The 121,896-nt window shown below is 43.6% G+C and overlaps 3 protein-coding genes across 25 annotated transcripts; 1 reads left to right on the top strand and 2 right to left on the bottom strand.

The window, feature by feature from the left end:
- Nucleotides 1–1,071: 1,071 nt before the first annotated feature.
- LOC126522566 (uncharacterized) lies at nt 1,072–24,756 on the bottom strand. Its single transcript, XM_050171336.3, has 7 exons — nt 24,200–24,756; nt 21,622–21,722; nt 19,800–19,907; nt 17,776–17,969; nt 11,762–11,850; nt 3,902–4,051; nt 1,072–1,299 (listed from the first exon to the last, which is right to left on the bottom strand). Exons 1-7 carry the CDS (start codon nt 24,425–24,427, stop codon nt 1,165–1,167), a joined length of 1,005 nt encoding a protein of 334 aa, XP_050027293.2. The 5' UTR covers nt 24,428–24,756; the 3' UTR covers nt 1,072–1,164.
- Nucleotides 24,757–24,864: 108 nt separating this feature from the next.
- On the top strand, nt 24,865–52,433 carry LOC140218990 (uncharacterized). Of its 16 annotated transcripts, none has more exons than XR_011895232.1 (7): nt 24,868–25,186; nt 28,615–28,902; nt 31,181–31,265; nt 37,672–37,748; nt 39,013–39,064; nt 40,057–40,118; nt 43,443–43,547. XR_011895232.1 is itself a non-coding variant. In XM_072288815.1 (6 exons), exons 1-6 carry the CDS (start codon nt 25,050–25,052, stop codon nt 47,125–47,127), a joined length of 564 nt encoding a protein of 187 aa, XP_072144916.1. In that variant the 5' UTR covers nt 24,865–25,049; the 3' UTR covers nt 47,128–47,555. The 16 variants fall into 16 exon arrangements, 7 of the variants coding, with proteins under 7 accessions (XP_072144916.1, XP_072144914.1, XP_072144915.1 ...); XR_011895229.1 differs by having other exon boundaries at nt 24,872–25,186; nt 39,994–40,118; XM_072288815.1 differs by lacking the exons at nt 31,181–31,265; nt 40,057–40,118 and adding an exon at nt 47,087–47,555 and having other exon boundaries at nt 24,865–25,088; nt 43,443–43,509.
- LOC140218989 (uncharacterized) lies at nt 50,108–85,559 on the bottom strand. 8 transcript variants are annotated; one of them, XR_011895222.1, is made up of 5 exons: nt 85,281–85,559; nt 79,471–83,799; nt 63,539–63,679; nt 53,662–53,844; nt 50,108–50,628 (listed from the first exon to the last, which is right to left on the bottom strand). XR_011895222.1 is itself a non-coding variant. In XM_072288808.1 (5 exons), the coding sequence occupies exon 1, from the start codon at nt 68,538–68,540 to the stop codon at nt 67,494–67,496; it is 1,047 nt and encodes a 348-aa protein (XP_072144909.1). In that variant the 5' UTR covers nt 68,541–68,896; the 3' UTR covers nt 50,108–50,628; nt 52,508–52,693; nt 53,755–53,844; nt 63,539–63,679; nt 66,379–67,493. The 8 variants fall into 8 exon arrangements, 4 of the variants coding, with proteins under 4 accessions (XP_072144909.1, XP_072144907.1, XP_072144908.1 ...); XR_011895223.1 differs by having other exon boundaries at nt 79,471–79,635; nt 85,281–85,547; XM_072288808.1 differs by lacking the exons at nt 79,471–83,799; nt 85,281–85,559 and adding exons at nt 52,508–52,693; nt 66,379–68,896 and having other exon boundaries at nt 53,755–53,844.
- Nucleotides 85,560–121,896: the final 36,337 nt, after the last annotated feature.

The following is a 121,896-nucleotide window of genomic DNA, read 5'->3' as shown; positions in this document are numbered from 1 at the left end:
GTATAATTCAATATATCCAAGATAGTTTAGTCAGCCACTGACAATACAGTATATTTGCATTAGCGAGAAGACACACTTGATGATGTGCGTCTGATGATGTGTGACACACTCATGATGAGCTCCTGAAGAGGAGCTCACCATGATGCTCGCTGTACAGCTATGTTAGCACTGTTGGTGGGTGCATGGTGGCCTCTTGGCGGCCCTCTGGTTCACCAGGTTATGCTAGTGCCCAGTCGAACATGTCCTCAGAGGTTGTCGGTGCAGCATTTTGTGCCTCAGTATGGCAATTTAATTACAGTCGACTTCTGTTAATTCAACCCTGGCAGGACCGATGAAATTGATCAAGTTTTCCGGCTCGCTGGTGCAGAAAAAATGCCAGAACACACAGCTGATTAATTTGGCTGTATTTGCCCGAGTCTGACATGCCCCGAACCAAAAGCACACCCACTTTCTACGCATCCAAAATAGAAAACGAATGTGTAAATTACATTAACTCTTCTAAACAAAGTAAAAATGGTGGGCGGTTTTCTAAAGTCAGCTTCGCCACAATACGGGTGGTAGAACGTCCGAACGCCGCTAAAGCGGTGTTGGTTTTGTATCCGATTGCATTGTGCAGGCAATTTTTGGCCCGATTTCCTTGGAAAACAAAAGGCGCGCATTAATACCATAATGAGATATTGTGAGAGGCCATTATTTCTTAAAGATCTTCCTAGACAGGCCAAAATTTGGGGCTTTCGAAGAGATGTGTGTTCAACACACTCACTGTCCTCTAAGCTCCGCTGAGACAGACACTGCCACTAAAGGGGCCATCACTGAACTCACCATAGGGGTCGGGAACGTGCGTGCTGACTGGTCAAGTTCAAATTATCTGGCGAATGCCAATTTTAGAATCAAAATAACGAATGTTTGGGCCCATACACATGCATGGGCACTGGCCAGGGGCTTCGGTAGGAATTGAATTAATGGACGTCTACTGTATTAGCATGTTGGTATGCTGTTCCTGTGTTGTGGCAGAATAATCGTGTCAATCATGTGTGCAGTAATAAACAAAAAAGAAACAAGAAACGAATATATCACGAAATACAAGTTATATTAATTTGCACAGCCATAAATAGGTTGCCAGCCCGCATGTGACAAAAACAAAGTGTACAAAGGGAGGTCCCTTCATGCAGACGACTCCGGCTGCACTTGCTGCAGCTGCTTCTGCTGGGTGAACCACCGTCGACCGTTCCGCACGTCCTCTTCCCACTGCTTTCTGTACATGGTGTAGCATCGCATTGCAGCCTGCGCATCTTGCACCTGTGATGCAAAAGTTTACATGCTGTTATTTTATCCTGACATGCTGCCTGATTAACAGACTTTCCAAGCAGCCTTTCACTCATTAAAAAAATCTTAACAACATCTCTATGTAGCATGCACATTGCTTCTTTAGTAATGAGCGCCCAATACTTTCCTGTCAAAAACACTATGTCACACAGAAACCTGCATGCCATTCGTGACCGCAAAGTACTGGCAGCACTGCGGTAAGGAAATACTGTAGACGAAAGGAAGACAGACTACAATTATCATATGGGAACAATACAAGCCCCAAAGGATGCAAATTTGTCCTAGAGTGAGCCATTAAACGAACAAGTTAACCTAGATTGACACATTACACTTTTGGAATTATAGAAAGGCTGCTCTTACTGTAACCGCTGCCATGGTAATGAATAAAATGCACATGAACGACTGGCGGTAAGCTCGCACTGAAGTGCTCGCAACAGCTGTAAGATTTTGGCAGTGCTAGTTAAAGGGACACTAAAGGCAAATACTAAGTCGGCGTGGAATGTTCAAATACCTTTCCAGAAACCTCGCAACACTTATTTCGTGCCAAGAAAAGGCTTAGTTTACGAGAAAATTGTATCCGAAGGGTCCGAATACTTTTTTTCAAGATTCAAATATCCCGCCACCCAACCAGGGGAGTGGTGACATTGCACACACTATCACCGCCCTTTGCTGCCATCGGTGAGTAAAATGGCACCCACAGACGGCGGCACCGAGCCAAGACAGAGCGGCGGATTCGCGGCTGCAACTGCTTTTTGGTCAAGTGGTGTAGACCATTTGGGCATCCTGCGACATCACATGGAAGTTGAATTCTCGGCCACTTGCAGTTAGGGCGAGTTTCACGGGCCAGCAAAACCAGCGCAGCACTACAAGATCAGGAAATTACTGAAACGCGAAAGCGTGGGCAGTGCAGAGTCGAGCGAAAACGAAACCTTTCGACTGCCCGTGCCGTTGTCAATGATAATTTCAATTTCTTTTTTTTAAACACGAAATGGAACTGGACACGTAGTACTTTTATTTCAACTTATAATACAATATGACGATGTTTTTTGCTACAAGTAGTTGAGTACTAGCGACAGAATTTAACGGAGGAGTGCTTCCGTCATCGGGCAAGTATTTGAATGTCCCGGGGGAGTCTCTAATCATGTCCCTGTATTTACCTCAATTTCTCGATTATTGAGGCTCTATTCGCAATAATTTGACGCCTTAGAGATTCTCAAGCACTAATCAATCACTTTAGCTTGACTTGGTATTTGCCTTCAGTGTCCCTTTAATTGTTTGCTCATACAGAAAATGACTACATTCGAAAATAAGCAAAGATTCGAACTAGCAACTTGCACCGATATTTTCTCTGCAACAAAGGAACAAACGTGAAAATGCTTTGAAATCTGTTGTCAGAGTGCCATTATAGATGCTGCGGCTTAGTCATTGAATTTGCAAAAGGAAGTTTTGCTTCCATTTTCTCCACTAACCATTTTCAGTCAGAAAGCATGTTTTGAAAGAACCATCTACCAATCTATTTTATTAGATGTCCTCTTCGGAGCTGCCTTTAATTGAAGATTAAATGCCTTAAACCTATTTTAACACCATATCTGTATGCCTCAACCATGTAAATCATATGAACAGCTAGACATCGTCATCAGCCGTCTTTGTCCATTGCATGACAAAGGCCCCTCCCAGCGATCTTCAACTGCCTGTCTTGCGCCAGCTGACCCCATTCTATGCCTGCAAATTTCCTAATTTTGTTGCACCACCTAGTTTTCAGCCATCCCAGACTGCGCTTTCCAAGAGTTTCCTACTAAAATTCCTAGAGGGAACACGGGTACTGCGATTTTTCAGCTACCACAGGAATGGAGGTTAATTCATGGATTTGTCTGATCTACATGCCTGTTAACTTCAGGAGTTCTTATGGCTTTATCCTACGCTATACTACGATTTATCCGCTTTTAACAGCATAAATTTTGAAGCAATGATATTTTTCCAAACGCAGAAGGCAAGCACACTCTGCACACATTCACAAGTTTTGAATCATTGCATTTGTAAAGCACTATTTTGTTGAAAATGATCAGTTTGCAAAGTCAAAAATCTGTTTGAAGCCGCAAGGACAAAGTTTCCCATGCTGTCTGACTTGCACTTGTACTTGACTTGTACTTGCACTTGACTTGTACTTGCACCTCCCGTAGACACTAGCGCCACAGCTCCCTCCAGTAGGTTTTGTAGGAAACCTGTTGGCGCTTCCCTTTCTCCTTGGAACCCATCCTGTAACTCTAAAGTACCATTGGTTCTCTACCCTAGGCATTACATTGCCTGCCAAACTCCAGTTCTTCCTCTTAATCTTAACTAGAATATCTAGAACTGCTAGCATTTCACAAGAAAGGATGTGCATGCACCATAGTGCCTTTCGACTATCGCCACAGTGACCCATCACACCAAAGTCCATCTGAAGTATAAAAGCAGTCTATCGCTATATCTGCAACAAAGCGACCCACACTTCATTTGGCCAGTGTTATTTGCAGAAGCAGCTGCTAGTTTGGTTCAGTTCTCACGACACTGAGAAAGGGTCGGAGAGTGCACTGACCGAACTGTGTTCTCCCTGCTGGACCTTCACTCCCAGTATTCGCTCTGAGAGGGCCTTGAGAGACGGCGTTCGGCCGCCAAACATGGTCCGGAATGGGCGATAGGCGCTTGTGTCTCGTATTCGTCGCTTGGGATGGGACAGAAAGAGCACCTGCACAAACACATTGTCAATGACGCACAAAGATTAGAGGGACGTGAAAGGAGAAAGACAAGTGTACAGCTCCTTTCCAGACTTCGGAATGCCTGGAATCTAAGAAACTCTTTTCAGGACTAAGAAAATCATAAAGGGCCCTCACAGAATGTTAAAGGCTGCCCGTAATCCTGTCTGGTGCAGTGATCCCTATAGGAATTGCAGTGTTTTACAAGAAATATACCACATCGAGAAAAGCCAACAAAGCTATCTTCAGAAATGTGAGTGTCAGCAATGCTACTTAGTATTTATTTATTTATGTGATAAATACTGCTAGCCTTCAGAGAAGGCCGTAGGCAGGAGTGGACAGTACATATGAAAAAATGATCAAAAATAAGAATACAAGAACACATTACACAAGGCTCGCACTACGCACTGAAAAGCAGCGAAAAACCGATAGTTTGCACGTCGCTTACATACAAACCTGTGCTACAGATATAAAATTGTACAATGATATCTTGACAGAGTGCTTGACAACGAAAAATTAAATCAGAATACGGACCATTCAAGCTGCGCATGTGCGTCGCTCGATATGACAAACTGCTGTAATTCATCACTTATCGAAGCATTTTGCAGGAGAACCATAGCATATGTCGCGAGATGATAAGTGTTGCTGAAAATCGAAGGCTGATGGAATTATAAAGCACTTAATAATGACTGCATGGTGGGTTTCTCGACAATGTGTGCACTGAGACGGTTCCATTCTCGAATAGTTCGAGGAAAAAATAAATTACTGAAGCAATCGGTTCTGCAGGCGCATTCTTTAACTTTTTTCGAGTGACTTCCTCGTGTAGAACGACGAGTCACCTGTTGAATGTACAATTCCTTATTCATATGCAAATTATCATGATATATTAAATGCATATATTTCAACCTATCACGATGACGTCTTAGTTGAAGTGTTTCTAAATTAGCTTTTTCTAGCAGCTGAGTCGGAGATGTGTGCCAGCTATCTGAATTAAAAACGAATCTTATTGATTTTCTTTGGACACTTTCGAGTTTTCTCATATTTATTTCAGTAAATGGGTCCCATAAGATGGAAGCATATTCAAGAATCGGCTTAATGTTTTATATGCCAGTAATTTTATTTCTTCTGTCGACTGACGTAGGGAACGTTTCAGATACCCAAGCTTCTTCATGGCCTTTTTTTTTGTATGTAGTTAATATGTGTGTTCCACCTGAGATCAGGCGTGATCATGACACCCAAGTATTTATAACTCTCTACTGAAGAAAGACTGCGGCCATTTATTGAATATTGGAAGTCTAGGGGAATCCGTTTTCTTGTTATTGTCATTGATACGGTTTTCTTCTCATTTACCTTCATTTGCCACTCAGAACACCAATGGTGTATTTTAGATAGAGATGAATTTAGGAGAGCCTGGTCATTCGGACATTGAATTACATTATACAATATAGTACAATCGTCAGCAAACAACTTAGTTTTCACTGGTATGTCTTGAGTAATGTCATTAATAAAAATTAAAAAGAACAGTGGTCCCGGGATGGATCCCTGCGGTATGCCTGACAAAACTGGGGCCGGACTGGAACTAATGCTGTCGATGGAAACACTCTGCTGTCGCAATGAAAGATATGCTTCCATCCAGGATATTAATGTAGTGTTCTTGAACATTGATTTCATTTTGATAAGCAGTTTAGGATGGGACACGCGATCAAAGGCTTTCTCGAAATCTAAGAATATAATGTCTACCTGGCTTTGCTTATCTAATGATGCGGCAAAATCATGAACGGTTTCGAGCAGTTGTGTTACCGTTGACAGGTTCTTGCGAAAACCATGCTGTCTGGAATCGATGACGTTGTTATTTTCAAGAAACTCCGATATATGTTTAAAAATGACATGTTCAAGTGTCTTCACACGTGCATAAAATGGAGATCGGCCGGTATATCGCAACATGTGATGGATTTTACGATTTAGGAACGGGGACGATTCTTCCATACTTCCAATCATGTGGAAGTTTCGCTCGCCATAAGGATTCTTTAAATATTATGGTTAAATATTTCGAGCACCATTCGGCATACCTAATGAGGAAGGCATTCGGTACTCCGTCTATTCCAGGGGATTTTTTGCTGTGCACTTTCAAAAGAAGCGAAAAAATGCCTTCCTCAGTTATTGATACGTCACCTATAGCAGGGCATTCGTGAGGTAGTGTAAAGTGTGGCTGATTGCCGTCATCTTTCGTGAACACTGAACAGAAGTAATCATTGAATAAACTCGCAATGGCCAATGGATCCGTAACAGTTCTACCAACAATACATAGATTCGATATTGTACTCTTCTTTTGTTTGAAATGACGCCAAAATTTTGCCGGGGACGAAAGAAGAAAGTTTTTCATAGTTACACTGTGATAATGTAACTTAGCATTTTTGATAGTGTGTTTTAACTGTCTGCGCATGTCGGAAAGTTTTTGCGCGGTATCTTCGGAGGGACTACGACGAAGTTTCTTTCAGATCTTTTTCGTCTTTCGTCCCAAGCATACAATGTCTTTAGTCATCCATGGGTTTGAGCGTTGCACACACTTCACTCAGAATGGCACGAAATCTTGTATGCACCTTAAAACAAGGTTTTTGAAGTAAAGCCGCAAATCATCAACGGAAATTTCCCCAGACTCAGAGAGGACAACAAATTGTGAAAACGAGATATCAAGCTGGTCCCAATACACTCACATCATAAAAACGCGCAAAAATTGGTACCATAGATGCCTGTTTCTTGATTTTCTTTATACAATTAAAATCTACATATAAACTTACCATCTTATGATCAGATATACCGTCAAGAACATACGTTTTCGGGCTGCGATTAAGCATGCTATTGCTGACAAGAAAAAGATCTAAAATAGACATGGTTTCCCCTTGTATCCGTGTTGGTTCAGTAACTAATTGTGTTAGGTCATGGAAAAGAATAATATCAACAAAAGGCTCGGCAGTACTGCATAAGAGGTCTGGGAATTTACTGCTCCAGTTTATGGACGGTACGTTAAAATCGCCACCGAGAATCAAATTCCAAGAATAACTTTTGCTAGCGCATAAAAATTAATTAAGTTTCACAAAAAAGGAATTACCTGAGTTAGGCGGCCTGTAAAATCCTGCTACTACGAGACTAAGGTCATCAAGAAAGACTTTTAAGATTACGTTCTCGATACCAGGTACGCCAGGAAGCTTCTCCACGTGTAGCATTTCTTGAAAGATAATTGTGACACCACCGCCTCCGGAATCCCTATCCGTGTGGTGAATTTGATAGCCCGGTGGCGTTACCTCATCGTCGCTGATTTCGCTGTGCAGCCAAGTCTCGGTTATTATTATTAAATGTGGTTTGTACGTCAGAATGATGCTTTCTATTTCTTCGGACTTATTCATAATGCTACGGGCATTAAGGTTCAGGCAACAAAATGGTTGTTTATTGCCAGTTTCAGTTCACTGCTTCTTGCTGACGTCAGGCTTTCTAACAGGAACCCTTTTATTTTCTGTAGCATCCCATTCGAACAGTTCGTCATTAACTTTAATTTTGTCGTAGACCAACTGGGCTTTGCTGCTTGCTTTTCTTAATTCTGAGGTGCTCTGCCAGAGTTTCTGACGTTTCAGTCTGGTTGGGGCTGAGAAATCTTCCAAAATCAAGACATCTTTCCCTTTCAGCTTGCGACAATTTTTCAGAATGGCCATCTTTTCACGGTGGTCCATCAGTTTTATTATCACGGGATGGCGTTTGTTGAGTTGCTTGCGGCCTATCCTGTGAATCCATTCGAACGAATTAACAGTCACATCTAGGGTCTCGCTGAAAACGCCGTTAACCACCTTTTCAGTCAAATCATCTGTCGTTTCATATGACAAACAGTAGATTATCTGTCAACTCTGTGCCACAGATAATTATGGCTCTCCCTGAAATTTCACAAATGTTTATGTGTTGCATCACACTGACATTAGGCCTCTGTGCTCTATTTTTGGATCCAGCTGCATAATGTAAATAACCTGCCTTGGATAACAAAAATAATCTTCAAATAATCTACGGCCATATTTCAAGTCTTTATGATTTCACGTGAATTAAGAGATCTAGAGAACCACATGCTGCTTGCAAACACAAAATTTTGGTAGTTCATGAGAAAAACCTTCGATTCACTACTATGAGCTCCAGTGGGGTTTTTTCTCTTGACTTTTCCCTAACTTTTTGCCACTTAGATGCACATAAACCTTTCACTGCATTAAAAAACATTCAGATCAGGAAGGGCTGACAGCTGAAGCGATTTGACAACCTGGACTTAGCAGTAAATCGTTCTTATGGCTTGCTGCCATGACTTGTTGCTACAGTTACCTCCTTGCTATAATAACCTTATGCATCCTTGCTCAAAGGCCAGTGGGGAAACGGTTTCCGCTGCTAACCTGGCACTAAGATTCTGGTTTAGTGATTCTTACTATTCATTTTTTTTTAACTGCCTTTAAACAATGTATATTTGCAGAATAGTAATGGAACATTCGACTGGTTATCTCAGAGCTCTCTGGAGGTACTACGAAAGTTGTTCGAGACAGCTTTAAAAGTGTTATGAAACACTTCTTGAACTCATCACAGAATGGCCTCGCTATTAAAGGACGCTGTCTCACAAATCTCATGCCGCTAAATTTTTTTTTTCATGTCCTTCATCTATAAGTGAAGCTATTGCAGTGATACCTGGCATTCTCTTTCTTTTCCTCTACGCTAGAATGCTGGAAGCTACACGGTGGAGTTCGAGTGTCACGGCATCCTGTGGTGGTCAGCCACGGTTGACTACGCTACACAGCACACCAATGCCACCTCTAAGGCCACATGCAGCTAACACAGCTATGCGCAGTGCGAAGGTGAAATGATTTTTTCTGTCTTTTTGAGATTGCAGACATATATCTATATATATTTCATTTATTTAACTCAAAATTGGCAATTATGAAGTACTGAGAATGCCCTTGTGATCACGAAATCAGCCAATGGCATTGGTGGGCCAGCTGCTATTGATGATGCTGCATGACGGCATTTCGGAAGCGAGAGCAAGCAATTTTTCACCGTTTTTGACGTGGGATTGCAAGTTCCCAGCTGCATGCAGTGCAGTAATATTTAGCTCTCTTGTTTACTGCAGCCTCCACGACAGATGGGCAATGTTTTCTTACTATGTTCAAAAAAAAGTGTTTCAGAGCCCCTTTAAAGCTGCATTACAGGAACAAGTGGGTCTCAGTAATACTAATAATATGCCTTCATCACCATCATCAATAGAGCTTGTTTAAGCTCATAGTAGAACTTACCTAACTGCTGATTCACAGAACCTTTGCAGCACTCACTACCAGAGCAATTAAAAGAGCCATCAATGTGCCCTCTAGTTCACTGTAGTATAGCTGCATTGTTTATGAGATGGACACACGCACTGTTAAGGCTCACGCACATGATTTTCGTGCGACGGTGACGAGCGACAGATTTTGCTGTCGTGGAGGGCAATCCGTTGCTGTCACTTGTCGCGTCCCCGGTTTTAAAGCGAAGCTTTCTTTGCCTCTTCCTCTGACTTTCCCACTGCTGCTGCTGCTGTGATTGCTACTGTCAGGCACAATGTGTCGGAGGAGGCTGGAGGGGTGGTTCAGAGCATGTGTATACATAACAGGGGTGAGTTCGAGAGGAAAGGCGAGGTTAAAAACTCGTTTTCACCCCACCACATCGAATGTGCACAATACCCTCGGAGCTCTCTGGCTGTTGCCACTTTAGCCTCTTTACAGCAGTAATTATCAGTGACTTTCCTCAGAAGCACTGCAGGAACTGCAGCGCTTCCCCTTCTACTAACGTGCGAGTCCAGAGGGGACGTAGATAGAACTATAGAGAGGAGGGAGGAGAAGCGGCAGTTACCATACAAGGGGGGGGGGGGGGGGTATGAAGGTGACGTGAGAAGGCAAGGAAACCCTACTACTATATGACAGCAGTTGCGGGGAAACTGGATAAGCTTAACTTCCAAGACACGGTACGGTACGTTGCTGCTATTTTTGAAAAATAAACACCATGCAAATTTGTCAAGCGGAAAAACTACGCAGGGCATGCAGAAGCAGAGCCGCATTAATTAAAACGCACCGCAGGGTACAGGCGCCACTACGGAAGCGGCCGTTGCATCAAATTAACACTTCTGTGCCCGCTGTGGTAGCTTTGCGGCTATGGCATTGCTAGAGGCTGTGGATTTGATCCCAACTATGGCAGCTGCATTTCAACGGGGGCGAAATAGAAAACGCACCTGCACTTAGATTTTGGGACACGTTAAACAACATTGCAGTGTCAAAATCAATCCGGAGTCCGGCACTATGGCGTGCCTCATAATCCAATTGTGGTTTTGGCACGTAGAGCTCCATAATCCAATTCAAGTTTAATACTTCTGCCAAAATGCGATGTGCCATGTCAGGCAATGACTAAGTTCAACCCTCTCAGAAGTTATGAAAGATGGCACAAAACAATGCCTCAAGCAAACACCTCTCCCTGCGTGTTCTGTGTACTACACAGACAAACAGCACTGGTGCCTGCAAGGTAACATTTAACATCAACTCGCCACTCTTGTGTTAGACTAAACGTCAAAGAAATTAATCTTAACTGTAAACATCACCGCTAATTATCATCAATCAAAGCATCCAGCACAGAAAGCTTCGCTTACATCGATTCCCACAGTGTGTGGGATCTGCACAATTTTTTTGGCCAACCAGAAAATTTCGCTTGTCACCCTGATGTCTGCACAGCAACAGCATGATTGCGCAACAACATGGGAGCAACCAGTCCGCCCACTTCAATCTAAATTCGTTCTTGCAATTCGCTTTCTGCCGTCACAAAAAAAAAAAAAAAATGTTAAATCAGCCATTGCTTTTTCTCATCTCAGGCTCAGAACAAAGTATCAGCGTTCTTTTGTAGTTATTATGAGAACAGTTGTTTGTTTTGACGCTGCTAGGCCTGAGACGCCACCGAGAGCCGCGATAGTGTTTTGAGTTTTCTTCACCAGATGGCACTACAGCATTTTCCGCTGGCGGCTTGGAACTGATTTTCACTGACGAAGCTAGCACCAATACGCCTTTGTTAAAACATTGATCTTGTACTATGTTTGCGATTTCTTTATGGGTGCACAGATGTATTTATTCAGACAGCAACGTAAATTTGTGGATACATTTTTCCACAATGTCACATGCCTGTGGTTGCTCCACGCTGCAATGCAACAGCGCCTGCTTGTCGCATCGCTTATCGCTTGGATATCACGTGCATGTGGTTGCCACTTTAGAATAGCTTTTGAGTAGCATAACCTAGGAGCCACCAGTTAACGCCCTTTGGCATTACCTTCACTGCAATGACACTGATTACAATGTGAAACATATTTGAAACCAACCAAGTTAAGAACAATATAAAGTTGAAAGAAATACTTTCAAACTAGAATTCTTTATTGCTATGGTTAGAGCTTTATAACTGCTACAAGGGATTAGAAACATCTAGACAACCTCCAAGCAGTTCACTGAACAAACTACGGAGGTAGCAGCAACTTAGACAGTTCTACGCTATAGCCTATGAATGGCCATATAGACGCATATAAAGGCAGTGTAGACACAAAGTGCACATTAAACACTTCAGTTCAGTTTGCATGAAAAGCAGTGCTTGAGCTTCTTATGTAAGAACAAACTGCAATGCCCCACCTTTAAGTCATGGTGCACGGCATGGCCAACAAGGATGCGACCATTCAGTATTTCACTCACTTCCTTCTGGACTTTACTGAAATCCTCAGCTGCAAAGGAACCAAGCAAATCAAGCTTCAATTAGACCTGAGCAGAGATGCCTTACAACTGTTAAGGGCCAGCAAAAACACTCCATCAATATGAAATGGAACACTTGAATCCTTATTCAAACAGCTGGCGAGTCCGCGCGACAGATGCAATGCAAATATTCTTACGTTAACACAACACCTAGTCTGCCTCCTGATGCAATACGCTGAAAGCCATACTAACAGTGCTACTACTTTTAAAATCACAGGAGATGTGTATTTACAAATGAGGTGACAAAGTTGAGCCACAAGTGTAGGCAATGCATGGATGAAATGCTCCAGAAAAGGTGGCCAACCTGAACCAAAAACAGTTATTTTTATGCGAAGCATATTACTAGAGCTCAACCCAGCTCCTCAGGCGCGGCGGTGTCGCCTTCAATGACCTTTAGTGACCCCATGCCATACCACGTGACACCGTGACGCCACGACAGAGGAGAAACGAGGCTCCAACTCGCGCCGTCGCTTGCGGCGTCGCCTTCAAGGCTGACCACGTGACACCGTGACGTCACGACAGAGGAGAAACGGGGCTCCAACTCGCGCCGTCGCTCGCGGCGTCGCGGCGGTATATAAGCAGCTGCGCTTTTTTCTAGGTGGCTTTGGCTCAACTCTTGCAAGATGGGCTGGGTGGGAATCGAACCAGGGTCTCCGGAGTGTGACACGGAGACGCTACCACTGAGCCACGAGTACGATGCTTCAAAGCGGTACAAAAGCGCCTCTAGTGAATGCGGTGTTGCCTTAGAAACGAGCTGTTTCTAAGGCTCAGGCGTGCGTTGCTTGCTCAGGCGCACATTTCGTTGCTGCGCCGAACGCTGCGTTGCTCGACGCTCACCGCGTCCAATGCGGGGCGCGTAGTCGCTGCGCCGTAGCCCATTGTCTTACACCCCTTGGCGGGTCGACGGGAACGCTGTCGCGTTCCACTCTTGAAGGCGAAGCAGAGTAACGCATGAGTTGTTTCTTCGTCTAGCCGAACCAAATATAGCCAAGCAACAGCAGTTCACCAGGCTAAACAGTGGTTCAACAACTAAAATAAAGGCTAGTATGCTTCGCATCCTGGGCTTAACCTTAGCTAAGCCACAGCCATTTTTTTTTCCTTTTCGTTTTGCACTGGAGTGAAAAAAATCGTAACAGTCCAGCTCAGTTCGAGCAAAAGTGAAACTTTTTCCCAGTTTTCAGTTCAGTTCCAGCTCGATCACCTGCTCAGCATTGCAACACCATAATCACTGAGCCATTGTGGGAGGTCAACTGTTTTCATTTACCAGTGGTTTCGAAATATTTTACTTTTTACTAGATATCTCAACTCACCAGCACCTATTCAGGGTGTCTACCAAGTCGACATTTCCGAATTCCCCAAATTTTTCAGGTTTTCCCCAAGTGTCATTGCAAAATCACCTGAGAACATTGTTTTATGACAAGATGGAATGACGCCATGTCGTCCGATGCTGTCACTCTCTAGTAAGCATTAAAAAAAAAGAAAAAAAGGAGAGAGAGAGAGAGAAGCAGAAGAAAAATAACTTTACCCAGTTTGAATAGAAGGCGTAGTGTCTATTTTATTCAAAACGAAAACGTAAGGGAGAGGCTAGTAAAATGCACAGCGAATAAGAGAGAGAGAGAGAGAGGTTTATTTGCAGAAAGGCAGAGAGGTCGGCCTGAGCTATAACATGCTCTGGCCTGCTACTCTACACTGGGGAAAAGGGACGGCGAGGGAAAGTGCTGATGAGTGACTATGTTAAAAAGAATAGTAACGCCCATTGCAAATTGAGTCGAACATTTTCAAATATGAATAAGAGATTAATAAAGAAGCAAATCTATTCGAATATGAGGTATTTCTGTCAACTGATGGCAAGCTCATTGGCATGAGGCCCAACTTTGTCACAAATGAGGTTCTCTCTAAATAGCTGGTAAGCCAACCTCAACTGTCCCCACATACTCTCAGCCTGCGCATAATGCGTCAGTGTTGCATTTCACTGCATTAAAGAGCTTATTTTGGTTTGGATGAGGGACACCTGTATTTCGGCGTCAGCCAACATTGTTTCTTAAGCTCAAGCTCCTTCAAGGAAGATGCGGCACACTTCCTTTCCCATTCATTTCTCAATGCGTCGGTCCTTTCTGTTCTCGTCCTCCTCCTTCCGCAGTGTTCGCTCCACGGACGGTTTGAAGCATCCTTTTGGTCAGCAGTACAGTCAACATTCGATTTTTCAGGCTCCCTAGAGGCCGCGAAAATGTTCGGAAAATTGGGCAGTCCGAAAAAATGAATGCATGTCTTTTACTGCCCTTAAGGGCTCAAATCACCACAGGCATGTCCGAAAAAGCTCTGAAGGCCTGACAGCACACTTATTAGGTATATCGGTGCTCATACTGTGACAGAAGACGGCAGTTGCACACGTGTATAATTAAGGAATACATACTGTGTCCCGTGACAATTGCCCCTTGCCACGCTTGTTAGGCTTTGCCGCTATACTTCGCGTATGCTTCACCGCGTAACATTTCTGTATCGAGGCAAAGCTGACTTTTGGGAACCGGCATTATGCAACACGTCGTGCTTTCCGAGCTTCGAAGTCAGTCCTGAGGATTACAAAAGCAGAGTCGATGCCATTGCTGACAGCGGCGAATTCTTTCAATGAAAAACACGGGGACCGAACGGCAAGAAGCTTAAAGGGACATTAGAGGCAAATAATAGGTTGACATGGACTGTTTAAATATCATTCCAGAAACCTCGCAATGCTTGTTTCGTGCCAAGAAAGAACTTAGTTTACGAGAATATAGCATCTGAAGAGCCCGAGAACTTTTTTTGAAATTCAAGTCTCCCGCCACCCAACCGGAGGAGGGGTGACATTGCATACACCATCACCACACTTTGCTACCTTCGGTGAGTAAAACGGCGCCCGACAGACGGCGCCACCAAGCCAAGACAGAGCGGTGGATTCGCCGCTGCAGCTGCTCTTTCGTTGAGTGGAGTAGCCCATTCGGGCATCCCGTGACATAACATGGAAGTTGAATTCTCTGCTACTTGCAGTTTGTACGAGTTTTGCAAGCCAGCAAAATCAGCGCAGCACTACGCGATAACGAAACTGCTGAAACGCGAAAGCGTGGGCGGTGTAGAGTCGAGCAAAAACGAAACCTTTCGACGAGAGTCAAGGGTAATTTCAATGAGTTCTTTTTTCTAAAAATGAAACAGAAATGGACAAGTAGCATTTTATTTCATCTTATAATACAATACAATAATGTTTTTTGCAACGAGTGGTTGAGTACTAGTGATAGAATTTAACTGAGGAGTGCTTTTGTCATCGGGCAAGTGCTTGAATGTCCTGGGGGAGTCTCTAATCATGTCCTGCATTTACCTCAGTTTCTCAATTATTAAGGCCCTGTTTGCGATAATATTGACACCTTAGAGATTCTCAAGCACTAATCTATCACATTAGCTTGACTTAATATTTGCCTTTAGTGTCCCTTTAATAGCGAACGTTCAGGCAGCTAGGCCTAGCATTGCTGCGGTGGTGGTAGCTACACCTTGAACCGGCGTTCGAGAGTGCCGGTTCGAGGCTGCGAGATAATCAAAATGGCGGCGTTGGTGGCTTTGTTTAATGCCGTTTTGGACCTGTGGTCACGGCAAAAAGTTAGAAAATCGGATGGCGAAGAGTTCTTGCGTCCGAAATTTCAGACGTTCTTAAACATTGGCTCTATAGGGCACGTGCTGGTGGCGCGAAGCCATCTGAATTACTGAGCATGTCCCAAAAATCGGCTGTCCGAAAAATCAGTCATTGACTGAACACTGACAACTCCTCCAGTGGACAACACGACGTCAAAGACGATTCGTTACTACTACTCTGTTACTCGAGCCAGCATTAGCGCGACTTTTGTTCCCTTTCAATTAAATTACAGCTACGTTATTTTTCCCTGATAGAAGAACAAATTCCCCGAGTTTTCCCTGAGTATTTCCAGACTATCTAAAATCTCTGAGAATTCCCGGTTTTCACGGTTGGTAGACACTCTGCTATTCCTGAAATCTAAACTGGAGCTCTCGACTCTTGCCTCTCATCACCACATTTCTCACTCTGCCTCCATCACAGTGTTTTTTTTTTGTTTTTTTTCATATCACTGTCAGCTGATCAAACTAGTGCACTGTGTTCGTCACACAGGCCATCTGGACATCGTAACCCCACCACAAGCCCACACCACAATGCTCTTGCAGTCATTTTTTGTTCGAACTGCTGAGACTGGAATGGCCTTTTGAGACCAACCGCGCTCATTAGCAATCATCAGACTATTTTATGTCAACTGCAGAACAAAGGCCTCTCCATGCAATTTCCAATTACCTCTGTCCTGCGCCAGCCAATTCCAACTATCGCCTGGGAATTTCTTAATTTCATCACCCCACCCAGTCTTCTGCCGTCCTCGGCTGTGCTTCCCTTCTCTTGGCACCCATTCTGTAACCCTAATGGTCCAACGGTTATCTAACCTATGAATTACATGACCTGCCCAGCTCCATTTCTTTCTCTTAATGTCAATTAGAATATCGGCTATCCCTGTTTGCTCTCTTATCGCACCGCTCTCTTCCCGTCTCTTAACATTATGCCTAACATTCTTTGTTCCATCGCTCTTTGCACGGTCCGTTTTCGAGCTTCTTCAGTCTCCAAGTTTCTACCCCATATGTTAGCACCGGTAGAATGCATTGATTGTACACCTTTCTTTTCAACGATAATCGTAAGCTTCCAGTAAGGATATGACAATGTCTGCCAAATGCGCTCCAACCCATTTTTATTCTGTAAATTTCCTTCTCATGATTAGGGTCCCCTGTGAGTAAGTGACCTAGGTAAACATACTCCTTCACAGGCTCTAGAGGCTGACTGGCAATCCTGAACTCTTGTTCCCTTGCCTGGCTATTGATCATTAGCTTTGTCTTCTGCATATTAATCTTCCAACCCCACTCTTACACTCTCTCTAGGACCTCAATCATTTGTTGTAACTCATCCCCAGTGTTGCTGAACAGGACAATGTCATCTGCAAATCGAAGGTTGCTAAGATATTCGCCATTGATCCTTACTCCTAAGCTTTCCCACTTTAATAGCTTGAACACTTCTTCCAAGCATGCAGTGAATAGCATTGGAGAGATTGCATCTCCTTGCCTGACCCCTTTCTTTATAGGTATCTTCCTACTTTTCTTGTGGAGAATTAAGGTAGCTGTGGAATCTCTAGATACTTTCCAAGACATTTACGTAAGCATCCTGTACTTCTTGATTACGTACTGCATGCTTTAGGTCTTCCACACAGTGTTTTGACACGTAGCTGTAACATTGTCTTCATCATTCCAACCCTTTATGTGCCCACACCTTGTGTAATGTCTTATTGGAACCTTTGAGGAATAAAAAAAAAAGAAAGCAAAAAACTCATCCTTGCCTATGAATGGCTGTACAAACCCACACCCAGGCCCTTAGCATTAGCACAACAATGTGTGTTGCTAGGCCAGCTGGTTCATACTTGGAAGAAACAAAGCACAACTTTAGTGATGATGACAGAAGGGACACACAAGACAGACAATGACATCCAACTGGATTTGACTTTACCTGACATTTCTTAGCAAGCACAAAAGTGGACGGGATACCCAGAGAATTATAGGAAACGGTAAGAGCAGCGTGTTGTGGACTTATCCTCCTACATGCTGCGCATTAAAAAATGTGTCTGCTTCACATCAAGCTTAGCCACAAGTTAACACCCTTTTGTTGCTGTTGTCAGAGTTGCAAACTGCTCTGCTTCCCTTGTTACAAGCAGATTAAAATCGACCTAGTGCCAACGTGGGACTACACTTTGCAAAACTGAGCAGAATTCAATGCTACTACGTCTGAATAGCTTGCAGCCGTTCCCCATCCTTGCTAGAAGGTGCAATGAACTTGCCTTTCTCCAAATCACTTGGTCGCACCCCACTCACTGCGGTCCGGTAGTCGACCACTTCCTCTGTGGGCTTGACAAACTTGTCGTAGATCACATGGCCCATGACATTGACTAGTGAGACACGTGCCAGCACGGAGTCCTTGCCCTCGTGACCAACGCCCACCATCTCACAATCCATGGCCACCACTCGAGTAGGCCTGCAACAAGGCCAATGTCATATAAGGTACGCCCCTTCAGGAATAGATGTCCTGTTTACAATTCCATTTAGCATGTCAACATAATGCTTGTTTCAGCCTAGATAAAACACTTCTTTAACACAATGCAGTAAAGACCTTTGATATGAAAAGAGACCTCATTAGTGGTAGCAGACAACAAGAAAATAAACATAATAGAGTGCTGTTAATATGACTTGGCTAATTTGAATTTTCGGTTAATTCGATCCCGGCCGAAGATCCTGGCCAGCGCCCATGCATTTATATGGGCCTAAACTTTCATTATATAGATTCTAAAACTGGCCTTCATCAGATAATCCAAACTTGACCAGTCAGCCATAGGAAGATTTTCAAGCAACAACCGTAGCTCACAATCTCTGATTATGGTATTTATCCAGTTCTAATGTGAGCCTTCTCTTTTTCAAGAAAATCGGGCCGAAAACTGCCTGCACAGTGTTCATATGTGTTACCCAATAACAATAATGTGCTCTGACAAAGCTGACTTTAAAAGACCACGCAGCAAAGCCGACTTTAGGAAACTGGCAGCTATAGTGGAACACATATTAAACCCTTGCTCGTTTTTTCTTGCCCATTTTATCAAGTGGGAGTCACATTTCTACTTTGTTTAAAAGGTTGAATGTTATTTTTACAGTGAAGCTGTTAAGGGCTACTTTACCCACTATCATGTCCGCGTGTAGAAAAAATCTCATCAGCATTGGCTCTAGCTTCGTCTTCTTCCACAGTTGGCTCGTTGGCGCCCCTCGGCACTACCGCGCGAACGTGCTTGTGCCAGTGATCCCACATTCGTCATTAATTAATTAATTAATTAATTAACACAAAGATGTAAGCAATAACTGAGAAACACTTTATTGGACCGTCGGGATTTACCCAGTGATAAACACCGGGGCCGCACATTTCAGCTTCAATGGTTAACCATCTGTACGGAGTGCTTGGGCTGACAGTTGTTTTAATGTTATTTTTCTACTTTGGGACACATAGAAAGTGGGCACGCATTTGATTTGAGAGCATGTTAGGTTCAGGCAAATGCTATCAAGTGAATCAGCGGTGTGTTTTGACGTTTTTGTTCTGCTTGTTTAATTCCACCGGTTGGATAATTAGATCAATTCACTGGTCCCATCAAGGTCAAATTAATGGACGTCGACTGTATAGATGGCAAACAAGTGAGAATAATGTGAAAATTCAGTGTTATCCAATAAACGAGCCACAGAATGTCAGTAGCGCTCATTTTCTCATTAATAACCCTTCAGCAACAATGTCAAGCCAAAGCCAATCGCACTGCAACTAACTCTTGTATCCACATGCATGCCTTCACTCCAACTAAATTCCTTGACTCTGTTGAACAGAGAACGCTGCTTATTAGACAAAGCTTACTAAGGCAGCAGCGCAGGGAAGACACAGACACAATAAACGTAAAACTGATGCCACGAGCACTGACGTCAGTGGCCAGTGGCGTCAGTTTTATGTTTGTGTCCTTGTTTTTCCAGCGCAGCTGCAGGAACGTTGAACCAACGTTACTACGTTGAACCAACCAGCCAATCAACTCATTGACAAAGCGGTTGCTTTGCTTCAACAGTGCTCCCCACAAATTCCTAAGCTATAATTTTGCAGGCAGGCACTTCCTGTGTCAGCTTGAGGGCACGGGAGCCCCGGGGGAGTGTTTCTGAAGCAACTGCTAGTTGCAGTAAGCGAACCTGGGGTGACACCTTCGTCAAACACTTAAAATGGAGGCGTCGATGAGCAGGAAGACAAATTCGAGGCATACAGTGAATGTAGGTGTCACTTGGCCACACTCACTTGTTGTAGGTGCCTTTTTTCTCCAGGCCAATGGCCTGGCCTGCAGTTTGCATGTTTTCAGGTTCCAGCAGCAGTGGGTCGACGCCATCGAACCAGACTTCCTCCTTCCTGGAATGAAGTAAATAGATGATTCGGTGAGATAAGAGGTAATGCGGCAACTAGACAGCTGGAGACAGTTAAGTTTATGTACTTAAGCCTATCCGGGCATTGGGCGACTTGGCGGGACATGCTACACGCAAACTACATGGACAATGCACAGAAAGAAATGGGTCGGTGCACTACCTGCAACTGATTTCATTTTGGCAATGCTACACATACAAGTGCATGAATACAAGGGGGAAAAAAAATGTGAGAAAGGAACAAAGATAAATAGGCATCAACTCCCTCAACTTCCTAATCACACTGCCAGGCTCAGGAATCTTATCTCATTTTCATACGAAACAACAATAGGACAGAGTGTAGGCAATCTGGACATTGTACTAATGGAAGAGCTGGAGTGTGCGAAAGGTCATTAAAATCAAACTAAGATTGCACATTCCGATACGAGGCAAGGCCAGTAAATGGGAACAAAGGTCAAAGCAGATCTAGATAATCAGGAAAAGCAACGATGTGATAACACACAAGCTGCTGGCAGCATGCTTCAACAAAAATGGAGTGTGTGCATGAGTGACGTGCTTAATGATTTAAAAACAAAATTATACACAAGCTGTGGGCACGGAAAGCACAATTTCGCAAAATGGAAAGCCATCACTAACTGAAAGACACCCCTAAGTGCAATGAGAAAAATATTTATTTCTGGGGTTTTATGTGGTGAAAGCAGAATCCAATTTTGAGGCATGCATAGTAGGTGACTCCGGATTGATTTTGACCACCTGAGATTCTTTAGCGTGTGTCTAAATCCAAGCACCCCAACTGAAATGCGGCCGCTGCATCCAGGATAGAAACTGCAGCCTCAAGCTCAGCAGTGCAATGTAACAGCCACTGGGCTACTGCAGCAAATGCAATAGGGTGAGGTGGTTTGTACGAGTCAGGGCCTTAAAGAGACACTAAAACACATTAGGTTTCATTGGTTAATATTAAATATCTGGTGTACCACAAACCTCAGCCTTGCTGTGAATAGAGTCTTGGCAAGCCAGAAAAAAAGCAACAACTAAACACAAGCGTGAAGTTTGCAAGTTAGCAGCTCATGACATCACGAGATTTGTATAACAACTCCTTAGGACTAGTTAAGTGAGAGTCAAGGAATACACAGCATTCTACAGGAACCGATGATGCATCCTGGTGAGTTTTAAGAATTGCATCTGAATAAAAACTACCTGGAAGTACAAAAATATTTTTAAATTAGTAATGTTGTACTAATGTACCATCCCTGCAGCTTGGGAGCCAAATTCAAACAGAGAAACATTTCTCATTTTCTCTGTGAATAACAACCAACCTTTCTCTCCCAAATAAATGTAAAATACAGCCTGAAAAAAGAAAATACATCACCATACTAAATTAACTCAAAGGTTGATCCATAAGGCACTGTGATGGAAGTTTTACAAAGTGCATGTACAAGTGCTTACAAGTGTGTGTGTGTCTATAGTGCCACAGAACAAAATGAGATCTGTTGTATGTAATGCACTGCCCCCATTTTTTTTTTTACACTACATGTTTGCTCTACTTGCTCATTCCTTCATGAGTCTGCATAGCACTGGCAACAGTAGTGGCAGTAGCAGTAGATGCAGAAGAGATAACAGCAGTAGTAATACGTATTAGTAATAGAGGCAGCAGCAGTAGTAAATTCATATGTTACTATGCACAAAGCACTGTTACCACTTACTTGACTGGTGTCGATGCAGAGCAGTCCTTGCCTGCATTTTTCTTTCTGTTAGCTGCCTTCTCGGACACACCATTCTTGTTTTGGGGAGCAACCTGAAGCTTCTACAAGTGCCCCAACCCCCCCAAAAAAGACATATGAGTACAGTTCACAGACATAAGAGTGAACTGAACAGCATTTCTGAATTGCACAATACATGCCACTGCGCTAGCACACACCTAATTAAAAAAAAAAAGCTACTATGAGAGAAGCTCACCAGCACCCAGGGTGACAAAGACCCTTTCAAAATTCCTCACTGGTTTTCCTAGTAATGCATTATTGTCCAAGATGTGGTGGCTAGCACAGTGTTAAAATGACCATAACTGTGCAGTTAGTGCACTCCTTGCCATCATGCTTAATGCACAAAAGCAAGAACATGTGAGCCGCATAGTAATTACCACTTGAAAGATGTGCTGGTTGCCATATTTTAGGCAATTATGAACTGCGTGAGAACCAGCTTGACCATTTTTTCAGAAGGCTCCTTTAGAATCCCGTTGTTCTTGCAAATGGCAAGACTTCGTCAACCTCGCAAACACCGTGTTCTGAATCACAGAACACTTCTCGAACAGTGTCGACAGCTAAGGAGGTTCCTATACCATCACTATGAAAAGTTTAGGCCAGAAAAAATGCAAGAAAAAGAAAACTGACCCCATCCGCACCCGAGCGTGAAATTCTGCTTACTATTGAGATAGTGCAAAAGCAATTGACAATTTTTGATAAAGGACACAGCACTCTGTTATTTCTTAACTGTGGCAACTTATGTAGTGATGTAATCGGCATTGCTGTTCACATGTTGCTGACAAGCAGATCGTTGAATCCATCGCAGCGAGATGTGAGGCAGTGTGTGTGTGTGTGTGAGAGAGAGAGATTGTGATCATCTAAGCTTTCCACTTTGACAGACTTATGGACAGCAAGGAAGCATTGCATAGTGCACAATAAGAGATGATTGAATTGTGCCAAGTCCAGGGACTATGGTAGGCGTGTGCATCTGACGCACCGATCCTAGATTAAGATTTCTAGCATATTATTCCTGCAACATGTGATCAAGCACCAACAATCCCATGCAACAATTCCCATTTCTGTACTTTCACCAATTCCTTATGTAGAAATATGCAGATTTCTATGGTAAACAGTGGTGAATTTCCAATTCTCATGTCGTACAATGAGTGCGAGCTTTCGCAGTCACAACTCCTGTTTTGGCTCCAGTTCAGACACAGCTCCTTTTCCATCTTTTGGCACCATTATGTTGTCCACTGGCATATTATGTCTGCGAACTGCTGCGCCTCCTATTTGAATGCACAATTTCAAGCTCAGCAACCTATGTCTATACAGCTGCCTCAAATAGTGCTTAGGGAGCATAACAACAACATAGAAGTGATGCATGGGCTAAGGGTTCAATTAGCTAGTCCAGAACCGTGACATTGTTTAGAAGAGAGTCCAGTTGGTGTGAACCTAGAAGTGTCTGTGTCAGAGATTTACCATAAGCATAACCTACCAATTAAGAAACTTTTCACATATGCAGTGTGTGTCCAGGAAGAAAATCATCTAAACGTGGTACATCACATTATCAAAACACTCATTTGTCTCCTAGTTTTGCACAAATTGTGTTCACTGTCTCTCAACTACTCCATTTTATACTTAGCAGATAAGGTTTCAGAAGCTATGCAAGTAGTATAGTCACAGTAGTCGCAATCCACACGTTTCCCAGAGCAGTTGATTTCTTTACCTGCGACGCTTTCCCTGGAATAACCTTTCATATGCTAGAACTACAACTTGTGAATGTAAGGTTGCGTCAAATCGCATGTTATGGGTGTATTTTTGTGCTACCAGCATGCAAAATACCATGTTCTGGTTGCAAGCACAAGCAGTGTGTCATGGCCACTAAGTCACAGAAGCATGATACTCCGCTCGCTAGGCAGTACATAGATCTGCAACACGTTCCTTGTGATAATTATGTCACTGTGTTGTGAATGCACGTTTGTATGTGTCCTTTTTCTTTGGGTTTTGTCATCCCAGCCAATTAGCCCAACTATCCACACTACTATAGAGTACTGCTGCGATATTGCATGATGCCAGGATGTCACAGATGTCAGGATGCAGTGCTCAGTATTGAAACGTGCACTTATTTGTAGGCTTTTTCAGAGGTGATTCATGTCCCCTAATAGCTTCTTAATTTTTTTTTTTCTGTTGAGAAACGAAAGCCTTTTGTGCTTTGCACTTTTCCATGAAAATATGCGGCTGATGTGCTGCATGAAGCAGGAGCACTGAATGTGTCTGCAATACACAAGTAGACAGGCTGTTTCTTGCTTAACGTATACAGTCCTGTTAGAAAGAAGACAAGGCACAGGCACAATGTTATTTCCTTTTCCTGCCTTTGCCCGCTGTCGGCGCTATAGTACTACCTACATAAGTCTAAACTGGACCCATGTTTTCAGTCGCATTTGTTCATACGCTGCAGAACAAATTTAAAGAAAATTTGACGTGCGACACAGCAAACTACTCACGCGCGCACACACACACACACACACACGCACGCACTTACCTCCTGGAGAGCTTTCCAGTTGCTCGATGCGAACTTCAGTTTGCGTGGAAATGCTGTTTGGGTACGCGGCACCGTCGACGATGTGATACTATCAGATTGGTTGCCAGCTCTGGTCTTGCCTTTCTTGGACGGCGAGTAGCCGTGCTTTAGAGCCAGCTCGACGGCGCTGTTCTTGCCTTTAGGTTTGCGCTTCTGCTGGCGAGGTGTAGACGACGGTGAAGTCGCCATGACGTGTTTCGGGAAAATCTCGTCTTCGCGTACGGTAGCACGTCGACCACGTTTCCACGTCGCTCCAACGGTTTCGGTAGAACCGCTCCCTTCGAGCTTGCGTCGTGACAACACAAGCACGGCACGAGGCGACCGCCAGTCCGCCTGCTGCCGGCGCCGCGAAGTGGGCTTCACGAACGCTCGTGCCACTGACGGGCCACTGTGCGGACATGTGGCGACGAGGAGGACATTTTCAAATCAAGGCGAAATTTTAACGAAGGTATCGCCTTAACCATAACGCCGAACTAGAGTGTACTAGAATACGGTTGAGTGGGACGAGCGGCTGGGACGGTGCATGCTTTGCGATGAGGCGCGCAACGACGAAAAATACTATGGCGGCGCTGCGATAGCATCAAGGTCGAGCCGTTGGAAACTTGAGATTCTGCTCGGCGGGGTCGTTCGACGAGACGGTCATTAGAGGAAACGCCAGTTCACGGGATTGGCCAGTCGTTTCAGCGGGTGCGAGAGAGAAAATCTGGGGGCGTTCGCGCTTGAAATTTCTCCCTTTGCCTAGGTACCACGGAGGAGCAGTTTCTTTGGTCGTTCTGTCCCTAGGCGTGCCCTGGCGTGCCGGCATTTTGCCATGTGTCGGCTGGCGATCTGTGCGTCGCGTACAAGCACGGTGCGTACAAGTTTTTCTCGTGCGTCTCCTTGGGTGTTGCTGGCGCAGTGCACTGGCGCGAACGATTGTTGTCGTTTGGTCAGTGGTCTCCCGTGAAGGCGAGTATGATATGGCGTTGCCCTGTCACTACCAGTGTCACACGTATACTTCTCATCGCGATCGGCACCGATCCGGATCGAAATTCTCGACTGTGATTGGGTCTCTCGCTCATTTTGTCCAAAGAAGGCAATCACGACCGCGAAATTCGATCAGGATCGGGCGTGATCGCGATGAGCAGTGAGCCGGAACACAAGATACACACACAGCGCACACTGTCAACAATTTCATTGCGAAAGCATTGCGACCTTTGAAGATTATAGCATGGCACTAGTCACTTGATAGATATAGCATATATTACATATATAGCAAAATATATAGCATCTTCACAGTTTGCTCTGTGTGTGCTTTTTCGTTCCTTGCTTGTGCCCCTGTCACACTGGTATCTTACCGTCCTCGCGAATTTTTCCATGCGTCGAACGCTTCGAGAGGGCTCAGTTGCGCGTTATTAAATTGCCATAATTTAAATATTAAAATACTACTAACTTGTAGCGTGGGGTCTCTTTTTCACGTTTCTGTGTCTTCGTCCGCTTCCGCTGCTGCCTTAGTATGTCAAACGGTAAACTTCTGACTGCTGTTGCAGAAGTCTTGGCGTCACAAGTTGGCGGCTGGACGTAATAATATTTATATTAAGTCCAGCACGCTTAGGCCTCCGCCACTCCAATCCTACGGGCCATCCTGCTTCCAGCTTTGATCTCCCCACTACCCCTTGGGTGTCCTGGGGATCCTGCGCCGCCTGCTTTATTATAACCTCAGGTCCTCTCCTGAGGCCTCCGGTTGCATGTGCCCTCCTGGAGCAGTGCTTGTAAAAAATCCAATCTATCGTCGCGACTGCAAAAGCGACCCGCGACAACAGTCACAAAAAGCGACAACACCAGTCAGAACCTTGCCTGTCGAACCAAGTCATTCTCACCTAATTATTTAAATGATTAAGCGACTTCTGTAGGTGTCGGTCAATGTCATATTAAGCGACTGGCGAATTTGTTCCCTTTACTGGACGGATCCTGCATCTCGGCATGCATGTTGTAGCTGTGTATTCGTATAGATGTAGGAGCTCGGTGGGAGATCTATTAGTGCAGGCAGCATGCGCTAACACCATGTGGCAGATACTGCTTGATGATTTCTAGTATATCATACCCGCGCGCAGCTATCGTGTGCGCCACAGCCCTTATAAGTTATTTGGCTCAGCCATAAGTTCCAGCTTTGCTCCGACACCACGTGAGTGCTGGTTTCCCATGTCTGTCTGTCCACACAGTTCTTTAAGCTGACAATGACCGCTGTCATCATTGATTTTCATTTTTCGTTGCCAGGATCGTGATCCCCATCTTCACATTGCATTAGTACAAATAATAAGAAAACTTTGACCACTATTGTCACCACTTTGATTAAAGTTCAGGTCCCTGCAATAATGTGCATTTCACTCTATATCTATACATTTCTTTTCTTGGGAGTTCTTCGAAAGTATATTTTTTTCACTAGAAGGTTGGTAACAATGGGCACCTCACCGTCATGGGCTACCAGTTTGGTGCAATGTCCCACTCATTATAAAAATCTTATAGATGGATCGTCATTTGAAGAAAACCAATTCTTTAACAGATGGTCCATTCTGCATTATGGTTCTACCTACCTGTCTTCTACAAGCTATGCATTCACATATGAAAGAACTGTATATAATGATAGTGATGAAGCGGTGTATCTGAAATAACCTTTGACATCATCACAGGAACTTGGAAACAGGTACCACATAGTGATAACTCTGATAATCATTAATCATGTCTTATACATGGCTGGACATGTTTTCGTTCGCTTCTGGCCTTCCTTGGGTCACATGATATTTTCTGTACCTCACAATGAGACCTTAAAGCATAGGCATCTAAGGCTTTCACCTTAAAACGGAAAGACGCAAAATTGATTGCTTCAATGTTGCTTCCCATGAAAATGAACTACGTGTACTTTGTTTAATTTATTCACTTGAGAAATGCACATATAATACCATCCATGTTAACATAGCAGCATAGACGGTGACTATGTGGGGGGCTCCGGGGCCCGAGCCCCCTCCGGAGATTTTCAGGGGGGGGGGGCTGAGCCCCCCACCCTTAAAAAAAAAATTGTAATCTTGGTCCCCCACTTGATTAATGGCTAGCGTCATTACTATTGTAGTGTTGATAGCTCAGATATGTTGAAATAATTTTTGCTCTTCAAAATGAGAAAACACATGACATTGCTGAACTGTGGCTGTTCGTCAACTCTTGATATTAAACAATAGAGAATCGTCTTACCGCCCTCAAATAGTTTGTGCGCGGTTTACAAGCTGGAACATACATTCAACTAACTTTCTCCTCAAAACTTAATAACCGCTTCTCAGAATTACAATATTGAAAATTGTTCATGGCAGAACAGCCCTTTTTGCATCATTTTGTGGAGTCTTGATAATAGCAATCCCTTGCTATTGAAAGTTGTAACATTCTTTTCATTAACATTGAAGTTCGAATGCTTTCAAGTCCTTTTAAATAAAAAAATAGGAGGCTTGGGACATTGTGGTATAGGGCCTATCCAGACATTTTTAAACTGCTAGAATAAGAAGTTAACATTCACGAATGTTTGTACTGAGAAAAAGGTACCGAGTTCGATTTATCTAAGCAGTGGTTCATACACACCTCTAACACCACCCCAGGAGGAGCCAGACACTGCCAAATTTTTTCCAATATACCCCCCCCCCCCCTCCTTACTTTCTCCCGCACGCAAGAGGTATTCGCCAAATGCCAGTTAGGTCGGAAGAGACAAAATAGAAAGGCGTCTTTTTGCGCCTCTTGTTCATCGAGCAATGTTTCAGAAAAAATGAGGACATACAAGGCACTGTTTCCAACTAAATCTTTTATCCAAGAAAACCAATATACAGTAAACTACCACTTGAACGTCACTTAAGCAAATTATTCAGCTGTACGAACTTTTTTTGTATCCCCCATCGAAACCCCATTCAACCCAATGCAAATGCCTTTCAGTTTAACAAAATTCAGTACAGTGGCATTTCAGTTCTGTGATCATATTCTGCTACATCATCATCATCATGATTTTTATTTTTACCACTGGATACAAGGTGAAAAAGGGAGAGCCGGGAAAAAAGCCGAAATCTCTTCGGCTTGACAAAGTTCCGGTCTCCCAGACAGGCACGGAAGCGGCTGGTGTAGCAATACAATTACGCATAAAGTGTGGAAATAAGAGTTTTTTAAACACAAATACATATAGAAATTTTCATGTTATTACATGGAAACTAGTTGTAATACAGTTGTGTCAAATGACTCCCAGTATACAATTATAATCTGTTATCTTGCATATTATTATTTAACACAGACTCAGTTGCATATATCATAGTGGACTTGGAAGCACCGAACGAGTACGGATGCTGATCAAATTTTTTCTGATCGCACAGATCGTGCTGTCGAGGACCGGATTCGTCGACGCAGGGTCTGAGCATGCACTGCATCAGGCCTATCTACTGCTACCTCCGGCTGTCTGCCCTGCTGGCTTCATCGGACAAAACAAGTCGCAGGAAGCTGTACCACGTGCACTGCACTGGGACCACCTGACCAGCACGGTGACGTCGACGGAGACATCGTGGCACCCGGATAAAAGCAGCAGCCTTTTCGACGTTCCCTTCAGTGGACTTGGAAGCACCGAACGAGCACGGATGCTGATCAAATTTTTTCTGATCGCACAGGTTAGTGACCAGCATTTAGTCTCTTCAGTTAGAGACAACGGCGTAACGTTAACGGTGCTCCCAAGTCCACAATGCTGTGTTGCTATTTTGCGGGGTTGTTTTAATGTTGTCCGCTTAATGTTACTAACATCCGGAGACGAACAAAATCCAGGCCCTTACTCTCATTCAGATGAATGTTCGCAGCGGGAACTAATGAAACACATTCTAAGAGAACAAAAGGAAACGAACAAAACACTGAAACAACTGTCTTCAAATATCAAGCATGTGGAGACAATAGTTGCAGATTTGCAAGAAAGAATGACAGTTATTGAGAATGAAAGGGGATTATGGAAAGAATGCGAAGACAGGATAGTACACTGCGAGGAATCTTGTAAATCTACCATGATGCAAGTAGAATTTCTGGCATCAAAGGTCGATGATTTAGAAAATAGAAGTAGGCGGAATAACCTAGTAATTTATGGATTAAGAGAGAGCTCTGATGAAGATGTTAAAACACTTGAAGAAGAAGTGCACGGTATACTTAAGAAGATCCTAGGAATAGAAATTAACTCAATAGAACGAGTTCACAGAATTGGTACAAAGCAAAGCTAAAGGACACGCCCCGTTATTATCAGGCTATTCAACTTCGCTGAGAAAAACAAAATATTATCAAGCTGCTTCAAGGTGAAAAACACCCGGGTTTCAATATCCGAGGATTTCTCAAAGAAAGTATGCGACACACGTGCTAAATTATGGTGTTCTGCAGTAAGTGACAAGGCGAAAGGGGCAAAGGTATCTCTGTTATTTGATAAGCTAAAAATAAATGGCAACACCTTTATATGGAATGAGTGTGAGGTCAGAAGAATTGAACTATCTAAACCGAAAACTTCTGCACACGCTGGCCCAGCAGCTTGCGATGGCACGTGACAACAACGTACGAAATGTATCAGAGTGTTATCACTGAATGCGCGCAGCGTAGTCAATAAGTCCAGCCTACTTGAAAGCATAGTTGCAGCCCATCAACCGCACGTTATAGTCATCACGGAAACCTGGCTTCAGGAAAGCGTCCAGGATTCCGAAGTGTTTCCACCTTCTTATCGGCTCATACGGAAAGACAGAGAATTGCGGGGGGGGGAGGTGTAGCTGTCGCAATTAAATCTAACATAAAATTCACAGTTTTAAGCAGCATACCTGACCATGAAAGCGTATGGTGTAACCTTACATTTAATGGAAAAAGCATATTTCTGGGTGGCGTATACCGACCTCCGAATGCGCCCCCTGAATACCTAGACGTTATGCATGATTACATTGCACAACACACTTATTCACGTTCCAATATTATTATCACGGGTGATTTCAATTTACCAGGAATCAATTCGTCTAATCTTTCGCACAACAGCTCCGACGCAAAAAGTGCTGAATCACTATTGTTCATGTCATTTACCTTCTCTCTAGACCAGCTAGTTTCCGAACCGACTAGAATAGCTGGTCAGTCATGTTCTGTGCTTGATCTGATGTTCGTAAGCAGTCTATTTCAAAATAACACATTAAACGTTGAAAATAGCATTTCGGACCATAAAACTATTGTATTCTCCTGTCCGATTTTAGGAAACTGTGAACGCGTTAAGCCATCGATTGCTGTTATCAGGGATTACACAAGAGCGGATGACAATGCTATCTCAGAATATTTAAACGCCTGCTTTCTGCAGGTTTCATTACTTCATGACGTAAATGAATTATGGTTACGTTTTAAGCATATTGTACACTTTTGTGAAGAAAACTACATTCCCTCCAGAAAGAAAAGAGTGAACAGAGAACATCCTTGGGTATCGCGCGAAATAATACATTTAAAACGAGAAATTAAAAGGAAGCGCAGAAAGAAAACCACACGTGACCTTCAAGATCTCGTACGCTTATTACAAGATAAGATAAACATATGGCCAAGGAGCGTTTTTTCACTGTTACTCTGCCTTCTTACACAACGAATAAACCACAAAAATCCTGCTGCTACCTATCGAGGGAGTGGCACACCGTATCGCAGATTACTGTTTCAAACGAGACGATTGTTCAGCCTGACGTCATAGCAAGCAAATTTAATGAATTTTTTCTATCTGTATTTAACAGAACTACATTATCATTTCGAGAATCCAATGCCTGAAATAGATATCGACCAACAAGGAATTCTTCGACTCTTACAAAAACTGGATGTAGAGAAACCCTGTGGCCCTGATCTTATATCAGATGCATTTTTGCAAAAACATGCAGTTTGGACGTCAAAATACTTATACGTAATTTACAGGCGATCTTTGGAAGCTTCAGTGATACCTGACGACTGGCGAAGGGCCAAAGTAATACCTGTGCACAAATCTGGCTCTAAACTCGACGTAAGTAACTATAGATCTGTTTCATTAACATGTGCATCCAGTAAATTGTTCGAACATATTATTTATAAGGCCATAATATTGCACTTAGAGAATAATAACCTACTATACAGCCGGCAACATGGATTCCGTTCAGGTCTAAGTACTATTACTCAGTTAGCTGAGTTAACCCATGATGTAGCTACCACAATAAATAACAGAAGCCAAATAGATGCCATTTTCTTAGATTTTTCAAAGGCCTTTGATGTTGTTCCTCATCCAGATCTTACTACTAAACTAATTGCCATTGGTGTACACGAGAAAACAGTATCATGGATCAAGAACTATCTCGAAAACAGAAAGCAATGCGTAGCTGTGAATGATATTACGTCTGATTACGTCAACGTTTTTTCTGGTGTTCCACAAGGCTCGGTTCTTGCGCCCCTCCTATTTCTGATCTACATCAATGATATTCGTTCATGCGTTCAGCCGCCTATTCGTCGATGATTGCGTAGTGTACGCAACAGTGAATACCAGAGAGGATCAGGTAAAACTAGATGATTCGTTAGCTGCTGTACAAAATTGGTGCAACATTTGGGGGATGAAACTGAATGCATCGAAAACTACCAGTATCTCCTTCACTCACAAGAAAAATGTGCTTCAGTTTACATACACAATAAACAATATATCACTAAGAAAATACGAGGAGGTCACATATCTCGAGGTCACTCTTACAACGAAATTAAATTGGGAAACTCATATAGATAACATATATGACAAGGCCCTAGGTAAACTACATTTCTTGAGAAGAAAACTTAGAAATACACCTCCTAGTGTTAAATTAAATGCATGCAAAACCCTCATTAGACCCTCTTTAGAGTATGCTTACATTATTTGGGCCCCGCACCAGAAGCATTTCACCGAGAAACTAGAACGCATACAGAACTTAGCATTGAGATTTATATATTCACAATATTCACGTCAAACGAGCATTACGAACCTGCGCGTCAAGGCTAACATTCAATCACTGGCTCAACATAGAATGATTTCCAGATTAAAATTTCTATACTTACTTTATCACGGCTCCTATCGAATACCACAAGCAACATAAATTCAAGCGCCATTCAGACTTTCTGCCCGAACCAACCATAATAAATCAATACGACACCATCCCAGCCATAATAACACTCACAAGTACTCTTTATTCCCACACGCCATTTCCCATTGGAACATACTACCCTCCAGAGCCGTAAATTGCCCATCTGCCAACGCAATTATTGACAGTATTGAGAATCTGGAATTCGAATGGTGATATTACCTGTATTTCATATGCAGCCTCTGTAGATGCATTCTTATAGTAAACGCTGTTTCTCCTGCTTCCCGGGCGGCTCATTTAAACAGTGTATATATTTATTGAGTGTGTTCTTTTTTGTGTGTGCTAATGCTCTTTGTTTTGGATACACTAGTTTCACTTTATTCTTTTTTTGTACTGTATTCCATGTTGTAACCACTCATGCATGGGCCCGACGATGGCCTGCAATATTGTAAAATAAATAACTAAATAAGAATGCAAAAGCAATATATGTATACATATATATACATACACACACATACATATATAAATATAACAAATTTCACAGAAGTTTACAATAAACACAAGTTAAGTTACCATCAGGAAACATTCTATTTTTTTCAGAAATTATTTTACATACTTGCAAATATATATGTGCATCTATGTTAAAAAACATAAAAAAAGAAAATCTGCATATAGGCTGCTGCTTTCGCGACAGACATCACGGCAACGTAGCCCAGGGCGTCATCACATCCTTGAATTTTAACAAACGCGAAGACGCCCTTTGCAGCATCCAGTTTACAACACGAAACCCTGCCACGTGGTTCGGGCACAATCACTGCAGCGGAAACCCGGATTCTAGGAATAGTAGTTACAAGTGTGAATGTATAAACAAAACAAAAAGCTTCTACTTAACATTGATACAAAAAAATCTTCTGGCGTCGATGCGATACCCAACACATTCCTATTCCGGTATGCCGAGTGGTGCTCTAAATTCTTATGTGTGATTTTTAATAAGTCGTTACAACTATCCGAGTTGCCTCATGACTGGAAGTTTGGAAAGATTGTTCCAGTGCCAAAAGGAGGAGACCCATCGCTGCTTTCTTCCTATCGACCCATTTCTATACTCTGCAGATGTTCCAAACTTCTTGAACACATTATCTTTAAACATCTAACAGCTTATCTTGAGCTTCATGGTTTTCTTGACCCCAGGCAGCATGGATTTCGTAAAGGGCTTTCAACTACTACTCAGCTTATAGAAACCATTCATGATTTCGCAGCTATTCTGGATGAGCAAGGGCAAATTGATATTATTTTTCTAGATTTCGAGAAAGCGTTTGACCGGGTATCACATACCAAACTCATGATAAAATTGAAACCTATACTTAAAAATGAGTCCCTTCTTTCTTGGATTCAAGCATACCTTGCTTCGAGACGACAAACTGTAAACATAGACGGAACACATTCACGTTCAAGACCTGTACTATCCGGAATCCCACAGGGATCAGTGCTTGGGCCCTTATTTTTCTTAATTTTCATCAATGATATTGCACAGGAATTGCCAGTTAAAATAAAATTGTTTGCTGACGACTGCGTTTTATATAAAGAAATCCGTAGTCCCGCTGACCAATCGCTGTTAAATACCTCGCTGTCTACAGTGCAATCATGGTGCAGCACATGGCAAATGAAAATCAATGCGAAAAAAACTGTAGCGATGACCGTGACGCGGAAACGACACCCTTTAAACAACCGGTATTCGATCGATGGGCAAATTTTAGACCGCGTGACAAGCTATAAATATTTGGGTGTAGTTATCAGCTCGGATTTAAAATGGAATGAGCACGTGTCATACATAGAAAAGAAAGCCATGCAGAAGCTTGGTTACTTGAGGCGTTGCTTAAGAAATTCACCCCATGAGATAAAGCTACTAGCTTACAAAACTTTCGTCCGCCCGATTCTTGAGTATGGGTCTGTCGTCTGGGATCTACATAGCGATATTAACATACAAAAGGTGGAAAAAATTCAGAGAAAGGCGATAAGGTTTGTATTCAATTCCTTCAGCCGGTATGCATCACCAAGTGCTATGCTCGAAACAGCAGAACTGGTTACCCTGCAAAAACGGCGATTTAAAGAACGATTAAAGTACATGTATCTGCTCTATCATGGAAAATTGGGCATCGACAAGGACACGTATACCGAGCCTCTAACTCGTCGATCAACTCGGTCTAGCCGCGCTAAGCAGCTTAAAGATTACTACTGCAAAACAGAAGCCTTTAGAAATTCATATTTTCCCCGAACCATTAGGGAATGGAATGCACTTCCTGCTGCGGTGGTTGCCTGCGACACCATCGAATCATTCTTAAAGCTGCTCAAAGAAATTGTGTAAATGACCGGGGTACATACCTGCCCTCCTTTCCTTTTTTTCTTTTCTTTTCGGCTTGTCCTTCCACATAGCTGAACGCACGTGTTTTCTGATGCTTCTGCCACGGCTACAAATTTGTACACACTACCACATTATATTTCTCTGACAGGATGTATGTTCTGTAATCGTTTACCACGAATGGTATGCTTATATTATTCTAGTTTAGTTTTTCTGTCTCTTAAGTGTTTGTGAACTTGGCGCTAAGAGCAGTTTACATTTCCTTCTGGAATAATTTCACATTGTTAGCGCTAATTGCTACGTTTTCGCAAATGACACGCTGCTTATATTTTCAAATTCAGTGCTATTTCATTTTGCTCACGCTTCACACCTTGTACTCAGTCTTGTTCGTCATGTATGTAACCACTCCTGCTTAAGGCCTCTAACCAGAGGCTGGCAGTAATCTTGAAATAAATAAATAAATATAAAATCATCGTCATGTGGCCTTTTCAACAATGCGTCGTACTTGATAGATCCGGAGAGTCTGCTGTTCTTGAAGAGCCTTTTATCGGCAGAAGCAATGAGGTGTGCAACAGACATGGACAAAGTGTATGGAGTCTGAGCATTTCACTCTTCAAAAGTCTGCGGTACAGTTCATTTCACTGCTGAACCAGTTTTACTCATGAAACTTCACTGCCAACTGCACTGAAACTTGAAAACAAATAGTTGCAGCAAAGCAAGCATTTTATAATTTTCAGTTGAATAAAGAATTCGACTTTCGCCATTATTTTATTTATTTATTTTATTTACAATACTGCTACTCTCATTTGAGAGCGTGGCAGTTGGGCGATACAGTAGACATGTATATGAATACGCATTTAGGCAGAACAGTTAATTGAAAAAAGGAAGAAAAAAGAAAACAATTGCCCGAGGATGGTAATATAAGAAAGAAGCTGAGTTTAGAAACAAAAATGCAAGTTTTCACATGACAGTTAATTAACATGATTCTGGCAGTTAAGAACACGTAATTAACTAGTTTATACATAAAATAGGAGCGAACTGAAAGATAACACTTAACGCGTGAAGAAATTTTAAAGTTATGTGAAGGGATACGCTTTAAAGCATACACTTTGAGAGCGAGAAACACGAATGGAAAAAGAAAGAACAATCTAGGCAAGCAATCAGCAGGAAATGGCAGTTATAACAATTATCTTAGGACTAGCAGTAGTACAGTAATGAAAATTTATTTTGGGAACACAGTGTACCATATGTCCACATAACGACAATCAAACAAAAATGGAAAAAGAAAACTGGGAAGTCGAAAGCAACACAATGCGAAATTTCTGACGATGACACGTGCGATGATAAATTGTTTTATTTACGCACTGCAGCTTCCACTTGTGAAGTAAATTCGGACAACGATTCGATGGCGGTTATAGCAGGATCAAGTCGGTTCCATTCAGCAATTGTAAGGGGGAAGAATGAATACTTAAACGTGTCATTGTTGCATGTGTATTCTGTTAAAGTGTGCGCATGTTTGTTACGTGTTTTTCGAGCCTCAGAAAATGAAATGTACCTGGACACATCTATCTTATAGTTATTTTTTAGAAGCTGAAACAAGAACTTCAGGCGAGCGTATTTTGCCCTGGTAGATAGCATTTGCAATCCAGACTGCGTTAGAAGATTAGTCGGTGAGTCAGTGCGTATATATTTGTTGTGAATGAACCTTATAGCCTTTCTTTGTACTGCCTCTAATTTTGTTATGTTAGTTGTTCTATGAGGAAACCAGACTGTATTTGCATATTCGAGAACCGGCCTAACGAACATTGTGTAGGCCAGTAGCTTCGTTGATGTTGTAGAGAGCTCAAGGCTTCTTTTGAGGAAGAATAGTTTGCGTAATGCACCTGCCGTGATATTTGAAATGTGTTTATCCCACCTGAGGTCTGAGGTTAATGTAACTCCCAGGTATTTATGTTGTTCAACTTTAGTTAGTGGTATGCCGTTAATCTCATATGTAAAGTTAGATGGTCTTGTTTTCCTTGTTACGGTCATGACCACAGACTTTTTTACGTTAATTGACATCTGCCAATTAGAGCACCATATAGCTAGAGTGTTGAGGGATGTATTAAGTGCGATGTTATAGTTATAATTAGTGATTTCACTATAGATAACGCAGTCGTCGGCGAACAGTTTTATATTACAACCAATGTTAGCTGTGATGTCATTAATATAGATTATTAAGAAGAGTAATGGCCCAAGAACTGAGCCTTGGGGAACTCCGGAAGTAACGGTGACAGTGTTAGGTGGCATTTTTTCGTAGGTTACAAATTGTGAACGATTGGCTAGAAATTCTTTTATCCAGGCTGAAAGGAGCCCTTTCCCAACAACACTTTCAACTTTAGCGATTAATTTGTTATGGCATACACAATCAAATGCCTTAGATAGATCAAGTAAAATCATGTCAGTCTGGCCGCGGTGATTGATAGTATATGCAAGATCGTGGACTAGTTCTGTTAGTTGGGTTATTGTTGATAAACCACTGCGAAAACCATGTTGGTAGGGAGACAAGAAGCCAATGCTCTCTAGAAAAACCGTTATGTGCTTTAAGATTATGTGCTCTAGAAGCTTACAGGATGTACTAGTTAATGAAATGGGTCTAAAATTTGAAATTTCTGCTGTGTCGCCTGATTTATGGATAGGTATTATCTTTGCAATTTTCCAGTCGTTCGGTAGCTGTGAAGTCGTGAGTGATTTACGAAAAATTATGCCGAGGTATCTACTGCACCATTCCGCATACCTTTTCAGAAAGTCGTTAGGTATGTTGTCAGGACCGCTGCCTTTTTTAGGGTCAAGATTAAGCAGAAGATTAAGTATGCCAGCGTCCGTAATGTGTAATTTGCCAATGCTTACGCCCTGTCTCGTTAGAATGGGGGGAATAATGTTATTGTCTGTAGTAAATACTGATTGAAAAAAAATGTTATATGCGTTGGCTTTCGCAGTTTCTTCCTCTGGGCTTAAGTGGGACGCTTCTCCATCATTGGTGCGAAAGTGCCTCCAGAACCTTCCGGGATTATTAGTAAGAAAGCTCGGTAACCTTACATTAAAATAATATTCTTTTGCTCGTTTGGCTGCAAGCTTGAATTCCGCGATGGCATTAGGAAGTTTCGTCACCCTGGATTCGTCTCCTCCTTTAATTTTTATTGTTCTACGCAGTCTTTTCAGACGGCGCTTTGCCTGAATAACTTCTTGGGTTATCCAGGGATTATTTTTTGGCGGCCGCTTGGTTTTAGTGGGCACGTAGTTTGTGACGCAGTAGAGGACGATAGATTTGTACTTATACTCGCCTATTATACTTTAATAGGCGAGGGAAAATGTATAAAATTATGCGCTAATAATATTATTTTTGTGGTTACCGCCTTATTTGCCTAACAGGAAAAGTTTGAAGTATGAATTATTTGCAGCCTCGCAGAGGAACAGTGGCTGGCAGCTATGAGGCCGTGGGCGGGGCTTCGCTGCATACTTAAGTTGCATCCGACTATAGTTTCGTTTTTTTAATTACCTCTAGAAGAATTATAGAGAAATATATATTTGCGGAACAATCACATTTCTTTTGGATCCCTCGTTTACTGCTCTACCAAGTGCCAAAACTGACTCTTATTGTTATTTGGGAGGTTGTGTAACGATGCGTGGCCGCCAGTCCCGTGCAACCGCATAGAGCGCAGGACGCTGCGGCTCTAGACATGCTGCACCCACCGTGAAGGTTAGAAAAAAGCCCACATAAGCACAACAGAGAAGTGGCAACATTAGGCGGTTTGACCGATAACTGTACAAGCGTCATTCAAGACACACGGAATTGCTCCCCACTTCTGGCGGCGTTTACAGTAACGAACGGCACACGCGTTATCAGCATGATAGCATTGCCTGTTACTTTCCTGTCGGGAATGATAACGCGCATGCCGTTCGTTACAGGAAAGTACCGGGCTCGCCGCGTTAAAGAAAGGAAATGCGGACAAGCAGATGACGATTATCGTTGTGTGGCAAAAGGGTGTAATTATGCTTAAGAGTGTATGCTAGCCACCATGCCCTTAGTATAAACATATCTTCTCTGTAAAAAAAAAAAAGTTTAACACAGTGATTTTCGTCTGGTGACAAAAAAAAAAAAAGTCGCTTCCAAAGATTGTGCGCATCTATAGCCAAGCCGATCCATGCCTAAAGCTTCCCAAAATGGCCGACTGCATCGTCGAAATCGTTAATACACTCTAATCGTTCACTTGATTTTTCGCTGCATTGGAAATGCAAGCGGTTAATTTCGCCGAATGAAATGTCTCGACGCTTTTCAGCGCCCGTCTCGTGCTTCTGAAAAGAGCTTGCGGTATTGGCGTGAACAGACAGGCAAGTGCACGTATTTATTCTACAGTTATTGAACAGTTACTTATCGATACATCTTGAAGTTAGCCTACAAGCTGTCGTTAAAAGTTCCGTCTTTCAGTAGACCTTGTGCAGCATACTCTCAGCTCAATACGAAATTCTTGACTGCGTTCTCGAGTTTTGTTTAACGGTAATGAGAAGGAGTTAGATAATGCACAGAGGCAATATTTTGTCTGGTCTTGCAGGAGTCCCAGGTGCTTTTTCCGGCGCGTACACTGTCGCAATCGTTACACGTCTGAGGAACCAGACTGGCGGCGCATAGGTAAAGCCGGCTGCCAGTGCAAGCCGCAGTCCCCTACATTGTCGCTATAAAGAGGAAATTTGTACGTGTACTAAGTGTACGCAACGTTTCTTTGTTTAGTATAATTTGGCGGTGCCTCCAGCAGACAAAATGTGGATCCCATACTGCTCCGTCGGTTTGGGCTCGGCAATGCCTCCGCGTGGCGGGCGCGTTTAAGAGAAAGCTTTAGCTCGGGTGTTCCAGTCTAAATACATGTAAACGCACTATTAGTTTTTCTCGGCAACCACTGCACCAAATTTGACGAGGTTTGTTACATTTAAAACAAAAGCTTAGAATCTAGAATTTCTGCTGGGTACACAAAAGATTTAAGCGAAACAATTGAAGCAAAGCGGGGCATGGTGCTTTCAGTGCCCAATTTTTATAGAACATGTAGTTTTCCATTATAAAGGGGACTGTAATGCGATGTCTTTAAGTAGGGGGTTGTCTTATATTCAGAGTCGTCTTATGTTTCAATATGAACGGGAATGAAGTGTTACGCAATTCTATTAACGAAATTTACCTCTGCTGTTTAGTTTCCATATTGTGCGTAGAAGCAACAGTGCGTGCACTTACAGCTGCTCAGTTTATCTTCAATGCTGCTCTCATTTTGTAGAGTTCATCACTTGTGCATGTGCAACACATTGGCGGAGGCAATACGAACTGCATTTCTTACTAGCTGGACAAGTCAGAATGACAATGCACCTTGGAGAACAAGACTCGAATTGTGAAAGTCTGGTGGTAAGTCTGAATTAATATATTTTCATTTATATTTGGTGTTCACTTTCCAGCGCACTTTCTATCCTATTGAAGAAACATTTAGCCCCGTTTGGTCTGTTTTTTGAGGGCCTTACATCAGGCCCCCTAGCAAGCTTTAGCTTACACTGCAATTTAAAGCTTCTTGAGACCCGAATACAGCCATGGGACATAATTACTTTTCAAGCTGGTTATTATTGCCTCCAGGCATGTTACGAACATGAAAGATGTTTTTTTAATAACATAGTTTTAAATAACTGGCATCTTCTTTAAATGTCAGTCATACGTAGACAGGCTAAGAGCTGCATCTCCAACAAGTGAACATCTCATGTTCGCTATGGTAAAAACTGTATTTCATTGCCTGAACACAGAGGTGAAGATGGAGTTATGTGTAGTAGACTGTTACTTGGCTGCTGCATCCTGGATTTTCATGCAGACATGATTGCAGAACATGATTGCATGATACAGCAGACATGATTGACCAGAGAGGTTAACAATGTACAGCTGCTTGCGGTGACCAAATGCACAGCACCATCAGTTTTGTGCCATGCTATAATTCTATCAAAACCGCCTAAAATTCTTGCAGCTTTTTAAGAAAGGATTAGTGGCACATAACAGTGTGCCTTTTTTTTTTTCCTGTTTTTTGAATGTATATTTTGCTCCCACATAGCTGATGTGACTCAAAGGTTTATAGTCCTGAAAGCTTGTTTGCTTTGTTATGAATGTTACCAAAAACTTACGTGTGCAAGCTTACCTCTGCCCACACTGAACGCAGACACAGTGAGTTTATTTAGTATGGAAAGCTAAAACAATGTAGTGGCTGCACTATTGTTATGAATCTGTCGTAGTGATAGATGTTGCTGATTTTATGTAGTGCTTGTTTTCATCACTCAGGATATCACCCAAAATGCTAAGAGGCAAAAAAAAAATGTATATAATGTTCACAAGATATGGTTATGGGACGAGTAGAGACTGGGTGATGGCAGCCGATTGAGGGAAGGAGCTCGCCTGCGGATCTTGCAACCACAAGAGGTTCAAGTAGATTTTATCGCATTAAAGTGTAACAAGTGACTAGAAAAAAAAAAGCCTGGGCATGTCATCAAAAGATACCACTGGGAACAAAAGTCTATGGATCTACACGCACCATGAAATACCCAATTTTTTTTCTTACTTGCCATGTTGGCATACACTGGTCCACAGTAAAGTTGCAGAATGGGGCGGGCCCTCCATTTCATTCCTGCTTGACAAAGTTGAGATCTCTTAATTCCACTCTTTTTAACTCCCCAGAATGCCATGAGTTGTACCATTCCTCCAACTTTAAATGAAATTCTTACTATACTGGCTCTTTCAGTATCTACCTATAGGTCACTATCTCTGCCGTGGTACTTGCCAACAAAATGGTATTGTACTTATTGTGAAATTCTGAAGTACTGGAGACTGTTCCAATGACGAGCTTTAATTGCACCTAAACACTAAGCTTTAGTTGCCAAGAATGATTCTATTTAGCAAGAGCATGCTTGGACTATGACACAAGGATGGAGGCCAAAAAGTTACTGCCCTTCCACTGCTGCGAAGTGGGGTGCAAGCGAAACTTGGGATCTGCGGCTCTTTGTAACTCCTCACGGCGAGGGCGGCACGTCAACGTCGACCCCTTTCTCAGGTTCCCGGTGGCATCAATCAAACACTGCCTGTTCTTTGGCCAAAGGCACAACACGTGGCCTGCTCCCACTGCTATTCCTTCAACACAGCCTGCTCTTCGGCAGAACAGACCAAACGCAGCCTCCCCACCTGAACTGGTGTGGGAAACTGTGGGTGTCAGGCGAGCGAACACACCCTTTCCCTCCTCTGGAGGAAGGGGACGCCCGTGATTGGCTCATGCCTTGCGCTGCTTCTACTTACCCACCTTAAAGGCAGCGTTTGATGAACTGACAGTGGCTGAATCGCTTAGCATGGTGGTCTCGCAACCCAGAGGTCGGTGGTTCGAATCCGCAGCCTGATAAGCAATTTCTATTTTTGCGCAGCTTGGGTTTTTTCGTGCGGTAACACCGACACCAGTGAGGCAATACAAGCTTCTGTTAAAAAGGTCACAAATGGTTGCATCTTATGCCAGTTCCTGTTCATGTGGACATTCAGTGTTATTTTTCACTGTCAGAAGTATCCTTGAAGAAAATAGGGGAGGGGGGCCAACAAAGTATCAACACTAAAGAAGCAACGTCGACGTACACGGTAGTTGAAATAAATCGATGATTAAATGTTGATTATGCTGTCATGTACGACGCACAAATTGTGAGATGGATCTGGCGACCTTCAAGCTCACCTGTCAGCACTCTCATTGGCCTGTTGAGCATGTGTAGCGTTGGTAAAATTAGCATTTCCTCTCTTCAGCGTTGACTGCTGCATTGTGGCGTGGTGGAGCACTGCCATTACGAATCCCCTCACAAACTTATGACCTACCAAGCTGCACTAAGACCAGTGCACCAGTTTCACGTCTGTGCGCACTCAAGGATGACAGCACGCATTGCATGCGAACTCAGATGTGCATACATACAAATTCTTGATTACGTCTCTCATTGTACTGTTACACTAAGGTACGTTTTAATACTGCATAAAATTACTGCTTAATTTGCACATCACATAGCATTAATTATAAAAAATTCAGCATGTGCATAATATAGCCGGCTATAAAGAAAAAAAGTTAGAGCTCCTTCCAACATGCTATGTTTCGCAAGCTGTTCCAACAATGAAATAGATGATTATACAATGGTGGCCGCTTTTCATAAGTTAGCTTCGCTGGAATACATCTGTGTTAGTGGCAAAGCATACGAATTTGGTTTCGTGTCTTGGTGAACTGTGCAAGCTATTTCCGGCCCAAATTTCTTTTTAAAGAGTTGCACGCATTCATCATCCTATTTTAAAGTTCAATGCAGAATGAAGGTGCCTCCCTGCAATCTCCAATTATCATTGTCTTGCGCTAGCTGATGCGAACTTGTGCTTTCATATTTCATCATCTCACCTAGTTTTCTGTCATCCTTGACAGAACTTCCCTTCCCTTGGTCCACTGGTTATCTACCCTATGCATTACATGGCCTGCCCAGCTTCATTTTTTCCTCTTAATGTCTACTAGAATATTGACTATCCGCACTGCTCTCTTCCTGTCTCATTGTCATTTATCATTGTATTGCTCTTTGTACGGCCCTTAACATGTTCTCGAGATTCTTCGTTAACCTCCAGGCTTATGTGCCATACTGCATGCTTAGAAGAACAACGTGTCTACCAAGTTGACATTTTCAAATTCCCTGATTTTTTCAGGTTTCACAGAACTTTGTTTTATGTCAAGATGGGCTGACACCATGTCACCTGATGCTGTCACTCTCTGGTAAGCATGTTAAAAAAATAAAAACAATCCAGTTTGAACAGTAAGGAGTAGTGTTTATTTTATTCAAAATAGAAAACTGAAAAGAGGTGTTTGTAAAATGCACAGCTACTAAAATATCTTCGAAAGAAACTCGGTGCCCTTTTACTCTGTGAAGGATGACCAGCAAAGCTGCGTACGTGGGCCCCTTAATGGTGAACTGCACCTCTACCGTGGGTCGGCCTGGTATTGCACTACCTATGGTATTGGCGCACGTGTGGCGAGTGCTTAAAGCCTGCTTCATCTCCGCCGCAGGTTTGACTGGCATTTCACGACCTTCGGGATCAGCCCACATATGGGGAGTGCTTAATGCTTGCTTCACTTCTGCCTCGGGTTGGCCTGGTATTGCACTTTCTTCGGGATCGGCCCACCGTATGAAAAATTGTTGGTCTATGCGCGGATGCGATCTGCCAGATCCTCACCATAGACAGCTTCACTGTAAAAAAAGTGGTCTAGCTCACGGCAAATAGTCAAACATTTTAAAATGCGAATAAAAAGAGATGATACAAATAGCTCTATTTGCTTTTGTATGCAACTGATAGCAAGCTCATTGGTATCATCCCAAACTTTGTCACATATGAGATTCTCCAAGCAACTGGAAAGTCAACCTCAACTGTCCTGACATACTCTCAGCCTGCGCATAATGCCTCAGTGTTGCATTTCACTGCTTTAAGGGGGTTATTTTGGTTTGGATGTGGGTAACCTGCATCTTAGCATCAGCCAACACTTTGCTTTTTGAGCGCAAGCTCCTTCAAAGAGGCGGCGGCACAGTTCCTTTCCTGATCATTCCTCAATGCAATGGTCCTTCCTATTCTTGTCCTTGTTACGCTGCGTGTTCGCCCCATGGATGAAGCATCCTTTTGGTCAGTTGTACAGTCAGATTTTTCAGACTCCCTAAGGGCCGCTACAATGTCCGAAAAAAAAAAAATGAATGCATGTCTTTTACTGCCCTTAAGGGCCCAAATCGCCACAGGCACGTCCGAAAAAGCTCTGAAGGTCTGCCAGTACACTTATTAGGCATATAGGTGCTTGCACTCTGACAGGAGACGGCAAGTGCACGCGAGTCTAACAATATATGTACTGCATCCCATACACTTCACCGCGTAGCATCACTGTGCTGAGGCAAAGCTGCCTTTCGAGGACTAGCAATATGCAACGCGCCGTGCTTTACGAGGATTGCAGAGGCAGAGTGGGTACCTTTGCTGACAGCGGTGAATTCTTTCAATGAAAAAGACAGCACCGAATGTCAAGAACCGTAATAGCATACGTAATAGCATAATAGCCTAGCGTTCCCGCCATGGTGATTACAGTGGCCAGTGGATCTGCGTGTGAGAGTGTCAGTTCAAGGTGGTGAGATAACACGGCGGTGTTGGCTTTGATTAATGCCATATCAAATCTGCAGTTGCAGCACATTCGGAGTGCGGATCAATGGTGAATATCTCGCCAACAGTGGGGACAAATTACTAGTGATTGAGGACCTTAACCGAAAAAGTGTTAGAGTGGGTTTGAAGATTAATATGCAGAAGACAATGTTGAATAATTCACATCGCCAGTCAGCCTCTAGAGTCTGTACAGGAGTAAGTCAGTTGCTCGTAAGGGACCCTGATCATGAAAAGGCAATTTACCTAAGAATAAAAATGGGGTGGAATGCATATGGCAGGCATTACCAAATCATGGCTGGGAGCTTACCACTGTCATTGAAAGAAAAGAATTAAATTATGGGGTTTTACTTGCCAAAACCACTTTCTGATTATGAGGCATGCCGTAGTGGAGGACTCTGGAAATTTCGACCACCTAGGGTTCTTTAACGTGCACCTAAATCTAAGTACACGGGTGTTTTCGCATTTCGCCCCCATCGAAATGCGGCCGCCGTGGCCGGGATTCGATCCCCATCCTCGTGCTCAGCAGCCGAACACCATAGTCACTGAGCAACCACGGTGGGTGTCACTGAAAAGAAAAGTGTACAACTATTGCATTCTACTAGTGCTAACTTATGAGGCACACATTAGAATCGGGTAAATACCGTAATTAAACTTTGTGATATATGGTTCTTGCTTCAAAAGTTTCCTATGGCAAGCATAAATGGGAGTTGTCGACACGCGATCACACGTGTTGAATGCATACATTGTTTCCTAAGCATCGCCGAGCTAGACGTGCTGCCACTAAAGGGGTCGCTATTGGGTTCACCATAGGGGTCAACAGCGAGTCACTGTTCCAAGTTCAAGTTATCCTGTGAAGGCCAATTTTACAATCAAAATAAGAGATTCGGGACTGTAGAAATGTATGACTGCCGGCCAAGACCTTTGGCCAGGATTGAATTACCCGGAGTCGAATTAACAGAAGTCGACTGTACCATATGGCAGTGGACTTTGCAGCAAGAATGTATCTCCTACTACACATAGCAGAATATTGGCATGCTGCAGTGCTCAGTGGCTACAGAACAGTAGACTCCTATTAATTTTATCCCGGCTGAAAGTCCCAGCCGACACACGTGCATTTCTATAGGTCCAAACTTCGGTTATTTTGATACTAAAATAGGCTTTCACCCAATAATTCCAACTTGAGCAGTCAGCATGCATGCTGACCCCTACAGTGAACCCAATAAGCGGCCCCTTTGGTGACATACCTTAGAGGACAGTAGATGTGTGAAACAGACTTTATCTCCTGCAGGAAATGCCTATTTTCTGCCTGCCCAGGAGGAGCTTCAAGCAATAATCACAGATCAAAACGTCTGATTGTGGTATTCACCCATTTCTAATGTGCCATCTTTAACAAAACTTGGCGATTTTCGTATGCTTTACCGCATAACACGGATGTATTGCGGCGAAGCTGACTTTGGAAAATTGGTTGCAATGTGCAACACATTGGACCCTTGTCCGTTTTTTTAAAAACAAAAATTGTGTGCGCATTTGATTTCTGTTTCATTTTAGGGGCTTTTGTCCTTTCTATGCTAGTTAACACTTTGGACACACAGACAGCGGGCGTGTGTTTCACTCTGGGGCATGTTAGAATCTGTACGTAAACCATGGCAAATAAATCAGTCATGTGTGTTGGCATTTCTTCTGCATCTTCTTAAATTTGACCCACCAGATAATTCAATCTGTTTCGTCAGTCCCGTCAGAGTCGAATTAACGGAATGAAGTCAACTGCATTTTGCTTGCTGCTCAGAAGTATGAGCTTGAATAAATAACATAGCATTTCAACACGTAGGACATAAAGGAGACAAATGAAGTGCTGCAACATGTGCCAACTTGCCTAAGTTAGCACTATATAAGCTTGAACCCAGATGTGCCAGCTGCATTAAGGTTGTGACAAAATGTAAAATCGCATGTGTTGGAGACTCAGTAGGTTGGCTTTCCTTCTTGAAAAAGTGTTGCAGAGTGCCTGTTAAGGATTTACTGATTGATGCTGTCAAACTGTCAACAAGGCTGCCAAAAAATTATTCTTAATACAACCATTTCATGGACACAACAAGGTAACAAATTGTTTTGTGTGTGAAGCATTAAGAGTATATTCGTGATCAAATATTGTTCTTAAAAAGTGACCTCAACGAGACAGCACACGAGACTGCACAAGATCTAACTCACCGTGTGAGCCCGGACTCCCTCTCGGCAGGATGGGCAAGCGAGTGCGATCCCCTCGTCACAACGATCTCACCCAGCATTACAAGTTAGTCAAGAGAACCATGCCGCTACCGCACAAAGCACCCAATAAAGCACAAGAAGTCACGTACAGGTGGCTTCAGACAGGCACCTACGCATGCCCGGCCTTCCTGCACAAAATCTTTCCGGACGTGCACCCTCACAATGCGTGTCACTACTGTAAGGATATAGCTAGCCTTGATCACATGCTCTGGGCTTGCCCCCTGGTGCCAGGACCACCAAGGAAGAGTGGCACCGAGCTCCACACAGCTCGGACCTTGAAGCACAGCTCTGGGCTGTCCATCGGGCCCGCGACGCGGCAGAGGGGCATGGCCTCTCTGTTCCGACGTGGGAGTGGCCCACTGCGCACTAATCGCACGTACCGACGGATGTCAAGAAATTTATTGATCCATCCATCATCAAAGCAGTTGTCAGAAAACATTCTGCAGGGAACAGCTAAAACACCATGCATTTCTCATTATAGTGATATTATGTATGCGTGAGTTTAATAAATAGATAATTTGCAGGTGTGTGTATGGCAAATTCAGATGCTAACTTCACCAAAGTCATAAAAGCACACAGCACTCTACTTAAAAGGAATCTGAGCATTTGGCCACTGTTGTGTCACTAATGTGCACTGTCGTAGCCGTCTTCATTACCAAGCAGAAATACACCCAACAAACTATTTTTCGGACATGCATGAGAATTCGGGTACCCTTGCAACACTGCCACGTACCTCAAAGAGGCAATTAATTATAAGCACAGCTGAAATTTCGGATGCTGAAATGCTTTGCCTTCAAAGTGCGGAAGGCACAACCATTGTAGAAAGTGTTGTATAATGCCGGTTTTCAAGCGTCAACTTTGCTGCAATATAGCTTGCTACGGGAAGAGGCTTATGCAATGTATCGTGGTGGAGCATACCAGCAGTGAAAAGGGGCCATTGTAAGATGGCATGATTTACATTTTTTTATTTACACACATACATACTCTCTCTTGTTACAGCACAAGCACCAAGAAGCCTGATAAGTGTTGTGGTTGGTCTACAAAATTAAGAAAAATTATGGGGTCTTACATGCAAAAACCACTTTCTGATAATGAGGCATGCCGTAGTGTGGGACTCCGGAAATTTCTACCAACTGGGGTTCTTTAACGTGCACCTACAGTAAATTTAAGTGCACGGGTGTTTTCGCCTTTTGCCCCCATTGAAATGCGGCAGCTCTGGCCGAGATTCGATCCTGCGACCTCGTGCTTAGCAGCCCAACACCACAGCCACTAAGCAACTAGGGCGGGTACAAATTAAGTTCCTTGCCTACCCAAACAAAAATGTTTGCAACATGATGTGCGTGGTATACCATCCTTGGGAAGGCAAGCTTAATTGGTTGCTGTTGGCTTTGTGTCTTGCTTCACTCTTGAGCAGCACTTACTGACTGCACAGTAATAATAAGCTCCACCAAATGGCTAGATTACTTCTGTACTACTCCAAGTGTTCCAAGAAGACTTTTGGAACACGAAGTAGAAAAAAAATTTCTGCTCCTTAACTGCTCCAGAATGTCAACTTTGTGCTTGAAACCCTAAACTGTCTTGACCACCACTGAGGGGTTGATCTTCAACATCACTTATATACTTAAGATAAAATCTTGAGTAACACTTACTGGTTGTCTAAACATTTTGAAATGGTTTCACAGGTTCTAATTTAACACTTATATGCACTTTTTAAAACAACAGTGAATAACGATTTCGGTAACATATTTCAGTATTCTACAGTTGATTTGGAGGATTATGCGCCATCACTGGTCTGCAATTATGGAAGTTTAGAGATAAAAAAATGGGGGCAATAATGCCTACGTTTTACACATTGTCATTGTACAGAACACAACCTATGCAACTTGCTATAAAACTGATTTATATAGTATTTGAAATTACCATAAGAGTATGTAAACAGCTGGGGTTTCATAGTTCTAGGTTCTTGTTATGTTTTAGACTAGCAACTCCCTTTAAATGGCAGTAAAAGGCATGCATTAATTTTTTTTTGGACTGCCTGATTTTCTAAATGTTTTGTTTTTGCAGTCCTCGGGGAACCACCCATCGCCACCAAGAAAAAGCACTTTTGACTGTAGCAGTAATCAGTGATTCGCCTAATTGGCAAACAGTTCAGGATGCCAAACAGCCTCTTGACAGCTGTACCTCTGACAGAAGGCACTAATACACAGTGCAATGCACTGTTTCTGCACTCTAGACTGTGGGATTCTCATCCCGTACCTTGGGTCAAAGGAACGACAATCACAAGGGCATTTATTGCACCTTTCATAAATCAATGCCTGCTAGCCGAGTTGCTATCCACAAAACATGCCGATGGGCGTGCGACAAATCGCGGAAGTCCGACTCACCGCGACCGGATAGCGAGCGAATTATGTTCGCCCCTTGCTGGATCCCAATGCCTGGTCGTTCACGCGTACGGTCACGCGAACGGTGGCTCTTTCGCACAAGGCCTCACGAGACGATCTCGCAGAAGCATGGATCGGCGCACGGGCGGCACGTTTGTGCTGCTTGCCGTCCCGAACCAAAGAGGAAACGTGTTCTCCCTTGCGCCCCCAAGTAACCCTGCCATGAGGCGGCGTTAGCAGCGCAACACTCGCGCCATCTCTCGCGTGGCCTGGGGCCCGCGGCGAAGCCGCAATGCAGGAGACGGAAGCTATGCGGGAAAAACAACATATCAGGGGACGTGTGACAGTCGCGCATCCCCACAAGACAAATGTGATAAGAGCTGTATTATGTGACCTATTATAACTCCGTGGTGACAATACAGACAGGATATGCAGGGCATGTAGCGATGAGATCAGTAGCAATGGAATGATATCACCAGTGTACAGAGCGCTAAATTCATTCTTGCTCTGTTACTGATAATTGAGAACTCCATCAAATGAAAAATTAAGAGAAATATCATGTGTGAAGGAATACTACTCATCATATCTATTGCAATTATTCTCGGACAGCATTCCCTCTTTCTTGCTTTTATTATTAATGCATTTATATAGTACTGCTCACCTGCTGTTCCATGTGTTCCATCGACACATATACGATCAGTTTCAAGCCTCTTGAAAAGCTCCTGTTGTGGTGTGGTCATGATGACTAGCATAAGATCTCTGTCATCCAAAAGGTCCTCATTTTTTTTCTCTAAGAAAATGTCACTTTTTGTCGGGTTGTCCTTGGTGTTTAATGAAGAGCAATGGGTTTTCCTTTTCACTATGCATCCTCTCAACCCAGAGTTGCATGCTCACATAGTCATTATCGTGCAGCCGCTCGGTCTTCGAGACTCTGGCATCCCTCATTATTTTGCGGAGATCCTGCTTGCTTAACAGGTTAATGCGGTGGAATGTCTCATCCACGTTGGACCGCACATTATCCAGTACTGCATCCATGGACACGCCTTCTCGCAGCTTGTCTTGAGAGAGTAGAGAAAAAGTGTATATTAGTTGAAGCATAAGTAAAAATTACCGAGCACGCAAGGAAGTGAAATGGGCACTGATGAACATTTTTAATATCATTATTTAGAATTCCTTTAATTGAATAATGAGTTACATTGACTTACAAAAACCTTTTGCAATGGTGTGTGTTAAAATAGTTCAAGCTGTCGCAATTTTTGTTCTTTTTAGGTCAGCTCTTTGCAAGGACATGGTGCTATGCAGCCTTCAGCTGCTGAAGAGGCAAGATTACATTTCTGAATTACACTACACGATTACATTACATTTGAAGAGGCAAGATTACATATTTAAGTGTTTCAATGTTTGGTGTCATTGATAAACCGTCATAGGGATTATCTGCACCAGTGTTATCAGGTACGTAAGTGAAGAAATTTATTGTGTGTACCAAGTTTACAGCTAGGTTGCCAATTTCATCCTTCACTGTTGGTAACCTTGTTCGCACAAGACATTACTGAACCATTGTAAAAGCATTGCACTGGACTGGACATGTGCAGATTGTGGTTCAGATCCTACCCAGGGCAAAAATGTCTTCCACTTTTAGTTCCTTTACTAAATATTGCCATTGTTATCAATTTCTATCCTACAGTTAGAACTTAATTTTCCAATTACATTCCATAGCATAAGTTATTGCCACTTCCATAGTGGCATGCCACCATAGACGGGCAAAACAGTCTGCAATCGAAAACATGTGCAGCATTTCCAGATTAACTTAAATATAAACATCACTGTTACTGACTGAATTGATGCACATAATTTGATTAATGTCAATATAAAAATTGTCAATTAAAGCTTTCAGCAATTATTTTTAATGGTTGATTTATCAGTCATCCATCCATATTTACAGAGCAGACACACCTGTGAACGTATGCTTTGAAGGCTATGCAGTCATGTGGGTTTTTGAGTTAAAGGTATTATTTCAGTCAAGTAGAGTACTGACTGGACACTTGAAGCTGTTTTACAAGTTCATGTCTAATACCCCTGTCACACGGCAAATCTAATGTCATTTACAACGAATGACATTCGCTGATAATGCCATTTCTTTGGTGTCACACGGTAAAACGTAAGGACATTTACGAAAATGACATTTACAAACAAATCAGTTCGCCAAACTCATTCGCATTCGTTTGGAACTGAATGTGTATCCTCGACACCACGAGTTTACCAGTGTTTCGCAAACAGTACGTGCTTCTTTTTTTGTTTTAACAAAAAATCACTATTCTATCCATTTTATTACCTAATTATTGCTTTAACGACATTGAAGTCCATCACATAGGTAAATACAGAAAACTACTCTCAGTCCAGTGACCAGACAGCCATCTTTAGCTTTCGCTGCAGCAGTCGTGTTGGTTCTCACCGGAGCATCGGCCGCGGCCACTTCAATTGACTTGGCATAAAAGCGTGCGCGTTTTTTCCTGTGGCACGCGCCAAGAATGAGGATATTAGAAGCTCGCATGCACATCAGAAAGGCGATGACATGCAACTGCCCTTCTCGTACCACTTTAGCAGATGTAGCGGACGCGCCTATCGTTCTCTTCGCCCTGTTGCTTGCCTTAGCTCGACTCGACTTCGTTGGCAATGTCGACAAGTTAGTAATCGAACACTACGGTTTGAAAGCAATGATCACATATTCTAGTAGAATTTAGCATACTGGAAAATAATTATTGGACAAAAGTGGGTTTGAGGCGTGTCTTTTATTTTTTTTTACTCTCGTCATTGTCATCATTTTCAAATGACATTAGTTTTCGCCGTGTGACAGGGGTATAAGCCTAATTATCGTGATCGTTTCAATCATGTTTCATTCACATAGCTGATTCATAAGCATTCAAAATATTTAGGTACCATATTTTCCAAACCATAGGTGCCACCATTTTCTTTTCATTTTCGTCCAAGCGTATTGTAGAACAGTGTAACTTATATATGCAAGACCAACATGAGACATTCTTTTTCTCCAGCAATGTACTTGCAGTTTATTTTGTCTGCTAGAATGTGCGGCTCATAAAATTTTTTTTACTGAAGTTTAGTGCCCTGAAATGGGTAAGTACAACATTTTAGGATAAGTGTATAAACATGCACAATCGCATTTCACGATGCTGACCCAAGTTAAGATAGATGCATCTTATACAATAAGTTATATACACATATTTTTTCTTTGAAAGTTGTGAAAAGAGGGGGGAAAGAGGGTGACTTGTACAACAGTTCAAATTATAGTCCAGAAAATATGGCACATGGTTTGTGAGCCCTACATATAGTAGAGTAAAATACAACTTGAGCTGATGAAAGTTTCACATGGAAAGCACATCTGCTGTGGATGACCTACAGTAGTGGCGAGAGGTCGCAGTTTCATCGATGTCTGTAATACTTGCACTTCAGTTTAGTCAAAATGGCAGACATAATTATGTACAATGCACCTTAAGTAATCCCAAGTGGAAATTATTCCAGCTTACTGCTATTTTGAGACATTGAATTGCACTAGGATCATAAGTCATACCAATACAGTTAACTGAAAGCCTGAAAAATAAAACAGAAAAAGAAAAAGCCACAGTCTGCGGCGTGGCCTACAGTGCACCAGGAGGCACTACACCTTCCTGCTTGGTACATGAAGTGATGCAAACAAGTATAAAATAACTAAAGTCGTTGCCTGCAATAAGAATAGCCATATAGGTCAAATATAGGCCACTGGCTGTGCCAAGGTAGTTGTTACCGCTGTGAAATTGGAGAACGGTTCCCTTTTTTCTCTCTCTCTTTCTCTGAACCCTTCAGGCATTGATACAATGTAGCAAAATGATAAACATGTTTATGATGTCATTAACTATAATGCCCTGCAGTCAGTAAAGGTGGCCTCGAATTATGTGGAAATTATGAATTTCAAATGAATTTCATGTGCTCCAAGTTCACTGCATGGTCTGGCATGAGTATTGCCTTGTATTTGGGATGTTGAAAACTCAACAACCACTCTTTATGTATTATAAAGCAGGGCAAAAGTGGTTTCTTACCAGCAATAGCAGCTCTTTCCGACTTGGACAGAAAAACACGACCCAGTTCAAAGTCGTGGCCTCTGTGCTTGAATTGGAAAACCACATACACACCTGTGTTGTCTTCAGTCACAGCCATTGCCGCAAAACATCTTTTTCCACACTTGACACTTGAAGGCCGCTTCAGCTTTTGTTTACTTGTAGCTGTGGAAAAAGATAACCAGGTAGTTTATTCTAACTTAAGCACTGGACTTCCAACACATGCTTAGTGGTGGTTCTACTACACCATTTACACCATTTAGCTACAATTCAACTTGCCTGCAACCTAGCTACGCGAACTGCGCAAAGGTGTGGTATTTTCACGCTTTCAGGGCAACGCAGCGTTTTCAGCAGGGGTACGAGAAGACTTAAATATAAGAAACAAATAGTGAACGTGCAAGTAATTCAGTTTGAGATGGATCATCTACTAGACTTTTCAAATATTTAGTAATATTTGCAGTAATGCAATGGATTGCCCGAGGTCAAAGCATTGCATGCAGCATTTCAAGGGCACTTTGTTTGTCTCGAAACAAGAACAAATAAAACAACTGGGTTTTTACATGCCAATACCACGATCTGATTATCAGGCATGCCTCTCTCAGTATAAGTTTCGTCCTGGCTGTCAACACCAATCGAAGCAATTACTATATGCAATGCTAACAGGGTACGGTGACAAAAGCAGCATTCATAGCAAGCACAATGGCATGCGCTAAGACCCACTGACCACTGGAAGGCACACAGTTTGCATTGCATACATGTGTTCTTGCACGTGGTTCAGAACTGTACGGCAATTTGTGATCTTTTAAGTACAGGAACTAACTTCTGTGCACAGTTGTGATAGTTGCTGACTTGTGAAAAGAGGGGCAGGTTACTTGTGCCAGGTTCAAATTATTGTCCGGAAAATATTGTATATGGTTTGTGAGCCCTGCATATAGTAGAATAATATACAAGTTAAAGTGATAAAAGCTTCACATGGAAAGCAGATCTGCTGTGATCTTGTGGACTCGTACAGCAGTGCTTCATCAGTTATCAAAAACTCGTACTAATGATCTCGGAAACAATTGCCAATTGTACGAATATATTAACACCAAGCTTCCTGTAACTGCTTGCAGCCCATATCACAATCACCAAAAGCTAATTTCATGGCACACTACCCTGACCATTGGCCCTAATCAGCACTGCTTCATCAGGTCGGTTGGGTATCAGTAACTAGAGCTACAGTTAGCTGATGAATTGACTCATATCTATTTGCAGTTGAATCGACTCATATCTATTTGCAGAGGCCAGCAAACCACCTTGTAACAAAATTGAGTGCATGGAATGGTAGCAATGTTGTTTGTGTCCACCACTGCCATCTTTGCATCCATTTGTGCTATGGCACCTCCTTCTGGACGCCGTTCATAGCCTCGCGGCAGTCTCTTGTTGAGCTTCTTGCATTGTTATCGGGTGTAATACACTTGTGCATATGTCATAGTGCATATGAAAGCACATGTGTCATTTGCAATGCACATAAGACATTCACCTTCACTTCTTTTGTTATGTGTGACAGAGCAAATTGTTCTAGTGCAGTTGTAATTTCTTGCCTCTCTGATGCCTAGGCACACAGCTGCTTTCATTAGCCCACAAAATATTTATTTATTTACAAAGGCTTTCTACCTACTCAAATGAAAGTACTTGCAACATACTGGCATGGTAGTAATTGGCTGGTTCTGGGTGTTAAAATTTTCTTAAATGTGTAAGCATTTCTATGCTTACCAAACGTCCATCACGCAAGATAAAAATGTGGGCCGATCCCAGAGATAGTGCAATACTGGGCCGACCTACGGCGGAGGTGAACAGCCTTCAAGCACCCAACAAAGTGAAAAGTGCATACAATATAGATAGAGCATGCAGCAGCGAGTGGCTTTACCTTTGTTCTGCCTGTCGCTACCACGAGATCGAAGCAGCGCTCGCAAATCTCTCAGCACACACCCCACCCTGCACCTTTCGTAGATCGCTTTCAAGATATGGGCCCGCTCTTCAAGGCAAAGCGACAAGAACACGGAGTTCAAGATATGGTCCACGCGGTGCATAATGGTTTGACGTGGATGGATAAGGCACTAAAGAGCAGTATCAGCTTATAATGATCAGAACGTCATCAGCACACCTGGCGCCGCCGTCTGCAGCAGTCCGTGTTGCTGCGACGCTGCTGTTTATACCGGTCATATTAACTTCCATAACACTCTTTTTTGTTCAAGTACCCTAAAGAGCCCAGGAGGCATAGGGGTGGGGGATGTTACGATTGGCCAGCGGGGATAGTGACCTTCTGGCTTCACTGCAATGAATCGCTTCGTGAAGCCAACAACACGCCCCCTTCAAATAGCCCTTCGGAGCCAGTAAGGCTAGACACGTTTGGTGGACAGGATTGTTAGCTGGTTCGCTGTCACCTTCAGGGACCAATTGGAGCAAGAAAACTCCTGGAAATGTTTGTTCTATGGCATTCCCCCATGTACTCTGGTAATAGTCACGGTCATGACAGATTCAGCAGCAAACTGCAGAGTCAGCTCAGGAACCAAGACATGCGAGCTTGAGTCAAGCGTGACAACACCTGTCTATGAGGCCTCACTGGTTTTGGTGTGTTCAGTAAAACAAAAGTGCAAGAGAGTGTGTGAACCTTCGCCCTCAAAGGCGGGTACTTCGACGACTTTGGACGCTTTGATTGGATGAAGGTTGGATGGCAGCTTTCCCTGGCCTAGGGATCTAGTAAGGACAGAGAGTGTTTAAGCAGACATTTTCGGCTGTTCAGTGTGCATTTCAGTCATGCTAGACTGATCAGATGTAATGTTCTCCACCCTTCATGTAGATATTGTAAATAAATCCCCTACTCCTCATTCCTCCCTTCAACAACATCCTTAGCATGAATGAGTCGGACGATGGTATGGGCCAGGTACCCTTTTCATGGCAGACACCATCTCTTACAGGGATTACAATGAAAGGAGCAAAACATACCAAAAGTACACAACTAAACAAGAAATATGAATTGGAACAACATGAATTAGTGCAAAAAAACGACTTATTACAGGGTATATACAATGTGTGAAAAAACATAGTAATGACAAGGTTCAAGGTTCCTAAAATACTTGACTTATCACAATGAGCTGTTTTACATTACAAAACAATGGAAAAAAATTAAAGTATACATTACTAAACAGGAAAGCAAAATTGCATATTAAATAAGAACATCAAGAAATGCAACTGGAACGGAACAGCAAGGTAAGAGGTAGTTCAGATTTCTAGGAACAACTTCAAATTATGTACAAATGAGTCGTGACAAATAGCGAGGAGAAGAGGTGAGTGGAAAAACGGATTAGTGTGGGTGAAGATGGGTGCGATTTTAAGTTGGTGATCAAGCCGTCAAGACACATGTCACGAGCTAGTCTGATATTTAGAGCCACGTGGGACAACCGATTGGAGTAAAGTTTATGAAAGAAGGACAATAGTGTCAGAAGCCTGCGTATATTGAGAGGAGCTAAATTAATCTAATATTCGATTTCTGTAACTATATGTATGTGAGTAGTTTCTTGTGATGAAGCGAGCAACATTATTTTGCAGAGACTCTAGTTTGTGTTCGAGGTAGGCCTCATGTGTGGATTCCAAATCAAGAAGGCATATTCGATTTTAGAGCATACTAAGGTGGTGTAAGCCAGAAATTTGGTCTCGGAGTTAGCCGAGTGCAAATAGTGCCTTATGAAGCCAAGTGATCTGGTTGCTTTAGTAGAGTGTTCTAGTTTGCCGTTTTTACACTCGGCTAAGCAGCTGAGCGGAGCGAAAGCGTGAATGCACATGCGCCCTCCGCTTAGCTGCAAGCAGGCTGGTGGAGTCAGAAACACGGTCCGCTTACAAGCTGCCTGAGCAGAAGGTTGCTGCCATTTTTTTCTAGCAAGGGTGGTCGATGCACACACCCACTCTGGCACGTGCATCGAGGCACCTTGCCTGCCTTGCTCTTTACAAGACAGATTTGCACAGACGAAGACTTATGTCTGCTAGAAGGTGCGCATGCTGACCCATTTGAAAACCTCGCAGCGCGGGAGTATGTGATGCATGCTGTGCAACATGTTGGCATCAGAAAGGATCAGATTGGATGCAAAATGCAAGCTCGCTGGCTATCACGTGGCATTTCCCAAGATGGGGCTTTATTTTCCACTGGATAAAATGGACCAGTAATGCATTACAAGTTCACGTTTAGATGCTTTGTGGACAAATAAGCTATATGTATTCGTTTTACTTATAAAAGGTTTACTTATAAGTTTTACTTATAGGTGATTTTATTTTGTTTCATTACCCTGAATTCGGCCAAAAGGCACTGCAAATACGAAAGGAACATCAAGCGGAAAGCCAGAGAAGCCGAGATAATCTCGTGGCTGGCGGCAATGGAAAATAAACCTGCTATGAGTAACTACTGAAGAGGAAATAACAATATCGGGAAAGAAACAATCTATTATAACTCAAAGGGAAGCTTATTACTTTCTGAAATGAGCTCGGGATGCCTTAGAACACGCACTTATACAGCAAGATATAAGAAGGAAGAAGCATGTGCTTGCTGCGGTAAAGCTAGGGAAACAATAGAGCATCCTTTACTAGAATGTGAAATATCTCCCCAGCAGTAGATTTAGGCACCACTGGCCTATATACCATTAATAAAATATATCCAGAGAGGGAGATTAAGATGGACTGCAATGATTGTAATGGCATCATTGGAATCAGACATATGCTGGCGGGGTGTCCCGCGACTCTCCCCAAACTCGTTGAAGAATGGACACAGTGGGAGAAAAGGATTCAAAGCCCATTGTTTCAGGACCAACTAAGGGCAGTCCAGGGGGCCCATGATGTCGCTGAAAGGCTTGGCCTGACAGTGCCAACGTGGGAGCGGCCCGCCTTGGCTTGAGAAGTCTAGCCTCCGGACATCATTACAATAAAAGTTTTCACACACATACACCACTGGCCTGCTTGAAGCCCTTGGGTTCAGCAAGAGCAGAGGGAAAGTAAAAATGTATGCAGTAAAGATTGGTAAGCAGCGAATGGAAGATTGGTGGACAAAAAGTAGGGAAACGTCAAACAACAGAGGCTTGCAAAGACAAAGTTCACAAAGTTTGGTTATGGGAAGTCGTCGTGGGTTTTTTTTCTTTGTTAACATAGGTAGAACATTAGGCAATACAAGAGCTTCATGGCGCAACCCACACATCTTTCCAAAGGGGACACTCGTAGCACCTATCCATCCGTCCCTCTGCTCCGCTAGGCTAGACATACAACTAAAACATGCAATCAACCACCAATCCACCATGTGGCTTAGCGGGGCAACTTGGAGCGGGGTGGACCGTAATGACACTAAACTAAAACACTCTAGTGAAAATCACATCTACGCAAATGTTCCATGACAGATCGGATGACAAATGAACACCCAGATATTGTGAATACCGAGGCTACGGGCATGTTTTATAATTATGCAATTGCATAACACGGGTTTAGCTGTAGTCCCGAATCTGATAGCTTTTGTTATATTAATGTTGATTTCCGCTTGCTTACTGCCCCACTTACGGAGATTGTCTAAGTAAGATGGAAGGTAGCAGGTGTCCTCAGGGTTAGTAGATCACGCAATCATCAGCAAATAGTCTATGAAACGCCTACCATTACTAATATCGTTAATATAATCTAAACACAAAATAGGCCTGAGCATGGAACCTTGCGGTACTCCAGATTTGACATGATTTAATGGAGACAAATGGTCATTGATGAAAACTGATTGCTACCGGTTAGTTAAAAAGATGGTAGTCCACCTACTTATCCTCACAAGTTAAGATCTGTCAGTTTATGAATAAGCCAGAATTGAGGAACCTTGTCAAAAGCCTTCGCGAAGTCTAGAGATATTACATCGATTCGATAAAAGAATGAGTGGAGTTATGCAAGTCATTAATTCATATCAATCGTGTAAAAGTCCATGCCGACTGATAAAGAAAAAGTTGTTCTGTAAGAAACTTCATTAGAGCAGATGAAATGATGTGTTCGAGAAGTTTGCAGCACATGCTGGTTAAAGAAATTGGTCTGTAATTTGATGGGTTAGACGAATCAACATATTTAAATATGAGAATTATGCAAGCTGCCTTCCAATCATTTGGGACGCATCCCGTGTCAATACATTGCTGAAAAAGCTTGGCTAAAATGGGACATATTGCAGGTTTGGATATCTTAAGAAGTTTAGGGCAGATGCCATCACGACCAGGAGCAGAGTTAGTTGGAAGACAATCGATACAGGACTGTACAACTTCAGAAGCGATATTAATGTTGTGCATGCTTGAATGCAAAATAGGGGCCTGAAAGCTACTAGGTACAGGAGTCTCATCCGTGAAAACGGATGAAAAAAAAAACTTTTTGAATTCAATAGCAACACGTGCCAGAGAAAGAATGTTACCATCCTTAGATAATGGTACCGTCAAGTTCGATAATTTGGGTTTCCTAAATTTTTGTGTCATTGCTAAGCATGTCTGAAATGTCATGGTTGAAAAATTTAACTTTGGCTGTTGTTGTTACGGTCCTGCATAAGTGTGCGTGCTCACGATAGGGCCTCCAATCTTCCACAGATGCTCATAGTTCAGCTCTGCAATATATAGGTTTCACATGCGTCGCAAACCAAGTGCTTTCTGTGCAGGCTGTTATATTGAATTTTGGAATATGCTTTTCTTTTTAAGTGTGATCAGCCCATTATGAAGAAAAACCCAGTTTGTGTTTATGTTGCAATGAGGGAATGACTGCAAGAAGCCGACAGAAAAGGTGGAAAGGTCACTAACAAGCCCGCTGACATTCACGCGGGTGTAATCAAATATTAATTTTTCTATTTTCATGTTTCTTTAGGGCACCTATGAATTCACAATGCAAGATATTGTGGCCACTGATACCATCCAATACATTTTCCGTAACATTATTTGGTTCTGTGGCTAGTATGAGGTCAGAGTGAATCACCATGAGTGGGAACAGAAACAATTTGATGCAAATTGAAAGTTGAGAGCATGTCAGGAAAATATTGGCATTGACGTTTTTCTTGTGCCATACAGGGGTCGGCATCAATGCCATTCAATATTGGGATAGTCGAAATCGCCGACAAGAAATATTGGTGATGTCGGGTACTTGTTCTGGACAAAACTTAAAGACTTGTTTAGATAATCCGGAAAGTAGTGGGATGAATCAAGTGGACGATAGCAGACTCCAATGACAGAGGTAGAATGTGTGGGCAGACAGAGAGCAACCCTTACAATTTTGAGGCAGGAATTAGTTTCAATAACGCAAGCTTCCAAACTAGATTTTACTGCGATTAACACACCGCCACCTCTCGATTCAGTTTTATGTTTTCTAAATAATGAAAACTGACGAGACAAGGACGATCCAAAATGTCGAATGACAACCAGGTTTCGGTGCCTAGAACGTCTACTGAACAGGATTCAAGATAAGAACAGAGGTGATCTTGGTTACGAAATAAGCTGCGGAAGTTTGACACAAGAATTGACACACATGCATCACAGCGTTCATTTTTTACATCACTGGGTTTTCACGAGGACGTGACGTTTCGGGAGGGCACTTACTTCATTAGTGGTATGGTCAAAGACAAATAGTGTTGTTTAGTAGAAGCTTGTCAAACAGAAGTTTGAACCTTTCAGCGGGCTTCTGTTTGGAACGTCCGAAATCTCGGAGTTTCTGGACTGCATCCTCATTGAAAAATCCTTATCAATCCACATGAGACGATTCAAACCTTTTTTAGTTTAAATGCATTTTTCAGTATGTGTTTTCTTTTTTAAGTTTAGGAATTTCACAATTATCAGCCAAGTATAGCCTTGTCTTTTCTGCCCTATTCTATGGGCATGTTCAATTTCACCAGCTGCAATGCCTAAATATTTAGAAACTAACTCAGTTACAAGCCCTTCCTTTTCCTGCCACGTCTGAGTCTTGCTCAATGACTGCTTTAAAGATAAGGTTGTTGTGACTCAATCTGTTACTGAGGTCGTCTACCACCAAACTTGTGTTGCAATTGTCCTGATTTTATGCTTTCCAGTTTGTCTGGGTGTCAAGCATATGAATTACCTCGTGACGCCAGAGGTTCCTTCCATTTAGGAAAGAAGTTCAGTAACATTCGTTTGGACGTCTTTTACTTTCCCTAGGATGTCTTTCTGAAATTTTCCATTACAGGCTGCCGTATCCTTGAAAATGAGTTGATAATGACATTGGGCTGCGTAGAGATGAGCAAGTGGTACAATGCTTAAGCGTACTTAAGTCCCAGAGGAGTTTCTGCATGAATTTTTCAATTGTTTATGAAGGTTTCTTACCTATTCAAAGAAAAGTGTTTGCAACATACTGACGTGGTACTAATTGGCTGCTGCTGGCTGTTGGCCTTGGTGTCTTCCTTTGCTGTTGAGCAGCATTTAGTGAGGGCACAGTAATAATGAGCTGCACCAAATGGCTACACATTACTGCTGTACTACTCGAACTATTCCAAAAGGGCCAATTTTTCTGCTCCAACGTGCACCATGACTACTTATTTCCTAGCCCAAATCCTTAACTGGCTAGGCCACCGCTGCATGCTGACACACCACCCACTGTGGGTGTGGGCTGTATTAGCCAAGTCTCAGTAAGACAAAAATAACTGTGGCACTGTTCTTTTTGAGCTTTGTTATTTAATGAAAAGGCTTTGAATTCAGGCCACCAGTGCCACAATAAAGTATTCCTATTCCAGCCGCACTACTTGTTAGAGCTGCATGCCACCTGCATTACTAGCTGGGCCAGTCACTTGAAATCGGTGGACTATAAGGTTAGAGTAGAATCAAACAGAAGACATTTTTTTGATATACTGGCTTTGGACGTCCCCAAATTTTTGGGATGGGCCTGCTATAAATTTTACGTATCCATAACATGGGAAGGTTATGACGACATGTAACCCAGGCAGGCAATGCTTTTGGAAACAAACTTTAAACTTTGCCACTCCGACAGTGGTGAATAGCGTGATCTGTTGTCATGTTGAGCAGTACTACTTGCATCTGACCGCTGGATGTATTGTGTCACTGTTCATTATTTATTACATGTGCTTATAACATGTGCTCCAAAAAGATGTTCCAATCATTGGTGCAATCTACTAATACCAGCTACTTTCGCAATGTCTCTGTAGGCATCTCTTTAAATCCTTTTATGCCTAACACGATACGCGAGGACTCCCCTGCAATCACTGACACAGAAATAGTACAGTGTAGTTCTAAAACAAATGTGCTTAACTCATATTGGTGACAACAAATAGTTTAACATTGGTGCTGTCATAGGTCTGGTTTGCGATTACAGCCGATGTCTTGTGGTTGATTATAGGAGTTCTTTAACAGCAAGGTCCAGCATTACTAGAGCTTTGTTTAAAGGGCAGCCACTTGGACAGTGGTACGCTTGGACTCGGGTGTAAGTAGTTTAATATTGATGCATAGGCTTTGAGGTGATTAGGGTTAGGCTAGTGTATACAATTTTTATTCTGTTCTATTTTCTTTCGCATCACTCGCACTTCATTCAGTGTTACTGCATAGATGGTGTGTTGAATGATAGGAAGGAAATAGAATCATATGTATAATCTTGGCCAAGATGGCCTTGGAGTATGTTTAAGCCCAACTTTAGGCACACATGATTCCCAGCTTGGGTGAGCATACTGAGATAACTGTCCAGGTTGAGGTTCATTCTGATATGCTGTTAACGCTTCTTTGAGTAATCGTATAAACATGACTGAACAAAAATCTCTGTGGTTTTTAAAAACCCATCAAAGCCAGAGACTCAGACTGGTGGTCATGATACGGGCATTTCACGATACCTTGTGAAGCATAACTTCCAGACCGGTGACAGACGAAGTAGAAATGCTTCTTTTTCAGGTGGCCGCAAGTCTCTGTACCTGTCCTTGCAATGAAGCGACTGCGTGTGTCTTTCTCCACCTTTTCCTTCTATGACTTGAAAGCTGATCAGGATAATAAAATAAAGCAAATGTTACATGTATGCAGTGTGTCAAGGGGAATCGGTTTATTGTAAGCCCACGTTGGCTGTGCAGAATATCTTGTGGGGTAATTTAGAAGAAGAAAGAAGATTAAGTACCCTGGACACTTGTATGTTCAGTCTGCATTTCAGGGTGTGTAATGCACAGAACTAGCGTTACAAAGTTGAATCGTAGACATGTTGTGGAACTCAGTAGTTATGAAGAAGAGGTTCAGTGACATCTTTTCTCTTTTCCTGATGAGGATCAAGCATTTGTTTTTCTCAGGGCAAAATTTTAGAGCGAAGCATAATGGAATTGAAGAAAAAGAAGATATAAAAAAGTGACAAGAATGATGTTGCTTCTTGTACATTTTTAAACTATGCTTTGTTTGAGTACATTTTGCAGCTTTCATACAGAGATCAAACTCCTGCAAAGACAGTATGTATAGAAACTGTAAGCTAATTTGCTTTATTAATTTGAGGTTGACACTGTGACATGGCGTCTAATTATAGCAGCACAAAGTGACTGCCATCAAAATTTTTTTCGTGAGCAACGCCAAGAACTGCATGAAATGACAACTGAAAATGACAACTCTACATCTTACAAATTTCCGTTCTGAACGAGAAAGAAAATACAGAGAATCATGCCTTATCTATAAGTTCAAGGCATTGCAACAAATAGGCATAAACATTTCAAAAGGAGCTTTATAATCTATCCGCTATGCTAAATTTCAAGCTATAGGCAACACACTTAGTTTGGTTTCTTGGCGTATCCTTCTTTTTTTCTTTCCTCTTCTTTTTCTCAGCCGGCGTGTCAGACGCCGTTGACATGCCGGCTAACACGCGTGCGTTGGCACGTGGTTGACACCATGTTTTCCTCGTGTTTTAACTGAACAATTAGTAGATTTAAATTTTTTGCACATTGGGGATTCAGGAAATATAAAACTTCGACAGGAGCTATCATTAGAACTAGTGTACAGTACTTCTAGCACTTCTTTAATCAAACAATGCAAAATTTGCGCTTTGGTTGACTCAGCTTTTACTTATTGTGTTAAGATTGATATGAAGTGCTACTTTGTTTTTTCTGCTGTGTGTACATGTTTTTAGACGCAATCCTTTCCATTGTATGGAGTTCTCGCTCACACAAAGCCATGTACTCGATTGCAGATCGACCTTAGGCAGAAGTGCAATCTCATACCTGTGCACTTGCCTCTATTCATTAGTGTGCAATACCGCGCAAGCCTGTGCATAACTATACGACGACTGTAAAGCATATGAAAGCTCCAGCACCAGTTTAAGGCACAAGATTAGACCAGATTTCTTGAACAGAAAAGCTGATTTAACACATTATTAATGTACAAGGAGGCTTGTCCATGCTACCTAACCTGACAACTATTGCTTCTAGACCCTAAAGAATGCAGTAAAAAAAAAAAGTAGGTGCTTGCTGCAATGGGGAGAAACAAATTTTTCCTGTACCATACTATAGGTGCTTACCCATTTCCAAGTTTGCAAAGCGAGTGCTTTCCTGCATGGCATGGCCACCACTATGGCTAATATTCATGCTACCAAATCTGCATATATTGTATCGCATGGTTTACCTTACAGAAGTTGGGAACTAGAAGCAGGGTTCATACTTTGTATATTTGTTTTCTTTTTTTCATTAGTTAAAGTAAAAATAGCAAATCATTAACTTCATTCATGCTCCTCCAGTCACTTTTCTTTTATAGAATGTATTCTAGGGTTTTATGCGCTAAAACCACGATTTGATTATGAGGCATGCCATAGTGGCGCAGTCCGGATTAATTTTGACCACGAGGGGATCTTTAAAGGGACACTAAAGTGAAACAATAAATCAGTTTAGACTAATGAAGCATTGTTTGAGAACCCTGCAGGCAGTGATTTCAAAAAAATAGTTTGATTATTAGATGAGAAAATGAAGGTCCAAGTATTAGTATTTGAATTTCGCGCCGAAACCCCAGCGCCGGTATGTTAGCGTGACGTCAGGGATTCCAAAGTATGTTTTCGCATTTGGGCCGCTTTGGCTGAATAAAGGTTCCCGAAACTTGCCATGTTTAATATTTGGTTCCTTTGGAACTCAATATAGTCAATCTGTACCGCTATATATAATTAGTAGGCCCTAGAAGATGCCATCAAAATCCACGACGTCACAGCCCCCAGGTGCGGGAACTCAAGTAGGCGTCGCCACCCGTATTTCGTTCTTGCGCTTTTTCTGGCTTACCAAACGTCTTATCATTGTAACAGTGGTGTTTTTGGTGTTGTAGAACAGTAATTTACCGATGCAGAAGAAATAATTTTTCACTTTAGTGTCCCTTTAACGTGCCACACAAGCGTTTCTTGCATTTCGCTCCCATCTAAATGCGGCCGCCGCGGCGGGCACATTTTTTTTAAACTTAAATATGCGATTCCTAAAAAAGATCCATCAGCAATGATTCTGCGTTGCTTCGATTCAAAACAGCAATGATAAGCATGCAATTTAATGTATGATGGTATAAGTTGCAGCTAGTGCATGGTCAGAAAAAATGTTAAGCATGAAAGCACCATAAATGAGCACATTTCAAGCAATAAGTGAACAAGTGAATCGTTCACTCTGCAAGCCCGTAATGCAAAAATAACAGGTGCAGCGGTAATCACGCGTTGCTTTGAGAGAATAAACAAGTGTCTTACCTGGCATTGTCAGAAAGTGATACCTCTCATATTCCGGCTCGAAGAAATGCACGCTGATATGGCGGTACTCCAGTTCTTTCAAAGTCAGGGCTACTTCACACTCGTCGCAGTTGTACTTCAGGTGAGTGATTTTGTGCACAAGTTTTATGTGCCTCTGCAGACTGCGATTGTTCGCTAACCGCCGGTCGCAGTACTGACATTCAAAGGAAGCAACTTTCGCCATTGCGAGACCGCGAAGAGAAGCATGGTGTTTCCTAAAAACCGATTACGTAACTATGCTCAGTGCGTGCAAGCGGGCCTTTTATATCTGCGGGTGCTCTGACCATGGAGGAAAGAAAAGGCTGAGAGATGCTGACGTCACTCTTTGCGAAGCATGAGTGACGTCGGAAGGCGTGGCAGATATCCTCTCTTGTGCATATCTCTCTCCTCCGGCCCGCAACCACGCACGAACTGCGTGGGCTGCACGAGCGCGCCTGTAGCAATTCGAAAGCATCTACTATTCTGACAAAAGATGCAATCGCGATGTAACGTTGGCGAAGTCTGAGTATTCTGCCCTGGCATTGAAACAAGTTTAAAATAAACTCCTCACATTAGACCGTCATGTTGGACTCCGCAACTTTTGCGGGATTTTGTGAAAAGCAATATGGTTTATTGGTCCAGCCAACTGAAACTGTCCTGATGGCTTCTAGACCCACCATGTTGTATTAGTGGTTTTGGCGTTGCGCTGCGAAAGTGAGGTTGTGGGATCACATCTCGGTCGTGGAGGCCGCATTTCGACGGGGTTCGACGAAGTAAAAATGCAATGCCCGTGTACCGTACGTTGAATACATGTTAACGAATCCCGCGCGGTGAAAATTAATCCGCAGTTCACCGCTACGGTGTGCCTCATTATCAGTTTTCGACTTTGGCACGTGAAGTGTCAAAATTTGAATGTTTGATTAACCGCAGGTACGGTGGCTGCCTAGTTCCTGCGTCATTTTAGATTACCTTTATCGTTCATTTCTACCTTCGTTTCCTCTGTTTGGGCTCCCTGGGGCTAGACCATAGTGGTTATGGCTAGACGCGGCGATGAAAAAATCAACGAGTCTAGAAGTTCAGGACAACATTCATTTGGGCTAGATGGTGCATACTTGATTTAGGAAGGAACAGCGCCAACGAAGACGTTCACAAGTGGGGAGAACGACACAGGACAAGCACCATGTTAAAATTGGCTCCAAGGCGCTGTCAATACAGGTTAAGAAAATGTTAGTAAGCACCGGGGCTACGCAGGATCCAATACAAATCCCTTGTCTTTGTCGATAAAACTTGTTCTCGAAAGAGATTAACGTCACATCAAGGTAAAATTCTAGCATTTTCATAAAATTATATATTGACACGCCAGAGGAGTTTTGGAACTCTACTGCACCGTTACTTTCCATAGCATCTCTGACAGAACGAAATAAGGCATCGTGGGGCACAGAGTAAAACAAGTCTTCAACATCTACTGAAAACACATAACCATTGGAAGTACATCCCTCAAGAAACCTAACAACATCTTTTGAACTCTTTGTGGCGTACGGATCTTGAACTTTAAGGGATGCAAGGTGCTTTTGAAGAAACTTGCTTAACACAATCAGCCAAGTTCCATTTTCGCTGACCGCTGTTCTGAATGGCACGGACAGTTTGTGCGTTTTGGCCGTAAAGAACATGGAAAGGGCATTGCTTTTGCTGTTACCAATGTCATTGGCCAGCGTGCTCAGATCTAATTCTTTGCACATCGCAGCCGCCTTGCCTCTCACTCGCGTCGCACTAGCTTTCAGAGGGATGAAGTTCTTTGCAATTGCTTCGCCGGCTCTTTTTTGAATCTCTTCCTCGGTGAGCACCACAAACCCACCATCCTTGTCAGCTTGAAGAAGCCGGAGTCTATTCTTCCTGAAATACGACACGACTTTTCCCATAGAATCTTTGCTAGTCAACGTGTTAGTGCTGGTCGTAGATCTTATAAGCGTATCCACACCATCCAGAAGGCATCTTTCACGGTTTTCTTCCAACGCCTTTCCTGCTATGCGCCTATTAAGCGCTAGGAACTCATGTGCTTCTATCCGTGGCTCGTGGCTGAATTTCGGACCTTTGTTCAACACATGCCTGACATCGTTGGGAAGATCAACGTCTCCGATGACCATCACCAGCCTTTCCGGGGGCTTCTTGTCCTTCTTCAGAGAAGAGGACTGTAAACACTGGTTCAGTGTCTGAGCCCATCAAAATATATATGTATATATATATATATTATAGAGAGAGAGAGAAAGAACAGCGCATTAGTAACTCCCAGTTATGGATATCCATACATTTGTTCCCACGCGCAGGCATCATGTAATGAATGATTGTAGACCAAAAAATATTTCGCGTTTCTTTCCGGATAAATACATGAACATTAATAATGCCTTGGTTTTCATACTTATTAAGAAGTAAAGGAACATTACAGGTTAGCGATTGCATTAGATAAATTGTTAGCGTTTTTGGCACGAGCCATCTATCCTGGCTGTAGTCCAGACAGTGATTGTACAAGTGAAGAGACTTTGTTAGAGGAAAAAAATATGAATAGAGTAAAGGAAAGCCATACAGATCTGGCAGTTTGAAATCGCGTTAAATTTGGTGAAAAGTGGTGATGTTGTGTGGAGGTATGGAACGTTAGCAATAATTCCGACGTGCACGTTTCTGAAGAAAAAGCTTGTGTTAGTGTTCACAGTGGTGCCCCACACATGCATGCAGTAGTTAATATGAGACGCAAATAGTGCCTGGTAAATTTGTAATTTCAACTGTTCTGGAAAGAAATAATATTTTTAAGGCCGTTGTGGCTGGACCATCCCAATGAAGTGGAAAGGAGTGCGTTCGCTTTAGGAATGACATCGCAAGCCTCCAGACCAGAGACAAACAGGCTGGTATCATCCACATATAGAATGGTTGTTGCCTCGCTTTCTGCAAGGGTTCATCGAGCAATAAGGTTCCCAAAGAGCTCCAGCTGCACGGGAAGGTGCGAGGTGAAATCCGGCAACACTCATGCAGGCGGCTGTTCCCCCACTCTCCATTCCCCCCAGCCGCACTTTGCTTCGCTGCACCGCTCATTCTTGGCTCAGCAGCCGTCCGATATGGAGGTTCCCATTGTTGATCGCGCCAAGTACGAGATTTGTTCCGCAATTCGCTTTTTGCACGCCAAGGGGACTCCCCCGTATGTCTATCATGTCATTAACGTAAATGTCGAAGGGGACCTAAAATGCTGCCCTGTGGGACACCTAACAATATTGCCGTCCGAGGAAATACTATTTCCAATGACAACGCATTGCCTGCAATCAAGCAGATACGAACACAACAAAATATGTCATTCCATGTACACCATTGGCAGTCAACTCTGTTAATAGAATCTTGTGTTGCGGACTGTGAAGAGCCTTGCTGTAGTCCATAAATATCCGGACTACTAGGTTTCATTTTTCTAGCTTCTTGATTAACACCTGCTGAACAAGCAGTGCAGTTTCGGTAGAGCAGGTCATCAAAGCTGTTTCTCCATCGCCAGGGTTTGTGTCATGCTCTCCAACCATGATTCCTCGCTCCTTTGTGCCCTCCAGAGGGGCACGGTCATGGCCCCCCAAACAAGGGGCTTAAATCACCACAGCAATGAAATTGCAATTTTTCGCTTTTAATATGCTTCAGTGCAATACATTGCATAAGCCGCGTTTACATGAATGCGACAACGTCGCATTGCATTTATAGCGCATCACATTCATGTAAACAGCAGTAATGCGCTAGGAAGGCGCATCGCATTAGTGCGCCAGGCGAGGGTAGATTTACGGGCGCGAGTCGACTCTCGCGGAGCATGTAAACGCAGGATCGTCGCATTAGGAATGATGGGAAGGAATTGGCCACCAACATGGCGGCGGTCCCGGCTGCCCGCTTCGAATAGAATTTGGCGTTGCTTTTGTAAAATGCACTTCGTTCGCAGCAAATGATTGTGTAAACGGCTTTCGCTTAGTCTCAGGCCGCTTCGACGACAGAGTATTATGGCTAACCTTGTAGTGTTTTCGAGATCGCAGCTCGTTTCGAACGGGTCGAAGCCTAACGAAAGAAACATTCGAGATGTCAGCGCTACCTATCTCTAGAGCCGGGAAATAGCCACAACGACGGCATATGGCCTCTGAGATCCGAAGATCTCGCTGGTCAACTGAAACTGTAAAAAACGTGCGCTGCTTAGCGTACGCTACACTATAGCGTATAGTGTACGCTATAAGTTGCGTACGCTAAACCAAAACTGTCTATTTCTCGGCACTCAGCCACCAACGTGCACTCCGCCCACTACCGGATATACCAGTTAGACCGGAAGTCGGCTGCACTTCCCTTATGCGACACCTTGTGGCGCTGCGTTTTCGCGAGAGTTAATGCGCTACATGTAAACGGCGTCGCATCGCCTTTCCCAAATGCGCTGGGAAATGCGATGCGCCACTGTCTCATTCATGTAAACGGGGCTATAAGCTTCCCTGCTTAACTCAACTGTAATGTGGCAGAGGTGACTTTAGGAACACTTTCTAGATATGCCAAACAATATGTGCATTCTGGTCAGAACTACACCTGACTTAACATTCCGACATGTCGGCATATGGATGGCCCTTGTGCAGTTTAAGAGCACAAATACGCATGCTGGTTGTGGCTTGAGGAAATGTGATTTCTTAAACAAGTTTCAATGCCAATGCCCTAGACTGAGCTTCACCGCAATGCAGTTGTGTTATGCACTGGAGCTTCTGTAATGTATTGCGGTCCATCACTGCAGCAACGTCAGAACCAGCTTTGAATGGGTGTCATGTGAGTTATTAGATGTCTCGGTGCTCATACTGTGACAGATGATGGCACATGTGTGCATGTATAGTCGGGAACATGTGCAAGGCTGTGTTGCAGTCTCGTATATGGAGCTTGCAAGATGGGCGAAGCAAGGGCCCAAATCAAGTCAAGTCAAGTCAATTTATTTCAGCATTTCTTTTGTACAGACAGAAGAATGCTAGGACAAGCACAAAAAGCTGCTAAGCTGCAGCTTGACTGGGTGCTTGCCCCATCACTTGGCAGAAACAAGAGACAGAAAATACATTTGAGGGAAAAAAATATTTACAGATTTCAAATGGTCATGTAAAAGCATGGGAAAAAAACACAAAGTACATCATACAGAATACTCAAAAATCTGTAGCGACTGCTCTGTTATAGTATGTCACTGAAAAAAATATAATGAACAGTAGCGCACAGAACAGCAGTCTACAAAAAACGCTAAACACATGACGTAAAATAATTAGAAACCTCTCTACAAGAAAATTGAACAGAAGTACAACATAATTATTTCAATTCGATGTAGTAGTCTAATCATACTGTCAACGAACGGTCAATATCTTTTAAGAGCACCAGCGATTTAGTAGAAACGTTTTCCATTTCTTGCGGGTTAAGTTATCTATGTCGATATTGTCTTTTTCCAGGTCACCTAAAAGGGTAGCTATGCGCGATTTTAACCTGTTTCTTCCATGACATGTTCTTGAAAAGGGAGTCAGCCAAGTGCTTCTATTTCTGAGCGTATAGGGTATGTCCGATGGTTTTGTTAAGGTGCATAAAGTAAGAAAGGTGGTTTCGTTTTGCTTAAGACTGTTTTTGTATTTTATTAGTAGAGTAAATTCATACAATAGCTGAAATGGAAGTATGCCATATTTTAAAAACAGATCCTTTGTATGCGCATCATGTACTACATTCGCTATATGACGCAGTGCTCTTTTCTGTAGAGTACACATTTTCTGAATGTTCCTCCATGAAGTAGTTCCCCATATAAGAGTACAGTAGTTAATGTGAGTTGCAAAGAGAGCGTTATAAAGCAATAATTTAATCTTGTCCGTCAGTACATGACGAAGCCTAGAAAGCACACCGCACGCTCGTGACAGACTTGCACATACACGATGTACATGAGCATCCCAGCTTAAGTGTTCGGTGAAGATAACTCCTAGTGTTTTAACCTCACTCACAACAGCTATTTTTTCACTCCCTAGGTACAGATCAAGTGAATGGTTAACTGGTTTTTGAGAAGGTGTGAATAAAACTGATTTTGTTTTTTTGGTATTAATTTCAAGTGAATTTGCCATACTCCAGGTGTGCATTTTTTGAAGTGTTGAGTTTGCTAAGCAAGAGAGCTCCTGAACATTGTATGCTTGGATGAATATGGTTGAGTCATCGGCAAAAATAATAAACTGCGCATTGTTACTAACTTTTACGGTATCATTTATATAAAGGTTAAATAAGATCGGCCCTAATATGCTCCCCTGGGGTACCCCTGCAACAATATCTTCTAAAGAGGAAAGGTGACTTGCGATTGCTACTGCTTGTTTCCTATGCTTTAAGTATGATTGTAAAAGAGAAAGAGGTAGGCCACGAAACCCATAGTATTCTAATTTAGCAAACAAGGTTCGATGACTTATTCTATCGAAAGCCTTGGAGAAGTCCACAAAGATGCCTAGCGTTAATTTTTTGTCTTCAAAACCCTGTAATATTACTTCTTTCTGTGTTAGCAAAGCGAGTTCTGTGGACATGCGCTGGCGGAAGCCGAACTGTTGCGGTGATATAAGAGAGTGTTTTTCGCAGAACGAGGCGATTCTTTTACCAATTACTTTTTCCAAACCCTTAGAAAAAACTGGGAGAACAGAAACGGGTCGATAATTTGAAAAATCGTTTTTGTCCCCGCTCTTGTATAAAACTGTTACTTTCGCGTGCTGCATTTTTTCAGGAAAAATGCCTGTAGAAAGAGAAATGTTATATATGTGGTTAAGCACGTGCACAAGAAAGTCAAGTACATACTTTATGGGCCGTATTTGAAGACCATCAATATCTCGAGCTTTACTGTTCTTTAGGTTTGAGAATATGGAATAAATTTCCTCGGGTGTAGTCGGAGAAAAAAATGCGGAGTGAATGTTAGGTTCATTTAAAAAGCTCATAGCTGCATTGTTGTGGACGCCTGACACTAAATAAGTAAAGTATGTATTAAATTGGTCGGCTAGCTCTCGGCCCTTCATAAGCCTATTATTGGATGTAAGCTGTAGTTCATTGAACTGACCACTACGATTCAAGAGCTTGTTAAGTTCGCGCCATAAAGCTTCCCCTCGGCCGGTACATCGCAAGAACAAGTTTTCGTAATACAAATTTTTCGTACTGCGCAAACGTTTTGTTACATAATTTCTAAATTTTTTAAATGAGGCTAGGTCAGTAGGATCCCGTGTGTGCATGAACTTTGAGTACATAGCATTCTTTTTTTGTATTAAGTCCATACATTCAAGTGTAAGCCATGGCTTCCTGATTTTCTTAGGCTTCCTTATCGTTCTAGGTATAAACGAGTTGTCATACGCTATTTTAAAAATTTCCATAAAAATTACATACGCCTCATCAGCATCTGTGCATTGAAATACTGGTGTCCAATCTATGTTTTCTATTTTATGACGAAACATATCCAGCGTTCTTGTGTTAATATCTTGAATAATAAATGTATCGGGATTATCTGTTCCGTTTTTTTGTAACTCATTTTGTTTGCAAAACATAAATATGGGCAAGTGATCACTCACATATGCGGCAATGACGCCCGACGCAATGTTGCTGTCTGTGCAATTGGTTATAAACAAGTCCAAAAGGGTTTCAGAAACGCAACTAATGCGTGTGGGTTCTGATATGACGTTCATGCAGTCAAACGAGGCAAGTAACAGTTGTAACTCACGGGAATCAGATGTGGGTTGTAGAATATTGATATTACAATCACCACCTATTACCAAGTCTAGCTTATTAGAAGAGGAAAAGTCGAGCAGTTTTTCTAGGAAATCAAGAAATTTCCCAATATTTCCATCAGGAGGGCGGTAGACAACTGCAAAAAGATGTTTTCCGCATTGCACGGCTAGTGTTTCATAATCATCGGTAATGTTAGAAAAGTCATTAATAATTGAACATGAGAGTTTAGTGGATACAAGTAGCGCTATGCCCCCACCTCGACGGTGCTTTCTATTTAAAAAGAACGTGTTAAAACCAGGTAAATGCAACACGTCCATATCAGAAACGTACCAAGTTTCTGTTATCATGATCACATGAAAATCTACGTTGAATGAAGAAAGAAGTGCTGTTAGGATGTCATGTTTGTTTACTGCGGATTGCGCATTACAGTGTAGAAAACCTAGATAATCGCGTTCAAAAGGGCATACTACATCTTTTGGGTCAGTCATTGTAAGCCGTCAGACAGTGTTGACGTGGGCTTATCCGTAACTGTCTACTCCATTTTGTCCAAATCATTTTCGCAGGTGATCCGAATCACGTGAGACGTTTCTGTTTTTCTAGCGAACACCTTCCCTCCCTTCGTCCAAGCGAATTTCCAGTTCAGTGCTTTCTTTTTTGCAATCGTCATCCCAAGCAGCTTCTTTAACTGGGGACACAAGTGTTCGTTCAAGAACACGGGTTCTCTCACGCTATATCCTAGATCTTGTGTGGTGAACCTCGTTTTTCGCGCCTTCTCAACGACTAGATCACGTTTCGCTCGGCGACTGAAATCACTACAACTGCCGGAAATAGCTCTAAATCCCTGCCTGTACACTCCTTAAGGGTTTCGGTGCTTTTACCATAACCGGAGATTGCACATATTACTATATTTTCAAAACTGAGCTCATTGGAACATCTTCCTGTTCATGCTATGCACACAAAAATTAGGAATAAGGGAAAAATTATGCAGATCCCACACCCTGTGGGAATTGATGTAAGTGAAGCTCTCCATGCTGGATGCTCTGATTGACGATAATTAGCAGTGTTGACGGCTAAAGCTTAATTTCTTCAACGTTTAGGCTAACACGAGATTGGCGAATTGATGTTAAACGTTACCTTGTGGGCACCACTGCTGTTTGTCTGCGTAATAGGCGGAACACACAGGGAGAGGTGTTTGCATGAGGCATTGTTGTGGGCCATATCTTATAACCCGAGAGGGTTGAGTGTTGTCACTTCCTCATATGGCACATCGCGTTATGGCAGAAGTTTTAAACTTGAATTGGATTATGGGGCTGTACGTGCCAAAACGACACTCAGATTATGAAGCACGGCATAGTGGCAGACTCCAGATTAATTTTGACACCGTGATGTTCTTTTATGTGTCCCAAAATCTAAGTGCACATGGGTTTTCTATTTCGCCCCCGTCGAAATGTGGCTCCCGCGATTGGGATCAAATCCATGACCTCTCGCAATGCCATAGCAGCAGAGCTAATGCAGCGGGCACAGAAGTGTTGATTTGACGGTCAACCACTTCTGTAGTGTTTCCTGGACGCTGCAGTGTGCTTTAATTAATGCGGCTCTGCTTCTGCACGCCCTGTGTGAATTGCCCGCTTGACATATTTTCATTGTGTTTATTTTTTCAGAAATAGCAGCAACGTATTGTATTGTGCCTTGAACATAAGCACACCGCAACTGCTGTTGTATGTTAGTGGAGTTTCCTTGCCTTCTCATGTCACTTCCCCCATCTTATATGGGAACTGCCACTTCTCCTCCCTCTTCTTCTCTCTACAGTTCTATCTGTGTCCCCTCTCGCCTCACACATAAGCGCTGCAGTTTCTTCAGTGCTTCTGAGGGGAGTCACGGATAATTGCAGCTGTCAGGTGGCTAATGTGACAACGGCCAGGGAGCTCCAGAGGGCATTGTGCACATTCGATGCGGTGGGGTGAAAACAAGCTTCTCCCATCTCCTTTCCTCTCTTACTTATGCCTGTCATGTATATACACACTCTGAACACCCCCCCTCCCCCCCCGACGTGGTGTGTGTGACATCAGCAGCAGTCCACAGCAGCAGCTGGAGTGGGAAAGTCAAAGGAAGAGACAAAGAAAGCTTCACTTTAAAACAAAATGTGTAAAGGTTTCTATGCTTACCCAATGAGGAAACCCGTCCGTCACGTAAGATGATTGCTTTCAAGATAAGGCCCGCATGAGCGAGCGAATTGTAAGATCGGGCCTGCGCAGCCATGCCATATGCAGCGGCCGCTGATGTACAGTTGATAATGGTTTGCATCGAGAGGAGGCAGCATCATTGACCACATCTACGTATGACGTCTACCTAACGTGACACTGTTCAATTACGTCACGTAGAACAGCACGCATTGGCCAATGCTCATCTTCCATGAAGCAGCAACATCATCCAAATGCACCATGATATAAAAGGAGTGAACAGTGCTACTACTGGCCTCTGCTTCATACTCATGCTGGTCTCAGTTTAAAATTTTGGTGTTGCAAATGCGCTTCTCCATTTCATGATTTTTTTCGTGGCGTTTCTCGCAATTATATGAAACGCAGCAGCATATGACGACAAAACAGTAGGTGATCAGTCGCAAATGCTTATGCATCATTTAGATAACTCCCACAGGATACTCTGCATGTAATTTTATCTTTTTCCACTTTCAGTATGCTTCAGCGCTATGGTATGCTTGACTGCGTAACCTTGCTATGTCCAGTGTTTGTGACCCCTTCCCACTGTTGGTATACTTCATCACAATGCTAAGTGCATGGTTGAATGCGTAACACCACTGTATTGGGATGAAGCTAACTTATGGGTCTGACATTACAGTTTTAATTTAGCATACGCAACTATAGCGTATGCTATACGCTAAAGTATATATAGCGTATGCTAAGCAGCACATTTCTTTAGGTTGAGTTGGCCTGTGAGATGTTCAGATCTTAGAGGCCATGTGCCGTCATTGCGGCTATCTCCCGACTGTAGCTATAGGTGGTGCTAACATGTCGGATGTTTCTTTCGTTAGGTTTCAACTCACTCGAAACGAGAAGCGATCTCGAAAACACCACAAGGTTATCACAGTTATCATTTACAAGGTTATCATTTACACAGTCAGTTGCAAAGAACGAAGTCCATTTTACAAAAGCAACGCCAAATTCAATTCGAAGCTGGCAGCCGAGGCCGCCGCCATGTTTCACGCAAATTCCGCAAGCCACGCAAAGACACTAATGCTAAATCTGAGAAATAGTGCGCGTACGCTATACGCAATGGGTCGTTTAGCGTTCTGCGCATGCGCAGTGATGACCCACTATTTTATAGCGTACGCTAAACTAAACCTGTCTATTATGCAGCACATTTTAGATGCTTGCTGGTTTTAAAGTCCGAAAGCTGAGATACAACAGCGTCGCACACTATCATGTGAGGAAAACGAACCGCTGCATGCAGCAAGTAGCGTCAGCATAAGCACTAGATTACAGTTGAACAGCTCTACAATGAAGACCACAATTAATTTGCCTGTAAAACAAAGAAACTTATGCGTCCCTGGCGGCTGATTTACGTTTATAAAACGAATTCCGCACCAGTGCCGCCACTGCCCCGCGAAGATGTCACCAGGGTAAGCTGTGCGCTAGCGCTAACAGCAGTGTATTTGAAGAGCGTGCTGATATTACTAGTTCTGTTGCCCTGCTCCAGGATTCACTCACCTCGTATGCTACTTGTTGTGATGGATCAACGGCTGACGAATGCATGGATAGGCCGCGAATGTCAACGAAGGCGACCAAAAATTTTGCAGCAAGGGAGGCTTAGGGGCACTAGACAATCAGGGGCTTTGCTTTGCATGGTTCCTGCATTTGGTTGGAGAGCAAGCTGGGAACCTCAATGGAGCATAGGGTGGCTACAGTAGAACGTGCTGTCAGGGATATGTTGCAGAGAAAATTTAGCGGTCTATTTCATTAAGTGTCTCTTGAATTCTTGTTAAAGATTTTCTTTTGTTGAAAGTGCTTAGCTATTGTGAGCAGTGAGCTGCGCAACCTTTAAAACAAAGTGACCTGCATAGCGAAGGATTTTGAAGGTGCGAGCACTTTGTTAAAAAGGCGTTTGACTACATAGATACATTCAGAGCAGCGCTTTCTACCCTTTAGCCCATGCAGAATTTGTAGGTCCTATTTGCGCCACCAGGATCTGCCGATGTACTGCAGTGAAGCCTTTAATATGTGTCCCAATGTCCAATGCTACGGAGTTCAATATATCCATTTAATGTCTGAGCAAGTTTGATGTATGAAGTTTCATATACATGTAATTCTCTTGGTGATTCACCACCTGTTATTTAAGCAGTAATTCTATTTATAATTGTTTAATATAACAAGGTTTAATTGTAATGAATTATTGCTATACGACATTCTTTCCATTACTATAACTAATACTCTCAAGCTTGGAATCTCCCAGCTTCCTCATACAGTTGGCCAATGTGACAGTGCACCTGACACAACAAGCCATGTCGTACACTTACTCTGTGCATATTCACAGCCCATGCAAGCTTGTGCTGAAAGCTTGTTGCTGCTTGCAGAGGTAAACGTTTCACTTGACTGTTGTAATGATCTCGCTGACTATGTGATGGAATAAACAGTTACTCCACAATAAAACATAGTATGAGGCCATTTTGTAAACATGAGCTTGAAGTAAAACTGTGCCATGCATCGTCGAAAAAGGAAAACAACATTACAGGGATGAGCATACTTATCGTGGGCTTGTCTCTATAGCTTTTATGTCTTGCTTTGTCCACATTATGCTGCACAGTTTTAGTTGAAGCGGTTATTGGCTGGCAGACGTCTTCCCATCATGTTACTACGAGTTTTGATGAAAGCAGTCTTGGCCAGCCTCTCTACCCCTGGTTCTCTGGCTTAGGTGCTGGTGCCTCCAGTAGTTCACATTTGAATGGGTCCAAATTAATTTTCCCTCTCAGTGAAATCATACCAACTTTCCCAGGTTACCGGGCTTCTACAATTCCTCCTAAGTTGAACTTGTTCAACAGCTTTACCGAGTACTTTAAGTAGGCAGTGTATTCTATGTCGTAGGGCAAACAGAAAATTAGCATAAGCACTCTTGCTTTCAGGCTGCCATAGACTTCGAGTTAAAAGTGCAGTCGAGATCAACATGTCCAACCTTGATCCCTCCAGCCAATGTGCCAGCCTTCCCTATGAGCCACTACTTGCGAAGGTGAACATACCTTCTTTGTTCCATGCAAAACATTTTGTTAACTGTTTCCAGGAAAAAGTAGTTCAAGCATAAATGGCCAACGCATGCTCTTCATACCAGGTTGCCATGGATAATGGAGACGATAGGAAAGTACAGGCCAGCGTCGCTGTCCCAGATCCATCCGGCAGCTTTTCTGTCACAGGTCCATGTGTCCTAACTGCTGGTCTTCAATGGGAGTTGACACTGTCTCCTTCTATAGGGGGCATTTTCTGACATGCTCTTCTGTGGGAGAATGCCCCATTCATAAAAAGAAACAACAAAGATTGGACACAAAATGGTGCAGCTCATTAAAAAAAAATTACTTGCTGGGTTCGCCACTGGGCCGTATGCGTTGGCGCTCGTGACTCGACAAAAAGCAGCCACAGCGGCACGTGCAAGCTCAGGCTTCACATAGTTTCGCGCCCATCGCAAGAGGGGCACTTCACGGCTACATTCGGATATCACCGGCGCACAAGGAGGAAGTGCAGAAACATGCACGCTTGCAGTCTCAGAGGGACGCGCATGCGTGCAAACTCGATACCATGGGTGCACAGCTAGAAGGGAAGAAAGGTCGTTTTGCCACACGCTTGCGCACCCTGTAACATTTTGTGGGCGAGTGTACATGCTAGACATGTTGTTTTTTCTTATTTTTGAAATGTAAGCCTTTGGGATGTATAATACATATAATATGCATCTTAGCTTTGTTGTGCATTAAGAAGAATTTATTTTATAAATACTATATAATTATCTGAAAAGATGAATGTTTCTTTAGATTTCACACATTTCTTTTGCTACATTGTAAATGTATATCCTAATAGATTAGTGTTTCGTATGTTATACGTTTGCCGATAGGAGACTTACTGCTGCCATGCGAGGGCCTTCAGGCACATTAAAGCTGTATGTTGCAGCTTTTCGCCTGGAGGACACCCAACAAAGTAAGTTTGTTGGAAATAAAACCATTTCTGGTATGGTAAGTCGAAAATTCTATTTCAAGTCGCTGCCTCTAGACCCTTCGTGCCAACCGCCATTTTGGCAAGGCTGTGTGATGTCTGGGAATAAGGCTGCTTCGATGGATTTCAAGACCAGATAGCAGCCTTCCTTCACACACTCTGGCACCAAAAAGGGCAGCACAGGTGTCAGTGTTACTTGTGCTACAATTCCTTCACTTGTGCTATAAATAGCAGCAGCAAACTGCCAAGATGCAAAAGCAAAACAATGAATGAGGGCCATAACGTATTTCCCAGCTCCTGAAATCAGTTCCAGTTTTTGCAGTAGACAAAAGCATGGCCTTCAAGATCAGCTTCGATTACCAGTGGGAACAGTTTCCGAGGGTGCCAATTCATTTCATCAAGACTCAGTGTTGCCACACTGCTTTTGATTGAAGTGTGAGAAAAAAATATTGAAGTGAACGTTTTCTAACACATTGAATGCAGTCAAATTTTCTTTCTGTTATGCTTTCCTTTTATTTCAAAGCAAAAAAAAACAAAAATCTAAGAAAGCAAGAAGCAAAACAGAAAGAAAAATATCTCAGTATAGGGCATCATTGCACAGTGTTGTGAAACCAGATGTGCATGCCTGTGAGGGTGATGATTGGCCAAGTGTGTGCACTATACATTCAGTGATGCTACAGGCATGCACTCTGCTGTTTGCGTTTCATTTGACGCTGATAGTACATCCACACAATGTAGCCACAGGGACAAGTGAGCACTCAAGTGAAGCTTTTTGAGATCATGTTTAGTTGGATCATGCAAATAAAATGCATTAATTAATCATATGCCATGGAAGATACAAGCACAAGTACACAAATTACTGTGCATGACAGGAGTGGCTGCGAAGATGTATAAGGCTCACACAAAGGCCGGACAGCAGACAAAGGACGATGATATTTAACTAATTTCGCCAGGAAAAATGACTTCGAAGTTTGTGCATTAAGTACGAAGAAAATCCGAGGATACCTAAGCACTTCTTATGAGTTGTGAATACTTTAATATCCAACTGAACGCCACTGAGCAGTCTGAGTTATGAACTCCTCGCGGGCAAGCGGACACGTTAAGACGCTTGGTACATATTGATTTAGCCTCACCGAGGCGCAGTTAGAACACACACAAGAGCTTGAGTAGACAAGGAACAGGTGGTAACACAGGCTTGCGAGAGGGAAGGTGATGTTTTGTCGTAGCAATGCACTCTCCCCTCGCGAAGTAGCGCAGCAGCAGATGTTCCCCTTCACTCGCTTTCCTCTGCTGAGACACGAGCCAGCAAGTGCAAGCTAGTGTCATGAGCGCGCCTCGTGTGCTCACATGGCGTCACAGTCAACGGGAAATTAGGCACCGTTTTGCTGCTACAGGTGCTGCCGGCTTTTTCACTGAAGGAACCATTTAACATTCTTGCATAAAAAAATATCCTGTCACTGACCACATAACAAACGGCAATAAAGAAATTCCGTTAAAAGTATTGCATCAAACCAGCTCAGAGCACGAAAGATTGACCAAAGCTGTCAGGCTTGGCTGCTGAAAATTAATGTCTTGTAGCAAGGTTTAACGAGCGAAAATGATATGCAAGAATACTCAGAATGATGCGAATGCTCAGATGCTAAGCTCTGCTCTTGTGCAGGAGCTTGGCAATGCAGCTGGCATAAATGCCAGTCTTCTGACTACTACTCTGGTTTCATGAAAAGTAGGTTATTCTGGCAACAGTATCACTGCAACATCACTGCAGTGCATTTTTACTTCACAGTGAGTAAGTACACTTTTACTTCACTGTGTCAGATAAACAAGTCGACAGACGTTTGAAGTGGTTCAACCACGATTCACAGCTGGAGAACAGGATAGCAACCATAGAATTTGGCGAGATGATTAGACAACAGGCAAAGGAGAGTGGACAAAAGTTGGAGGTGAAAGCTGTTCTGTTTGACTGTGACGAGGTGTAATGGAGTCGTCAAGCAACAGGCAATGGCGATGGTGCTTCCTAGCGTGCTGATATTGTTCTGGCTGCAAGGCACATAATGGTGATTACTGCATTTTATAGTGTCCCATTTTTCTTTAGATGACAAAGTATTTAAATTTGTGTATTGGTTACATTTGCAGTGACATCCAAAATCTAGATTTGTACTTGGCAAAGACAATACTTAAAAATTAAGTTCAGTGGTTTTACATGCCAAAATCACTAAATGATGATGAGGGATGCAATAATGAGAAACTCTGGATTAATTCTGACTACCTGGGTTTAACATGCACCCAATGCAAGGCGCACAGCATTTTTTGCACTTTGCCCCGATCGAAATGTGGCCGCAAGGGCTTGGATTTGATCGCACGGCCTTGGGCTTAGCAGCCAACACCAAAGCCACAGCACCAGTAACATTAAAACAAAGCAGTGATTTGATAAAGCGTGTAAGAGCACAACGGTTTTTAAGCATTGCTTCATGCTAAGGTCTAAGTTCGGTACTGTCACACAACAACCACAATAATGAGATGAACAACGGGGGTAAAATGCTAAATTAAGCTGCAAAATTATGAAGCAAAAGCCTTTGAAGCTGTGAAGTTCTTTAGGAACTTGCAAGGTGTGGACATTTGGACATGCAAAGGATGTAGCCTTTGGAAACAACTTTCCAAGTTAATTAGTTGTTTTTTACTAAAGCAATACTTCATCACAAAGCAAATAGCTATAATTTCAGTATGCTCCAAGACTGAATGCCCTATGATGAAAATTTCTATTGCATTTCTAGCAAGTTATATGGAGCAACCAAAGGTAAGAGACATTTGATGCTAGTGTTCAATAAATTTCAGTTATTAGACAGCACTCGTCCAGTGCCCTTCCGTGTGTCTTCCATTGTTTCCGCACTGATTAGTAAGTATGATGCTAGTGACTGTAATAGAATACGCGAAGGCCGAGAAAATAGCAATGGCAATGAAGAGCTATTGCTTGAACAAAAAAAAAAAAAAAAGCATAGGTGTAGTGCCAAAGCAGAAAGGAGAACATGAACGAAAAGTATGTGCAAAGTCATACATGATAAGAGAAAGCAGCAGGCAAGATGTGGTGAGCAGGGGGGTGGGGAGGAGTATTTTGTAAGAGCCCACCTAGTGGACTGTCCATTTCGGCCGCTACTGATTGGCTAGGGCTGCTCGTCTCCTCCTCTCACAGCTGAATCCAATCGGCAGTGGCCGAAATGGACAGCCCACTAGGTGTACTCTTACAGAATACCCCCCCCGCCCCCCCCCCCCCCCCAGGAGAAAATGATGAGATGGATTCTTGCCTAGTGAAGTGCAGCAACTGTTCTTTTTTTTTTTCCAGAGTGAACGTGAGTGAGACTGGAGATGTAATGGTGATATGAGGCTTTGATGTGGAGATAAGCTGTGGTCTGGGATGAAGCACAATTTTGGTTTCCAGCTGTGGATGTATTTCCAGGAGACCCTGCAGATAGTTTTTTTAGCAATTAATAATTCACGTATCTGGCGAAGGAAATCATTACAGTGAACATGCGGCATAAGCAATAGACAGCCAGGCACATATAGCAAAAGACAGTGCCACTGTAGAGGAATGGCGACAGGGAAGAGCAACAAAATGTGATCAAGCATGTGCAGGGAGAAGGGTACAGAAAAACTACAAGGGATCACACAAAGGAGATCAGTTTGACAGTGACGACAAGAGCAGCACTTATGAGCACAAATTTCAGAAGAAAGTAGCAAATTAATTGAGTCATCAGTTGCCAAAGAGCAAGCACTTTCTGTCACGAATGCTACTGATGCCAAGCATCAGTCCTGGCGCTGTTAAGGAAGTGAAGGCGCAGTTGTGGCAAGGGATAGCAGCAGGTGTCTCATAAAAATGGCAGTACCGGGCAGTACTGGGCTATAGTGTGCCAAGAGTACCAGCCTGTGCTTCTTGAAATCTGTCACCTATGTCGAGTTGAAATGTACTGCTAAAGTGGGTGTACGTCGGAAAGACTTTCTCGCCCGTGCGGCGCTCGTGCCGAGTTGGTGATGGCGGATTATTGATTTAATGAGCCATCTTTCGTCTCATTGAAGATGTTTTGCGTCTCTTCCCGGGCGAGGAATAGGGGCCATATAGTGTAGACCAGGCATGCTCTCCTGGAGCAGTACCTTCGCTCGTGCACCGCTTTTTGTACGCTGCTCTCAGACTTTTAAATGGAATATTTGAATGGTCCCCTTCGATATAAATAAAGGTTCTTCAGCAAAACCATGTGCAATAAATCGGTAAGCGGGAGCCGCAGAGCTAGCGAAACGGAAGCAAAGCAGGCAAGTCGGACGTACATTTAAATTAAATTATGGGGTTTTACGTGCCAAAACCACTTTCTGATTATGAGGCACGCCGTAGTGGAGGACTCAGGAAATTTCGACCACCTGGGGTTCTTTAACATGCACGTAAACCTAAGCACACGGGTGTTTTCGCATTTCGCCCCCATCGAAATGCGGCCGCCGTGGCCGGGATCGGATGTACATTTAGACAGAGCGTTATTATAAGCTCAGGTGCTCTCGTGAGGGCTCCGTTTGCCGGTGATGTATGCCGTCCTGTCGCAGTACTGGTAAAAATCCATTATATCGTCGGGACGAAAAAAGCACCCCGCCACTTCTATAACACCAGTCGGAACACTGCGGCCGCCATCACGTTTCAGAGTGGTCTACGGCCATAAATTGCACAACGACTTTCGCTTTTCCCAGCTACAGGGTGCTAAATGTGTTTCGACATGCAGACATGCATGTTCACGCGTATCTCTTGAAGGGTGCAGTATGCACCGATAACCAACACATGATGGACACGGCGTAATGCTTTGGCATTACGCCGTGGCATTAAGTTATCCGATTGGCCCTCGATATCACAGGTTCACTGATCCCGTCGCACGTTCCGTATGTTACCAAAAAGCGCAACAAACCTACCGGCAACATCCAAGGAGACGCAGGAGGAACACTTATGCACGACGCACGGCACGCACGGCTTCGTCAAGAAAGGAGACATTGATTTGAAGGATCGCCAGCCGACACACGGCAAAATGCGCGCCTAGGGACAAACGCATACGAAACAAGCAAATCGGCTTCTCCTCCGTAGTACCTAGGCAAAGGGAGAAATTTCAGGCGCAAACGCCCCCAGATTTTCTCTCTCGCACCCGCTGAAACGACTGGCCAATCCCGTGAACTGGCGTTTCCTCTAATGACCGTCTCGTGGTCGTTCGTACTGCTTCGCGCGCTACTGTCTGCGATCAGACCGCCCAAATGGTGTTTATAATTGGATATGACATGTATTTATACCTTAGGAATAGATGCCTTGCTTTCTCTTCTTTATTTAATTTTATTGATATTTAAAGGGACCCTGAAACGATTTTGACGATTTTCTACAAGCGTACTGAGTCGTTAGAGTAGGTCCTTCTGATCATTAATTGACACATCTAAGTGCTCCGCGTAAAGCGTGTAATTTATTATAAGATTTTAAAAATGCACATCGCTGCCGATCGGAGCACGCTGCTCGGCGGAATTTTAAGCCGCCCCTACCCATATGACGAAATTGATTGATTGATTGAAAACTTTATTGTTCCACCGAGCTGGGGTGCCCGCCTCTTAACCTACACGTAGGTAGGGGGGGAGGACGAAGCAGTCCCCGCGCGTTGAGGACGGTGAGTGTTCACGGCCTCAACGGCCAGGCGAATTGCTCGACGCTGGTCGTCTTCAGCCTCGCTCTGGAGCAAGGCCTCCCAGGCTTCTCTACTGTTAATGTTTTCATTGGCCCCTGGGGAGCCAGCACACTCCCATATTATATGGTCTAGCGTACCTTTTTGCTTACAAATTTTGCAGAGGGCGTCGTTATAGTCCCTCGTCTGTGTTAGGTAGATCCAATGTGGTGATGTATAATTGTTTCCCTGGAGGCGTCGCCAGATGCGAGCGTCCTCCAGAGAGAGAGACCGATGCGGAGGCGAAAAGATTCTTCTTTCGGCTTTGTAGTGATCGACAATTTCCCTGTACGTGATCATGCTATCTTTTATCCCTGGAACTGGCTGCTCTAGAGTTGCCCGGTGGTAGAGTGCTCGGGCGAGCTCGTGAGCGGCTTCGTTGCCTGGGACTTCTTCATGGGCCGGTACCCAAATAAAAGTTATGTCCCTCCTGGGAGGGTTTTTGAGTAGAATGTGGAGGGCTTCTTCCGAGATTCTCCCTTTGTTAAAATTTCGGATAGCTAATTTGTTATCGCATAATATTACTCCCGCTTTTGTACCCGCACAAGCGAGCGCTACTGCAACCTCCTCGGCTGTACAGGCGTCCCTCGTGCACGTGGAGCACGCTATCTTAACGCACCCGTCGCCATCAACCACCGTCGAAACCGCAGCCCCGTCTCTGCCGCAAGCGGCGTCCACGTACGCTACATTATGCGCCGGTGTGTCTTTAAGTTTATTTAGTAGAGCCTTAGCCCTGTGAGCTCTCCTCTCTTTGTTGTAGATAGGATGCATATCTTTAGGTAGGGGGGCGATTCTGAAGCGCTTACGCACGTCCAACGGAATGTCCTTCTTGTCAGTCGGGGCACCCCTGTCACATTGAATTCCTACCCATTCCATGATTTTTCTCCCTGTTTTAGACTGGCCTAATCTTTCCAACTGAGACACTCGTACTGCCTCAGTGAGTTCAACTAGCGTGTTGTGAACCCCCATTTTGAGGAGAAGGTCTGTCGAGGTCGAGTCTGGGAGCCCTAGGGCTCTCTTAACGCTCTTCCTAATGATCGCATCTATTTTATCCTTTTCTGCTCGTCTAAACACAAGATACGGTGTGGCATACGCTATACGGCTGGTAATGAAGGCTTGCATGAGCCTGAGGAGGCTGTTCTCTTTGAGGCCCCTGCCTTTGAGTGAAATTCTCCTAAAGATCCCCGTGACCTGCGCCGCGTATCCTTCTAGCTTTTTGATTGTCGTGAGGTTGCATCCATTTCTCTGGATATACATGCCCAGAATTCTTATTTCCTCCACCTTGGGAACCTCATTTCCGTTTACGAAAACAGTGATGGGTCTGCTACTTCCAGCGTGTCTCCTTCGATGTTTTGGCTCAATGATTAACAGCTCCGATTTCTGTGGCGAGCACGCCAAGCCTCTGCTCGCCGCATACTCTTCCACCATATTCGCCGCTCTCTGTAGTTCAAGTTCGATGGCTGCGTCACTCCCACTGTTAACCCAGATGTTGATATCATCCGCGTACATGCTAAATTTAATCGATTTAATCTTATTGAGTTCCGCCGGGAGACCCCTCATCGCTATGTTGAATAGGAAGGGTGAGAGCACTGACCCTTGCGGGGTTCCCTTGCTCCCAAGTGTGATGGGAGGGGATTTTACATCCAGAAATTTTATATTCACCTCCCTCTGTGACAGAAAGTCTTTGACGTATGCATATACCCTGTGTCCCACACCTACCTCTTCGAGGCCTACCAAGATAGCCTTATGGCTAACGTTGTCAAATGCCTTGGTGAGGTCAAGACCTAGGATCGCCCTGGTGTCAGTTGAGTCGTATCGGTCTAGGATATCATGCTTATGACGAAAATCACCCATATGACGTCAGTGGGGCGAGCTATCCGATTGGCTGACCAGGGCGCGTAATCAATAATTTTTCCAACTTTATGGTAAACAAATGATCTTCGTAATAGTTGCAATGTTAGTTCATTTGTTTTTATAAACAGAAAGTAACATAAAGAGAATGCACAAGAGCGACTTTTCAATACAATTAAGCACTTCCGGCGCACAGCAAGTGTCGTCTGCTTGTGTTACAACGTACTCCATTTTGACGAGAGCTCCGCGGTCAGAGTCGGTCTCAGTCTTTTCGCGAGCACTATGATTCGACTTTGTTGCTTTGTGGACTGCAAACGTAGCGACTGGCAATATGTCAAGCTGCGACATCGTGTCCCTCTGCAAGGCAGCATACGAGCGAGCTGGCTGCTGCGCATCGGACTGCCGCTATCCGATCGGCGCCAGGGTTTGCGCGTTTGTGGCCGTCACTTTACACCGGAAAATTACTAACGCAATAGCGTTTGGGAAGTCCGGTATTAGGGCAAATGCAAGCGCAAGGGGACAGGGTCTGGCCGCTTGACTGTGCCGTAACGGGATGAGCCATGGGTTGAGCAGAATCGCAAATGCGAATGGTCTGCACGGTGCAGCCACCTGGTGGCACAGAGCTCAACCATACACAGTAGCAGTAACGAAGTGTATTCTTCTTTGGCTGCTGGTGTGTATTTTTCGCAGGAGTGTAATCATCAACACTTTGTTTTTATAAATGTTTAAAATGTTTTACACTTGGTTAGAGCAATATTAGCGCTTTGTTTGGCTGGTTAAGCGCTGCGCCAACAAGTGGCTGGACCGTGCAAACCGATCAGGCCGCACGTACGTCTACGCTAAAGTTCCTTCATCAGCTTGAGTTTATGTCTCCAGTCATTTGCCGGAATGACCAGCTTGTCTGTGGTTCGGCGCTACGACAGAATGCTCGCAGCGCACGCTGCTTCGATAGCTCTCGCTTGGGGTCGACGGCCAAGCGGCTAGCGGAGAGGTTTCACGCGGGCGGGGGCGGGCTCCAAAACAACCGGAAGTGGACGGTGTGACGTCGCATCGTGACGCGTAACCAGTGAAGACGGAGCTTAGCCCCGATCGCTCGGCGAACGAGTTGAGGAGGAAAAGCATGACTAGGGAGGAGGGTAACTTCTAATCGCTTGTAGCTCCATTAATACGTAACGCTTCACTTAAATTGTGGTGTGAATGTTCTACTTAAGCTGTACCCTATGCGTCTACAAAATTTGTCCGAACCGTTTCAGGGGCCCTTTAATGCTGCTCGGTGACTTCACGTGCATTGCGGTCGCAGTGTCGGCTTTCATACTACAGTAAACTCTCAGTTGTACGAACGTCGGTTTATCGAATATTTCAGAATAACGAACTTTTGAAAAATCTCCGGCAGTTTTCTTATAGAGTCTATGCAAAAATGTTTCACTTAAACGAATTTCGGAACAGTCAATGTTTCAGTTTAACGAACTCGCTAGGAGGGCCAAGGCTTATTTTTACGATCAGAACCGATGCCCGCCCTCATCAAACCGCCGCTCCAGCGGCAATGTAACGTCGCTGGCGCTACAGCGCCCCTGGGGCAAAGCGGCGGCGCGGAAAACGAACGGCAACGAGGCATAGCCTCCGAGATAGCCCGCACAAAACAAGCAAGCATGTAATATCAGAGGCCATGAACAAGTAACATCACTGGCGCTTACAATGCCACCAGAGCAAAGCGGCGATCTGTCACACCACAAACCACGTGGTGTGTGTGTGTGTGTGTGTGTGTTTTTTTTGTTCTTTGTTCCGACCGGCTAGTCGTGGCAGGCGTCTCTTTCTTTTGAAGAAGAGGCGAAGAAGACGAAGAGGCGAAGAGGCAACTGCCGAGCCACTTTCAAGCCCTATAACTCTAGCTGAGGTTGTAGGGTACATTGGAAAGTTGAGAGCCTTTGTGTCTCAACAGCAATTGCTGTGCCAGAATAAGTGTACAAAAACATTGACTCTTTGGACAGTTTTGTTACTTCCTGTGCTTTAAAAGTACAAGTGCAGAAGAAGATTACAGATTTTTTTCTAAGTGAGAAAGGCAGCATTAAAACTGTTATGAATCTTGTACTTGTTAATATGTACAAATTCCATTTCACACATTTCGAACTCTATGGATGCCATGTATTTTATTTTGCTCCATGAATAGCACTTTAAACTTTTGACTCTGTATGCCATGTCTTATGTTGGTATAGTTAATATTCAGTTTAGTGAACTTTCATTTAAGTGAACTATTTCCTTCGGTCCCTCGAAGTTCACTCAAGTGAGAGTTCTCTGTACTATGTTATTGTACGGTTCCCTTTGGAGAACAAATACTTGTCTTGTTCTTCACGCAGTATGTATTCCTCGTCTGTATTTTTCGCATATAGTTTTACATCAGTAGGTCTTGCGAAGCGCAGCCGGAAGAAACATATGTAAACGTCTTGCTTGCCGCTTCAAACAAATAAAACATATAGGGCCCATCCGGCGCCCTGTACTTAGTGTTATGGGAAGTACTCCGATAGTGAAAAAGAAAAAAAAAACTACAGTGCAACATACCATTCATGTTTCCGTCTTCCACGCGTAACAGAACGCGGAGTAATTAGCACGGTTTTTTTTTTTTTTTTTTTTTTTTATTGCGGATGGCACTCGGGAGCCGAAAACAGTTTTAGGTGGCGATTATATATGCTAATCTTTGGCCGGTAAGCCGTGTGAAATTTCATGTCCAGTCCATGCTTAACAACAACAAAACTCAGTGCCATTCCACTCTGTGAAGGATTACCAGCGAAGCAGTGTATGTGGGCCCCTTAATGGCGAACTGCACTTCCGCCGCGGGTCGGCCCGGTATTGTACTATCTACGGGATTGGACCGCATACGGCCCACGTATTGGCCCACGTATGGCCCATGTATGCCCACGTATACGCCTGCGTCACCTCCTCCTCGGGTCGGCGTGACATTGTACTATCTTCGGGATTTTTCCTGCACGCAGACGCGATAGTGGGGAAAGTAGCCCTTAACACCTGCGCTGTTAAGTGGATATGGCGTTGCGTTGCTAAACTCGAGCTCACGGGTCCAAACCAGGTCGCGGAATTCGATTCGTAATTCTGTTTAGGTGCATGTAAAAGGACCCCAGGTGGTGAGAACTGAACAGGGTACCTCATAACCATATCGCCAGACGTAAAACGCTAGAATTTGTCCATTAAAAAAAAGAACAAGAAAAAAAAAAAGAAAGTAGCTGCGTCCTTCGGCTTTTTTCTAGGGGTCTAAACGAAAGGAATTATTCTCGAGTCTGATTTCTGAGAAAAACATGTTATGCTTATCTTATATTTTATACCTTCAGTGTAATGCCGTTGCCAACTGTACGTCCGCTCAACTAAGCAGCTTCTGCAAACGGCTGCTATCAGTTATCCGGTTATTCAGTTTCACTATCATAAGAACAATACTGAAGCATTTAATTAAAGGAACGGCATGCCTCACATACACGTAAACATATTTGTAGATCTGTCGTGTTCTTTGAAGAAAATAAGTGTGGTACTACATTAGGCACCCAGTTTTAATGGGTTACAGTCTTGCAGACATGGTGAGACTGTCAAAAAATGTTTTACTTGCCTGAATCAAGTTTGCAGATTTACAGGCTGTCCCAAAATGGGGCGTTTATATTGAATGACAGCTAGGAACTTGTTCACCAGAACCGATTAGCGCCCGTGCGTTAATTCTCACAGGAACTGGTGCGCCTCGGCGCAACACCCGCGACTCTCCAGCAGCACAATCATTCAGACTAAGAGTCCTAACTTACAACGACCCCTCACCTTCGAGGCTTCGAAATTGCTGTTATTGCTTACATTCGAACGCAAACGGCTATTCAATAATTTTTAATAGTGAATTCTGAAGTCGAATACGATCTGAATAGCAAATACCATTCGATTAGACTAAATGTTTCTACTTCATTTCGCCTGCTGACACGTTGAAGGAGATCGCCAGAGAAGCCACAGAGATTACTTAGGTAAAGACATCCCGGTCTCCCCGATTGAGTCTGAGTACATAGGCAATATCTGGTCCCTAACACTGTTGTGCATATTAGCGTCCAATAACTGCCTTGATTCCTTTTCTTGGAAAGTCTATTGGTTAACCTGGGGCTGGTGCAGCTTTTAAAAGAAACACGCTTATTCCGGACGGGAGTTCTCACTTTTTCAATCAGTGTGTATAGAATATTTTTAATTTTTCTCTTGCATATATGTCGTGCAGATATATGTCTATGTAGTCTTAGATTTCCCAGAAGTACATTGGTAATTTGCATCTCTTCGGGCCGTGCAGTTAATGAACCTAGTTTATTTCACTATGATATTGTTTTCTTTGATCATTGTCCCTGATAAATATTACACCAACAAGAAACGCGCGTCAAATGACACGATATCAATAACGTTTTCTTACGTAGCTTCATGTTGCAGATAGGCGGCCTCTGTGGCAACATACGTGTTACATTTAGAAAACAATGTTAAAAACAGCAGTTCACCTGACTTAAACTAAAGTTGATACCAGCCGACAAGAGTCGCAGGCGCACCAATGCAAATAAAACCATAACGCAATTTTATTGCACAGACTTTTTGCATGAAAAACTTGGCGTCCGTCAGCGTCCGCGCAACGAACGCGCGCTCGCTAGCAGACGACGCACTAGACAACGACAGCAAAATTGAAGACGTCGTATTCTGTAACACATGACTGAAATATATATACGTGGCAAAAATGTGTTAATAAAAATTAGCAGTGGAAATAAAGCACTATTATAAGAGTGCACGCGCACAACCGGTCTCAGGGCCCGCAGCGAAATTACGTTGAATATACCGCGAAGCGCGTCTCCACCCCTATCTAGTTCGCTCGCAGCGCCCTCGCAAATGTTTTCCACATGTGGAGCCTCAGCGAGAGAGCACCGTTCGGCCCACTCGACCATAGTCTAGCACGAGGCGTGCGTCTATTTGTCGTACAAAAATCCCTCACGTGACCTGATCCTAGGTGCCTAAGGACAGCATCATTTAGGGATTTTTTAGAAGGCGCGATGCTGGCGCCGACCGACGCCGTGGCGTGTTCGTCCTCGGCGTGATCGTTCTTTGGACCGCGCGTTGTTCAACATTGCTCATGTGATTGTATACGTGCGTTGCTTGTGTGTTGGTTGTAGGTTCTGTGTTACTTGGCGGAAAGCCGTGAGTAGTGGCGGTGCGGCACTGCGGCTTTGGCCTCGGTGAGCTCTGGCACTACAGAATCTGCGTTGCGTGACCCGTGCTTTCTTGAGAACCTGGCGGTGGTGACAATTGAAATATCGAAGTGGCCTAGCGCCTCGGCAGCGAAGTTCTGCGAACCGCGATGTGGCGTCGCCGTGTCCGACTTTGCTTAACGGACATCGAGGGATGTGCTGCTCGCTGCAAGTCATGTAAATGCAACTGCGTCGACCGCCCACTATTCAGCGCTGAATGTGTGTTTGGTGTGCTGTGCTTGAAACGAGTGGGGCAGCCGTGCAGCGGGGGTGGCGGAGAAACAGAGTGGCTTAGGGGCTCCGTTTGCGCGTTCACAGACATGTGCTCCCGTCCTGGTCTCATTGGCGGCTGTCGCGGGACTGTGGTGTGCTAGCTCCTTGCCTAGTATGAAGTTTACGACGCTAACACACAGCATGTTCACGTTTTTCCGCGCTATATGTCATTTGCATGACGGCCTAGTTGAAAACGAGACATATAGTGTTCTTTGCGTTTGTGTGTTGTAAATTACTTTCTATTGTGGAAGTTCTGGGAGTCTTATTACGCAAGGGTGCGAACGTCAACATAAACACATATGTGTGTCTGAAATTTTCAATTACCCATAATACCCTTTACGACTGATAAGTGGGCTACACGGCCTGTGCGAATCAGCTACCGTATGTTGCGACGCACTTCCGTGTGGTAGACGGATGCGTGGTGCGCGTTTATTTCTGTACTGTTGTAAAAACCATTTGTTTATTCACTCAACACAAATGTACGGCTTCTTCGCCGCAGTACATTTTAGTTACGCGGTGAAGCCTACTAAATGTGGGAGGGGGCCACTATCAGCGAGCATAGTATGTCCACTTAGGCGACCTGAGAGGCGGCGAGTTCGCGAGTGTATGATTAAAGAACTCTTATTATGTCCAGTGACAGTGGCCCCTTTTCACTTTTAGTATGCTTCACCGCAGTACATTGCTTAGGCTTCACCGCGAAATATTAGTGTTTTGCGAGAAAGATAATCCTAAAAAGCCTAATTATGCAAAATTTCTTTTATAGCTTGCTACACCGCAATACAGGGGTGTAAATAAGCATCGTGCAGTAAAGCATACTAAGTGTGGAAAGGGCACATAGGTTTACACTGTGCTCATTATTTTCAATTGTGACATAATTTGCAAGTGCATCTGTGCTCGTGGTAAGCTTCATTGACAATTCTTTGTACATTACAAATTCATATTGCAGGGAAGCTTACTAAAGCACATTTGCCATTACGGTACCTTCAATGCAGGAGCACAATGCGGATTCTTGCCCCTGCTTTTGGCTGGACTGCACATGCTCTTTGAGAATCGATTCATTGTTCATAAGTGCACTGGTACTTTACTCTAAACTGGAGGGCTCAAGTTAATATGGAAGCACAATTTTTATTAAAGGGACAAGATGTTGCCGAGATGGTTGCAGCACAGCTTTTTTTTTTTCTTCCAGGCACCTTTTCTACTTGAAGCTTCCATTGCAGTGTTTCGAACCTCTTTGAACCAGCACATAGTGTATATAAAAATTGGACACTGATTGGGAACATCACCTAAGTTCATGACTATATATAGTAAAAAGATGTAGCATGACCAGACAAAATAAAAGAAGGGGATGGGCTGTAGCAATACTAAGTGTTAAATGGTGCTTTATCCTTTCCCTTGAGTTTTCTGTTTTTGTGCTTTTTATGGATCCTCCGCAGTAACCATGCGAGCGCCGAGCTTGAGCTTGTTGTTTTCAAGTCTCATGGTTGTTATTAACAGAACAGTGTGATAAACTAACAAGGGCTTGGAGGCATCCGTTCACCTTGCTTGCCTCATGGTGCTGCTTCATAAGCACCGTGAGCATCCAGGCCAACTAGGAAGGGAGGTTTGTTGCAATTGCTTCTGAACTTTATTGCCACCAAACGAACAGTGCTCTCAATGACAGCTTTTGGACAGTAGAATGCTTGCACCCAGCAAAGTCGTAAGAAGGAAGCGTTCAGGATGTGCAAAATGGGCTTTTGAAGCTGGCAGCATTACTGAAGGGGCTTTGCCCATCTGCCCTGTTTATGGATACACAAAGATGATTTCCTCTTTAAGAGGGATTGTTTCAGAGGTCGTTACATGGCAAAAGTGTTGGGTGTTTAGTAGCTTGTCTTTGCCCACTGTTAATAACCTGTTCCTTCTCCAGTGCACCTGTGAAGTGCCTACTTTTTGGACACAATGTGCTCTCCAGGCATGCATGCATTTTTAGCTTGTAAAAACGTCTATTACCCTTGCCTCAAGCTGGTCCTTGCTGATGTCACCCAAGTAGGCATTGGGGAGTATGGCAATGTACACTTACAAAACACTGTTGATACCAGTGAAACCAAATTAATGGAGCTGCTGTTCTTTTTTTGTCCACTCCATCCTTTTAGTTGCAATGAGCAATGTCCGAACAGAAGGCATATGTAGTTGGTCGTGCATAGCCTGCGCACTAAGACTTGTTGGCATGTTATGACCTTAGCATAGTGTTTAAATGTAAAAACCTTCTGATGTGTTGACTTCCTTCTCTTCATCATACTTTGCCTGATGGAGCCAGCAAGTGGGTCAACCAGATGTTCAACCGGCTTCCCACTAGTTTTCCCAGAGTCTCCTTTACCAGGGTGCTGCTCATAGATATCTTTTTTCTTTACCTTGCACTCCACTTCAACCATGGCCACACCTGCTAAACCTATACCATGCGATCAAAAAAGTGCTATACATCATGTTGCTCCAAACTCGTGACATGTGCTACAAGGCCTTGAGGAACACCCTAGTTTATTTACGCCCTCATCATACTGTACGAACCTTCGAACCTTCGCATGATAAGTGCAACAATTAACATCTGCTGGTTTTTAGTGTTATTCCTGTCCAGCTTGCTGAAAGCTATCCTGAGTGTTTCAAAAGCAAATGACTGCTGCTGGACAAGAAGTGCTTAAAACAAGGGTCGCTATAACCACATATGTCACACGAAATGAAGGCCACTGAGTATACAGGCGGTTTACTTCATATCCGACAAGCTTGGGTCTCCCTTTGCTAGTGAGTGAACTCAACTTGCCCCGAATACATGGCCTGTGACAAACTATGTGCCAGATGCTGTGTCCCCTGCAAAGCTGAAGACTTGTATGAGATCCTGACACCCTGCAGCGGCTTCTACACTGGGCAAACAGGCTACTATAAAAACGACTGCCTTTACTAATATGCTAATAACATGAAAACGGGCAGAAATTTGGCTATTCATTGGACCCAACTGCAGGTGCAAGCCAGTCTTCCACCAGATGTGTGTTGTTCACAGAAACTGGAGCTATTCAAATGCAGATAAAAACAATGATGTTTGAAAGTAGTAGAGTTGAACTATATTCTGCACAAGCAGTGCTATCTGCAGCGCTGGTACCTTATAGCCACAATTCATGGCTGCACCACCATGCAAAGGCACTATTCTTGAATTAACTTCTATTATATTTATGGTGGCCATATATCGCAATTACATATCATCCATATTGTGTGCAATATGGCTAAATGTCAATTATGATAGCCATTCCTAATCTGAAATGCAACAAAAGAGCAAATATAGGCAAAAATTGCAATTAAAAAAGACAAAAGACAACCAGTGCACAGGATAAGTGATAAACCAGTGCACAGGATAAGTGATAGACTTCCTTTTATTGAAAAAGAAACGTGACATGTGTCATGCCACCAGCAGTGGGTAGCAATCTTTCAAGCTTGGGTGACAGAGGCAAAACTTAGCAAAATGCTACAATCACGCTGTGAAACGGCCTTGGACACAAAAAACCTACATCATATTGTACAGAATGAAAGGGCAAGACTCCATCTAAGAACAGTCTGTGGCACCACATGTTTGACATGGTGTGAAAAATGTTGACATGCCCTACCCATAAAGAAAAAGCAACAAACACAAAACACGCCTTAAAATGCAATGAGCAGAGTCTGAAACTAAAAAACAACCCGAAAAAGGTTTCGCTAAGTCTTTCAACAATTAAAATTGTCAAACTGTCTCATCACCTGCACAAGGTCGCGGGATCGAATCCCGGCCACGGCGGCCGCATTTCGATGGGGGCGAAATGCGAAAACACCCGTGTACTTAGATTTAGGTGCACGTTAAAGAACCCCAGGTGGTCGAAATTTCCGGAGTCCTCCACTACGGCGTGCCTCATAATCAGAAAGTGGTTTTGGCACGTAAAACCCCATAATATTTTTTATAACTGTCTCATCACCTCTTAATGAACCTGCACGGCTGAAACGGAAGGAAGCCCAATAGCAGGGCTGCAGAAAATGTCACCGAATAAATATACTTTACTTACCAACGATACCTGTGGTTTAGTTGTGGTCTGTGTATAAACTTTTCCTGTTTAGAATAGTTTAGCAGATAGAGAAAAAATGACCATAAGAGCACCAGGTCTATGCATAGTCTACGCACAAAAAGCCACTGCTTTCTTAATTTTTTTTTTTCTCTACAACTATTCACGAGTATTTAAGTGCCTTAATAGCACTGCTAACGTCCTACTGCAAAACACAAAATTAGGCAAGTTGTGGCATAAAGAAAATTGCAGAAACAATGACGCAGTAGCTGGTAAAATATGCACAGGATAATTACTTCATGCAGTGTTTGTTGAAGTGAACACTTGCCAATGCAAGTCGGTAATCTCCTTAAAAAAGTAAAATAAGAGTCGTATTTATTTGTGGGAGTTGTGCCTCCCAGTGTTGACGATGATGATGTCCTTGATGAGTTTGGCGCTTACCCACTCACGGGGATTGGCCAAGAGTCGGGCAGACTTTGCACGACTCTTGTGTTGAAGTGGAAAGACTCATCTTTTCTTCCTCCTCTTTCATATCCAGGCTTGGCCACTGGTCCAAAGCCCTTTAGCTTCTTACTGCTGAATTCGTTTTGGTTTTCTCAAATCTATATTTGGGCTACCCATTGCTAGGTCTCGCGCTTAATCAAAGAATGAATCAATGAAATGAATCAATTCTCAAAGAGCATGTGCAGTCCAGCCAAAAGCAGGGGCAAGAATCCGCATTGTGCTGCTGCATTGAAGGTGAATAACACGTACCATAATGGCGAATGTGCTTTAGTAAGCTTCCCTGAAATATGAATTTGTAATGTACAAAGAATTGTCAATGAAGCTTACCATGAGCACAGATGCACTTGTAAATTATGTCACAATTGAATATAATGAGCACAGTGTAAACCTATGTGCCCTTTCCACTCTTAGTACGCTTTACTGCACGATGCTTATTTACACCCCTGTATTGCGGTGTAGCAAGCTACAAAAGAAACGTTGCATAATTAGGCTTTTTACGATCATCTTTCTCGCAATACACTAATATTTCGCGGTGAAGCCCAAGCAATGTACTGCGGTGAAGCATACTAAAAATGAAAAGGGGCCACTGTCACTGAACATAATAAGAGTTCTTTGATTATACACTCGCGCACCCTTCACCTCTCAGGTCACCTAAGTGGACATACTATGCTGGCCGATAAAGGCCCCCTCCCACTTTTAATATGCTTCACCACGTAACTAAAATGTACTCGGCGAAGAAGCCGTACATTTGTATTGAATGAATAAACAAATCGTTTTTACAACAGTACAGAAATAAACGCGCACGATGCATCAGTCTACCACACGGAAGAACGTCGCAACATACGGTAGCTGATTCACACAGGCCGTGTAGCCAACTTATTAGTCGTAAAGAGTATTATGGGTAATTGAAAATTTCAGACACACATATGTGTTTATGTTTACGTTCGCACCCTTGCGTAATAAGACTCCCAGAACTTCCACAATAGAAAATAATTTACAACACACAAACGCAAAGAACACTATATGTCTCGTTTTCAACTAGGCCGTCATGCAAATGACATATAGCGCGGAAAAACGTGAACATGCTGCGTGTTAGCGTCGTAAACTTCATACTAGGCAAGGAGCTAGCACACCACAGTCCCGCGACAGCCGCCAATGAGACCAGGACGGGAGCACATGTGCCGTCATGGGAATGACGGTATGTGTCTGCGAGGCTCGTGTTGGCTGATGTTAAAAAAGGCTTCGTCTAAAACGTGGATATGGCTACGCAAATAACGCGTTCTCAAAGTAAAATCTTCATAAAATGTTTCCAATCACGCATACTACATCTTTACTCACCCACAATGTATGACCAAGCGAAGAAAAGCAAGAACAGACGACCAACTGTTCCAAAGCGAGCGCGAACCTTGTCGTCTGTCCTCCAACTTTAGCGGCACGCTGATACTTTTTACGTAACATGTAGTCGTGCACACAATAACAAGTTCTCATAGTTAAACAAAACATGTTTTCGCGTAATAATAAAGCTAAAACAGCTTTTCACGTGCTGTTCTAGTAGAAAATGAATCATTGTGACAGACGGAACGGTACTTGCCAAGCGCGTCTTCAAGGTGTCCTGTCTCTACAAGAACGATGCCAATCCGAATCCACAAGATACCGGCATTCCCATACATACCACAGCGCAGCAGCGCCAGATTTCCCTCTAGGTAATGTAGTGAGAAACTCTATGGGTTTGAGGGATCGCCAGCCGTTTGTGCGCAGGCGCGAGTAAGAGCGGGCGTGAGAGAGAAAATCTGGGGGCTTTTGCTCTGCCTAGGCACTACGGAGGAGGTTTCTCTAGACAAGTCGGCATTGCGGAGTGTGGTCGACTTGGTTTACGCTGTGTTTGAAGGGGCAGTTCTGACTGGTATTGTAAAAGTTGCGGGTTGCTTTTTCCGTCGCGACGATAGATTAGATTTTTTACAAGCACTGCTCCAGGAGAGCACCTGAGGTTATAATAAAGCAGGCGGCGCAGGATCTCCAGGGCACCCAAGGGTTAGCGGGGGGATCAAAGCTGAAAGCAGGGCGGCCCGTGGGCTGGGGCCGCGGAGGCCGAAGCGTGCCAGGGGGTGTTCGCATGAAAAATTGGCTGTCCGCTATCGCGGACAGCCGATCTTATACACCCCTGGCACGCAGAGGCCTGGGTGAGCCCCAGTGTCCCCGTTGCCGCTTTGGTGTCCTGGAGGCACCGCCAATAATGCGAAATAGTGACACACGTTGTTACAATTATTAAAAAACACGATTGAATAATATAGTTACGTCCAGCCGCCAACTTGTGACGCTAATTTCAGCACTTACCACGGGGACGCGTCGACTCTGGGCACTTCTGCTCCCTAAGAACGCCATTTGCCTAGGTACTAACATACGAAATGCCCCTAGGCTCATTCGGACCTGCGGCCAATCGGACCTAATGCCCCTAGGCTACGCTGTCTGCACAACTTGAAACACGCGCCGCACTGAAGTCGAGTCCGCTGCATTTTGCTGCTCTCCCGTGCTCTGCGGTAATAAATCGTGTTTGAGTGCATATGAGTGCATATGAGTGCATATGAGTGCAAATGAGTGCATATGAAAACCAGATGGTCGCAAGGTAGTGAGTGAAACGCTTCAAATACACGACGCGCTATCAGTATTTCTGGATGGCCTTAGGGCCGAAGCATCGCCTGCGATTCTCGCGGGAAATTTACACCATGTGAATGTATTGTACATCTACAACTGCGAATTTCGCATATAGATGCATTGCGAGATTCAGCGTTTACGAAGTAACCTGCAGTGCAGTTTAATGACCGTAGAGCGTGTAAAAGCTGTACAGCAACATGCCGATTTGGCCTACGTGGTACAAATTCATAGCGTTTCTGCGCGAGACGCAATATAGGATAAACACACGCGCTCAGTGAAGCTACTGAATTGTATAAGTTACGTAGCGCTTCTAAATCAACTAAATTATGGAGTTTTACGTGCCAAACGAAGCGCTTCTTATTAATTAGCTGTAGCGTTTGATTACGTACGTTGGTTTGTAAATAGAGGTAGGTGCGATAGAAATTTGACATATTTCTTCCGAGGTGTGCTTCCAAGATGCCTTTTTTGACTTCTTGCTACATGAAAAACAACACGCGTAACGTTTTCTTTTGTCTCCGTGCAGCGCAGGAGCCCCCATCGATTGTTTTGTGCAACAAGTTTACGCGGTTCTCTCGTAATTATTCATAAGTTATGCAAATGGTTCAAGATGGCGTGAACCGTTACCTTCTAGCCAAGGGTTGAGCTTGAAACCACGTGCTCGTGATTCGCTTTTAACCCCTCAGTGCATTAACTTTTTTTCCGTAAAAAATTAAACAAGTCTTTGTTTAGGCCAGATATGCCTAAAGCGGTCTCGCTTTCCTAAAGAAAGGGCTAGTTGCAAACTTATGAGCAAGAATTGCCGCATATGACTATGCAGTTACGGGTATTATTATTGACCATGCAAAAATACATTTGATTCATGGCAAAGAAGCAACAGCGCCCTCAAAACGAAGACGATCGAAGGAAGATGTGGCCACAACATAGATCCGACTTTCAACAGAAAAATTTATTGAATGAATGAGTTAATATACACTTAAACTGCGCTTGTGCCTGCAAGGCAGTGAACAATTCATGACAAGTATTAGTGGTGAGATCAGATGATACTAAAAATAATTAACAACAATCTAAAGCAGCGTGCTGTATGGCTATCAACGATTTGTGTTCTGGTGCTGCACAATCTGGCTGACTAACATAATCTGTTAGTCGGCCTTCAACAGTGCTCCAAGAAAAAGAAACTTCCTTTATAGAACACGCAAATTGTTGACATCCGAGCAGTACGCTCCGTATGAAATTGCAGAAAAATTCCAAAAAATATCAGAACCATTGAAATGACTTCACGCATTGATTTGCTTTAAGTGATGGAGTGTATTTCTCACAGCTCCAATCAGTATGCAAGTTTCACTGAAATTTGATGACATCCTTGATTGGCTGATTCATGCCATCAATGTCTTTTATTCAATTATAGGTTTTTACAGACCACTTATAGACCTTTGTTTTATGTTTACTTTTGCTTTGCATAGTCCGAGTTTGGCGCAAGCCCCCCAAAAAACTTTTTCTTCTGGGAGATTTTGTTGCTTCTATTACCAGCTTCTGGAAATGGCAGGTCCCAAGCTATCTTCATTGTTAACACTGCAGCCATTTTCATTTTCTTACCTATGCTGCACCAGTAATGGTTCTAATAAAGAGTGTAGTTGATGCAAATGAATAAATTTTGCCGCGAAAGTAGTTCTTTCGTGAGAAAACATCTCTGCTGTGCTCCACAAAATCACCTGTAACTGCATGCTAACGGGCAGCACAAACAACCAAGACTAAGAAAGAATCACACAGGACGAGGGCTGAACTTAACTACATGTTATTCGCAGAAAACTATTGTTCAAATACAAACAAGGTTATGTAAGCCCGGATGTCGCATCACATGATGACAGAGAAAGAAAAAAAAAAACCGCAATGACGACAAAGACTTAAAAGCACCAAAAACGTATATGTTAACACCAGGTATGTATCATGGCACACTAGTTCAAAATCACTTGTAAAAAGTTGCACATGTGCCTAGCATTTTTCTAACAAGGTTACTTCACTTTGTAAAAGTGATACCGATACCTCGCTGATGCACGCACTTCCTCTTTTCTTTATGTGGTATGGCTCAAGCAGCTGGCACGCCCTCTGATTTTTGTGCTGGAAAAGCATTTCAGCCTCACTAAATATTGGCGCGCAACTGCAACTTTTGCAGCGAAAGGCCAAGGGGGAATGCACTGCATCTATACATCTCCCATTTCGGCCTACATATACTCGACCGCAGGAAATTGGTAGACAGTATACAACCCCAATTTTACAAGGCACGAAGTGCATGTGGTGCTTGGCTTGGCTAATGCCTCATTCGGGAGCACTGGCGCAAGCACGTGCTCTTACTGCTGAGCAAATTGTCCGAAGTTTGCAGCGTGACAAAAACAAAGCTTCCATGTTATAATCGCTGGAAATCTTTTGAGTCGATTTTAGACTCATTACCGCTGCCCGTTACCGTGAATCAACACAACTGTCCCATTTTTTCGTTCTTTTGAGTATCATTTCTAGTACAAAGGGCACTTTTCCATGTGTTCGTGCTGCCCATTGCCACGAATCACCACCAATTCGCCCAATTTTCCAGAACTGCATGCTGAAGCATATATGATACAGCAATTAATGCTTGGCTCCACAGAATCAGTCAAATTTATTTCTCGATTGAAACATCACAGTGGGCTAATAAAGATTAAATAGATATGCCGATATATCTTGTGTGCCGATTTCAAGTGTACAAACTGTGCAAATAACCCGTGTATTTACGTACTTTCTTGCACATTGTGGGACGAATAGCCAGTGTAGATTATATTTTCAAGCAAAAATGCCTTATCTCCAGTAAAAAAAGTTGCTATGTACTTTTTAATTGCTAAAGAAAACATAGATTCATAGTTGTCTGCTTTCTTTTAGAGAGTGAAATAAGTTAAAATTAATGTATACCATTCTTTCCTGACATACACAGCATAGCAAAATTACCAGTAACTGCATGCCAATTACTTTGCTTTGGGCGAAAGTATTGTTATACCTGTATACCAAAAACATTCATGAATGTCTTGTGCAGTTTATTTCTGCATGAAATTATCATAATCAACTTGAGCAGCTTTCAAGTGTTCATAAAAGCAGCCCAAAAAAATTTAATGCAATTCAAATCTCGGGATAAATTTTTGTTTTGCAAATATTGCCTACACTTTTTATGTTTTCTGTTGCCGTGCAGCTTCACCTGGAATGCGAATATTCCTTTCGGGTGTGGCTTTATGGCAGTACAACCCCTTTTGTAAGAAAGTCCCACTTAATCCTCCTCATACAATTTAATTGCAAAAGATGGGGGGGGGGGGGGGGGGATTCTCACTGCACTTTTAGCAACACATCAAAGTCGTTTCTTTGGGGATGTTCGAATAGTGAAATTTGCAAATCTAATACGAATATTCGGAAGAAGAAACGACCTTTAAATGTCGGATCGGATATCAAATATTTAAAATTTTTACGCAAAAGAAAATATAAAGAATATCCTGTAGTCGCTTTGACAACAAAACATAATTTACATTATTTGAGGACCTGCCGCGGTGGCGTAGTGGCTTTGGTGTTGCGCTGCTAAGCCAGTGAAGCAACGCAATTACTGTACTGTGTGTTCCAGAGCACACCACACAAAGAGAACGTCCATGCAGAAGGGTATGCATTTAGGCTTGTTGTTTCATGATTAAGAGAAGAAAACAGCGCTAAACGAGAGGACGAAGAGAAGGACACAGACCACAGCGCTGAATAATAACCAACTGCCTTTATTCTTTCAGTGAGCGTACTCTAACACTACAGGGAAGAAAAAAACAAAAAAAAATAACAACAAAGAAACAGAAATTCAGCATGCGCAGCTGCAATAAATTGTAATCAATGAGATATAGGAAGGGGAAGAAGAAGAAGGTGCCGAGTAGTACGGTCGTGCCCACATCGGCTCCTGCTTTCTTCGATATTTTCGGTGAGAAAATCTCAATCTCGATGATCTCTGCACAAGCGGATGCATAAGGACAAGAGGAACCCACGGATACCAGCTTTTAAACGGTAGGTGGCCTTTTCGTCGGTTTTTCGAGCTGCTTCTCTTCCTTGACGCCACGCTCCCCTCAGTCTGACCGCAAGACCTAACCAGCTTTCGCTGGGCAGGGTTTTAGTCCCGCCTCGTCGTGACAGAGGGAATGGTTGTTGTAATGGAAGGAGACGATCTTCTTCCGGAAGAATTTGGGGCGGAGCACGGCTGGCGCTCCGCCGCTGTCAAGAAAAACGCCCTGCGCGTCTCTCATCGCGACAGCACCCGTGAAGCGGCAAGCACCGAGGGGCACCGCAAGCGTCTCAATGACAGCAGGAAGCCCATTAGCCTAAGAACAAGATCATCAAGTCATCGCGAATGCCTCAGCTCCCGAAGGAGCACTGGAAGATTATCGCCTGCCCCAGTGGGGGTCTCGATGTTTAGAAGACGGGCTCCACTCGGCTTGGTCGGGCCGTCGCAGCCGCGGCAGGACTGATGTCCAAGCAAGCTAGCCACGACATCGTCTGTCCCAGCAACGCAAAATATTATCCTCCTCCGCACCGCGTCTTGCGATAACGCAGGTGTTTATCTAAAGATGAATTGCATCACACTGGGAATCAAACAGTACGAACTCGGCACTTACGAAGCCGCGCCTCACGCCGCGTGCAAGGGTGTCATACGTTAAATTGATGTGTCGGAGAGCCAGGTCGACCTGGAGAGAAGCATTCTCAACGAGAGAAATCCCTTAGCCTTGGGAGCCAAGCGAATCAAGAATAGCGAAACGGCAGTCATCGTTTTCGATGGCTACAAAGTCCCCAACTTCGTTTTCTACGGCTCGGCGCTAGTCAAGTGCTCCTTGTACCTCAGGCAGCATGACTGTTGCTATGCTTGCGGTAGACTAGGCCACAGAGCCGACGTCAGCCCAACGCCGGACGACAAACTATGCAGAAAGTGTGGGGCCAACAACCCAGACGAAAACCACACCTGCTAGCCTAATTGCGACCTCTGCGGGGGCCCGCACGCTACAGCGGACAAGATTTGTAAGCAAAGGTTCCAACTCCCGTACATCGTTTGACGGAGGAGAAGGGAAAGAAATGCGGAATCCAGGAACCGAGACCCGTCACCAGCACAGACAAGCGCTAGCAGCGACCCGGCTAGACCTTCGAGCAGGCGCTCCCGCTCGAGAAGCCGCTCGAGGTCCAGGAGCCGTTCCAGGTCCAGGTCCAGGTCCAGGTCCCGGGGCCGCTCCAGACTGGGAGGCCGCTCCCGGGGCCCACAGAACAGGGTCCGGTTCGAGGAGCCAGCCGATCCTAGGAAACAAGGCGCCACCTGGGCAAACAGGGTGCGGAGCGGAGGGAGACCTGCCGAAAAGGTAACGCGGGGCGCGGCGCCAGAGCATGGTTCGTCTGAAATAGCTCAGCTTAGGAAAGAAAATGCCGAGATGAGCAGCATAATCGAGTTAATGCGAGCTAAAATTGCAGAGCTCAGAAAGGCTAATCAACCTCACCCCGTTCCAGTTCCTAGTTCAACCCGCTCGGGTACCCCCTCTCCCCAAACCGCAGACGTTCCCATGGTCGTGGAGGCGAGCCACTCGGGCAACCCAGCCAAAAGAAAGGCCGTTCCCAGCATGTCCGAAAATGTGCAGGCTAAAGCCAAGTCCGAAGTCAGAGAAATGTTGAATTCCATTTGCTTCGAGATCAAGAAGATTAACGAATGATTCTCTGCAGTGGATCAGTGACTCTTGGTCGTGGATCAGGAGTTAGACGCGCAAAACGCCAAAATTTAATGCTTAGAAAACAAAATGCCAGAAATAGAGTCCAAGGTGCGGGAAATGGACATCAGGACGTCGACCCGCGTATGTCCCGTTTACTTCCCGGATGGCACGTCGGTACCTACGCCGCCACCACTGCACATGCCCGGACCGATTAGTAGAACCATCTCCCTCGAGACCGTAGTAGCAACGCCGGAAGGCGCTCTATACAGCAAGGATGGGGCCACACACCCAATTTAGGATTTGGCAGTGGAACTGCAGGGGACTCCACCATAAAAGATGAACCCTGCACCAGTTTGTTCGCACTCACAAAGAAAAGCCACATGTTATATTATTGCAAGAAACGATGGCTGATCAGGTTTCACTCCAGTGATAAAAAGCTCTTGCTCTCCGTGGGGACGGCAGAGGAATCTGCAGATTAGTGAGCAGCAAGTTCACTGCATCAAGGTGCAGGGGTGGCGTAGAGGTAGAGTATCCGCCTCGCGTGCAAGAGGACCGTGGTTCGAATCCCGGTGGCGCGCACTTTCCCACCGGATTAAAAAAAAAAATACGCGTGTTGATAAGATTGCATAAACAGGCCTGGAGTGCGGACTGATCCCGGTGACCAGAACCGGTAACGCACTCTCTCACCAGAGCAGGATTGGCCACCCTGGTGCAGCACTTGGCCACAACATCCTATATGAATACAACAATCAAACCCCGGCCCTCAGACCCCAGCGGCTTCGAAGCAACCGACCACGGCGGCGGTCAGACCTGTGACGCAGCAGAGGGTGCTGAGAATAGCTGGGCACGAACAGGCCGCCATTGGAATCTGAACCTGGCAACGTTTACCGCTAGAACGTTATCTAGTGAGGCGAGTCTAGCCGTGCTATTCGAGGAATTAGAGGGCAGTAAATGGGATATAATGTTCTATATTATATCCCATTTCTATGATATTCTATATTATATCCGAGTCTATAATATTCAGTGCTAAAAAGCGGGCACGTCCTGTGCTACCGGGGCTTAGCGGAGAGACGAGAACTAGGAATCGGATTCCTGATAAATAAGGATATAGCTGCTAACATACAGGAACTCTATAGCACTATCGAGATGGTCGCAAGTCTTGTTGTAAAACTTAATAAAAGGTACGAATTGAAGGTCGTAAGGTCTACGCCCCTACATCCAGTTATGATGACCAGGAAGTCGAAAGCTTCCATGAAGACGTGGAATCGGCGATGGGTAAAGTCAAAACAAAATACACTATACTGATGGGCGACCTCAATGCCAGGGTATAGGCAAGAAGCAGGCTAGAGACAAGTCAGTGGGTGAATATGGCATAGGCTCTAGGAATAGCGGGGGAGAGTTATTAGTAGAGTTTGCAGAGCAGAATAATATGCGGATAATGACTATCTTCTTCCGCAAGCGGGATAGCCGAAAGTGGACGTGGAGGAGCCCGAATGGCGAAACTAGAAATGAAATAGACCTTACACTCTGCGCTAACCCTGGCATCATACAAGATGTGGACGTGCTCTGCAAGGTGCGCTGCAGTGACCATAGCATGGCAAGAGCTCGAATTAGCCTAGACTTGAGGAGGGAACGGAAGGAACTGGAATCTTGGAAGAATGCTAACATAATCCTAATCCATAAGAAAGGGGACGCCAAGGACTTGAAAAATTATAGAGCGATCAGCTTACTGTCCGTTGCCTACATAGTATTTACTAAGGTAACCGAAAATACAATCAGGAACACCTTAGACTTCTGTCAACCAAAGGACAACGCAGGATTCCGTAAAGGCTACTCAACAATAGACCATATTCACACTATCAATCAGGTGACAGAGAAATGTGCGGAATATAACCAACCCTTAAATGTAGCTTTCATTGATTACGAGAAAACGTTTAATTCAGTCGAAACCTGAGCAGTCATGGAGGCATTACGAAATCAGGGTGTAGACGAGCCGTATGTAAAAATACTGAGATATCTATAGCGGCTCCACAGCCACCGTCGTCATCATCATCATTATCATCATCATCATCAGCCTGGATAAGCCCACTGCAGGGCAAAGGCCTCTCCCATGCTTCAACTACCCCGGTCATGTACTAATTGTGGCCATGTCGTCCCTGCACACTTCTTAATCTCATCCGCCCACCTAACTTTCTGCCGCACCCTGCTACGCTTCCCTTCCCTTGGAATCCAGTCCGTAACCCTTAATGACCATCGGTTATCTTCCCTCCTCATTGCATGTCCTGCCCATGCCCATTTCTTTTTCTTGATTTCAACTAAGATGTCATTAACTCGCGTTTGTTCCCTCACCCAATCTGCTCTTTTCTTATCCCTTAACGTTACACCCACCATTCTTCTTTCCATAGCTCGTTGCGTCGTCCTTAATTTAGGTAGAACCCTTTTCGTAAGCCTCCAGGTTTCTGCCCCGTACGTGAGTACTGGTAAGACACAGCTGTCATACACTTTTCTCTTGAGGGATGATGGCAACCTGCTGTTCATGATCTGAGAATGCCTGCCAAACGCACACCAGCCCATTCTTATTCTTCTCATTATTTCAGTCTCATGATCCGGGTCCGCGGTCACTACCTGCCCTAAATAGATGTATCCCCTTACCACTTCCAGTGCCTCGCTACCTATCGTAAACTGCTGTTCTCTTCCCAGACTGTTAAACATTAGTTTTCTGCAGATTAACTTTTAGACCCACCCTTCTGCTTTGCCTCTTTAGGTCAGTGAGCATACCTTGCAATTGGTCCCCTGAGTTACTAAGGAAGGCAATGTCATCAGTGAATCTCAAGTTACTAAGGTATTCTCCATTAACCCCTATCCCCAATTCTTCCCAATCCAGGTCTCTGAATACCTCCTGTAAACACGCTGTAAATAGCATTGGAGAGATCGTATTTTCCTGCCTGACGCCTTTCTTTATTGGCATTTTGTTGCTTTCTTTATGTAGGACTATGTAGGACTACGTGTGCACTTAAGAGAAAGCTAGGCTGCTACACGTATTGCCTAAAAAATACCAAAAAGCTTGAGTTTGTTCCAGATCTACATTTATCCAGCTAAATATGTCACACGGTGTGAACCGACTTCTACTTGGCATTTCTTAGTCACCCTTACCCGATTGATTTTAAGCGACAGTGGAAACTCTATAAATGAGTTGTTTAAAGTTATTGTCTGTTCTTTGCCTTTTGTTCACTGCTATGGACTTCAGTTAAAATGCTAAATATTTGTTCAGTGATTTCACTGTGTTAGCTGTTTCTCGAAGGAACAAATGATGTAGCGAAAGCCTTTTTGAGTGCAGTGCTGCATGACTATAAAATAATTGATCCCTGTCTACCATTCAGCAGTCCCCTAGGGTTGCCACCATTTCATCGTTCTGCATAAGCTCTTCATGATCTCCTGTCGTGTGTATGATTCTACACGTCAGTGGTACCACATATTTATTTTAAAATGCCTTACAGGCTCCATCTAGATCATGGATTTGAGGGGTGGGGCATCAAAAAGAGAGAGATAAAATGCAACTGAGAGACACACAATACTGAGTATAAGTAAATGCAGAAGTACATCGAGACACGAGAACCATTAAAATAAGTGGGAAACATGATTGAAAAACAGGTTTGCAAGTAAAGGAAAAAAAGGTACTTAGAATATTGAATAAAAAATAACAGGTAGGGGTAACGTATGAAACAGATAATTTTAGCGCACACATATTGCTCGCACATATAATCAAACGTCGTAGAGAAAGTGAAGTTTAAAAGCACGAAAAAAAAAGCCAGCATGACGTTACATGGTGATACATAGCATGGCATACAGAATAACGCAATCTTAAGAACAAAAATTCAGGATCAGGAGATCTCTAAATTTATCTTTTATTGCACGGCGGTGCTGTCAGGAAGGAAATTGAACAAGCGAATGACTTGTGGTAACGTCGAGAAATTAAATGAACCTGTGTTTCCATAAATGTGAGTAACCCTTAATTACCAAGTCGTGATATGCAACATGCTTGTTCTGGCAGCAAGGCTGAGAGTTTATTTAGTGCACATAATTATGGAGCAAGGACTTGAGCGCCACGTCACAATGATTGCTTAGTGTATGAAGGGAAATGTCAAGTTTGAGTTATGCTGGACTAAGGATTGAATTTGCAAGAAATTAATCGACTAGCTCGATTTTGTATGGCATCCAACATGCAGATGAAGTACTCGTGATGGCGAGACCATAACGAGGATGCAAACTCGAGATGCAGACGGACAAATGTTACGAATGCTAATTTGTGGAGTTATGCAAGTTGCGATGAATGTAACCTAGTGATTTTGAAGCATTCGCACATATGGTTGAGATGAGAGGCCCATATTGTAGCGGGCATTTCAATACAATGATGGCATACTGTGGGAACACAGTATGCCATATTTGTATGTTTTGCGAAAACAGCACACCTTGTAGTGTAAGGACTCACTGGTGACCTTTGATATTGGTGTATGAGCAGGCGCGAGGATATATCACCACTTGTGAAAATTTTGGGTCACTTCTTTTCCCACCTTCTAAATCCTTGTATGAAGTTCACTTGAGAAAATTGTTGTCTGCTTTATATTTATTAAGGCCAAATTATGACTTTCTTCGACATAATTGAAGGCTTAAGTGTGGGCTTGAATATGCTTGGTATGCCAAACACGAAACAGCAATCTAGTCACTGTTTTGTTGAAGGGTAGTGCTTTTCTCAGGACGCTGAGAAAAGCACTATCATATCTCATTGCTACTGTGTGGCACGTTTATATGTGGGACCTGTTGATGTGCATGCTGCCAAAAACCTGCCTTCACTTGTGCAGGGGGTGTGTGGCCCTTGCTTCTGTGGTTGTATAATACTGAAGCAAGAGCTGTGTTCCAACATCCCATCCATCATTGTGGTCCTCAGAATTTCCCATTTATTTGTCTTTTCTTGATTTGACAGTTGCGCATTTGGCGCATCCCTGTGACACCACAGAATCTTGGTTTGATCTCTACTTCATCACAGCTTCTGGCAAACTTGTTTGCATATTTTCTTACCAAGTTGGTGCGACTTTTTGTGATGCACATTTGTGTTTATGTCTATGTCAGCACCTCGGCTGAATGATGCAAATGTCTTGAAGCCACTCATCACTGAACAAGGTTCCAGAAAACGTACGTGACTCTTTTTACACGAAAGCATCTACTTCCTCTGACACATTGCTTTTGCAGCTTGCGGATGTAGTGCATGGGCATTTAACAGCTGATGGTGCAGGAAGAAACCCAACATATTTTGTTTCCAGTTGTACATTTCAAAAAAGGTATTTTGACATGCTCACCATTTCCCTCTTTAAGCAGTACACTGCTTGCTTGCGCATTGCCTCCAAAATGTCAATTAAATATTGCTAATAAAAGTTACCATGCGGAAAATTTGTCTGTTGTTTTAGATGAGCATCACTGCCCTGACAGGCTAAAATAGTTACTGACCCAGCACATCTTTTGAAATGAATGAAAGCTATATATCAGGTCCACAAGATGTCTGAGAAATAATTGACAACTTGACAATGACAAGGTTAGCAGTGATATTTCAGTCGAGAATAAAAATAATCATTCTAAATGTTTTACATTATTTTAACACTGCTTTCAAGGCTGTTGAATAAGGCAACCTCCTACATCAATAATTGACTGGTTTTAAGTTTGACAATGGCAGCACGCTCGTATCTTAGTGCATGTTGATGTTGGGCAGTACCTCCACAATAGCAGCTTCTAGCAAGTTTTTAACATCGACATGCGTGCATAGCGCAAAAGACGAGGACTGAAGGAAGAACACAACGCAGGCGCTTTCATCGTCTGGCTGCTTGTTAGTCTACGTTTTAATGGTAATGCCCATACATAGCAGTGTAGCCGGTTGTTGTTAGGAACTAGGTATGGCCACACTGAGGTTGAGAGCCACAGATGTTCAAAACCAGCCACTTTTGAATTGTGGAGGCCCTGTTGGAGCAAGCAAATTAATTACTTAGGAGTGGTGCATAATGACATTAGGCACAGAAAACTTGGCTGTTGATTCTGCCACTTGAAGCTTTCCGGCAATGGCCTCCATCTGCTAGAGAAACTCGACTGGCTGAATGGCGTCTTGACATCTCTCAGTGCTCTTTTCTCCGACTCAGATGATAATTGACCATCAGCTTCTGTGTCATGACAAAAAGAAAGGATTTGTACATATTAAAGGAAGTAGCAATCTCCAAATCACTGTGGCTTGCTTGTAAGGCAACTAGGATAGCGTACGGCTGCATCTCCAGGGTCAAACGGGAAGCTGATATTTTGGAGTGTACTAGATACGGGACAGTGAGATTAGTGATGATGAAGTTAGCTGCCTAGACAGATGGAATGAGGATGTTGATGTCCATGAAGATTTGAAGCTGAATCCTCAAATACCTCACGCAAGCGGTATACTGTAATGGCTATACTATGACAACCTGCACGCCACTCTTGCATGTCCTCAGACCAGTGTGACATAGTGACAACAGGATAGGCTGTGCGCAGCTGTCAAGTTAGCCAGCCTTTGGTGTAGACAGCTTGTATCAGTGTTGATTTCGTGTATAAGCCTGAGAGCAGCGCTGTTGGTTATTTCCGAACCTTTTAGGTTCCTTTCAAGTCTTATATGTGGAAGGTTGCCTGACACTGCTCTGATGTTTGTGATCATTTGGCTTACCAGAATAAGCCACTTCCGCTTTCAACAGTAGGCAAAAGGGAAGTGATTTAAGTATACATACCGATTTAAAGCTTTCGTCTTGTTCACTCCATTTTGCAAAATGAGGATGGTTTTCCAAAGGGACGAAAGTACTGACATGTGCATGAACCCTGCTGTGGCTACAAATTGACAAGTTACTTGCAAAAACCCTTTTGTGCTCGAACATGTGCTTAAGCCATATGAAGAACCACACCAAAACAAAAACTTTTCATGTTCCGACTCCTGCATGGGCCGTGATGGGCCTGCGGAATGTTCAAATAAAAAAAACTGTTCAATAAAACTGCTTGTCTTGTATACTCAGATTGTGACATAACTCTGAGAGCCACTCGAGAACTTCTTGTTGGGCAAGTTGGTATTTATTCATTACAACTATTTTAAGGCGCCACATAACATGCAGCACACAAGACAACGAGGAGGCGCTCTGGCCTGTTGTCATCTTTTGTGGGCTGTTTGTTATTTGGCGCCTTAAAATAGTAATGCGAGAGCCACATGAGCAGTACTGCCATCAGTAATCCGATAGAGAAACCATTGCAATTATTATAAAAATATCCAAGATTGAACATTACTGCGAGGTGATAGCCATTTCGTTGTATGGATGTGCCGTACACTTCACGTGCGTTATACTCCAGGCACACCACGAACTATGTTGAGCGTCCTGAGAAGTACAGCCTATGCAAGCACACTTTCCTAGACAAAAAATATTAGTGCAGTGAATTTTTACCTCAAGCACCTCTTCTTTCTATAATAACCTGCAGGGGCAAAAAGAAATATTTAAAGTTTCTGCATAAGAGTGGCTACTTTCTCTTCACTCTTCCGTAGTAATGCAGAACACAAACCACAATGTTACGCTACACACAAAGTTGCATTCGGTAGAGTGGAATCATACTGACTTGCAGTGCTTGCGCATTTTTTGGCGCAGAAAGAGTGGATTGTGTAACCTGGAGGGGCTCAAACGCTGCAGGCACATGCCAACTTCCCTGCTTTAGCGTTCATGTAATTAAAGTTTGCCGTATAAGGCATAGTTTCATAATGCACGAGGAAGCAACTACAATCCCACTGTTATTTTTGCAAGCACTAGTCTGTGACGTGCTCAGTGTCTGTGCCAAGTTAGATCAATTGTTCTGAAGCTTGCCAGTACGTGGGACTATTTACCCATTTTGCAATTACAGGAGCTGTGTTTAGCAGACCACCTATGCATAATGTGACCAGATTCCTCGAACGCCAAAGCGGCACATAGAAGGAGGAGGAGGGGGTACATCGGAGATAGAAACAAGATTCTGAATTTATTCCAAGTTTCGTTTGTGTGAATGGAAACACTTTTAGAAGCTATTAATACAGGGAAAATCCGATATCCACCCGTTAGTAGCAATTGCTGCAAAGGAAACCCGTACGGGTTCCTTTGTGTCTCAAGCACCCCTTCTTTCGTCTTGGTCCCGGACCAGGACGAATTTTTCTTCGACTGCGAGGCTTTTCTTTCGTGGAAACCATATGGGTTTCCTTTGTAGCAACTGCTACGAACGGGTGGATGTCTGACTGCCTTTATTAATTACTTCTCTCCACCTTGTGGGTTTCCGCAGAACTATTGCGTCAAACTTTTCGAAGCTATTCAGCAAATTTTCATTTGCGTTGTGACGTGCTTCCAACACCTCATTCGTGACAAGCAAGACGGCATGAAGCACTTTGACTTCTACCACTTGTTAGCCAGCTTATCGAGTTTATTGTAGCGCGGTTATAAGTGGTAGTGCGTTCTAGGAGGGGAAAGCAACAATTCAGAAGGGTTGCCCCCCTTGCGTCTGTCATATTGTAGCAGTGTTGCATGAGAGCTCTGCCTGTTGTGCTGAATGCTAGTCACAATGCTGCCTGCACATGCCTATTTTTGAAAGGTAGGCTTTTTTCTTAAATATAGTTAGCTTTTTAATAAAGATGTTAAAGATTGCATGAAGTGAAACAAAAGGAAATTCTTGTTAAAAGCCTGCTTGGCAACTGAGTACTGCATTCACCAGGAGTTGGAGAAAATTTTTATCAGTTGCAAAATGCAAGAATACAATGGACATATTAATTTGGCTGCCACAAGTATGTCAAAGTTTAAATTCAGAGGTTCTATGTGCCAAAACCACAATCTATGAGGCACGCCGTAGTGAGGGGCTCCGGATTATGCCTGACCACCTGGGATTCTTAACATGCACCCACTGCACAGCACATAGGCGAAAAGCGGCTGCCGCACCTACGATTGGATTCCGCGCACTCAGGCTTAGTAGTGCAACACCATAGCCACTATGCCACCACAGCGGGTCACAAGTATGTTAACTTAAAAGGAGATGCATCCTCAGTTTTATGATATTCGCCAGTTTAAAAAAAGTACTTTGGTGAATATTGACGAAAATTCCGGATGTTAACGGAATCAAGGTAAAAACATTTATTAAAAAGCTGGAAAATCTAAAATTAATATTGTTTTGAAGCTTTTAATTTCATTATGGTAAAACCTATGTGGCCAGATCAGATGACATTAAAGTACATCTCAGCTGCTCTGCCAATGCTACAGCAGAAAATACTGCACATGGAAGGCATGATTGCATCTAGTATTATTGGCTAATCCCATGTTCTGTCATGTTTGCACACACGTAGAACAGCAGCAGAAAGGTGAAGTTGTGAAACTTGCAAGGTACACTTTCACGTTCGAGTGAGATGAAGAAGTGGGGTACTGCAGGGCTTGATATGAACTGTTGGAGTACTAGTACGCGGTGGAAGTTGTAGAGGGACATGACCGCGAAACTGAAGGTGGATGCGGAGTGATCAGTCGTGTTGATTGACCCATGGAGATTTTGGTGTAGCATCGAGGATAGTGGCGTTAAGCACTCAAGGCAAAGCAGTAGGCACAGTGCCACCGGTGGCAAGGGCTGTGGCATTGGGCACTATAGGGAATATCCTGCACGACTGGCAGCTTGTGTCTTAGAGCACAGAAGAAGGGTTCGGAAAGTGGACAAAGAGATTGCGTCTTTTGGTTCCGAAGGGTAGACTGGAAGCCAGCACAAAATCCCAATCAAGTGAGCATGATAGTCAGCAAGGCCACTGGAGTGTTGTATAGCAGCAGAAGGAGGTTAAGTGCATCAAACTTGCAGAGACGCATACAGGAGGTGCAAATGTTTGTTGGCAGGATGTGCACATAGCGCTTTAAGGGCTGCACCATAATGCCACTGAACTAAACCACTGATAAAAAAATGTGGACACCAGGCAAGCTGTGAAAGAAACTAAATTTTCTTGAGCTTTGACATTGAACCTAAAACTGCAGTTGAGACTTGGCATTGCAACTATTTCAGTGGATTCATCAATTTAATGTTACGAGTTGGAGTTGTCTAGAAATCCTTTTTTCCACAAAACACTTTGGCTAATTTTGACCGCAGGTGAATGTTACAACTTTCAAGCTGCTCCAACAAGGTAGGACAAAACCATGCAAGATGAAAGCTGCAATATGGTCCAGCAAGCCCACCAAAAACATGGCTGCTGGGAGAGTGTCTGCCGAGTGCTTGTGGAAGGCAAAGTTGTTTCAAGTGCGCTTTCAGGATGTCTTGTAGGAGGTCAGGGTCCCCCAACAAATCTTAACACTGAAAGTTGTATAACTGCAGAACTTGGCTGCAGGGAAAGGCCATTATGTGCAGGAGCCACGACCCATTTAAGTGAGCCATGTGACAACACAAGCATCCCAGCTTTATGTTGACTTTTGTCTCGGCTAGAGCTCTGTTTCTAGCACAGGGAATGCTTTTCGCATTGTACAGAAGGATATTCGTCTGAAGTGCCCAAGAGAACACTGAATATTTGACATTTTCAGATGATTTTGATGTGCTAATTGCCTTACTAATATAGAATGCTGACGCAGTAGAATTACAGCACGCATTTCGCGCTACAAACGTTACTGATGCCGTGCTTTTGCCTTGTTGTTGTGAATGGTAGGTGGAAGAAAAAAGTACAGTAGCTGTTGAATGGTGCACTTGTGGCAAGATTGAGCAGCTGAGGGAAGTGCCTACAAAATGGCAGGATTAGCAGTACCCGGCTGGGCACTGAATTGCAAGTAGCAACTTGTACAGCTGGAAGTGTCAGCCATTGAGAGATTACTTGTATCATTAAATATTTAGAGGTTGGTCTAAACACCTTTAGCACTCAGTTAGCTATTCCAGATTCAGGAAAGAATGAATGGCAGATGAAAAGGTGTACAAAAACGGCAAGATTACATCATGAAAGTTTGCTTCCAATTAAAGCACCTTCATCGACCAGAAGCTGCGGTAAGAATAATGACAAAGTTTCAGCTAATCAGAAGAGCAAGGGCAGCAAAGTCTTGCAAGCACAACACGATCCCACTAGAATCATGTTCAGCAGTTGTACCTCGACTGCAAACATTCTTTTCTCTCTCATTTATCTACCTAGGGGCGTTTCCTTCGTTAGTACCTAGGCGAATGACATTGTTAGAGCAAAAGTACGCAGAGGCGAGGCGCCGCCGCGGTTCACGTTCTCCCGAGCGGCGGCGCCACAATCGAGGGCCCTGCTACCCAGGCAAATGAATTACGCCGCCGGGCACGGAAGTAACGCAGGGGCACTCCGGGACGGTGGCCTGAGGCGAGTAAGCAGACACGGGCGGGTAACGAGGCGCAGAGCTCACTTTATTATATAGTAGTCGCTTTTATAGACATGGATGGATGGATGGATGTTATGAGCGTCCCCTTTGGAACGGGGCGGTGGGTTGCGCCACCAAGCTGTTGCTATTATACTGCCTAATGTCCTACCTAGGTTAAAAAAGGGAAAAAAAAAAACACGATGAACTCCCACAACCAAATTTTCTGACCCCCTATTGTGAACTTTGCTTTTGTTGATCTCCGTTTTTTGTCATTTCCCTACTTCCACCGATCTTCCAATCGCCTCTTACTAATCTTTATTGCGGACATGTTTACTTTTCCCCTGCTCTCGCTGAAACCAAGGGCTTCAAGGAGGCCAGTGGTGCCTAAATCGACCGCTGGGCAGATGCCTCCACATTCTAATAAAACCTGCTCCATCGTTTCCCTAGCTTTACCGCAGCCAAGCACATGCTTCTTTTTCCTTCTTATATCTCGCTTTATAGGTGCGTGTTCTAACGCACCCTGATCTCGCTTCGTAAAGTAATGAGCTTCCCTTTGAGTTATCATAAATTGTTTCTTTCCTGATTTCGTTTTTTGCTCTTAGGTAGTTACTCATGGCAAGTTTCTTTGCCATTGCCGCCACTGAAGAGATTATTTCAACCTCTCTGACTTTCCACTTTACGTTCTTTGTGGCTGTGTTGCTCACCCTACAGGCCGCATACTTGCTGACCCACATGACCGGTGAGAACAGCGCCCCCTGAGGGCGAGTAAGCTTGGTTCTGAAACCGGCACTGCTATATAAGAGAAACGTTGGCCCCCGCTTTCACCTTGTTCTCGTTTTGCTCAGCGTCTTGAATTTCCATCTCCCGCCTTCCCCGTATTTTCGCTGGACAACTGTATCAGGAAGGAAGGGAAAGGAAAGAGCAAAGCAGAAGGCAGGGAGGTTAACCAGAATAACGTCCGGTTGGCTACCCTACACTGGGGGAGTGGGAAAGGGGAAAACAAAGATGACAGGGAGAGAAAGGAGGGGAGGAAAGAAGGAAACTGCGGTGAGTTTGGTGACGCGTGTGGTCTTATAGAAATTACATTAATAGTCGCAGATGGTCGCACAAGCCCGTCGTCCTCAAGAAGCACAAAAGCGCCTTCACCGCTTTATGGGCCGAGGAGCGATGGGGGCGATGTTCCAGCAGCACCTGCGCAGAAAACGGCCGATTATTCCGTTTTTGGAGAGCTTTGGCAAGTTCTTGTCTTTCTGGGACATATCGTCAACAGTGGCACAGCGGATGGTCGATATTTTCTTCGGTGTCACAGACCTCGCATGCTGCACTGTCAGTCAGTCCAATTAATGTGGAGTATGCCTTTGTGGAGGCAACTCCTAACCAAAGGCGACAGAGAAGCGTAGCTTCACGTCGAGGAAGTCCGAGTGGAGGTTGGAGTTGCAGTGAGGGGTTTAATCGATGCAGTCGTGTAAGTCGTAAGTTCGGCGAGTTCCACTCTGTCAGTGAGAGACTGCGTGCCAGGTGTCGAAGCTGCCTTGCGGCGTCTGTCCTCGAAAGCGGAATTGGAACGCTGTGTCCTTGATGTGCTGTGCGAGCAGCGTTATCGGCGGAATCATTGCCACTGATTCCACAATGGCCAGGTACCCATTGGAAAACAACCTCGTGACCTTTTTGTTGGACGTGACGGTAAAGTCTCACGATTTCGTATGCCAATTGGTCATGACATCCGCGTCGGAGAACTGACTGCGCGCACTGTAATGCCGGTTTTGAATAACAGAACACAGCCCATTTTCTAGGTCTTTCAGAATCAATGAATTCCAGTGCACGAGCGGGGCCGTTAGTTCTGCCGCCGTTGAGGTCGTGACATGCGATGTCTTTAACCGCGGTGTCGTTCCTCGCGTTGGTATAACCACCGCACCACCAGAACTGCACGACGTAGTCGATCTATCGGTACAGATGTGCACGTGGTTACTGTACTTTTCATGCAAAAGAAGTAAGCTCAGCTGTTTGAGAGCAGGGGCCGGTAGATCTGTCTGCTCCTGTAGTCCTGGAATCATTATATTTACTTGTGGACGGCTCAAACACCACGGAGGAAGCACTGGCTTGGCCGCAGGTGCTTACCCTGAAGTAAACGACGCTCGATGTGCATTGACAGTAGCGCTAAATGTCGAGCAGGGCCTTGCAGCAGTGAGGCTCGCCAGGTGGTGGGAAGGGGTCCTAGCACAATGTCTGAGATGCATACGCATAGTCTCAACGATAATGTGCGTCGTGATTGGGGAAGACTACGACGATGGTGGCGTGACGGTGACAGCATGACGAGAGTCGAATAACGAGGGCTGAAGTGAGGACGATGGAACGGCCACGACGGCGTCACGAAAATGGTATGACAACGAATGCCTGACGACTGTATGACGATGATGACGTGACGACGACGCCATGACCAGAGTCGGGTGATAAAGCTGGAATGACGACGATGCAACGACAACGGTGGTATCACGACCACTAGCACATATTTGGCAGCCTAAGTTATTAGAACACTTGGACCACTGAGTCGGCTATGAAGGCGTGACTACGATGACATGACGAGAGTCTGACAATGACGCTAGAGTGAAGACAATGGAACGACCATGATGGCGTCATGACCACGAGTACATGCCTAGTCGCCCAAGTTGTCTGCCAGCTTGGGCAACAGCGTCGGTGTAACGGGCTAGCTAGCTAGCTAGATAGATAGATAGATAGATAGATAGATTAGATAGATAGACAGATAGATAGATAGATAGATAGATAGATAGATAGATAGATAGATAGATAGATAGATAGATAGATAGATAGATAGATAGGCTCAAAACACCTGAAGTATGCGAAATATTCTAATCTCGCATTAAAAGAAGAAGAGGATAATATCAAACTAGCGCCACAATCTGTTTGCGTTGCAAATGAAATTTCACATTGCAAGGCAAACATGATGATGATGATGATGCCTTATTTAATGGCACAAACCCACTGTGGGGGATAAGCCACGAACCCGGTGGTAATATCATCTTTCTGGATTGGATTGGATTCTTGTCTACGATGGCGCATGCCCACTGGGGGATTGGCGAAGATTTGGATGGTATTAGAAAGATGCTGTTAATACTGAAATTGGTAAAATTGCCAGGAGTAGATGAATAAAAATAACGTTTAAAGAAAACTACCACTAGCAAACGTCTTTGTGGTAGTTTCCAGAAGAGGAGGCTCCTAGAGAAAGAATATTCAGATTGTAACAGCTTAAACAAAGTTGTCTGAACGTTGATTCTAAAATATTTTGCCCTAAAGAAAAAAGAGCGGAGCCAGAATAAGGAAAAATGATCTATGGTCTCGTCTCTGTGGCTGCTCTCGCTTCGTCTTCTTCACAAAGATCTAAATTCCAGCTAGTCGGCAAGGACACATCCTTGAAAGGAATCGCGCTATACACGAAGGTGAAGGAGTGGCAAACATGCACACGCAGAGCGCTGTTTGCCAATCCCTTGTCCTATCTTTTGCGCTTTTCCCTTTATATATGTGACCTTCTTTTCCGTAGTATTTGTCCTCCATGGACTTCCAAAGACAACATAATTAGTCGAACGACTACCAAAAATAAAATATGTCCAGCACCAGCGAAAGACACGTAATGAACCTATAGAGCTTACCTACATGGTGTCGACGGCGTTCCAGTTGGCAGAACCATAGACGAAAGCACAGTGGTAATTTTCTAATCTCTGGCTATTTTGTTTCGTGTTGAAAGGTGCCGAAAGAAAGACGAAGCACAAACGCTGCACGTGCAGCAAAATATATCTATCGTCATCGAATTGCGCGTTCTTCTTTTCGAAGCAGCAGTAGTCGCAGTCAGCTTGTCGCGTTCTTGGGCGTCAGGCCCACTTCCCAACCGGAGGCGTTGTCTAAACGCTGGATCTGCGGGCACGTGACCGCTGGCCGACCGTAAGCATTCCTATTTTTTCAAGTGGTACGTTACTCACGTGACCATTCCCTGCTAAAGCAGTTGACTTCTTTATCAAATGTGCTTTGTTGTACGCTGCCAGTGCTCAAATTACCAGAGCACAGGAGTCGTCTGAGTTACTTGTGAACACTGAACTTTGGGGATGAATTATTGTTTACTACAATAGGATCCAAAGGAGGGCTCAT

Source organism: Dermacentor andersoni, chromosome 6 (assembly GCF_023375885.2).
Source record: "Dermacentor andersoni chromosome 6, qqDerAnde1_hic_scaffold, whole genome shotgun sequence".
Lineage (NCBI taxonomy): Eukaryota > Metazoa > Arthropoda > Arachnida > Ixodida > Ixodidae > Dermacentor > Dermacentor andersoni.
The sequence above is the reverse complement of the archived record's forward strand: the minus strand, read 5'-3'. Positions and strand labels throughout refer to the sequence as shown.

Coding starts and splice junctions, on each gene's coding strand:
- LOC126522566 (XM_050171336.3), bottom strand. CDS start 24,427: ATGGCGACTTCACCGTCGTCTACACCTCGCCAGCAGAAGCGCAAACCT. Junction 11,851..17,775: donor ACCAAGTGATTTGGAGAAAG/GCAAGTTCATTG, acceptor GTTCCTTTGCAG/CTGAGGATTTCAGTAAAGTC. Junction 4,052..11,761: donor CCGTGCACCATGACTTAAAG/GTGGGGCATTGC, acceptor GTGTTTGTGCAG/GTGCTCTTTCTGTCCCATCC.
- LOC140218990 (XM_072288810.1), top strand. CDS start 25,050: ATGTGTCGGCTGGCGATCTGTGCGTCGCGTACAAGCACG. Junction 28,903..39,012: donor AATTTTTTCTGATCGCACAG/GTTAGTGACCAG, acceptor GACGCTTTTCAG/CGCCCGTCTCGTGCTTCTGA. Junction 40,119..43,442: donor CGAATTGTGAAAGTCTGGTG/GTAAGTCTGAAT, acceptor TGATTTTTTCAG/GTTTCACAGAACTTTGTTTT.
- LOC140218989 (XM_072288806.1), bottom strand. CDS start 68,540: ATGGTCATCGGAGACGTTGATCTTCCCAACGATGTCAGGCATGTGTTG.